The 144,179-nt window shown below is 43.0% G+C and overlaps 2 protein-coding genes across 2 annotated transcripts; one reads left to right on the plus strand and one right to left on the minus strand.

The window, feature by feature from the left end:
- The first annotated feature begins 55,958 nt into the window (after window positions 1-55,958).
- On the plus strand, window positions 55,959-57,444 carry SAYSD1 (SAYSVFN motif domain containing 1). The gene is made up of 2 exons (XM_054022835.1): window positions 55,959-56,164; window positions 56,430-57,444. Exons 1-2 carry the CDS (start codon window positions 56,042-56,044, stop codon window positions 56,763-56,765), a joined length of 459 nt encoding a protein of 152 aa, XP_053878810.1. The 5' UTR covers window positions 55,959-56,041; the 3' UTR covers window positions 56,766-57,444.
- A 7,968-nt stretch (window positions 57,445-65,412) lies between these two features.
- GLP1R (glucagon like peptide 1 receptor) lies at window positions 65,413-120,015 on the minus strand. The gene is made up of 13 exons (XM_054022854.1): window positions 119,953-120,015; window positions 119,074-119,227; window positions 117,491-117,601; window positions 99,115-99,224; window positions 92,483-92,589; window positions 88,912-89,065; window positions 87,121-87,280; window positions 77,787-77,847; window positions 72,766-72,835; window positions 71,901-71,989; window positions 68,563-68,701; window positions 67,630-67,671; window positions 65,413-65,580 (listed from the first exon to the last, which is right to left on the minus strand). The coding sequence occupies exons 1-13, from the start codon at window positions 120,013-120,015 to the stop codon at window positions 65,413-65,415; spliced, it is 1,428 nt and encodes a 475-aa protein (XP_053878829.1).
- Between the last annotated feature and the right edge of the window lie 24,164 nt (window positions 120,016-144,179).

The raw sequence follows: 144,179 nt of genomic DNA on the forward strand, positions 1-144,179 counted from the left end.
TTTGTACTGCTGCAGCATCTGGAGCATGCCCAGTCCAGCCTAGGGGGCAGGACTTCTGCTGTCCATAATGTGGGTTTAACCCTGTCGTGGCTAGTACAAGGTATGCACACCACATCACAGGGCCTTTTCCCCATCTCTTGTTTGTTTGTGCACACATCAGGGCAGTTCCTCTGTGCTGCATCCACTTTCTCATAGTAGTGAGTGTTATCTGAGGTTCTCTGCTCAGTGCTCCCTTCTGGTTCCCTCATTTTGGTCCTGTGACCTGCACTTGTCCCTGCTGTTCTCTTTTGTCCCCCATACTCTGTTAATGTCTGGGTTCTGTGGTCCTTCCCTCACCAATCTCAGTCATGAAATACACTGACACCATTCACCAGCACTTCACAGACATGCGCAAAGAAAAGCATCTGTACTCTGAAAACTGTAAAGAACATATTCAATGCAGTAATAATATAGCTCTGCCTTTGATCCCAGCATTAGAGCTGGATGGAAGTTGGCTACAGTCTCTGATGCTGATCTTTCATAAAGAAATGCCATTAGTATGGTTGCTTTCACTGCTAGCAAACATGCCAGTTTTGATTTCTAGAAATTCCATCTTGATATCAAATTCTATTCAGAATTTATCCATGGAAAGATGGGCTTTCTTATCAGAGAAACCTTGAGCCAACTACCGTGGGCAGTTTCCTTTCAGTGCAAACTTCTTTAGCAATGCAGAGCTTTTGAACTGACAACTCAAATATATTTTGTTTATGATTGTTTCAAGATTTATCAGCTGTGACATCATGACCCGTTGTTTTATAGCAGTGATGTCACTTCATTGGATAAAAACAACTCTCACATCTTCCCACAAAAATATAGTTGTTTTAATTTTATTACATACTTTTTTATATACATCATTAATAAAATGCTAGAATTCTGGGACCATGGCTCTGAACTCAGAGCCAGCCCAAACCTTCCTGATGTCATGTAAATTACTATTTGGTTCAGGTTTTGTGCACCTCTCATCAGACTCTGCACAGTCTGTCTCACACCTCTGTCAGCAGTCACAATGTTAGAACTGCAGCGTGTTGCCATTCATAAGTGTCCTTACGCTTCCGAGTGGGCTGGCAGAATCTCCAAGGCAGAGGGCTGGGGGAGGAGATGGGAGCCTCTGGTTAAGGAATGAGGGAGTGCCACACCGGACTGACTCCAGATCAGAGTCCTGTTCCCAGGGAACAATTCCTTAAGTGAGGAGAGAGCCCCATTCTCAGTTCATGAGCAGCTGTCGCAATTAAATAAGGGGGTGGGGAGGAGTACTTAATTGATCTGGGAGTATTAATAAGCCTTATATATTGCTGTGCAGGCATGTGTCTACATTGCAGGCACCAGGCTTTTGGTTTGGGCTCCGTTTCTTTCTTAAAAATAAATAAATACTTTTAGTGCTCATGCAAGTGAGACTGAGAGCTAGGAAATATGCTGAACACTTCCATGCCACTGTGACAAAATATCCAATCCTTACCTACACACTTGTGTTCCCTTGCCCTCCACACACACCCTAGTCAATTATGGGCCTATACACAGCTTTGCTGATGCACCTCAATCATGGTGTGCAGGAAGCCATACTGTTCCAGGCCTGGGCTGCCAGGCCAGCAGTGAAATGATATTTCTGACCTGGGCAGAATACCTGGTGTTTTGCCAAGGGCTTGGTGGAAAGGCTACGGGAAGGCAGGATTCCCTGCCATCCTTTTCCAGATAAGGAAAGAAAAGAAGCAGCTATCTTAGAAGTTTGTTTCCTTAATAGCCCTCCATGGAATTCAATGTTTGTTAAAAGTAGATAGAAACCCAAATCCTTCCAACGTGGATTCTTAGTGTCTCAAACTTCTGAATATTTATCTGGGTTTGAAGTACCATTTTGAGTGGAAAGGAAGGAAAACATCATTGTCAATTTGTTCCTTTGCCTTAGAACAAAGAAAAAGTGAAGTTCTGCTTTGTTACACTGGTACAAATCTGGACTAACTCCATTGAAGTTGAAAGGAGCTACCCAAGATTTCCATTGTACTGTCCCTGTGGTGTGAATCTGTTTTCACCAGCACGTGCTGCTTTTAGGTTGGATCTTACAAACAGAAGAGAGACGCGTGATAGACAAGCCCCTGAACTGTGAGTTTTCTCTGGCAGTGGGTATGCCTGAAGTTGATGCTACAGAAAGACTAGAAGCTGTAGTTTAACCTTTCCTCGCAGTGTTGGGTAACGGGTTAAATGAAAGAATGGTCCCCGCCAGGAAAAAGGGTCTAGTGGCAAAACAAGTCAATGAAGCTAAAGCACAGGGAGAGGAAATTTATATCTCTGTCAACCAAGATGTTAACAGTGAATTGCAAAGGAAATATACAAATGAAGTTAAACTAGATTTCTGTCCAGAATGTCCCCTCTAACCTGACTGCAAGGGGCATTCACAATGAAAATACCTTAAAGGTTAGTTTGGGGGGCAGGGGGGAACCCTCTATCTCTTGAAGTTTTCTGGTTCTGTCGGTCTTCTCCTAATGGCATGCATTAGATAAAGTCCATAAAATACATCATTCCATGACATTAAATCCTGGGATTTCATGAGTGAACCAGGAAATACCAAGAGAAGCCCTTACTTTTTTCTGCACCCAATTAATCATTTTCCTGCACCTTGTGCAGTCAGTTATATCTGTGCAAAGCAAACCATTCTGATTTGGTAGCCTCTTATACCCACTTTCCTCTGCACCTGTATAGTCATTTACACTAGTACAGAGTGCATACAATAATGAACTAGGCCCTCTATGTGCAACTGAGAGCCATGCTACCAGAATCTTGTGCTGGCTGAGTCCACACTCTGTGCAAGTGAAGAGGAGGAAAAATCCAAGGGAGACCCTTGGTAGGGGTGAGTAGCGAAGCAGGGTAATCATATTGGCTGAGACAGGAAGTTAGAGATGGAAGGAACGAAGTGAAGGAGTTGCGGGTTGGGGAAGGGTGAAAAGATTTGAGATACGGGACATTTTTTAAGTAATCAGGGTTTTTAGAGGCTGCTAGTTAAAGTTATTTTCTTTGCCCTTTTCCTGTATGGAGAGAATTACCTCAAATTCACCAAGATGCTCATAACATTCCTCTCCCAACTGCATCTGGGAACTTGCAGCCCCCAAAACCACATATTATTTAAAAATTGTCCCTAAAAATATTTTCTTAATGGGGACCCCTGTGTGTAATCAAAATCAGGGCAGCCATTCTCTTATGACTTCACATGAACATGGCAGCATTTTTGATAGCTACAGGAGAGGGTGAACATTAATCTCTGTAAGAGGCTGTGGGGGTTGTGGGCGGGGGCAGCTAATTTAAAGGACTTCTTTTCCTTGGACAGGTTGAACAAATGTGCATCCAGGATCTCATCCTGAGAGATGCTGAATACCTGCAGCTCCCACACAAGTCAACCAGGGTTAGGTACTGGGTACTACACAGAATGAGATCCTCCATTTGGAAAGTCTTGAATTGTATATTTTGAAGAAAAATGCAGCTTCTGAGCTATTGTAAAGACAGTGGAAAACTACCAGCTTACACCAGAACAATACTGCAGCTCCAAGCAGGTGCCGGGTTGGGTGGGGGTGAGGGAAATGAAAGTTTAACCTTGAATGAAATTATATCTAAGGATGTTGTTGATACTCTGCAGCAAAACTGATGTCTTTTATGCAGTTAAAAACAGATGGTCAGGAAGCTTTCTCCTTTGGACAAGTTTTTTGCCTGGAGCTATTATTTTCTTTTGCATACAAGGGGAATAACCTTTTATTTCCCAAAGATGAGAAAGTCACAAGAAATATTTTGAGACATTTTATAGTGGGCTTAATTTTCAGAGCTGCAGCCATGGGGTCACACGCTCCAGTGCTGTTACAATTAACCTCTTCTCTACTGCCAGAATACACATGAATCTTGACAGCAAGATTTTACAATAATGGCCACAACTGGGTTGCATGCGCCCCTTTATGCTGCTCCAGTGACCGGATACCTGCCAGATCATCACAACAGGGAATATCTCCAGTGTAAGGGGGTTCCCTTGCCCTTTGTAGGGCTAGTAGAATAGTTGTACGCCACCTTGGTTGTGCCAAGACAAGCCCAGAGGAGGGAAGGGGGACATTGAAGGAGGGAGGTATAATAGTTAATGCTAACAAACATTGTGAAAGGGACATTAAACCTCATACTTCAGGACTTAAGCCAATCTCTATTAGAGATCAGAATGAGACTTAATGTGAAGGAGCAGATTAACCCATAGCTGCCTATTGCAGATTTCTTACACCTTCCTCTGACCATCTAGCATTGGCCACTGTAGAGACAGGATACTAGACTAGATGGACCTTAGATCTGATCCAATATGGCAATTCAGTATAGCAGTTCCTGTGCTCTACTAAGTGGAGTATGACTGCATCATAAGAGACAAACTGGGCAAGGAAGGAGCGCAGAAGAGAAATTACTGTATTACAAATTCGTCGTTACTTGTTTATGTGCTCAATCAGACACAATACACTGCTAAATGCCAAAGACTATTTAAAAAAAAAAAAAGGCATAAAGTCTCTTCCTTGAAGTCAGAGGGCCAAACTCTGCTTTGGCTGATGCCAGTTTACTCCAAATTCAGACCGGTCTTAATGAGAGCAGAACTTGGCCCATAAACTGCTGAATTTGCTTAGTTGATTTTTCAGTGGGATATACACCTCTACCCCGATATAGCACGAATTCGGATATAATGCAGTAAAGCAGTGTTCCAGGGGGCAGGGATGTGCACTCTGGTGGATCAAAGCAAGTTTGATATAACACGGTTTCACCTATAACGCGGTAAGATTTTTTTGGCTCCCAAGGATGGCGTTATATCGAGGTAGAGGTGTATCTTGTGGCAATGTGTGAGTATGTATACATGTCTTGCAGCAAATGCACCTTTTTCACATTCAAACTCTTATCAAAATGATGTCTTTTTTTTGATAACAGGACAACATTGAAATAACAGCCCACTGGCATTGTGAAAGGGACAATTGAACTAAGTAAGAATTACGCCAACTTCTGTTCATTGATCATCCACTGATTCAATACACTCAGCAGTCTTGCTAAGTGAAGAAACATTTCTGTGAAGAGGCTAATTTATTTAGAGAGTTTGTGACCTGATTTTTGCTTACTTAATTTAAATCTTTATCAATCCAGCTCAAAGGAGACACACTAATGGAGACAAAACATTAAAATTCTGAATTCATAATGGAAGTTATCCCATCAAAACATTTGTTAGGAACATGAATCTGAAATCCCTTTCACTGATGGACCAAGATCAGAGAAGACATTCAGGACTCCAATTTCACTTCAAACTAGGAACTATGTTTTCTGAAATTAAAAACAAAAATACTTGTTTTTCTTTGAAATGAAATTAGGTCAAACACTAGAAACATTCTGAAAAGTGGAAAGTTGTTGTTTTTTTTTACCCATTTTTAATTTAGTTGCCATTTCACACTGCATGCAAACAGAAGACTTCTTCATACCCCCAAATCCTGCTGTGCCCAAGCAACCATCAGCAACTAGTGTTTTGATGATGATGCCAGAAGAACAATCCAGCTTGCTCTCCCACATCACTTTGAAAAGCCAGGACAGTAAACCAAGTAAATCTGCTGCTCTGGAGTTGTGCAGGCATACTCAGTTAGGCAAATGGAATTTGTGATTATATTAATGCCTCCTTGCGTGAAGGTCAAGTTGACTGTTCAGTTCATTGTTTGTTAATCAAGTTTGCAATTTGGTGATCTGGTTAGACCAACAGGTGCTTTTAGATAAGAACATAAGAATGGTCATACTGGGTCAGATCAATGGCCCACCTAGCCCAGTATCCTGTCTTCCGACAGTGGGTAGTGTCTGATGATTCAAAGAGAATGTACAGAACAGAGCAACTAACAAGTGGTCCATCCCTTGTCGTCCAGTCCCATCATTTGGCTATCAGAGGCTTAGGGACACTCAGATCATGAGTTGCATCCCTGACCATCTTGGCTAATAGCCACTGATGGATCTTTCCTGCATGAACTTATCTAATTCTTTTTTGACCCCATCCCCTGGTAACGAGTTCCACAGGTTGACCCTGCATTGTGCGAAGAAGTACTTCCTTACGTTTGTTTTAAACCTTCATTTGGTGACCCTGGTCCTTTTGTTATGTGAATGGGTAAATAATGGGTTATTTTTTTTCAACACTATTCATGATTTTATAGACCTCTATCATATTTCATCCCCCTCCCAAGTCATCTCTCTTCCAAGCTGAACGGTCCCAATTTTTTAAAATCTCTCTTCAAATAGAAGCTATTCCATACCCTTAACCATTTCTGTTTCCTATCTCTGTACCTTTTCCATTTATAACCTATCTTTTTGCCAGAAGCATCTGTGGTCACTCTTTCTCTCCCCCCGCCCCCATCTCTGTGTGGCCAGCCGAATATGACCTTTTCCCTCAGATAGGTTAGACTATTGCAATGCACCCTACGTAGGGTTACTCCTTACATTGATTTGGAAGCTCAGATGGGGCAAAATGCAATTGGCCCTTTAACTAGGGTATCCCACTCTGATCTGCCTATCTATTGGTTTCCAGATGGAGCTTGAGATGTTGGTTTTGGCACCGGCATACCTCAGAGACTGTCTCTTTCCAATGCCTTTCTGCCACAGATGCAATCAGTGAAGGTACTTGAGCTGGAGTTGGAGCCTCCTGAGTTTAAAAGAGTAGGCACTTTCTGCAGAGCACTCTGCATGAGGACCCTTGACTCTCGAGTTCACTTCCCACCTTGGTCTGAAATAACCATAATCTGCTGCCCTGGCATGTAGAGCTGGTGAGGGTAGGGAGAGAATAGATTGTGCTGTATGATAGGGGACTTCTATGGTTTGTTGCTTTGATTGGATTGATTATTTTTGTATGGAATATCTCTTTAATGCTTTTAAAAAATATTTTAATTGGCAGTAGGGCCTGTAGGGCAGTGGGGAGAGGCACTTTGTTTTGATTTCTAAATATAAATAACAACTTTTTAACTGCCAGAGTTTGACTGTAACGCTGTATGTCTATCAGTAACTCCGTCCACAAAGAGAAATGCCTTTTTCTTCCAACCCAAGAAATCCTAGGGGAGTGAGTCTCCTGTGGAATACATGTCCAGCACTTGGATCACAACAGACCACAGAGTATTGCAATGTAAAACATTAAGCTTGTGACTGAGTTAAATGTTACATTGACTGATTAATAAAATAATTTTTCCCAAGAATTATTTTTCCTTTGGTAATTACTGTTGGCTGGTAAGAAAGAAAAAAAAAAATCAGAGTATGGATACAAAAGACCAATTCTCAGAGGACTTAATGTAATTGTCGCATTACAGATGGCTGTGTGTTCTTTTATAGTTAACTCCTTGCTTGGCTGCTTTCTTCAAAGCTGCGTACACTTAAGATGTATTCTTTGATATTTGAATGTAAGGAAATGGAAAATTAAAAATAAAAATGTAGGAAATTCCCATTAGAGAACTCTGGTAAGTGCTTGGAGCACCTTTAATTGTTTTATTTCATGTTACTATCTTAAAATATTGTGTCTACAGTTGGCTCCAAATGGTAAGATTGGAGTTGGTATTTTATTTAGTTATTTATTTTTAATTTGGGACCATCTTTACTTCCATCCATGTTAATGTTTTGGGCCTGAAGGTGGTTGACCTCTGTGAAAGTGCACAGTGGAAGGAGGGGAAGCAAGAAGCCTGCCCTGCACATGCATCTCACCACAATGGCCACTCATGGTTCCTGCTCCCTCCTGAGCACAGGGACTGCTCCTTGCTGGTGCTCCTGGGGCACAAGCCATCCTGAAGGAGGGACATAGCCCTAACCCACTCTCCACTGGCCACACTGGATGGCTCTCCTGTTAAAGTTGTTCCAGTTTGTGTATATATAATTAAATAGCTGTTGGATCAGGGTCTTGAATGTGGGTTTCCCACAATGACTGTTTAATGATTTACAGATGGAACAGCTTCAACAGGAGAGATGGAGAGAGCTCCCCCCTCGAATACTCTCTAACCCAGTGGTGAGGCCACTGTCCTGAAATATGGGAAACCCAAGTTCAAATGCCTTCTCCGCATCAGACAGAGAGGGGAAACTGAAGTGAGGTCTCTCACATTCCAGGTAAGTGCTCTAACCATTGAGCTAAAAGTAATAAAGGGAGGTCACTGCCATCCAGAAGAATCCATTCAGGGTCAATTCATTTGACTCAATATGGATTTATTTCAATTTGCTAGATTATTATCTTTTTGTAACTTTTAGATTTGATTTGGGTCAAACTGAGCTTTTTAAAACTTTTTTTTTTTTTTTTTGTCAGAACGGCCGGCGAATCGAAAAATCAGTTATTTCTCCAGTTCTGGGTAATAACTACCCTTCATTCAGAATAAATGTAAAAAGGCAATTATGTTCCTTTATAGAATGGATCGCTGAAACATTAGGAGCCACCACACAAAACACAGGCCACATTCAAGGCTATTGAGGAATCTTGGCTATGTGGGTGCAGGTTTTGTCTGGGGGCTGAATACAAATGCTGGGGGTGGGAAATTGTTGTTTTATAGGGATGTGTGAGTGAGGCAGCACCACAGAAGGAAGCTCAGGGACAGCCAGAGAAGCACTTGTAGCATGATGCTGAGAAACCATTGACAAAGAGAGCTTTTGAGTGGAGTGCTGGCTGGAAAGAGGCTTGCAACTGTGAGCAAAAAAACCTGTCTCCTGCTGTATGAATCCTACTGTGTTCTGAGAAACAGGACTTTGTGTATATTATTTATAAATAAACAAGATTGCATCAAAGAAATGCCTGACTCCAACAACAATTTCTCTTCCTACTGGAAACAACTTGCAAAACCTTGATTATTGGCTAACCACTTGGGTTGAAAAGGATAACAGGTGCAACACAGGCACACTTCACTTGTGAACCAGTTTGTTCTAAGAGGCATTATGCTTCCCAGGGCTCCCTTTCAGGTGGATTGTTCTGCATCATCCCCAAAATAAGGCTGTGGTGGAAAAGCCACAACAGAGCTTGTGAGACTGTTGGATCACTACCTGTCTGTAGGTCGTGGACAGTTAGGTATCTGCATTCATTTAAAAGCAATCCTTTGCATCCCATGACACATCACTTTTATTTTGCACTGTCAGTTCCAGAAACGGGGAGTGTCTGAAGTTTGAGTGACACACAGCAAACAATTTATTTCCAGTCCTTCTCTGCATTTAGTTCAATTTCTCTGGTAAGTCCCTGATAGATTGTTTAATCTTTTTGCGGGATGGAAAAGCTACATGTTTCTCTGGAGAACCTTGTGAGTTGCAGCATATGTTTGAAGTTAAGTGGAGTTGTTTTACAGGAAATTTGCTTCCTGCATTCTATATATTTGCATACTTACCAAACAACGACAAAAAAATGAACAGTCCATGTTAGTCATGTTGTTCATTCCTTACTGGGATACAATACTACGAGTGTGTGTGTATGAGCTTGGCGACTGGCAGTCTTTAGTCTGCAAATTGATATCCTATAAAATGAGCTCTCTCAATCTTTGATCTTGTTGTGTTGGGGGCATTCAAACAATGTCACTGGGTTTTACCTCTTGTGCTTTCAGGAATTCCTATGACCTTAATGTTTTTCTTCATCCTCAGCTGTTCAGATCTTCTTGTTTGTCACACATTTGTTTCATCTGTGACTTTACATCCCTGGGTATGCCTACCCTGAAGAGAAGGGGGGAAAAAAAAAAACCCCAACCTTATGGGGCTTACAAAAGCAGTGTAGACATTGCCACTCAGGTGGAAGCCCGGGCTGTGACACCAGGTGAGTTGGGTAGGTCTCAGAGTTTAGCCTCCAGACCAAGTGAGAACATCTACACTGCTATTTTTAGCCCTATAGCCCAAGCCACACAAGCCCAAGTCAGTTGACCTAGGCTCTGAGTCTAGCTGCCCTGTTTTTTTTGTAGTGTAGACGTAGTAGTCTGTCTCATTCAAGTGTAGGATCTTTCAGGCAGATGCTCTCCATTCCACATCTCTCAAAACTGTTAACAATTGAGTGTATGTAGTTTTGCCTTGATTTTTTCCCCCTCAAGACTTTCTAATCTTGGTCCAGATCCTGAACTGATATAAATTGGTGCATCTCTGGGATCTGACTCACTGACTTAAATGAAGTTGTGCCAATTTATACACGCTCAGAATCTGGCCTCTTGTGTTTTAATCCTGTACTGAGGTTCATGGCAATGTTCAAGAGCCCCACAGAGATGGTAGCTAGCTTCTTTGGAGTCTCTTGCTTTCCTTTGATACACTTTGAACAATACTTTTTCTCTTACCCACTGAATCATCCCCACCTGTCCACCAAAGGTCAGGAAGAGAGACAGCAGCTATCAATCACTGAGCCACAATGTCAATGCAAAAAGTTTTTGGTTTAATTTTGGAGCCAGGGTATGTATGAGCCCTTCTCTGCCATACCCTCCCAGTGGCTTTCCCTATCCTGTGCTAACAGATGCATGTTCATTTCCACAAGCTGCTTTGGTGGTCTTGCAAACTAGGGGTGGTCTGATTTACGTAACTCTTTAGTGCAGTCAAGACAGCAGCATTCCTATGTGTTTTGTCATCGACCCTCTTAAGTGTATTGTAGTTAGATGGAATGAGCTGGGTTGTGAACTGACCCAGAAAGTCAGCTGTCCCTCTTAATATTTTCCCTAACTGGGGAAAGGGAATCTAATACAAATCCTACTGGTGACACAAATCTCAAGAGTTCTGCACTTTTCTCTCATTCTGTATCATTGCTGTGCCTGCTGATTGCTGCAATAATTGGAATTGTCCCAACAGTGCTTTTATCTAGGGGATAAAAAAAGGTATATTTCCCTCTTCTGTAGCTGGACTAGCCACTTGTTTGTTTGCAAAAATGATTACCTTTTGGCAGTTTTAACTTGTTTGCTTTTTTCCCCTCCTAACTTACATGCAACCACAAGAATCTCTCCTATTATGAACCACTAAATGTTAATGACCCATTACAGAGCGAGTCATGCACTTTTGTAATCCTTAAATCTTGTGAAATAATTTTAATCAGGATGTGTGCTAATCACACATTCAGTGTTGACTTTACAAAGTGGCACAGAATACCACATACATCTCTTAACGGCAGGCCCACAATGGAGCAGAAAAAGCACAACAGGTTCTCAGAAGCGCTATCCAATCCCAGATTAGCTGCATATGGGGTGGTTTAGTAGGTTTCTGCTGGTTCTTGGATTCAGTGTCTAGCACTCTTCTCTTTGGACCAAACTCTCCTCTGACTTTTATGTTTGTGCAACTCCATCAAAGTCAGTACGGTAGCATTCGTATAACTGAGTCTATGTCTACACTACAAGTGCTACAGTGGCACAGCTGTAGTATAGACACTTGATAAAGCAATAGAAGGAATTTTTCCTTTGCTGTAGTAAATCCAGCCCCTCAAGAGGTGGTAGCTAGGTCGACAGAAGAATTCTTCTGCCAGCCTCCCACTATCTATACCAGGGCTAAGATTGGCTTAATTATGTCTCTCTCAGGATGTGAATTGTTCACATCCATGAACAGTGTAGCTGGGTTAATATATATTTTAGGTGTAGACCAGGCCTGAGAGAATTTGGCCCCGTTGTCTGATAGCTTCATGAGTGCAGCACGGTTTTCCTCCTAGTTTTTGTAAAATGTTACCACTCCAAAGCAAAATAAAATAATATTTTATTTCTAGACACCACCCTCACCCTGTAAGTGCCCAGGGCACTGAACAATATTACAGTAAAGGCATTAAAAGGATAAAACATCCCCAAATGCAAGACTCCCAAAGTGGAAAGTCTCTCTTTGGGAAGGCTGCAGCAGCACAAAATGACCATAACCTCTCTTCCACTGGGAAAGTCAGTGCATCTGTGTCTTTCTTTATAAGAAAAATTATGCCCAGGTTTTTCTGTAGTCTCTGTTTAGTGGGAGAAGTCCATTTGCCCATGGTGAGGAAAAGAAGGTGTGAGAGGATGGTCAGAGAGGGAAAAGCCCAATATATTGGGAGCTACATTTCCAAAGCTGGCCTGGTGTCTCTGGCTCTTGTTGATTGATTTTTATTCCTTCCTTGCCATATTTGTAGATTTAGAATGTTCCACAAACCCATTTCTCCCTATGCAGAGATGGGAGTCATGACAGCCATTCACCATCCTCTACAATGCACTTCCTAGGTTATGTTTGTATTTGGATCTTTGGAACAGCACAAGAAGCTGAGATCTTGATCATTGCTTTTCCTTTTCTTCTGAAAATGGTTGGTAATTCAATAGCATTTCCCATTCCCTGTTTACACAGATGATTTACTTCTTAAAAGACTATTTATTTTATTGTTTGGAACATTTCACGAGACACATAATTGTTTATTAAGTAAAGGTCTGGGGCACAATTTACCAATTTACATGCTGTACTAAATACAAACAGCTTATTTTTGTTCAGTTATTCCTCTCTCCAACTTTCTGAAAGTCTCATCAAATGATACCATAGGAGAAGAACATTCTCTGGATTCCTTAAATATTCATTGTATCCTAGCATTACACAACCATAATGGCAGAAATTCTTTGAGTAACTGTAATACAACTGTGATTGACCATCCTTCATAGAAAATAGAAGGAAGGGGCAGAAATAGTTAGTCTACACTCTTCCTCTCTAGGTGCTTTTTTTTTTTTTTTTTTTTTTTAATATTCAGCTTTTCATTTTTACCCAGTGAAACTCAATGATATTTCATAGAGCTGCAATCAGCCCTTATCTACCAATTTATATAATCTCAGTAATCCATGACCAGTTCCTTTTTCCTATAGAGACAACTGGTTAAAGTGCTTGCTTTGGCCTGCTCGTGTGTGTGCTTGAGGCTCAGGTAGGAAAATTCATTGCTAACTACCGGGACCTTTACTTTATTTTTCTCACTTTTGAGCCTATATATTTTGAACTGTTGTTATGATGGCATCCTTGCAAAATTCTATGCACCCATTTAATCCAAACAAAAGTTTGGTTGGTTGGTTTTTCTTGACAGGCGAGTAAAATAGTCCCTGTCTCAAAGACCTGACACAGGTAATATCTTTTCATTTTGTATTTGTATTGTGCCTAGCACAATGGGGCCTTGATCCAAAGCTGGGGCTCCTCAGTGCTACCACAATACAAATAATAAATTATTTTGTTAACTATCCTTATCCACCTTAATGTGGTCGTGTCAATGTGTGAGTGAATAGATTTGATGCCAGAAAAAATTGGGAACCATTGGAATAGAACAAAACCAAGAGCGCTCTTGCAATATAGTAGCTATCTAAATTTCAGATCCATGCACATAACGTTAACTCTGGAGCTGAGTTGCATTTCTCTGTCATCTGTGAATTTTGCAGACAGGGAGACTAACTTGTTTATGGGAAGATTTTGTTTTTCATACACTTCATCTCAGGTGACAGAATAACCAAGTTCCCCAGTACTTGGTTGCAGACACTGATGCTACTAATTTGGTTTCCCACGTGAGCTTTAACTACATGGTTCGCATGAAACTAAGCTTTGAAACCAATCATCCAAAGGGTTGCAAAACCTTACTGTAGGAGCCAAATATTTCCAGCTGTTGTTGTCTTCTATTTATTTCCCACAGCATCTTGGCTTGGGTCTGCTAGTGATCTTTCTTCCTCAATGGCATGAGATATTAGCAGAGTCATTGTTTATGCTGCACAGAAGGATATTCCTCAAGCCTTACTTCATTAACAATTTTAAAAGCTTGTTAATCTGATTTAGCTTTAAAGATTGGAAACTTTTTTCATGTGAAATAAGGGACAGGCTTTCTGTAGATTGTGATAATGAGGTCAATTGAATACCAGGAGGCAATTTCTGTTATAAACTTGGAGATGTCATCCAGTCTTCAGTTGCTTTACAGTGTTAAGAGACGAGAGAGATTATTCAATATATTGCATATGTTTTAAAGTAACTTTACATCTGTTTCCTCTAGGGTGACCAGATGTCCCGATTTTATAGGGACAGTCCCGGTTTTGGGGTCTTTTTCTTATATAGGCTCCTATTACCCCCCACCCCCGTCCTGATTTTTTCACACTTGCTGTCTAGTCACCCTAGTTTCCTCCAGTGCATAGAGTTGTTTAATGTTCAGAGTCTTCAAAAGAAAACAACCACAAAGAGATCTGATGATAGTGGATGATCAGAGTGGCCACTAAACTACTGAGAATAAGCTTTCATGGACTAAAGCCCACTTCTTCGGATGCATATTAAGTGGGCTGTAGTCCACGAAAGCTTATGCTCTAATAAATTTGTTAGTCTCTAAGGTGCCACAAGTACTCCTGTTCTTTTTGCGGATACAGACTAACACGGCTGCTACTCTGAAACCTAAACTACTGAGAGCATTTTGATCTAATCTCTACCCAATCAGTGGTGTGAATAGTTTAAAACAACCCTGGATGTCTTGGGATCAGCTATTTGCTATCACGAATCTTTGAAACTGGTGCCGATGAAGTACATATGAAAAGCAATCATATAAAGTTTAATTGTATGAGGTTCTTGTAGATCAACCTAAAGTATTTTCTTAAACAGATGCTATCAGGTTAAAAAAGTAGCTCTCCAGGGTAATGTACATGATCAACTTCTGAGTGTGAAAACAAAATACTGCTGCTATTTAAGCTCGCTGGCCTAGAGAGATCTCCCAGGGCCTGGATTCCCAGCCTGGTCTTGACCTCTTCAGTGCCATTGACTATACTACTCCTGAGAAATTACGCCTGGGACTGTTTCCCTCTCTCCTTCAACAAACACCATTTGGCCTACCTGCTAGAGTTGATTAGCTGACTGAAACAGGTAAGTAGGGGAAGAGGATGATTTTTCCAGTTGTGCGCGCGCGCGCGCACACACACACCCGTCAACCTAGATGTAGCTGAATGAAATCTAAGCCTCAAAAGTTTTTGAGGAGGTAGTTTGTTTGTTTGTTTGTTTAATTTATTTATATTATTCTGCTATCTTCATTTAAAAGCTATGTATTTTTGTGAAGTAACAGTGCCAACTAGTGGTCAGATAATATATTCACCTTGTGAAAAACCTGAGTATTTTTGAGGGGAAAGCCAAGCCTTGTTGTTAATAAAAACTTGGGTTAAACATAATGTAAGTCCCATGATAGCACAGTCAGCTTGATTTTATTTAATTAATTTGTTTATTGATAGGTAAAAGACTTTATTGAAATTTCTGGGCATTTACAATAAAATATTTGTTATATTGTTGTGACGTATAATGGGCCAGTTATTAAAAATTAACAATATTCTATATTGCCCATATATTGTGTTATAATTTTCCTTTCCCCGCTATTCAAATTATTTAAACAACCATAATTTGATTATATGTATATTTAAACATTGACAATAAATTTTAAAAATCTTTATTGTGAAGGTTATCATTTTCAGGGGAAGATAAGAAGTATGAAAACTTAAAGGAAGGAGGAGGCTGTAATTCGGTTATGTCCTCTCTGTATGCCCTTCTCGATTACTATGTCCATATCAAAGCATTTCAATGACTTCAGTATTTCTATTGTGGTGTTTTTCTGTGCAAGGTACACTATTACTTTTATCCTTTTTGGGGTGTGAGAGAGGGTAGGGGGAAGTTTTTTCCTCACAACATTTGTTAAGTCTTTCATTACTGAAGAGTTCGCTAACAGTTTTTTCCAGGAGCCAGAGTAAAAACTGTTGCCTGGGTCCACGGATTTAGGATTGTGCTCATTTTCCCTCTGTCCCCTTCCCACCCCCTAAAGAGCAAGAATAAAAGTAGCTTCCTTATTCTCAGCTCAAATCTTTTTTAATAGACCAACTCCCAATACCCATGTTTTTAAGTCTTGTTCAGATTCTATCCCTAGTGCTTTTTATTTCTTTTAGGAGGGATTTCCAAAATGTTTTTACCATCCAGCATTCCCGTGTCATGTGTATAAAAGAGGATCTGGCTGTGCTGCATTTTATACAAATATCTGGGCGATGTGTATTTTGATTATACAGAAATGGAGAAACATACATTCTGTGAACCAGACAGTACAGCTCAACAATCTTTTGTTCAGTATCAGCAGGATAGCTGTGTTAGTCTGTATCCACAAAAACAACAAGGCATCTTAAAGACTAACAGATTTTTTGGGGCATAAGCTTTTGTGGGTAAAAACCCACTTCTTCAGATGCATGGAGTGAAGTGCATCTGAAGAAGTGGGTTTTTACTCACAAAAGCTTATGCCCAAAAAAATCTTAGTCTTTAAGGTGCCACCAAACTAACCTTTTGTTGTTTTTCATATTTGCAGTCTTACCCTATAACTTAGTTTTATGCAGTTTGTCTTTTAAAAAGATAGTAATGAAATTATACATTCTAGACACAATCTTGATTGCTGAAACTTCAAACCCTTGTATAATGTTTTCTAATGCAGGTAGTTTTGTTTCTTTTCTGGAAGCTTAAGTAAAATAAGCAATCTGTGCAACATAAGTTTATATTTTTCTTTGAATATATTGCTTACATCTGCTTTGTTTTAAGATTTTCCAACCTTTCTTCAACTTATTATAGTGGTATTTGCCCTTACATTTTAATAAGTCCTTATTTAGCCCAGGTATGAAAGCACTATTTTTTTGATATTATTGAGATCTGCTTTTTGTTGTTGTTGGTTGGTTGAGTGCCTTGCATATGTCTAATTAATAATTGCACTTGTAAGTAATGTGATGTTTCACAGGGTCCAGAATTTTGGAATGTGAGTCTAACATACATTTAATTGCATAATTACATAATTGGGTTTGCCAGTTTCTATTCTCTCTGTATGCACAATGGCTTTTCTCTACTGGGGTCAATTCCAGTACTGGTCTGATTTGTGCCATGCTATAGTATCTCTTGAAATCTGTCTCCCATCTCAACTAGATGTTACAGCCACTCTGTTTTGATTCTTCCAATTTGACCATAGGAATCTTTGAATAATTTTTAAAAATTTCTTGAAAGTTGGTGCCAAGGGAATCATAAGGAAAGGACAGAGGACCTGGGCAGGACATTCATTAAGTACTACTAATTCATGTCAATGGTAATAATCTATTCGGCGTTATTGTTGCTGTCAGTCCCAATACAAGATCAAACAGATATGCTAAATTATTTAGCTGAGACAGTCTGAGTACCTTCCCCAGATCTAAAGAAGAGCTCGGGTATAGCCTGAAAGTTTGTCTCTCTCGCTAACAGAAGTTGGACCAATAAAAGATATTACCTCACTCAAGTCTCTCTAATGGCAATAATGTCCTCCTGTCTTGGTCATTGTAAATAGCTTTCATTAATGGCTCAATATTTAATTTAAACTGCTCCCCCACCAGAGGTGATACGTTAATGCCGAAGTATCTAATTTTATGATGTTACGTTCAGTAGGCATTTATCATCTTTTAAGTATCTTTTGGAGCTGAGCTGTAGTATCTGATTTCAGAGTAGTTTGGTCAGGAATCAATGTACAGACTAAACACTTCAATTATTTCTTGTAATAATGGCTATATCTGATGTAGATCTTGTATAAAAAGCATATATTGTCAACATAAAATGAAACTTTGTTTCTATTTCCAATACAAATATTACCTGAATTTTTTTCAGTGTCCCTGATCTTTTGTGATAATGGTTCAATAATTCAAAACAAATAACAAAGGTGATAAGGGACATGCTTGTCTTGTTGCTCTGCAAAATGGTATCAGCTCAGTTTTTTGTAATGCTTCCCCAGATACATGCAGTAGGATTTTTATAGATTACTTTGATCCACTTCTGAATGTGTTCTCAACATTCTGAATAGAAATGGGTGTTCTTCTGAGTTGAGAGCCATTTCTGCATCCATGGTTAGAATATAGGTCTTGTTATTAGTGCTCCTGGAGTGCTTACCACATTGTAGAAGTTTTCTTGTACTACTTAAGGGGCATCTTCCTTTTATAAAGCCAGTTTGATTTTGGTTCATCAATTTAGGCATATTGTCACTAATCTGGATGCCAGTATTTTAGTCAGAACCTTACTATCTATATTTATTAAAGAGAGAGGCCTATAAGATGTTGGATCTGATAAATCCTTATTTGGTTTAGCTGGCAAACCTACAGCTGCCTGATAAGCTTTCCCATAAGTACTCTGTTGCCTCAAACTGAAGTGCACTCACTAATGAGGGAGTTACCTATGTTTTAAATACTTCACAGAATTCAGAGATCTATCCATCCTGTCCAGGACTGCTCCCCAATTTCAATAATGAAATCGCTATTCTATTCCTTCTTGTAATGATGGGCCACCTAGTAGCTCTTTCATTACGAGTGAGTCTGGACAGTTCAAGATCCTGCAGTACAGTGTTCTGTGTTGATATATCAGCTAATTGTATATCTCCTGAAAATAATTAGTTAGTATCTTGTAAATTCTTTTGTTTGTTGTTTTGTTTTATGTGGTGGTTTTTTTTGTTTTGTTTTTTGTTTTTTTGTTTTTTTTTTGTGGTGGTGGTGGTGTTTTTTTGAGTAGACCATGGCTGTTCTGGGTCTTCTATTAGAAATCAGTCTGGTTAGTAACCTGCCTGACTTGTGCCCCCATTTGATTCATAGATTCCAAGGCCAGAAGGGACCATTATGATCATCTAGTCTGACCTCTCGTCTAACACAGGCCATAGAACTTCCCCAAAATAATTCCTAGAGCAGATCTTTTAGAAGAACATTTAATCTTGATTTAAAAATTAATGGACAATCCATCACAACCCTTGGTACAACCTTTCTTTGGCAAATAACAGAAAAGCCCAGCCAGCTCTCCTATCAGTGGCTCTAATGCTATTTTCACATTCTTAATCTCTTGGAGCAAGTCTGCATTATTAGTCATGTTGTATTGCTTCTGCAAACCATAAGTTAGTTCCTCTAAGGCTGCCTGTTTTTTGCCTTTGGTCCCTCCCTGACCCACCCAAATAACCATTGTATGAGATAATCCTTTGCTACTGTTTTAAAGGTCTCTCACCTAGTTCTCTGGGATATATCCTATAAGGGATTGTTCTTAATATAATCATCAATATGGTTTTCCATTTTATTCACAAAATATTTGTCTTCGAGCAATATATTACCAAATCGCCAGCTCTTCTCTCTTCATCCTGAATTGGATTTATAGTTTCATGAATATAAGTGCACAGTCAGAGATATGTATTATTTAAATTCCTTACATTAAGGATTTTGTGTAGAAGACTCTTGATTTTAAAATCTATTTTTGTTGTATTACTGTAGCAACTATTCTACTATGTGTTTTGGCAGATTGGGTTAAAAAGTGAAGTCCCTCCCAATAGAGTGTAGCAAACCTCCAAATAGCCATCATGTCCCGTTCTGTATTTGCCGATTCCAGTATTTTAAGCTTTTTTTTTTTTTTTTTTTTTTTTTTTTTTTTAAAACCTAGAGCTTCTTGCCTCTCTGGTAGCCCATCCTACAGCAGACTGCCACTGTTACCCATGAGTTCTGGGCCTCTGCAATCATTCAAAAAATAATATTGAAGAAAAAGGTATTCTTCTCTTTTGGGGCATATGTCATATAGTATAACAGACTGGCACATCCCTGCAACAAACCACGCAGCCCTCTAAATCTCTTTTGATCCTTCTACATTGCCCTGTTACTTGTTTACTTATTAGTATACACACACGCCTCTTATGGGAACTGAAAGACGTTCCGTACACATGGGATGCCCATTCCCTTTTAAGTTGGATTTTTGTTTTGTTTTAGGTTTCCCGAAGCATTGTCATTGATATCTTCTCCTTTCTTTAATAAAAAAAAAAAGAAAAAAAAAAAAAAGAAAATCAGTTAGCATCTTCTATGTTTTATTGGGTGGTTTAGTGCCCTAAGGTGTGTCTACACTGCTTTCTGGAGTGAACCTCCCAGACTCGTGCTAGTGCTCTAAAAACAGCTATATAGACAGTCCTTTGTGGTTCTGGCTTGGGCTGGAGCTTTGACTCTGAAGCCTATGGAGGAGGTTGGACTTCAGAGCCCGAGCTCCAGCCTGAGTCACAACTTCAAACCATTGTCTATACAGCTGTTTTGAGAGCGCTAGTGTGCCCGGCTAGCCCACGTCTGTCGACCCAGGCTAGGAGACTCGCTCCAAAGTGCTGTGTCGACACAACCCAAATGTTCCAGGAGCACTAGATTGTTCCTGGTTCTCTCTCTCTCTTTTTTTTTTTTTTTTTTTTTACCCATTTCTTAAATATTTATATTGTCTTTACCATGTGATATGTTCCACATCTTCCCCCATCCACAGCCCCCAGATATTTGAATCTATAAAGTATTTATCAGCTTCCCTACAGTTATATTCAATATCATCTCTAATTATAACCGTAAACCATTGTAAACATTCTGATTTTCACTTTCTCCTTATACTTTGTACTATATTTTCTGATATCCTTTATTAATAGACTTTAATGTTAACTTATGTACCATGATTTGTTGAAAACTATTTTGCTTAGAAATATCTTCATAGACTTAACAAAAAATGATTGTTTAAACTTCTGCTGAGGCAGCATTTGTCTTACAACACATAATCATTCTATTTTCATTCCCCTTCCCTGATACTTAGTTAGCTCTCAGCTGAGGTACACTTAACGTGAGTCTCATCAATCTACTTTTTGGTCTACTTAGTTTTGGTTCAAGCACTGAAGTCAGATACGTCTGGGTTTCCCCCAGCATGTAGAAAGTGTGGCTTGACTTGTCTGATTTTTTTTTTTTTTTTTTTTTTAAGCAGTACTGGGAATATCTGTGCAAATCAAAGTTTCTTTTTCCTGTGGAGCTGCTTGTGAACTTCTGCAGTTCAGCCCTTCTCTTCTGTACACCTATAAAGTAATCTTGACATGAGAATACTTTGGTTGTTCTCCACTCTTATTTCTTTCAACTTTCTGGCTGTGTCAAAAGCATAGTCAATCTCCTTCTGCCACATTGACAGTGCATTCAGGGAGGGAGAGTGGGAAGGAAGCATGTGTGTAAAACCACTGCCTTTCACTATATCAGTGTTAGCAGCTCTGCTGATCTCTTTGTGAGCCACAAGATTTCAGGTGGGGTTGTAGTGAAGCTCACAATGATGCAAGCGTCTGTTACCGGGGTTTTTTTAACCCAAAGCTCTTGGTAACTTTTACTCTATGCGAGGTGGTGTTAGGAAATAAATTCAGGGAGACACGGCTGTCCGACTGATAGATGGCTGGCACAAACAGGACAACACAAGAGTGCTTTCACTTAAAGCTCAACTTTACTTAGTCTCAAGCACTTACACACGTCCGCAACAGGTTAGTAAAACACCCCCAACCCTTGATAATTACCAAAGCTGAGTGTGGCCCTTGAGCGACACAGCAGCAGGCTTCTGGTGCCCAAATTTTCCATCTGCCGGTGGGGACCACAAGATGTATCCAGAGGGAGAGTCCAAACAAGTCCCAAAAGAGTCCAACTACCTCAAACTTTTCCCCTTCTTTATACATTAGAAATAGAATGACATGTCCCTTAAAGAAAACTTGTTAAGTAAGCAGTTTCAGTGGTCAAGCAAGAGGTTCCTTCTGATTATTGATTAACTAGGTGTGGGTTTTTCCAGAGTTTGCAGCCTTGAGGTCCCAACAGACATTTCTGGGGCACATCCTGCTTTCCTAAAATGTATGTATTAGCAACTTCAACACAATTTTTATTAGGAAGGAGGCAGGGTCAAGCTACCCTTTCTGTGGCATTCAAAACCCCCTCCCTTCCTGCCTTGGTCAAGCTGAAACTGCTGACTAGGTGCTTTTAGCAATAATCCATAGTGGTTTTAGGCACTTTACTGGTTTGCCAAAATCTCCCCATACAGCTCCAGTCTAATGGCAAATTTCAGACCTGCCTGGGAGAAAGCCCCCTCTGATTGGCTGCTTTCCCTATTGTCTGGCCTCCTGGGGAAGAGCAGCCAACCAGAGTTACTGCAGTAAATCAGTCAGCGCTCTATCCCTCCCCTCAGGAGCTGACACTATTGTCACAGGAGGGGATGGGGAAGAGGGAGCAGAAAAAGCCTCGTGAGGGATAGCTCAGTGGTTTGAGCATTGGCCTGCTAAACCCAGGGTTATGAGTTCAGTCCTTGAGGGGGCCACTTAGGGATCTGGGGCAAAATCAGTACTTGGTCCTGCTAGTGAAGGCAGGGGGCTGGACTTGATGACCTTGCAAGGTCCCTTCCAGTTCTAGGAGATAGGATATCTCCATTCATTTTTTTTTTTTTTTTTTTCTTCTCAGCACAGCTGCACTTTTTCTCCCAAGACCAACAGCTATGGCTGTTCTGCTCCTCCTCCCCCGTCCCTGCAACCAGTGTTCCCAGTCTTTGGTGATTTTTGCCGGTTAGGCTGCTTTTTGAAGGCTTCAGCAAGAAAATATCTGGAATTGGCAACAGGTGACTTTTGGGGCTGAAAATTGGTGCCTCTGCCAAAATTAGGGCAATTTTTAAGGCTTGTCTGCAGCATGGCGACAAAGTGGCTGTGTGTTAGAGTGCTCTGTGTGCCCCTCCCTAATGTGCTGCTGCTCTGTAGCTGCCCTGTTTAGACCCTGCTGGTGTACCATAAGGGTACCAAGTTCACATTAACATAACAGGTCCCTTTACAGCACACCAGCAGGGTCTATAGGGGACCGTTACAGTGCAGCACCACCTTAGAGTGCAGCCTGGCCTGCACCATGTCTGACAGAGTGGAGCAGAGAGCAGAAGTGAGTAGTGCATTGTCTCTGTGGTGATGGCGAGAGGTGGGGCGGCAAAGCCAGAAACTGCAAATGAGCTCCTGGAGCACATGGTGGGTATCGCACTCCCCCCCCCTGCCCCCCACCGTGGGATCCTGGACTGACTCATTAAGAGGTTTCTGTGACAGTGTACCCCATAAGGCTTTATGGGGAGGGGGTGCTTATAAATGTATGTATGACATAACTGGAATATGTTTTGTGCTGCCTGTGCCATGTAACATATCTCCGTAAGGGTTATGGTCTACTATATCTATTCATCCTATTTGTACACATATATCATTTTCTACTCGAGGTTAAGAATATGGGCTGTATGCTTGCCTGATTTCTAAGTAAGCTTTGTGAGGCATTTGGTCAGCTTCTTTAGGAAGGAATTTGCAGGTTAAGTACCTGATCAGGAGACACTTAGGGAACAATGCATCTTGGAATGCTCCAATCCACATGAGAAGTCTTCCTGGAGACATGCAAGATGCCATGTGGACAATGGCGTCGGCCTGCAAAGACTGAGTCATGCAGGGGCATGTGACTTGCCCAGGTGACTCCAAAACTCCATCTTGGAGCTGGGCTTTGCATAGGAGGGAGGAGGGGGGTCTCCACCCACAAGAGAGAGTCTACTTAAGCCTGTGGGAGACCCCTCCAGGTTGTCTTCAGCTGGCTAAAGAAGGAGCCTCTCCACCCCCCCCAGGATACTTGAAGGAGACTGAAACAAAAGACAGTAACTACAGGGGGTGTGAGTGATTGCTGGACCCAGGCTAAAAGGAGCTTAGCCTGTAAAAGGGAGCACTCTGGAACTGGTGAGGAAATTATCTGTGTTCAGTTTGATTAGGCATAGATCTGCGCATTTTATTTTATTTTGCTTGGTGACTTACTTTGTTCTGTCTGTTACTACTTTGAACCACTTAAATCCTACTGTCTGTATTTAATAAAATCACTTTCTATTTAGTAATTCACTCAGAGTATGTATTAATACCTGGGGGAGCAAACAACTGTGCATATCTCTCTATCAGTGTTATAGAGGGCGAACAATTTATGAGTTTGCCCTGCATAAGCTTTATACAGGGTAAAACGGATTTATCTGGGTTTAGACCCCATTGGGAGTTGGGCATCTGAGTGCTAAAGACAAGCACGCTACTGCGAGCTGTTTTCAGGTAAACTTGCAGCTTTGGGACAGGAGATTCAGACCCTGGATCTGTGTCTGGAGCCAGACGGGAGTGTCTGGCTCAGCAAGACAGGGTGCTGGAGTCCTGAGCTGGCAGGGAAAGCAGAAGCAGGGGTAGTCTTTGCACATCGGGTGGCAGCTCCCAAGGGGGTTTCTGTGATCCAACCCGTCACAGTTTCATCATGTGATCTAGGGATAACCCCTTCCTATGAGCCACATCCTGCTGATATGAGGGGGCTCAGACACCATATGCCACTTGGTGCCTGGCAAAAGATAGTGGGGTGACAGTTGGGGCACCCTGTTGAGAGTTGGCTTTGGGGAGCGCCCAGAGCTGCCTGTTGGGAGAGAATGTGGGAGCTGCTGAAGTACAGGTGGGGACCACTGCCTGGGGATTGGTGTGGGGCAGGGTGGCCCTGCTGAGGAAGAGGGGGACAAGGGTGAGTACTGGGGGTTGAGAAACATTTGTGGGGGGGCTGCTGGGGAGTGATTTTGGGAAGGACAAGGAACTCCCCTCACCCAGTGCCAGGCATTGAACAGAAGCACAGATCCGTTGGCCCCTTTCCCTTCCTCCCACTGCAGCCCCCAGCCTGGGGCCTTCGCCTTGACAAGGAAGACCATGAGCTGTAAGTAGTTGTGATTTAAATGGCTGCTCTGTCAGGTTACATTTGCCTCCAAACTTACATTTCATAAAAGAAAGATGTTTATAAAACCTGAGGTGGATAGAAATATTCCTGTTTTTATTTTTACATTTCCAATATCGGTATTTTACTTTACATCACTGGTTCTGAAACTTGTTCCGCCGCTTGTGCAGGGAAAGCCCCTGGCGGGCCGGGCCGGTTTGTTTACCTGCCGCGTCCGCAGATTGCGCTGATCGTGGCTCCCAGTGGCCGCGGTTTGCCGCTCCAGGCCAATGGGAGCTGCTGGAAGCAGCGCAGGCCGAAGGACGTACTGGCCGCCTCTTCCAGCAGCTCCCATTGGCCTGGAGCAGCGAACCGCGGCCACTGGGAGCTGCAATCGGCCGAACCTGCGGACGCAGCAGGTAAACAAACCGGCCAGGCCCGCCAGGGGCTTTCCCCGCACAAGCGGCGGAACAAGTTTGGGAACCACTGATTTACACAAATGAACACCCTCCTGCTGGATAGTGTCTGGAACGCAAAGATTGTGAAATGGTGAAAATGTGGGCTTTTTGAACCAATCGGTCATTTGGCTACTTTGGTGGCTATTTTTCATATGCAATCAGCCAAACTCCAGCCTTCAGGTTGGCAACGCTGCCTACAATCCCATCCCTGCAAGCTTTGGAAAGAGAGGTGAAGAGCCCCTGGAGCTGCAGGAGCAGAGGTGAGGCTGTGGGAGCAGAACTATAGTGGCAAGCGGGAGGATAGGCAGATATGAGGGTGAGATCTGCAGTGGGGGCCAAAATCACCTTAACACATTTGGGAGCATTGGCAACGCAAATGGCCACATGCATACACTGGGATGAACAGGGGGAATTCAAACATCAAAAGATAAGATTATTTTGTGATTTGGTTCCTTTTTTTTTTCCTTTCATGAGTTTTCAGCCTTTGGCAATACTACTATGTATACACCAGTGTTAAGGCAGATGGGCCTCTCACCCAGCCTGCTTTTGACCCTGTACCCAGAGTGGGTGGGAGGCGCTCATCAGCTTCTCTGCTCCTGCCCCCCTGCCTTATTCTTACCAGCTCTCTGCTCTTCAGGGATAGGGCAGTAGGGGGAATAGGGCCTAGTTGGGGGCTTCATTGTAAATCTTGCAGGTAATGAGGGAAGGGGAGAGTGGGAGGTTACCAAATCCACTTCCTCACTCTGCCATGACAGTCACGTTGCCAGTCAGTTTGATATATTAGTAAATGCATGAATATGCATGGGCAGGCAGCATCGTCTAGTGGATAAGGCACTGGGCTGGAACTCTGAAAATAGGGGTTCTATTCCCAGCTGTACCACCGATGTGCTATGTGGCCTTAGACAAGTCTCTGCCCCTTCGTGCCTCAGTTTCCATTCCCAACTATTGTCTATTTAGACTGTAAATTCTCTTACTGTGTGTTTATGTACAGCACCTAGCACAATGGGGGACTGATTTCATTTGGGAACTCTACATGCTACTGTAACCTATTGTGGTTTTATCAACATATTAAAGTTTGATCCATCCTGGGCAGATACTTCTGCACAGATGGTTCAATAGCTGTTGGATTGCTCAGTCGCCAAGAATTCAAAATATCTCTGGCGTTTTAAAAGTATGTTCAGAGATTACATTAGTGATGAGTCCCCGAGGCTGGAAGTTCCAACTATTGCCCAAGAAAAGCACTTGGATGCACAATGGGCTACTATGCAGTGGAAGCAACCCTGGGGGTAAGGGCAGATTGAAGTAGGGTCCTTGGGATCCAGGCCTCAAGGTTAGAGGGGCCCTGGAGTGAGCACTGAGTCAGAGACTGATTATCAGACAGCAGAGATTGCAGCAGGCTGTTTGGCTGCTGGGGTAGAATGAGTGGGCTGATTCACATGGAAGGAAGATTGAGGATTTGGTAAAGGGGGGGGGGAATAATTAAGTACAAAATATGGTTGGTTCAAGAGCAAAAGATTCAAAAACTGTCCTAAGCCACCAGATACCACAATCCAAATAAGACCTTCCCTCCCAGAGGCTGTTTGGAAGTTTGGCTTACCGGCAAGGCAGAAATCAAACACTTCCGCTGACCTTATCAGGGGTAGTATTTTCATCAGGATAAACTGTTCTTGAACAATTTCTCCAGTGTATAACCACAAACAGGCCTCTCTTGAACATCAGGCATTCCAGGCTTTCTTCACTTATTCACTTTTTGAACAAACCCATTTTATCTGGCCAACGCAAGAAAAATCCCTGGTTCTTTATGCCCCTTCTGCAAACAGGTACATTTTGCTGCATGTGCCTTTCCCCAGATAAATAATGTAAAGAAGACAGTCTCAAACACCAATCTCTGTAGCAGTCCCACTTCCCTGCTATAGGATCTGTAGTCATTCATCACTGCTCCCTCTCACTTTGGTTATTAACCCAGCTCTTTCTCCATTTTAAGATTTCACCATCAAAAGCATGATGTAATTAACCTCTAATACATTTATATAGTGCTATGTCAAAAGGCTTCCTGGTGTCTAATAAAAGTGAGTCTTCTTTGGTCACCTCTGCAAAACTAGTGTCATTTGTTATATACAAGTTCTCCTTGGGAAGACAGGTAATAGGATACAGAGCTTTTAACCTCTAACATGCTGGTTTGAATCTAGCCTTCTTCAGTTGCTACAATCTGATGGCTGTTTGATAACCTAGCCACCAGTCCAACAGGAACTAGCATGTCCCTTTGTTAGCAATCTCAACACAGAGACCAAGGAATGAATAGGTAACTGGAGACTGAAGATAGATGAATTCAGACTAGAAATAAGGTGCACAATTTTTAACAGCAAGCGTAACCTTTGGAACATCTTACCTATGGATGCAGTGGATCCTCTCTCACCTGAAGTCTTTAAATCAAAATTTGATGTCTTTCTAAAAGACGTACCCTAACTTAACAGATGGAGAGGTTACTTACCTTACAGTAACTTGAGTTCTTCAATATGTTTTGTTCCTGAGGGTGCTCTACTGTAGGATGTGCATGGTCCCATGTGCTCTTGACTAGAGATTGCTAAGTAGTATTCGCGGGCCTGCACAGAACAGCGCCTCATGTTCTGAACAAGGGTATATAGGAAGGTGCAAGTCCGCCGCCCCTCAGTTCCCTCTCAGCCATGAAGCTTAACTGCACAGCAAAGTAGTAAGTAACATCTCCTTCTTCTTTGAGTATACATCTCAATGGGTGCTCCACTGTAGGAGACCCCTAAGCAGTAACTCAATGAAGAGGTGGGTGCTGAGGAGATAAGACCTTCTTACAGTTCAAAGGACTACATTACCAAAGGCAATATAATCTCTGGAAGCAGGTAAGATAGCATAGCATTTGGCAAAGGTAGGGATAGAAAACAAAGTAGCAAACCTACAGATCTCTGCTATGGGAACATCTTTTAGCAGAGCTATAGATGTGGACTGAGCACTAGTAGAATGTGCTGTCACTTATTGAAGGGGGTGTATCCTGCATTCTTATAACTAGTCCTGATACAACCCAAAACCCACCTGACACAGCCTTTGTGTGGAAATCAGTTGGCCCTTCATACTATCTGTGATTGATACAAATAGTCTAGAAGAGGCATGGAATGGTTTAGTCCGGTCCAGGTAGAAGGCAAGGGCCCTCCTGACATCCAAAGAATGAAGGCTTGATTCTTCTCTGGAGGCATGGATGTTCTGGATAAAAAACTGGTAAGTGAATTTTGTGGTTAATGTTATGTTCCAAGGAGACCTTTGAGGAAAAAATGAGGATAGGTACATATTATAGCCTTGTCTTTGTAGAAAGTGGTGTAAGGTGTGGGTCCACCATAAGTGCTCCCAGCTCCTCCATTTGCCTTGCGGAGGTGATGGCAATTAGAAAAGAAATTTTGAGGGAGAGGTGGAAGAGGGAGGTGGTCACCATTGGTTTGAAGGGGGGGTTCCTTTGGATGTTCTAAACCAGGTTACAGTCTTATGGGGGGATTGATGGGGGGTGGGGGTGGCATTGCCGAATAGAAGGAAACAGGTTGTATTGTCTGGAAGATGTTGCAGAAGATGGAGTCCTTGAGCTCCCATTCATGAACCAAAAGATATAATCTGTGATAGTGCCAGGGAAAAAGAGAACCCATTATTGGGTTAAAAGCATGTCACCCCTTTGGTCTCATCAAGAGGGTGCACTCTTTGAAGGGGCAGAGGACTAAAACAATTGAGGAAGCTTTTGAGGACATCTTCCGGGGGATAGAGAAGCTCTTGTCAGAGTACAGAATACAGCTGAAAAGCCCAACTGTCCCCTGATCCATGCCCCTAGGAAAATTCCCCTTCTGTTAAGGCAATGGCTAAAAGAGGTGCTGGATAGGCTCGTTGGTATGGGAATAAAAGCAAGTGGAAGAACCAACAGAGTACACTCATTGGACATTGTATTTAGGGGTGTGGGGGAAAGCTTCCTTTATGTATAGGCCCAAAAGAAATTAATATGTAAAAAGAGAACATTTTCCACTACCTAGAAATGGAGACATTTTTGGGAAGATGGTTGATGCAAAATATAGTTGCTCAGCAGGGCCAAAATAGTTAAGGTTGCAACATGACTTCTGTTTAAAGGTTGACCTTTCTAAGTCCTCTAAAATTGACATGCTTAGTTGGATTCCTTTGAAATTCAATGTGCCTCAGAAGGGTGCAGGGTAGGGCTAGTGACCCAGTTTGGGATGACGTGATGGAGAAGTTGGAAAGATATAAGCCCAGAAAAAACAGATTTTTTTCAAAGAGTTTCTAGATTTTTTTATTTTATTTTAGCGAAGAACTATTGATGTGATGTGGATCAAAATGGTCTAAATCTGTCAAGTTTTACCCAAGACAGTCCATGGTACCCAATAAATCTTTGGGGACCCACACTGAGAATGGTATTTGTAGAAAATGTACATTTTACAGTGTTTATGCGCCAATACAGAAAAATGTCCAGAAAGTTTCCATTCTCACCATTTTATATGGTTTAAAGCTTGACTATTGTAAATGCTCTAAAATCCAAATGGTTAATTGGATTACTTTGAAATGTAGCATGCCTTGTGTAGATGTGGGATAGTGTTAGTGATCTACATTTTGGGTGATTTGACCAAGGGGTTCCTGAGTTACAGGCCTCCACCCCAAACTATTAACCTGAGAGGTACCAAAGACTGGATGAATCAGACTGATGGTTGTGAACTCACTCCTCTTCTAGTAACATAACTAAGGATAAGTTAATCACAAACTCCATCTAAAACAAAAGGAGTTTTGGCCATAATTGTTGGAAGTTGTTAAAATTTGTGAGTCATGGATAGCAATTTTATTTGGGGGAGGGGGAAATGTAATCAAAGTTTTTGGGGAGAGTGGCCACCTCAGGTGCCAGACTGTAGGGGGGGAGGGTGCCACTAGGACCCAGAGTGTAGAAAATTGTGTCTGTTGCTGGTGCATATATATTCTCTCTGCTCTAGATGCACAGAGATGGTGGAGTGCTGTGCTGGAGGAAGGAGGGCACAAGAGACATAACAGGCAGGCAGGAGAAAAGGTGAGAGGAAATAACAGAAAGCAGCAGGAGCTGCAGGGAGAGAGAGGAGGAGCCTCTTATGTACCTCTATAGCACCCCAAGGAGCCTGGATTGATTAACACCAGCTTCTCGGGGAGCTTACTGTTTCCTGCTGCTTCCCTGAACTCACTTGAGGAGAACAGGCAGTCAACTGAAGTAGTAGGAGCCAGTTAGGCCCTTAAGACGCTGATCTCTTCCCTCACTCAGGTCCTGCTCCCAACCTGCTTATTTGTCCCCTTCAATTGAGTGTTGAGAGCTACTATAGCTGGCACAGAACAGCAGTCATGAGTGAAAGAAGAAAACGCCCCTCTGGGGCAGCATTCAGAAAAAGAAAGAAAGCAAAGGAAGCTTTTCTAACTAAGCAGGAAGGAGCTCTCCTGAGATACATAGACACAAATGTTCATGGTGAGCCTTCCGGCCCCAGTGAGGATGTGAGTGATGAGGAGGTGCCTGATCTTCCAGATAGTCAGAGTGCAGGTGACCTGGCAGCTACTGCAGCATCCATATCTCCATCTCAAATGGATGTTACCATGCACATTCCTGAAGAAAAGTGTAGATCAGAGAAGAGTGTGGGGGAGGCACAAGAAACAGCTGCTGCTGAATTTAGTTCCTTAAGTCTAGATGATCCAGGACTGTGGACCCACTTGAGCATTAGCCTGAGGGACTTCCTTGTGCTGCATGGGCCACAGCAAGTGAAAAACTTATGTTCCCCAAAGACAATAAATTAGAAGTTTCCATCCAACACATTACTGGAGTGAAATCCCCAATCGTGACAAAGTGGAGAGGCCTTCGCTTATGTACTCAAAAACCCAGAATGCTGTATACTGTTTTTGTTGCAAACTCTTCCAGTCTAATGTTCCAGCCACATTGGGTTCTACTGGAAAAATTTGGCTAGAAATCTGGCATACCATGAGAAGGCAGCAAATCACCAGAGAGCATTCCATAGGTGGAAAGAGCTTGAGATGAGACTAAGGTTAAAGGCCACCATAGATGATCAGCATCAAGAGAAGATTGTATCAGAGTCTCTTTACTGACAAAATGTTCTGAAAAGGCTCATTGCCATTGTGAGAATGCTTGCTACCCAAAACGTAGCACTTCGTGGCACTTCAGATTAGCTGTATGTGCCAAACAATAGAAACTTCCTTAAAATTGTGGCGCTGATGGTTGAGTTTGATGCTGTACTCAAGTAGCATCTAAGAAGAGTCACCATTCAAGAAATGTACACACACCACTACCTTGGAAAAACAATTCAAAATGAGATCATACAGTTACTGGCAACAAAAGTCAAACAGAAAATTGTGGCAGATCTGAAGTCAGTAAGATATTACTCTGTTATTCTGGACTGCACACCTGACATCAGCCATACAGAACAAATGACTTTAATGGTTCGTTTTGTAACAACAACAGAACCTAGTGAAAATGTCCCTGCAATGGTGACTGTCAGAGAGCATTTTCTAGAATTTATTGACATTGATGATACTACAGGAGCTGGTATGACAAATGTGCTTCTTAAAAAGCTGGAAGATACGGGAATTGTGATAGCTGACACGAGAGGTCAGGGCTACGATAATGGTGCCAACATGAGAGAAAAGAACAAAGGAGTGCAGACACGGATCTGAGAGTTAAACCCTCGAGCTTTTTTGTCCCATGCAGTTCTCATTCATTGAACATGGTGGTCAGTGATGCAGCATCAGCTTCTAATGAGTCTGCTGAATTTTTTTAATGTAATTCAAAGCATCTATGTATTTTTCTCTGCATCAACGGCAAATTTTGAAGCAACATCTGGGAACATCCTCTCTGACACTGAAACCACTGAGTACCACACAATGGGAAAGTCAAGTGGAGGCGATAAAGCCTATCAAACACAGAATTGGGAAGATAGATGATGCCATAGTTGCCATTACGGAGGATAATGCTATGACAGGAACTGTTCATGGGAGAACAGTGGCAGAGGTAAACGGAATCACCAGAAACATACATAACTTCAAATTTCTGTTTGGCTTAGTGTTGTGGCAGGGCATACTGTTTGAAATAAATGTTGTAAGCAAGAGACTCCAAGATGTTGACCTTGATATATCTGGAGCAATGGAACAACTGGACAAAGCAAAGTCATACCTACAGTCTTACCGGTCAGATGAGGGATTTCAAAATGTTCTGAAGAGTGCACAGAAGTTGGCAGAGGAACTTCACACTGAAGCTATTTTCCCACCCATTCAAGTATACAAGAGTTACCGAAGAAGATATTTTGATTACGAGGCATGGGATAATCTCATAAGAGACTCCGAACAACAATTCAAAGTTGAATTCTTTAACCAGGTGCCAGATTGTGCAATACAGTCAGTTGAAGAACATTTCATGCAGCTCAAGGAACACAGCAGTATATTTGGGATGTATATTTGGGTTGTATGATATTCCAAAACTCCTCACTATACCCGAAGAAGATCTACACCAGAAATGCAGGGCACTAGATCAGTGTTGACACATGATGACATGCGCAATATTGATGCGAGTGATTTAGGTGATGAACTGAAAGCCCTTTCAAGATACTTTTCAGCAGGATCAACTCCAAAGGCTGTTCTGGAATATATGCGCACAAATAAAATGACCACCCTCTTTCCAAATGCTTTTGTTGCTCTGCACATACTTCTAACACTTCCTGTAACAGTTGTCAGTGGAGAACGCAGTTTCTCCAAGCTGAAGTTAATAAAAACACACCTACACTCCACAATGACACAGGAGAGGCTTGTCGGCCTTGCAACCATCTCAAAAGAGCATGAGCTGGCCCAGACTGTGGACCTTCAGGAAGCAGTTCAAATCTTTGCAACCAAGAAGGCACAGAAAGCACCACTTTGATTATTCAAACAGATAAAGATGCCAGTGTTTATTATGCAGACAAGAAAAGTTTACATTTGCTGTTCAGGCGTTTGAAAGTTAAGTGTTACTTAAAATTTTTGGACAAGGCATTTAAAGTTGTTAGTTCTCCTTTCTTGAGATAGGTAGCAGAGGAGTAGAACAGGAAGAAGGCAGAATTGAGACCTTTCAAAGTTTTGGCCCAAGCGAGGGAGTATGGGGGCATCATTTGAGCTCCCCGCCTCAGGTGCCAAAATCTTGGGGGCTGGCCCTGGCTATAGTTGCTGAAATGCACAAGCTCTCCACTTCCTTTTACATCCCATTTGCTTTTGCCCATAGGATTCCATCTAACATTATTAAAGGAGAAAAAAGGAAAAAAAGGTTGCTCATGCTACCTTCCCTCTGCCCTCTTCAAGCATTGCCTCAGTGTGCACATAATCACAGTGGCCCTTGGCACTATAAGATTCAGGAGGTTCCAGATCCTGACGTACACTCCCTCACCCACTTAGCCACCTCCCGAGAAATAATACCACATGTGTACCATTTAAGAACCACTTAGCCTTTTACAACCCCTTGCACTTATTTAAATGATTCCATCTCAGCCTACGTTTTCACTTAACCATCATTAGAGCATTAGAATCTTCTCATAGTCCACCTCACTGCTGACAACAACCTTTCTAATAAAAGCTCTATGCCCTGCTACCAACATAGCCTACACAATTCTGCATTTAGAAATGATGCGTGCTGCATCCTGAAAGTACACATGCATCTCTCCGTTTCTGTCACACATGTGAGGTGCAAAACATAGATCTCCTCAGATCACACAGTCACAGCTCTGTCCTTAAAGTAATCCACAGATCTTGCGAACACACCTCCACCAAGTAGAGCTAACCACTGCCTCCACTACTCAGTACTGGACACAGAACACACTCACTTTACCTGGAGCGCATGGAGACAATAAATGCTTCGACTGCTTTCATATGGGACCTTGCTACTGACAACATCCTTTGTAATAAATCCCCTATGCCCTGCCGATTGTACAACATATACAATTCTGCATTAAAATGATTCATACTAGATCCTGAAGGTTCACATACAGCTTTTCCCTTTGCTCACACACATCAGAGGGTGTAAACCACAGATCTCCTCAGATCATAATCACAACTCTGTCACAAAGCTCAAAGAAATCCGCACATGTCCCCATCTAGGGCCCTATTAAATTTGGGGCCATGAAAAACCTGTCACTGACTGTAAAATCTGGTCTCGCACATGAAATCTGGTCTCCCCTGTGTAATCTGGTCTTTTGTGTACTTTTACCATATAGCAGCGTTCCTCAAACTGGGGGTCTTGACCCAAAAGGAGGTCAGTAGGCTATTTTAGGGTGGTTGTGGTATTGCCACCCTTACTTCTGTACTGCCTTCAGAGCTGGGTGGCCAGAGAGCGGCGGCTGCTGGCTAGTTGCCCAGCTCTGAAGACAGTGCTGCCGCCAGCAATAGTGCAGAAGCAAGAGTAGCAATACCATACCATGCCACCCTTACTTCTACACTACTGCTGGCGGTGGCACTCTCCACAGAGCTGGGGAGCCGGCTAGCAGCCGCCGCTCTGAGGCCATCCAGCTCTGAAGGCAGAGCCATCACCACCAGCAGCACGGAAATAAGGGTGGCATCGTACAGGACAGGGGGGTGTTCGTCATTTTGAAGGGGGTCGTCATGGGCTTTACATGTTTATATTTTACCATTTTAAAATACATATTCATGCTTTGTTACAACACCATGAAATGTAAGATTTAAATATCTGAAACCATGAAATTCAACATTTTAAAAATGCTAGGATTCTGAAATTTATGAAAATGGACTGTGATTTTGGTACACTCCTATCACAAAGACACCTTTACCAAGCAATCCCAACTACTGCCTCCTCCATTTGGTGTAGGTACACCTAACACACTGACTGTACCATTCTGTCCTTGAATAATATTGGATGGAATCCTGTGGGTGAGAGTTAATGGGCTGTAAAAGAACATGAAGGGCTTGTATATTTCAGTACCTGTGGGCTTGGCAGAGTAAAGGTATGTGTGTGTATTAATGGGATGTATTGGGGCATTGCTGAAAGAGTGCATCCTTAACTGTGCATTTCCTGGTTTTCAGAAGTTTGAGTTTTTCCTCAGCTCAGACAACATACCACCAAATAACCTCAACTGTGCGATACTATATTTTTTTGCCATTGCATTTTCTATGCTTGATGCACCATCAGGTTTCTGGCAGGTGCCAGGCTCAAAAGAAAACAACAACCCCCAAGCACACATTTATACACGTTCAACATGCCCTTTTGGAGACTGCCATTTAGCTTGTTTGCCACCTAAGGTTTGACTGGAAAAATACAATAGACTTTGGATGGTATAGAGGATACTAAAGTTTACATTGATGACTTTTTGATCTGGGGGAAAATAGTAGGAGACTAATACCAGAGGTTCTGGGTTTAGTAGTTGGGCATAAGGTGACCAGACAGCAAGTGTGAAAAATCGGGACGGGGGTGGGGGGTAATAGGAACCTATATAAGAAAAAGACCCCAAAATCGGGACTGTCCCTATAAAATCGGGACATCAGGTCACCCTAGTTGGGCAGTTTTGGAATGCTTAAACAAAAATGAAAATTCTGTGCAATGCAAATACCATACCTGGGAGACAAGTTAACACTGCAAGTTGTACAGGACGATCACAGTAAGGTTAATGTCATCACCAGGATGTCTGCCCCAACAGACTAGCAAAGAATACAAAGATTCCTTGGAATGGTGACCCATGTAGGGGAAATCTGTGCCTAATCTAGCTGTCCAAACAAGCAACCCAAGTGCACTACTGTGCAAAGATGGCCAATGGACAGGGGATACTAAAAAGTTAGAGAAACTGAAGGAGTTAGAGACCTCAGTCCAGAGGTACTATGGGAGAGATTTGGGGATTTCAGATACACTCTAGAGCATTCAAGGAGTCCAGAGCTACATTTTGTACATATTAATCTAAGGAAAAACCAGTCCAGTCTCAGATGAAATGTAGACTGTGATTGCCAGAGCTGCTGCTCAGTACGAGTCCCCATAGACAGTAATGAAGGCTTTTAGCATAGGGTGGCCGAGACAAGATATTCCCAGCTCCTATTATCAATTAAGGGGGATGTTAAAAAAAAGATACTTGAAGGTCATTAGGAATTCAAAAATCTAAGAGAAGGGCCAAAATGTTTTATACCGGTCTCAAATGAACAGTGACATTGAGGAAGCAACATTGTTGTTTTATATGCCAAAAATAAGTCAAACGCAAGAGCCCATGTTGGTGGCACAGGAAAAATTGGCCCCCAGAAGCCAAGTAGCCATAGATTTGTTTATACTGGCTGGAACAAACTATGTGCCTGTCCTAGACTATTATTCTCACTTTCCTGAGATAGCCCTACTAGAAGGTACTACAGCTAAGCAGGTAATTGTGCATATCAACTCTATTTTTGCTAGATATGGGATACCTGACATAGTGATGTCTGACAATGGGCCACAGTTTAGTGGGCATGCGTTTAAGCAGTTTGCAGTGAAGAACAGGTTTAGACATGTAACCACAAGTCTCCATTATCCCCAATCCAATAGGGTTGGTAGAAAACTGTCAAAATAATAAAGCACCTACTGCAAAAGGCTGCAAGTAAGAGCCTGCTCCATATTTAGCACTGTTAAATTACAGAACAGCACCAATGAAACATGGGTTGTCACCCGCTGACAGTTTGTTCAACAGAAAACTGAAAACACACGATTGCCTGGACGATTAGAAACTGATGTTGGAGTCATTGGGGACTCTCAGGTGTATAAAGGGATAGATAAAGCAAAATAAAAAAATACAACAGAATTTGGGGTCCCAAGAACTGCCACCGCTTCATGAAAATGATTGTGTACCTCTCTGATGGTAAAAAATGGTTACTAACAGCAATGGTGTCACAAGAGGTTGCCCTGTGGCCGTATGAGGCTCTCATCCCGGACAGAGACATACTGTGGAGGAATAGGTGACACCTTCTCCAAATCCCAGAAGGGAGGGAGATAAGGGGCACTGAGTCTGCTGTTTTGCCTGAGAGGGTCTCAGACAAGCAACCACCACAGCAGGTTGCGGTAACGGAGGGACGTGGAACCACAAAAACAAGTGGACTTGCTGCGTCCCGACAGCAGTAGCGCTGAGGTTCCAGTGCAGCCCTCCAGGTCCACGCAATAGCTCAGGGCACCTCAAAGGCTAATAGAGTGTGGTTAGTGTAGTTAGTTATTGGGCTGGTTATAAAAGTGTTTGTAATTATGTGCAATATTAATATGGAGTTGTAAATGTTCTTGTTATTAACATTTGGCTTGGAAGGGAAGATGTGGTATTGGGGACTGTGCCTTTAAAGGCTGAGCTTCCCAGACAGAGAGTCTGGGCAGGGCACTGTGAAGCTCTTGTTATGCACAGCCAGCTGGAACAGGACACAGGAAAAACCAGATCTCTTGCATGCTCCTTGCGTACTTAGTGATCATATGACAGGATTGGCTGCCACAGCAGGATGCCCCAGGAGGCCCCTGCCAGTCTTATTTTCTGTTTCTAAAGGTGCTCTCTCCAAATCAGGGCTGAGGCATATAGGGATGAGTTATAGATCTCTTCTCTTGGTTTCTTCATTTCCCATCTTTTTTAGGCATGTGGGATGCAGGCCATTTTCTATGGGAATTCTCTCTCGCTAGTTGTTCTGATGTATTTTTCACCTGCTGTGAGTAAGACCCTTAGTTTTAGTAATTCTTCATTTTCTGTCCTAGTAAAATGCCTTTTTGATTCTGGCAAGTTTCCCCTACTCTTCCTAGTGAACACTGAGGCAAAGAAATTTTTCAGTTTCCCAGCATTATCTGCTTCTTCCATGACCAACTTCCTCTCTTTCCCCTTTTCCCCTTGGCTCTAGCAGTCTCCTAAAGACCTTTTGTTCCAATAGAATTGTAAAATCCTGTTTGTCTTCACATGTTTTGCTGCCTTTCCATCATTTTTGCTCGTGGCTTTATTGATCATTCTCTGCTCCCTCCCATCTCACCGCCTTTTTTTTTTTTTTTTACTTCTCTAACTTTGTGCTGTTGCATTGATCCTGTTCCTGTTGTTCATATGTTTTACTATGTCTTTGCTCTAACTCCCCCCTCAACCCTCCCACCCACCCCCCACAAGGTAATTTGGTCATTTTTTGCTTGCCCAACATTTGCCCATCTTGATAGTAAACCTCTTGAGCTCCATGTAATTTACCCTTTCAATGTTTTCCATTCATTTCAGTTGCACAATGTGTATTTGAAGGCAGAATTTGGCAGTGATACATTCATTTTCCATAGTACTTTGTGAAAGCATAAGCTCTTTGTATTTCTATGTTGAGGACCTTGCCTGAACTTAATTTTTAAACTATAATTAGATTAAGGACACTTATTATTTTAGTGACATGGGATTTTATTTTTATTCAGATGATTGAAAATTCCAAAATACTTATTTTCTTGTGAAATCAAATCCTGCTTGCATTGAAGTCCATGAGAATTTTACTAGGAAGATTTAGGGGGTGGTGGTTTGAGAATTCTGCATGCTGCTATCTTGAATATCTGATCTTGTCTCCCCTAGCAACATTCTGATCTTTAGTGCAACACTAGATATTCAGATATATACTGAGACATTCAATATCTTTTACCTTGGAGCATATAATTGAAATCTTACCTGCATTTTTACATGAATGACATCATTTTGTTTTAAAAAGGCAAATTGTCTAGTGACAGGGACTGGAATTGGGTTCTGGATCCCGATTCTGGCAACACCTAAATGTGTGACACTGGGAACACTTTAGAAATGTGAAAGATTACTTAGTTTATAAAGTGCTTTGAGATCCTCAGATGGAAGGTCTGATGCAGAGACAGGCTATGTGAAGAACATGGGGAAAATTTGTATTATTTTTATGAAAAATAGACATGACTCAATTTCACCCACTCACTTTTGTATTCTTACCTACTGGGATTGAAGACAGGCGTGCTGGAACTGGGGGGGCTGGAGGGGTATGGCCCCATCACTTTTTACTGGCCGTAAGAGCAAGCGATGGGGCGGGGGAAGGCAGAGAGGTGTGTGTGTGTGTGTGTGTGGAGGGAGGTGGTGTGAGGGTGGGGCCTCAGGGAGAAGGGGCGGCACGGCATGGGGGAACAGGCCCTGGTTCGGGCACCCATGGTTACCCACTTTCAGAGAGCATCCATTGCCCCTGATTGAAGGAGTTAATGTATTTCCAGGGACAGGGAAATAAGAGGGGTTTTGTCAGATAGGCATGTATGGGTTGGTATGAACTATCAAGAACATGTACATGGCGGTACCTTGGAGAGACAATGAAAGACTAAGGACTGGTCACTAACAACTGCCAGCTGAGAGAGACAGAATGTGTGAAACCAGAGCGACTGCTACTTGAAACAAAGAGCTGAAGTGTGAGCAGACTTTTAAATCCTAGACATTTTGGGGCAAAAGAGGCAAGTTGTGCTGCCAGCATGTAGACACATGTAAGATTTTCTTTTCCATTCTAAGCAGAGAAACCTACATACTGTATTCCAGTTGACTAAAATAAATGCTGTCATCTTTACAAAGACTGTTCTCTATCACGGCAAACATCTGCTGATTGCATTGCTTCTAAAGGGGTAAAGTCTCCAACAGGGAGTCAGAAAGGCTGTGAGAGGCAAGCCTGTGTACCTGTGACAAGCTCCCATTTTCTTTTCAGTTTAGGCTAGACTCTCAGGAGAGACATATACTGTGCTCTCTCCTCAAGCTTTACTTTTTCGTTTTCTTGTTTTGCTATTCTCTGGTTGGTTTTGTTTCTGTTCAGACTTTACTCAGTTTCACTTGCCAGTTCTCACGTATAGAAGGGTGGACTCATCACTGGCATGCTACCTCATAGCTGGGTGTGGCCTAGCAGCCCCTCTCTCTAGCACCCTCTGTGGATGATCAGTCCAATCCCATGGTGGTATGACTCAACCCTTGAGCCCTTCCAGGGTAACAAAGTCAAACAAATAATTTGACATCCATACAAAAGATCTTTCACCCAGATTGTGGACCTCATGGACTTCATGCCACCTTACCAGTGGGTGTTGGGGGAACCCAGGACCACCCTCTGCATTGAGTTCCAGACTAGGGACTGCAGGATGAGCAGTCAAGGTTCATTCCACCAGACTCCTTGCTGCTACCTTCCTGTCCTCCTTTCTACCAACCCTTTGAAGGGGCCTTTCCAACAGTCTCTAAGTTCCTCCTTCTCTCAGGGCTAGGACTCATGGGGCTCACCCTAGGAATCCCCTAATAAATCCCAAATCAAAAGTGTAACTGTAAACTAATTTCTGCCCCCCTCAGGTTTGCCATTTCATCCCTTTCTATTCCTCAGGTGACTGCCTCCCAGAGCTCTCTCTACAGCTCCTCCGTGACTCTCCTGGCTTCTTGCTAGACTTTGCTATGGAGGAGAGGATTCCAGGGCCAACTTTCCCCAGGCTTCTTCTTTGACACAAGTCTCTCCACATACTAGTCCCAGAGCATGACTGTAAAATTCTTCCCTCTCCTCCTATAGCCCACTTCTGACCCAGCCTCCCTGCTTTTATAGTAACCACACAGCTCTTCTCCCAGCTGGGACTCATCTTTAGTTGGGGCTGATCCATATTCCAGGTTTAGCCAGAAGGGTTAATTGGCCTCTCAGCCCACATTAACTCCTTTTAGAGCTGGGATGGGACTATATACCCCATCATATAACCCAATGTTGCCATGCTTGTGTCAAGGCTGCTTCCCCACTTTGAACTTTAGGGTACAAATGTGGGGGCCTGCATGAAAACTTCTAAGCTTAACTACCAGCTTAGATCTGGTCCACTGCCACCACTCCCAAAATGCTAATTCCCTTCCCTGGGTAGCCTTGAGAGACTCTTCACCAATTCCCTGGTGAATACAGATCCAAACCCCTTGGATCTTAAAACAAGGAGAAATTAACCATCCACCTCCTTTCTCCCACCAACTCCTGGTGGATCAAGATCCAACCCCCTTGGATCTAAAAACAAGGAAAAATCAATCAGGTTCTTAAAAAGAAGGCTTTTAATTAAAGAAAAGGGTAAAAATCATCTCTGTAAAATCAGGATGGAAACTAACTTTACAGGGTAATCAAACTAAAAGAGTCCAGAGGAATCCCCTCTAGCCTTAGGTTCAAAGTTACAGCAAACAGAGATAAACACTCTAGCAAAAAGGTACATTTACAAGTTGAGAAAACAAAGATAAAAATTAACACACCTTGCCTGGCTGTTTACTTACAAGTTTGAAATATGAGAGAGTTGTTCAGAAAGATTTGGAGAGCCTGGATTGATGTCTGGTCCCTCTCAGTCCCAAGAGCGAACAACCCCCAAAAACAAAGAGCACAAACAAAAGCCTTCCCCCCCACCAAGATTTGAAAGTATCTTGTCCCCTTATTGGTCCTTTGGGTCAGATGTCAGCCAGGTCACCTGAGCTTCTTAACCCTTTACAGGTAAAAGGATTTTGGAGTCTCTGGCCAGGAGGGATTTTATAGTACTGTACACAGGAGGGCTGTTACCCTTCCCTTTATAGTTATGACAGCTTGGGTTCCAAATACTGCAGGGGGTATTGATTTATTTAAAAAAAAAAAAAAAAAAAAAGGTTGTTGGAATGAAAAAAAACATTCCTATTAGTTTTAGGTTTTGTACATTACAAAACTGAAATGTTGCTACCCAGTGTGACCTGACAGTCACATAACCAAGTATCTGTGACTGCTTTGGTTTCTTGTAGAGCTCAGTAGTTATTGTATTTCTATTGTATTCTTTTCTGGGACTCCTTGAAATACATGCTAGGTCAAGTTACTAAGAGACACCTCAACAAAATACAACAACTTTATTTTTAGGTGAAGTATTATTTGCCCCACCAGTAAAGACAAATAACATTGGAATGTACACAAACCTGGAGTGAAATGTTCTTATCTACCCAGTACTGCGACCAGAATTTATATTTAGAAACAAGAAATCATGACTGAGATTACAGAAAGTGCTTCAGAATTATGACAACATCCCAGAGAACATGTACAAAGTCTTAGTCCTACTTGAAAGAAATGTGCTAATGATCGGGGTCAAATTCTCCCTTACACAGGAAAAACCTGAATAGGGGACAGGAAACTCCATGAGCTTCAATTCACAGGCTTCCGCCGTATCTTTTTATTGGAGAGGGTGATGATGCTTTTTTGCCCTCTATAGAGCTTGGGACACTGGGTCTGTATCTCATCATTGCTTCAGGAGCCATGCTCTCAGGTGGTCCCTAACAATCACTGCCCCCAATTTCCTCCTCAGGTGGATTTATTTAGAATAGGACACAATACAAGAAGATAATGTCTGGGTCAACATGATCTTATGTAAATTACCCCCACAGAACCAAGGCCAGGGTGAAGGTGGGGAATAATGGCTCAGAGAGCCGCCATTCCCACGCCCTTAGAATTTGAAATCTGCAATGCATTCTGAGAGGGGTTTCCAGAGGATCACAGAGTAAGTATTCCTCTCTTCCACACAGCTCAGATGTGCCAGGTTTGGGTTCTGTCCACTCACAGAAACAAAGGAAACACTCAGGCCCCAGCTTTTTATAAAACAGGACACAGAAAAGCTACTAAAAGCGTGAACTCTAATTGTAAGGAGGTTTCTGTTTGAGATTTCATAGCGCTTGCAAACAGCTGATGCATCGTTTTGAGGAAAACCGTACTTTCAACAGCACAACCCTATTTGTAGGATAGTACGATAGTGATGGGAAATCATTCCATGCCTAGCATCCTAAAACAGTATAATACAGTGGTTTTCAACCTGTAGTCCGTGGACCCCCCGGGGTACATAGACTATATCTAATGAGTCCATGAAAGTTTGGTGTTACCATAGAACAGTGGTTTTCAACCTGCAGTCTGCAGACCTATATTAAGATTTCCAAAGGGGTCCATGCCTCCATGAGAAATTTGTTAAGGGTCAACAACTGTAAAAGGGTTGAAAACGACTAGTATAATGCAATATTTAATGTATTCTGGGATACCTTTTCATCACTGAGATCCAGTGAGATATTAGCTAATTGTCCTAAGCATATTAGTCAGTGCTGAGGAACGATTCAGTCAGCCACATTTTTACAGATTGCTCTGTTAATTATCATGAAGGCAGCAAGAGGTATTTGAATGACAGGATCCCATTTCTGAATCTTTTTGAATGAACAAAACTACTTTGTAGATGAACATTTTTCCTCCAAAGACTCCAGATGTTTTCCAGGATTGTTTACCCATTCCCATAAAGGTCTAGTTTGTGTTGACAAAGAGTCTTGCTTGTTTTCTCCCAAATTGCCACTTCTTCAATTCACACGCAGCAGTAATATTACACAGGGCTTGCCTACACAGGGGATTTTTGCACCAGTGTACTACAATACTGTGGCTACACTAGTGCGACCCCGGAGTGTAAATGCACTGCAGCAGTGTAATAGGTCACTTGCACTGGTATGACTTACCCATACAAGTCACTTTTTACACAGGGGCAGGGCATCTATGCTAGGGGGTTGCGCTGATGCAGCTATGTTAGTGTAGTACACTGGTGGAAAAATCCCCAGTGTGGACAAGCCCTTGGAGCAGGTTGGGCTCATACATTGTTTGGAAGGTTGATGAAGTTTGAGGAGCTAGTTCTGGATTTACATGACGCTGGGCTTCAAAAAGCTTATTCTTTCCTCTCTAATTCCCCACCTCCCAAGCCTCTCCTGAATCTCTCTGCTGAGTTCCAGCTTGCCTGTAACGATCTCTGTCTGAAGAGGCAGAAATTAACTTAACCCAGAACTATGGACCTAAAATCCCCAGACCTTTGGTGAATTTTGGACCCAGATCCAAATCTGAACAATGCAAGCTCTGGCCCATCTTTACTGAAAAAAAGTTAGCAAAAAAACGTGGCACCAGAGATCATTTAATAAAGATCAGCACTGCAACCCAGCTTTGTAAAATGTAACCATTTTCCCATAGTGTATGCAACACAAACACTACCACATGATTCTAGGCCTGAAGCACCAGAAAGCGGAACTGACTAGTTATACTGCCCATCTGAGTGGAAGGCAGAATGTCAACAAACAGCACAAAATAGTGAAAATGAAATGCAATTTCTAAACATCAATAATCTAAGATAGGAATAGCACATTGCTACTAGGCCTTGACAACTGACCCTCTGTGCCTACCATGTCCACTTGTAACTTCAGGGTGAATAGAATTCAGATCCTCCTGTTCAAAACAAATCAACCGTATACACCAAAACCCAATTTATACCACTTGAGCAAAAAGAGACTCTCCATTAGCTATTTGCAGTATAGAGGCTGACATTTATGTAGTTCTGAATCTAACCCAAAGAGGGCAGCCACTCACTACCAGTTCATTACAGTATAAATATGATTTATAAGCTCTGCTGCTAGCATAAATGAGATACTGATTTAAATGTAATTTTAAAACCTTGTTTCCTTGATATGCCACAGAAAATAGGCTTCTAAACATACATTGTCCCAAATAAAGACATAAACCAAAGAGAATCTTGTCATCCCCAGGGAGGAACTCAGGAGATTAGACTAATTGAGTGAGGTGTCATTTTTCACTTAGCCTTTCACTGGGGACAGCTGTTTTCCTCACTACAACCTTAGTTACCCTCTGTGCTCATCGTTTACTTCTGAAGCTGTTAGGAAAAATAGACATAAGCACCAGTCAAATTGCTCCCACTGGCAGGAGACTGAGCATCTCCCCATGACAAACATGAAGTCCCACAGGCTGAACTAAGCAAGAGGACAGATTAAGGCTAAACATGGCGGTGTGGATCTACCATAATTTCAGACCCTGCCTCAAAATTTCCCCCTGGAGAGATTTTTCCTCCTTGTAACCCCACACCTATGGGGACCCTTGTTATGGGCACCCTCTGATAAACTATTAGGGCCAAATTCAGAGATGGGTTATCTGGGGTGTAAATTGCAAATTGGTAAAATGATCTAAAAAAGTCCAACTTGGTGGACTAAGGGGCTGAAGCATGGGTGTGAATTACACCAACCTATTTGTAACCTAGCAGGTTGGCACACTACCGCTTCTATTGAGCTTTAAAAGTAGCTGGGAATTTCCTATGCCCCTGTGTGCTATTAGAGGTGGAGGGGAGGGTTAGGTATGTGGATCAGGTTTGTGGATCAACCAGCCACTCCTTGGCATTGCCCTTACCATGCCACCACACCAGACATGCCAAACCTGCAAATGAAATGCAGAAATTGGGCAAGTTTTTGGCTTAATTGGCTTGTGAGTTGCTTGTTGGCTAGTTTTTGGCTTGTTGCTTGTTGTAGTTTGTTGCTGCTCCTTTTATTTTTTTTTTTTTAATCAGCTCGGGGCAAGCAGGGGCAAAGGGAGGAGAGAGTCACGGGTGCACAGCGGGGCGGGCCCACCACGGTCCCAGACTGCACGCCAAAGGGATCTAGTCACATAGAGTGTTGGGATTCTTAGGGTTTGGACTTGTTTTGAAATGGGATTAGCTTGATTTTTGTCTTATTGTAAAAGTCGGGGTGCTTATTTACCGCGTGAAAGTTGGCAACTGTGCACTAAACTCCTCTAAATCCCCCTGCACTGCCTGCCCATGCTGCACAGTTGAATCATAGCCATTTTGCTGAGCCAAGAGCTCTTTAGAGCTTTTGTTCCTGTCTGCAGATTCAGTCTAGTCACTAGTCCAATTCAGAGCAAGATCTTCACAGCCGTAGGGACTAGACACTAACCATTTTAAAACGAAATCTTAAATTCTGCAGAAACCATGGGCCTCCAGAGCAACATGAATTGGCTCAGTCCTGCTCTTTTCATTAATCTTTTCCAGAATGCCTCATTGGGCTGATCTTACCCTTTGTGAGGCTGGAGGCCCCCCAAAACACTATGAAAGGGTCTCCTTGTGGAGTTTAAGATGTCTCTAGTTACAAAAGCCTATTCACTGCCCCTGCCATGGCCCATGAACTACTTTCCCAAGGAAGGAGAGTCCCCTTCTTGGCAGAAATTCAGAGGTTCTTAAGATGCAAAACTTCTACTGAAACTTCCCCTTGTGTAAACTTTTCCCAGCAAAAGGAGCATTTGACCCTGGTAGACCTAAACAATCACTTTTACATTCCAAAAACTCTTCATCATTCCGTCCTTTGAAAATTTGTAAAAGGACTTTGGCCTGGATGCTTCGGTTCTTCTTCAAGTGCTTGCTCGTATAGATTCCAATTAGGTGTGTGCATGCTGTGTGCACAGTCACTGGAAGCTTTTTCCCCTAGCAGCACCTGTCAGGTTGGCTGTGGAGTCCTCTGGAGTCAGACCTTTATGGCGCCAGATATAGGGCCCTGCCGACCCGCTGCCTCTCCAGTTCTTTCTTACCGCCAGTGACGGTTGTTGGAGTGTTTCGTCTCTCATCTTCACAAGTGATCCTCTTGTATACTATCTCTGTAAATAGTTAAAAGACAATTTAAAAAGTACTTTGTAGTTAGTTAGGTATCTGAACTCAGGATACTGGGAAGTGTTTCCTCCACCCCCTGTTTCCCCGTCCTTCTCCGGGCCCAGGGCGTGCCTCGGACCCAGGGGTTTAAACCATGTGGGGTTTGCCAAAAGCCTATGCCCAAGGGCAACCCACACGTGGCTTGTCTACAGTGTCAGGGGATGTCCCATCAAATGGACAGGTGTAAGATCTGTAGGAGTTTTCGCCCCTGCACGAAGAAAGAGAGGGACCACAGCTTAAAGCTGCTGCTAATGGAAAAAGCCCTGCGCCCTCAGTCCAAGTCGAGCCCCTTGGACATGGCACCAGGCTCCTCAGCATCAGTGCACAGCGCACCAGCTTCGATCCAGGAGGTGCCCAGGGAGGACTCTGGGGTCAGAGACCACCGGCACTTTCTGGTACCAAAGACCACAGCGCGGGAGCAATCAAGGCACCAATCAGTCTCCTGTGCCAAGAAAGAAGCACAGGAAGATGGACAGGGGGCACTCCCGCTCCTGAGCAGCAGAATGGGAGCCGTACAAGGGAGGGGAACCTGTGCAGGATCAGACCTCTCTTGCTCAACAGCCAGCACTGTTGACTCCGGGCACGCAGGAGGGGCCATTGAGTCCGGTGCCACTGGAGGAGACCCAGGTGGAGTATTTAGACCTTCCTTTGCACCTGAGACTTACGAGCTGGCCCAGGACCTGATAACTCTGACAGGTTTGCATACTCCTGATCATGGTGAGAGTGCAGCAGCCCTGAGGCTCCAGGCAAGACAGAGGCCACCTGTGCAGTCCAGGGGAAAGCTGGCTATGACTCAGCGCCGATCTCCATTCCTTGGCGCCGATCCCCGACACCGACTGGCACGGTGCCACCATGGTCTCCACGCGCAGACTCTTAGGAGTCTGAATCAGAGACAGACTCCTATGTGTCCCAGAGAAGAAGGCAATGTAGCCGCCGACGCTCGCAGACCTTCCCCCCGGTGCCGTGGCCGGCACAATGGCAGGTACCAGCCCAGATGCCAGCACAGAGGAACTTCTGGACCCCGTGGGCTTACCGTCAGTCCCAGGGGTCCGTCCAAGAGAAGGACTGTGTCCAGGGCCAGGGATCTCTCAAGCACCGACCACTGCTACCGCTGCTAGTGTCCCCATCGGTACCACACCCGGCACCAACAGCAGGACCGGCACGGCGTCTGGCACAGGTGCTATGATCAGTCCCACCTTGAACTCCTGAGGCGGGTCGCTCAGAACCTCGGGATACAGATGGAAGAGGTCATCGAGGTGTCGGACCCAATGGTGGATATTTTATCCTTGGCAGGACCCACCAGGGTGGCTCTTCCCATGATTAAAACTATTCAGGAGAACACAAAGACCCTCTGGCAAATGCCAGCCTCTCTGGCCCCTACAGCTAAAGGGGTCGAGAGGAAGTACTTTATGCCCTACAAGGGCTATGAATATTTGTTCACCCATCCCCCACCAGACTCGTTAGTGGGTGCAGCTGTCAATGAGAGGGAGAGGCAAGAGCCTACCCTTCAAGCTAAGGACGTGAAGAAGCTGGACCTCTTCGGGAGGAAGATGTACTCCATCAGAGGGTTCCAGCTTCAGATTGCAAACCAGCAGGCGATCCTATGCATCCCATGATTTAAAGTTATAATTGGCTATGTTCACATTTTCAGACCTTGTCCTACCAGACTCCAAGCCAGAATTCTCAGCTCTTGTGGATGAGGGCAAGACGGTTGCCAGGACATCACTGCAAGTGGTGTTAGACTCGGCAGACTCTGCAATGCGAGTGATGTCCTCAGGCATCACAATGCGCTGTTGCTCCTGGCTGCAGGCCTCGGGCCTCCCCGGGGAGGTCCAACCGACAATCCAGGATCTCTCCTGCCACCCAGAGTAGACAATTTACGCCTCAGCCCACGTCGCAACCATACCAGGGGCAGTCTGGACAGGACTAGAACCTCAGGGGACCCAGAAATCAAAACCGCCACCACTAACCCCAACCCCCGAACAATCAGGGATCTGGATCGTCCAGGCAACCACCGGGCCGTGGGTAGACTTTTTGAGGATGTGCCCGAGGGCATTCTACCAACCTACCAATCAGATCCTTCTTTCCCCTTTTTGGCATGTCTGTCCCATTTCTACTGGGCATGGTCCCAAATCACCTCATACCATTGGGTCCTCCACATGGTAGAAATGGGATAGTCTCTCCAATTCTCTTTGCGCCCCTCTCCTCCCATCCCCCTTCCTCGTCCCTCTTCAGGGACCCTTCTCACGAGCAACTTCTCATCCAGGAGGTACAAACCCTCCTATTGGCAGGGGCTGTGGAGGAGGTTCCGCTGGAGCTCAGGGGAAAGGGGTTTTACTCCCGGTATTTCCTAATACTGAAAGCAAATGGGGGACCTCAGACCCATCTTGGACCTGTGCAATCTCAACAGTTTCATGAAGAAACTAAAGTTTCGTATGGTCTCTTTGGCCACTATTATCTCTTTCCTGGATCCAGGAGATTGGTATGCCACCCTCGACTTGAAGGACACATATTTCCACATTTCCATAATCCTGCCTCACAAGGACTTCCTGAGGTTTGTAGTTGGGGGCACCCACTACCAATTCGCAGTGCTGTCGTTCAGCCTATCATCGGCACCTTGGGCGTTCACCAAATGTAAGTTGGTCATGGCTGCCTTTCTGCGGAAAAGGCAGGTTCAGGTATTCCCATACCTAGATGACTGGCTAGTCAAGGGCCATTTCAGGACACAAGTGGATCAACATGTCGCCCTCATAAGACCCACCTTAGATGCATTGGGCCTCCTCCTAAACACTCAAAAGTCAACACTCACCCCTACTCTCAGAGAATAGAGTTCACAGGGGTGGTGCTAGACTCAAGATAGGCCTACCTCAGTCCCGCTTCTAGGCCATTCACGACGTCCTATAGGACCTCAGACTGTTCCCTATAACCACGGTACGGAGTTGCTTGAAACTCCTAGGACACATGGCATCTTGCATGTATGTAGTGCAATATGCAAGGCTCAGACTCAGATCTCTCCAGGCTTGGTTAGCCTCTGTGTATCGACCGAGCAGGCACAGCCTAGACAAGGTAGTTACCCTTCCACCGGAGGTTCTTGAGTCTCTTCATTGGTGGCTTGCCCCGCACTGGGTGTGTGCAGGAATTGCATTTTTCAAACCCAGCCCCTCGCTATGTCTGACCATCGAAGCCTCAGCCATAGGTGGAGGGCGCAGTTTGGAGAGCACAGAAGTCTGGGCCTCTGGTCTCCAGAGGAACTGATGCTTCACATCAACGTCAGGGAGCTCAGGGCGGTCCGGCTGGCATGTCAGACTTTTCGGCCTCTCCAGGAGGGCAAATGCATAAGTCCTGACAGACAATACAATAGCAATGTTTTATATTAACACATGAGGGGAGCACGCTCCTCTCCCTTATGTCAGGAAGCTTTCAAGTTCTGGGAATTCTGCATGGCACACTAGATACTCTTGGAAGCGTCCTATCTCCCGGGTCTCAGAACGAGCTAGCAGACCATTTCAGCAAGTCTTTTCACAATCATGAGTGGTCTATTCACCCGGACGTACTAAGCGATATCTTCCAACTGTGGGGAGTTCCCCAGAGCAATCTGTTTGCCACAAGGGGCAACAGGAAGTGCCTGCAATTCTGCTCCTTCCTGGACCACAGCCAGGGCTCACTGGCAAACGCGTTTCTTCTTCATTGGAAGGACTACCTCTTCTATGCCTTCCCTCCTATTCCGCTAGTTCATAAGGTCCTCCTCAAGATCCAGAGCAATGGAACCTCAGTGATCCTGGTCACGCCAGCCTGGCCACATCAGCATTGGTATACCATGCTACTAGAGATGTCAGTGGATACTCCAGTCACTCTACCATTTAGTTCCAGACCTCATCACTCAAAATCACGGCCATCTTCAACATCCCAATCTTGAATCTCTCCATCTCATGGCTTGAAATCTGCATGGTTAAACCCACTAGAGCTCTCATGCTCAGACCCCGTTAGGGAAGTTCTTTTGGGTAGCAGAAAACCATCAACCAGAGCTACTTACCTGGCCAAGTGGAAAAGATTCACGATTTGGTGCTCGCAGAGCCATATCCCTCCAACACAATCATCAGTTCCCTTTATCTTGGACTACCTCCTAAAGTTGGAACAGCAGGGCTTGTTTCACTCCTCGATAAAGGTTCACCTGGCTGCCATCTCAGCTTTTCACCCAGGAGAACATGGCTGCTCCATCTTCACTAACCAAATGGTGTGGCATGTCTGCAAGGGGTTGGACAGACTGTATCCTCCGATCCAGCAGCCCACCCCGGCTTGGGACCTTAACCTGGTACTCTCGAGGCTAATGGGGGGGGGGGGGGCGTTTGAGCCCTCAGTGACATGCTCACTACTCTCTCTCTCTCTCCTATAAGGTGGCTTTCTTGGTCGCAATAACGTCAGCCAGGAGGGAGTCCGAGCTCAAGGCCCTCACATCAGACCCTCCATATACCACTTTTTACAGGGACAAGGTGCAACTGCAACCTCACCTGGCATTCCTCCTGAAGGTGGTCTAAAATTTCCATGCCAAGCAAGACCTATTCCTTCCAGTCTCTTTCCCGAAGCCTCATGCCAATAGCCGCGAGCCAAGACTCCACTCCCTGGCCATGCTTGTACTGGCTTTTTATATTGAACGAACTAAGCTATTCCGCAAGTCGAACCAGCTGTTTGTTGTGGTGGCAGACAGGACGAAGGGCCTCCCAGTGTTCATGCAGAGGATATCATGGTGGATCACATCCTGTATCCGGGCACGTTACAACCTGGCAAAGGTCTCTGCCCCCGCTCTGACCACACACTCCACCAGAGCTCAGGTGTCCTCGGCAGCCTTCCTGGCCCAGGAGATATGTAGAGTTGCAATGTGGTCCTTGGTTCACACCTTCACTTCCCATTACGCTATCACCCAGTACGCCAGGGATGATGTGAACTCTGACCCTGCTTCCTAGGTAAGGCTTGGGAGTCACCTAATTGGAATCGATATGAGCAAGCACTCGAAGAAGAAAAAAGTTACCTACCTTCTCGTAACTGTTGTTCTGAGAGATGTGTTGCTCATGTCCATTCCAAACCCACCTTCCCCTCTGTCGGAGTATCCCGCAAGAAGAACTGGAGAGGCGGCGGGTCGACAGGGCCTTATATGCAGCGCCATGAAGGCGTGACTCCAGGGTGCTCCATAGCCGACCCGACGGGTGCTTGGAGGGGAAAAACTTTCCGGTTACTGTGCATGCAGCACACACACACCTAATTGGAATGGATATGAGCAACACCTCTCAAAGAACAACAGTTACAAGAAGGTAGATAACCGTTTTTTCCTCAGTCTGGTGAAGTGGCTCTGAAATTCTGTGAGATACTCTTAACTAGACTTTCCTTGCCAATACTATATCACCACTGCCACCTTGTGGACATACATATTGTAGCAGCTGTGAGATCTAAAGTTATTTTGTTGCACATAGGTAGATATTAGAACTAGATGGCAGGAAAACAATCTACAGAGGTTTACTTTCAAAGAGTTTATTTTCTGTATAAGACTTTATACAACTGCTGCTGACTTGGTTATGAGGAGGCTCAGCTGGGCCCTGATCTTGTTGTTTTTACTATTGCCGTACTTCTGCTCTGATTTTTCCAGACCTTTTCCTACACATAAGCTCAGAAGGAAGAACTGCATACATAGTGCTCACTCTTTAATGTTCCACTGGCCAAAACATGGGGAGCAATTGCAAGCTTTCATAACAAGGTAGTATTTTACATTAATTTAGTTTGGTACCTCTGGAGAGGACCATGGGACAGTTCTTCTGAATTTATATCATCGAGGTAATGACCTACAGTAAACCATGGCTGTGTTAGACATTCAGTAAAAGCTGTTCATTTTCTTCAATCTGCAAGTTTCCTTCAGAGTCATGAATCAACTGCAGGTTTAATTCAGTGTCTTGTTTTGGCTTTAAACCTAAATTCTGAATCAGAACATGTCAGGGCCAGATTCTCAGCGGGTGTAAATTGGCTCCTCTAATGTCCGTGGAGTTGCACCAATTCATACCGGCTGAGAATCTTGCCCTCGCTGTTTGTTTTAATTTGCATTTTGCTTTCTTTTTATATCACTGTATATTAACAAAACAAACTGGAAACACGATAAAAAGAAATTTTAACATGAAGTGGAAATAATACTGGGACAACTCTGTTTAGTTTTTCTTTAATATAAAATAGAATTTTATTTGTTTTAATATTTAATATCAATATTTGCTTTTAACAATTATAATTCACACTTATTCAAATACATGACATAAATATTAGGGCTGTCAAGTGATTAAAAAAATTAATCACGATTAATCGCACCATTAAACAATAATAGAATATCATTTATTTAAATATTTTTGGATGTTTTCTACATTTTCAAATATATTGATTTCAATTTTGACACAGAATACAAAGTGTACAGTGCTCGCTTCATATTTATTTGAATTACAGGTATTTGCACTGTAAAAAAACAAAAGAAATAATATTTTTCAGTTCACCTAATACAAGTACTATAGTGCAATCTCTTTATCATGAAACTTGAAGTTACAAATGTAGAATTATGTACAAAAGAAACTGCATTCAAAGATAAAACAATGTAAAATTTTAGAGCCTGTAAGTCCACTCAGTCCTACTTCTTGTTTTTAGCGCCTGTAAGTCCACTCAGTCCTACTTCTTGTTCAGCCAATTGCACAGACAAACAAGTTTGTTTACATTTGCAGGAGATAATGCTGCCCACTTCTTGTTTACAGTGTCACCTGAATGTGAGAACAGGCATTTGCCTGGCACTGTTGTAGCTGGTGTTGCAAAATATTTACCTGCCAGATTAATTTAACTGTGATTAATTGTTTCAATCATGATTAATTTTTTGAGTTAATCGCATGAGTTAACTGCAATTAGATTTCACCAACCCAAGTAGAGCTGTCAACTAATTATAAAGCATACAATCCATTTGGGGTTTGTGCCCTGTTTCTTGACAGTCTGACCTGAGGTTGGCTCTCACCGTTGTGAGCCACTCTAGACAGCCTGACAATGACATCAAACCAGATCTCAATGATGCAAGCAACATAAGGAGTTTCTTCCAAAGTCAGATCATGAATGGTTCTGGTTTTGTTCACTGCTAATGTTACATTCATCAGCAGGAGCTTGAGGCTATATCTTCAGCTTTTCTGCTTGTCTGTGATTATGTTGAGTGTGATATGATGACAGAACAATATTCTTGGATGATGTCTTGCCATATCGGAGACAGATCCCTTTCGGAAGTTCCACTCCTCCAAAGACCAAGAGCCTGTCTTTTTACCAAGAAGGTTTGCATAGTGGTCCTTGTATGCGTGGAGCTGGTTGTAGGAGAATGCTAGAGTGGCAGATCAGTGTATATTTGTGCAATTGAATCAACCGGAAAAATAGACAAATTGTAAAAATTGACTGTCAACCCACAAAAATTGGCAGGAGGACTAAGGGGGCAGATATAGTACATTAAATGCTCATTTAAAAAAAACTAGATTTAAGTTGGTGTCCTTTTAACAAAAGACTTCTGAAAATTATGTTGTTTTTTATAAAACCCACATTCCTGCTCAGCCCTTTGTTTTCAACCTACAGTGTTTTTTCATGTGAATACTTTGCACATATATAACATTTACTGTCTCCAGAGTCAGCAAGGATCATAGAAGAGACATGATCTAATGGTCTAAACATGGGGCTTGGAACCAAAATTTCCTGAATTTTAATGCTTCTTCTGATGCTCGCTCCCTTTGTGGTTTTGGAAGTCACCTGTCCTCTCTACCACCTTTATTTTCCCCATCTGTAAGGATCAGGGATGCTTTGAGGCAGCAATTTGAAGCTGAAAGCCAGTAATATTTGTTGCTATGCTCATGATTGCAGTGCTTGTAATGGTAGGAGGTGATTGGTACACATGATGCAAGAAGGGGCTTTAACATAACAACCAGAGGAGAGAGTCAAATGAAAAAATTCATCAGCAGGGAGGGAGATGGGGGAATGGAAAGTCTCAAGAAGAGGAGGGGTCCCAGGACGGCTTCAGATTTGTGTATGTCCAGGGATCATACCCAACCTTTTCTTTTGGAGTACGATGCAGCGGGTGCTGTACTTCAGCAGGGCCAAACTGCAGATGGATGGGTGTTAAGTGCAGCAGGTATTGGGAGTCCACACTGCTGGACTGTGACGAGGGAAGAGTGGAATGCTACGGGTAGAGTGTGAAGCCAGGAGGTTGATAACAGTGTGCTGTGTGTGTGGGGGGGGGGGGGGGGGGGGGAGGCGCATGGGAAAGTTTTGCAACAGCGGCTGCAGGGGAGGGGCGGGTGCGGAGCTGCTTGGTTTGGAGAGCTAGTATTGCCTGGAGCTTGGCACTCCATAACTGTTAAGAGCCGCTCCGTGGCTTCTTTCGGGTGTGCCACATTCTCCTTTCATTCCCTCTTCTCGCTGTCCCACCACTCCTTAAAATCCTTTTTCTTGGCGGCGGAGTGCATCATAACCTCACGCATAAAGTCCTTAGTTCCTCTTGGACACTTTCTAATTCTTCACAACCGTTCTGCCGCCGCTAACAAAGAGGGAGGCTGGGCTCCCAAGGTCATCTCTGTGAAGTTTAAATGCAACATTTTACAGAAGCAGTATTGTCTGCAACACAGACAACACTGTTTCAATGCTTTAAAACACAGCCAGTCCCCACACACCTGTCACTAACTGGCTGACCCCAGGTAAGTACACACAAGCCACAAGACCCCCAGAATGGTGACTAGCTGCAGGGGCAGAGTAAATCACTCTTCCGGGACCCTGCTGTACACTGGGCACGTGGCTCTTGGGCACGTGGCTCTTGGGCACTTGGGGAGAGCCAGCACTGTAGCAGGGGCCTGATAATCATTCCTGTCCCCACACTTTCCACAGGAGGTGATCGTTAATCACTGGCGTATCCAGGTTCTAAGTGCAGGGGGAGCAAACATAAAAAAGCACCCCCCCTTGGCTCCTCCTCTGGCCACGCCTCCCTTGTGTCCGCCCTGGCCGCTCCACACACACACCCCCACTTGGCTCCTCTGACCACGCTGTGGCAATGCTGCGCCCCCCCCCCGGAGGGGTTTGGTCCGGGAGGGGCTGGGCGCAGGAAAGGGGTGGCGGGCAGGTGCTGCTCACTTCTCCCGGGGGCTGCGGGGAGCAAAGCAGTGGGGCGGGCAGCAGCTGGCGAGATCCCCTCTCCCTGGCAGCTTCCTGCTTCCCTCGGCCTGGGCAGCCAGCATTTTTTTCAAAAGCGGTGCCGGCCCACCTCTGGTCACATCCATCCGCCTCCCCTAGAGAGGGTCCTTCATCTGTGCCACACCCCTGTGCATTGGGGCACTTGTGGCCGGGCCTTAAATTGCCCTCGACTGAGCCAACAGCTTTGGCTCTGGTCCCCAGTGACTGGGTCCTGGTTCGCCATCAGCTGCTGGGTTCCGCCCCCTAGCGTGAAGGGGCAGAGAAAAGGAATCCACTCCCCGCCCATAGCGGGGGGCGGGGCGCGGGTGGCTCCTCCCCCCGAGCGCTCAGTGACGTAGGGGGCCTGTGTGCGAAGAGGCGGGGGGTGTCGGGACGAGCAGCCACGGCCGGCGCGGGTCTCCATGGAGCGGAGGCTGGCGCAGTTCCGAGCCGCGCGCAGCGCCCCCCAGCCCGCGGCGGCTCCGCCTAGCGAGCAGAAAGCCGGGCCGGAGGCAGGCCTCGGCCCGCGGGACCGCCCCGCCCAGGTGAGGGGGGACCAGGGCCTAGACTCACTCCGCCCCGCCACTCGCGGGGTGGCGCCGGGACCGCAGCGCCGCTGCCGGTACCACGTGCCGTGGCTCGGTCTCCCGGGGCTCTGCAGCCGGGGGAGCGCTGCCCTCTGGCCCGGCGCTGGGGGAGGGCGGGCGGCGTATGGGAGGCCATTGGGGGAAGGGGTGCGGAGGAGCGGGGCAGCCCCGCAGGGCGCAGTGATCTCCCCCCACACACACCCCGCTTGCTCTTGCCCCTCAGGAAGAGGCGCGCAGGCCGGGACCCCCGCAGGACGTGGCTGCCGGTGCCGCCGCCCCGTGGGGCGCCCGGGCTCTCCTGCCCCACGTGGCCTTGCTGAAGTTCCTGCTCTGGCTGGTGCTGCTGGGGCTCGCGGCGGAGCTGCAGTTCGGGCTGCCCTGCTTCGTCCTGTCGCTGTTCTACTGGCTCTACGCCGGCATGCGCGGCCCCGGCCAGAGGCGGCCGGGGGAGAGAAGCGCCTACTCCGTCTTCAACCCGGGCTGCCAGGCCATCCAGGGCACGCTCACCGCGGAGCAGCTGGAGCGAGAGTTACTCTACGGCCCCGCCGCCGGGAGGTAGCGGCTGGCGCCAGGGGACTGTGGGCGCAGCCTGACGAGCAGCAGCTGTGTGCGCGCCTCCCCCTCGGCAGCTGGTGCCACCCTTTGTCTGCGCTTCCCCTGCTCGCTGCCGTGCCTTAGGCGCCCCCCTCGGGCCTGTGTGAAATCCATCCTCGTAGCACCGCAAAACTAACTGTTCTTCGCCGCCTGAGCCTCTCGCTCGCTAAGGGAGTGAATTCGAGGTGGCTCCAAATAAGAAAGTAGCGAGCGCTGTTCCGGGTGAAATGCCTCAATTGACGCCTGCTGGCTTGAAGTTATGGCCACAAAGTGGTGCCAATTCTAATGTACTGATATGGCCTTATACACAACTTCTGGACACTAAGGCTTCTGGTACCTCAGAAGGCAGGGCAGTCTGAACCTCCTTGCCTTTATTTTCTTATGCTGCTGGCCCTCTAGTGAAAGCAATTAACCTGTGAAGACTGTCATCTTAATATTAAGCAGCGTAATGAAGAATCCATGCCTAGCCTGGCTTTCAGAGTCAGGACCCCATCTGCTCTGAGACCAAATTTCACAGCAGTGTTAACTTAATTCTACTGCCCCTGAAATACCCTTCATTCTTGTTTCTTACCCTCTCCCCCCCATACAGATAAATGTGTCATAGCTGAAAATATTCAGGGATTTAAAATGTGTTGTATTTACTATTTCCAACAGTTTTTTTTAAGAAAGTTTTTTTTTTTTTATTATGCTCTGCAGTGGGAGAGGATGGGATTAAGGGGGCCTGAGCCCACTCTCCTGGCCTCAACTCTTCTTCCACCTAAAGGAAAGTGGGAGCTGCCTGACCCGTTGCCTTCCTCTATGGGACAGTGCAGGGAACATGGACTATAATCCAGTTACTTCTCTGTTGTGAGGAAAGCTGAAGATCAAGAGGCAGCTGCAGGCATGTCCTATGGGCACCTGGCTGCAACAGCATAGCAAATTCCACAGCAAAAATGCTTAGTGGTATATAGTGGGGAAAATTCCAAATGACAGGACGGCAGAGCCCCCAGGGCCCTGATTGTAATGAATAGGGTAGTTTACACCTCTGAGCTACTGTCAGACTTTCTATACCCCTACATTCAATTCATGTTTTCAAGGTTCTTTCTGCCAGAAACCAAATCTGTTTTTTAAATGAAAGTTGAAATTTGGGAACACAGTTTTGCAGCAAGCGGTAAATTTAGCTGCTGGGGAATCTCAAACAGTGTCAATTATTAACAGACATTTATTTAGCTCTAGCTAGGCTTTTAATAGTATGATTAATAACTCTTTCTTCTTCCCTTATTACTGTAATTGCACTTCGGCAGGCTGCTATTGCTGCCATTTATTAAGGAATGATGATAAATGAGGCACAGAACTCAGGATGGTGAGGGAAAGTCAGCTGACTTAGTACCCATAATTTGCTATAATATTCTTAATTATGCAGATTAAGGAATAAACTCTTCAACAGAGGAGGTATTGAGCCCAGCACCCCACACATCGTGTGATTGCCCATGCAAATGCAAAGGCACCTAGCCTCCTTTGTAATGCTGCATGGAGGATGGGTTCTAGTCTGCACTCAGCCAAGTTTACAGCCTGTAGCATAGGATTTTTTTTTTCCATTTTATTTAATCTTATGGGAACATGATTTATTATAAAATTAGCCTGCTTTAGAATCCAGTCCAAGTTACTTCTGGTTTCAAAGTAAAATTTAGGCTTCAGGAGATGAAAAATAACCATTAGAGCTTCAAGCTCTGCCAAGACTGCCTATTTAATGAGCAGTGATATCTGTATAGTTATTGAGCTGTTCACAACTGTAGGTGGGTGAGATCTAATACAGGAAAAAATACAATGCTGTTTTGTCCTGGTTATTAAATATGCATAATCTCACATTCCAATAAATCATTTTGGTTTCTGGCTGGACAGAGACAATTTTTATCATCATTGGGCATTCAACTTGAATTGTTGGAGGTCCTTGCCTCTGGCAGATGCTGTACTTTACTATCCCTTAAATTGGGAGAGGTTTCTCTAGTACAAATCTCCATGGAAGAGTTTACTCCGATAATCTGTGCCATGGCTTTGCAATACTGACTAATGCTACTATGTTTGCCTCGAATGTATTGTATCACAATGGGACCATACCCATAAAAAAGGATTCTTGTTTGTGGAAGATAGTGAGATGCTCTCACTTGAGTTAATCAAAGTGGAAGGACAATAAGAATAAGGATACCAATCGTGCTTGATCTGCTAAGGCTCTTCACGCAGCTCTCTAGCTAGTGATTAGGTTTCTAGTTTTGGATTGTTTACTTTGATAATTAGAAGACTGATTCGATTAGAAATTTTAGTAATTCTTTCTAAGAGACTGAGGTATCAACACATATACCAAGTAAAATCTTTTCTGATTTGCACAGTCTTCTGTTCAAAACACTAACTTAGATGCCCAATCTGATTCCAGTGGGGGTCCTACTGTTCACCATGTATTCTAACAGAGTAGCTGTTGCTACGAGAGAGATCAGGAAAATTACTAACACTACAGAAGTAGATGTTTTTTTAGGCAAACCGCTTGAGGACATACACTCTCAATAAATGACTTAATATCCACTATATAAAGGCTTTTCTGTTTCTTTGAGTGAATCATAACTTGTCACTTAATTCCCCTTGAAAATATTCCACCAAGAACTGTGTAAAAAGTAGCCAAAAGAAAGAAAACAAACACACACCAGTAACAACAGATTTATGTGACAAGGGAATTACATTCCAAGGAAAAATAAGGAAACTACACATCCATTTAATGTGCACAGGGAGCTTATATGGTCTACATGTACATCTTCTATAGCTGCCTGTCTGTTTTTTACATGCGAAGAAATCACATTCAAATACAAATTAACATTTAAACATTAATGAAAGAGTACACATTCTTTGTAGCAGCAAGAATAGACAAAGTTTTCACTCACTAAAAACCTTTAGTTACATAATCGCTATATGTGCATTTGAAGTCTGCCTCCAAACACTTTGAAATAAATTATAATCACAGTCAGTGAGCATGTTGTTACAAGGCACAAAAATACACATTCATGTGGTTCATAAATGCAGGTTAAAAAGGTACTGCAAATTCTGAAGCATAGGCAGCAGTCATATAACAGAAGATAGCAAAAGGATTTATTGAAGATGCTGGTCAAATGTGTGAAAACCATCTTCTAGGCCCTGTCTGAAAAATGTTTATTTTTTCCAAAGGCAGGATGTAATAAATTAGCCTAAATATTTTGACATGTTGAGTCACTAAGAACCAGGCTGGCGTGAGGATTTTTTTTTTCCATTGTAACTTCATGTATCTGACAGCAATGACTTTTTTATTTTTCCCCTCTGAAAGATGATCTGCACAAGAGCTGAAGGATTGAGAGCTTGTATTTTCTTTTTTTCTTTATGGCAAATAAGAGGATGCCTGAAAGTTTCCTCCAAAATTAATTTTTCTTGTTTATGTTTTACCATAGAAGTATTAGGCATGCTTTTGGGTATTCCTGGGGTTTTGGGAGTGCTCCCTTTAATGGCAACAGGAAGAGAAGTGACTGTGAAACTTTCAACCCTTAATTGCTGGAGCAAGTTCTCAGTCACTGACAAAAGAACATTTCTTGTCACTCTTTTGTGCTAAACTCAAAAATCTCTGCATGCCTGTAATCACTTTCATCACCCATCTCTGGACCCTTTCCAGTTTTGCTATGTATCTTTTGAGACAGCTGACCAGAAGTAAACATGCTATTCCAGGCAAGGTACACTATTGAATTAGATCATGGCATTACAACATTTTTTTAACTACAATTTTTCTATCCTACTCTGTAAATGTCCCAACTTTTTTTTTTCTAATCGCTTCTGTACAATATACTCAAGGCTTCATTGAGCTGTCCACAATAATAGCCAAGTTTTGTCATGAGATGTAACAGTTAAATTAGAACCCAGCCATGGATGAGAGTAGTTTAAATTATTCCTTTGGCAGTGCAGTATCTTGCACTTGTCAGTCATGAATTTTACCTGTTGTGATGCTGCCCATTCACTGGGATCCTACAGCTTTGGCCTTCATGTCAATCAGTGCATGCTTAAGTGCGTTGATAAACAGGAACTTTGCTAAATTAGAGCCATCATTAGGTCTCTAAAGTTCCACACAGGACTTTTAGAGGGGGTGATGAAAATAAGGCATGGTGGGCCTTCCATTTGAGGAGAGACTGAAAAGATGGGGGATTGTTTAGTTTTCAGAGAATTAAAATAGGGACCTGACAGAGGTATACAGCAGATAGAGTGGGTGTAACACCATCAATGAAATGGAAAGGCAACAAATTTAAAACTGATACAGGTTAATTATGCACTGACACTGATGCTCACAAGATACTATTGAGCTTTTGTAGGAATAACCAGTTACATTGGATAAGATTTTAAAAAAATGGTGTAAGCTAATGCCTATGTGAAGGGAATTAGGAAGGGCTAGATTCACAAAGGTATAGTAAGGTGCCTAAGGCCCAATTTTGGCTCCAGTGCAAGCTGCCAAATTCCTGCCATACCTTCATTTGGTGCGTATATGTTAAGTTCCTTAGGCACCTATGGTTCAGCCTCAGGGTGGGCATACTGCTGCTTCCTTCTAGGTGTCCAGATGCCTAGCTCCCCACCTAAGCACCAGAACAATTCACAAACCAAGGCAGGCAGCTATCTGGCCAAATCTGTCACATGCAGGGCTTGATGTGCTCAGAGGCTGCCTACCAATCAGGTCCCATTCAGAATCTGAACAGGAGGAGCAGCCAAACTTACAACTTTTTCCCCAGTGGTTGGTGCACTAACCTGGTATGTGGGAGACTCAATTCACTTCCCCATATGCTTGAAATGAAGAAAGTATTTAAATAGGGGGTCTCCTACACCTCTCAGGAGAGTGTCCTAGTCAACTGAGCTAGGATATATTTCAATATAGTGGGGTGGGGAAAAAGGTGATACAGATCCCTTGGGTTTCTTTGGTGGAAGCTGTTTCACTATGGATAAAGAGTGTCATTGGAGTGGAGGGACTAGACTTTGGGTCTTCTACTGCCTTCGGTGGATGTCCTAATCGCCAGGATACAGTCATTCTTCCAAGCTTGCTCATCAATGACACTCATTTATCCACAGTAGAACAGCTTTAACCAGTGACACCCTCCCCCTCTCTCCCCCCCTCCACCTGCCTGTCTCACAGCTGGTAATCGGCTCATTCTCACAGGAAGCACCTTAAGCACATCTAAACTGCCTGGTCTCTAAGGTGCCACAAGTACCCCTGTTCTTTTTGCTGACTCCAGGAGAGGGATTCCTGGCTGTGGAGCGCTAGCAGAGATAAGTGCCTCCCTGCAGCCTGGACTTAGGCACCTAACAGTAAGAGGAGCAAGGGTTAGGCCACACCCTTGTCATCAACATCGCCTATTAGATAGCAAGTAGGGAGCAGCCTCATCTATTTGTGAATCGCAATCTGAAGTGCCTGTCTCACCCCATTCATTGTATAGCAAGCCTAAGCACCTAGCTGGCAGTGTCGTTCATACACTTTTGTAGGTATCTAAAAGTAAGCTTTGTGAAGCTAATCTGAAGAAACTTCCCCTTTGGGGAAGTTATCATTTAGTTGTTCGATATGAGGTTTCTTGCACTTTTCTCTGGAGCATCTGGTATTGGCTTGTACTGAACCAATGGTCTGATCTGATAATAATGCCTTTATCTTGACTAACCCAAACAATTGCATTACTGCAACGTATTGTTACCACGTAGAAACATGTGGCATGCCAGTGTTAACCTTTTGTCCTGGCGAAAATAGGGTCCAGTCTCTTCTTTCTGGGTGAAAATTCCCCATATGCATATAAACAAATGTATATTAATAAAGTACATACAAATTTACATTATGTTAAAAGGTTTCAAAAATCTGTTATTCACAAGAAGTAAGAGTCACTGTGTAAAGGGAAACAGTTGCAGCTTAATCTAAAACTTTTCTTGGAAATTTGCTATATTTTATTTTTTCACTGCATGGTTGTAGTCTGAATTATTGGGACATATAAAGTGTGCTTATCAGCTGTGGGTCTGAAACTAAATCATAATTTGATTCATGTTCATTTATGAACTGCATGACATGACTTGGTAAAGCATCTGGTTCAGCCTCAGGGTGGGCATACTGCTGCTTCCTTCTCCTGCTGAAGCTGTTCCACTTTGTATTATTAAATATTATTGGAACATGGTCTTGAAGCTGACTCACCTATATGCCAGGGACATGGCTTAACCAACCACCAGCCTATTTATTCTCTCATTCTCTCACTTTTTCTTTCTCTCTGGCTCAATGAATATTTAAGTATTTATACACAGTGGAACCGCTTCAACAGCAGAGACAGCTCGCTTCCATTGGCCTAAGAGGGGCAGTGTGGGGAACTGAGAGTGCGGTCTGTCAGCTCCCCTGGCAGCTCCTTGCCGGGAGCCCAGCTACCTACCCCACATGCTCCCAGGCTACCGATGGGCGACTTAGATTTGATTTCTTCTCCCGCCTGATGTGGAGCAGAGATTTGAATTCGAGTCTCCCACCCGAGTACTAAATAAATAGTCATTGAACCAGAGAGAGAATGACTCTATAGCCCAGTGGCTAAGGCACGCTCCTGGGAAGTAGGAATCTCAGCTTCACAATTAAGCAGAGTGGGCTTGAACCTGGATCTCCAGCATCCTAGGAGCTCTAACCACTGCAATAAAGATTAGGGGGGGCTGGTTCTACTACTATTACTACTTTTCCCCTTTGTGACTCTAGCTCAAAGATTGAGAAGGCCCTGCCACCTGCAGGACATTTACACAAGATACATATTAGGTTGGGTACCTTGGCTGAACGCCACTGGGAGTAAACAACATGAGAATAGAGGCAGGCAGGAGTCAAAGTTTTGGTCTTAACCAATACAACCAAAGCTTATTTACAGCCAAAGAGAGAAATACCAGTCAGAGTTGTATGTAGGGAGAGGAGGAGGATTTTGCCAGAAATACAGCATGAAATAAGTCATTAGACTATTTGAAGCCTATAAAAGTGGGCCTGATCCTTTGGTCCTTACACATACAAAGTTCTCAGACTTCATTGGGCAGTTTACTTGAATAAGAACCACAGGAGTAAGTCCTTTCACACTAAGGGCAGGTCTACACCACAGACTTTCATTGGTGCAGCTGCATCAGCACTTCTGGTGAAGATGCTCTAAGCGGATGGGAGAGAGCTCTCCTGTCAGCTTAATTACTCCACCTCTGCGAGAGGCAGTAGCTATGTCAGCAGGAAAAGCTTGGCCGCTGACATAGTGCTGCCTACATGGGGGTGTGGGGGGTGAAGGTTGTTAGAATTACATTGCTCAGAGGTGTGATACGCCTGAGCAAGGTAGTTATACTGAAGTAAGTGTGTAGTGTAGATCTGGCCCAAGCAACTGGAGCGAGGGTTATATAGCTTCTGTTACTGTTCTTCTCATGTATGCTCTGCCCTTCACAACACTGAGCACACTCAGCTCCTGTAGACTTCAGCGGGAATTGAGGGCAATTAGCACCTTGATTGGTCCTCTGGGCTGGATTCATTCATTTTTAGAAAAAGCTTTGAGTCTACATAAATATTTCCTTTCGTCTTGCAACGTTGTAAGTGGTGACATTCTAAAGGCTCATTAACAGCATAAATTTAAATAGCTCCAGCACAGAAGAGAAAGTACAGCAGGGAGCTGTCCTCAGTGCTGAAAGTGTAGTTACTAAATAAACTCAATTAACAATATTTTAGTTCCTGGCATCATGAGAAAAGAGCCTTGAAGATACATCATGCCAAAAGAAAATAAACAAGGCAAGAGACAAGGAAACTAAGAGAGTACACCAGAGAACTCTAAGAATTCTATTATTTCAAAGTGAAGAAAATTTTGCAAGATGTGTAATGGCCACAATATAAAACTTTTGCATATTTGTACACCCAAGAAACAGCATTAACAGGAGGATAGGCCCCTAATATACACAGAACATACTTCTCCAAATTAAGCTTAAAAAAAATCAGGAGTGTGCACATTACTGTTTCTATTTATAGGCTTTATGGATGCCCCATATTTGCCCTTTCGCATCAAGCAGTTAAGCACACCTCCAACCTTGATTTTGGGATGCTCTTGCCATTTAACTGTTGTGGCCTAGTGACTATGCCACGAAGAAATATGTTCAAACTCCACTAATGTCTCTTTCTAAAAATAGTGAATATCAGCCTCACCTTTCCCAGTAAGAGTACAAACATGGTTTATTGTCAATAGTCATGTTCTGTATTCTTGTAATTTAATCAGTGGATCTCAGCTCGCCCACCTACAGTAATAAGCCATTGACCCTGTGGTTTGTGACTGGATCAATGCATTGCTTAAGTTTTGGAGACCTGGAGGCCTCCTGTATTAACAGGAACAAACTCTTTAAATTTACTTAAGACATGCTCAATTTATCCTCTGATGTGTTGATTATATTAGCAGACTGCTTTCCTTAGAAAACCTTGTCCAACTGCCTGCAGCAATGAGCAACAGAAGGTTAAGTCTCTGGGTCCAGCAGACATTTTTAAGCTGCTTGCTTGGGTATTTGAGGGTCTTCGGGTGCCTCCTACAGTTCAGTTTGGGTAATCTGGCTCATCTCTATTTTCATCTGTAGAAATCCTAGCTGAATGTGGCTTGGCAAGTGGCAGCATAGACACTGCTGCCCACTGTGCCTCCACTGCTTAGGCTGTTGGCTGGACATTTCAGTGGTTTCATACTGCTGTCTCTCTGGACATAAAAATGTTCCAGTCTCCAGCGTTCCCAGCTTTTCCGAAACTCTGTCTGAACCTTACACGAGCAAAGAAGGAAACAAAGGCATTTAATACAGAAATAATCAAGTCTTGAAATAATCCCATTTTGGGACAGGAAAAATATAATGTATCACATTATTGAAGGACACTCGCAAGGTTTTAAGGCTCCCTTATTATTGCTTCAAATAGTCTCCCTAATTACCTTATTGGTCCATCACACCATTATTTCATAAGTAAAATAATGACAGCACTTACTCTTATCTCTATAAATAAACCTGTTTATGCCACACAGTGGGCACCAGCAAGCCTAGGCTATATTACCTTGCTCCAAGCAGTGCTCAGCTGCAGTTCTGAAACTGTTCTAAATATGGTCTGGCCCTGTCTGCACTTGCAGTTAGTTTTTAGCACCAATTCAGCAGCAACTGTTGCACATACCCATTGTCAGCAATGACTTACATTTTCCTAACGCAAAGACAGCCAAAAAGTGTCCAAGGTCTTGTCTACCCTTACAGCGCCGCTGTAGCGCTTAGTGAAGACTCTACCTTGGCATAGGTACTCCACCTACCCGAGAGGCAGTAGCTATGTCGACGGGAGAAGCCCATTGACACAGCACTGTCTACACAGGGAGTTTGGTCGGTATAAGGGGTGTGGATTTTCCTGAGCAATGTAAGTTCGTTTTGTAGACCAGGAGCTAACTTTCCTTCCATGTTTTATAACTGAAAACACTTAAAGATCTGAGGCTACATTCATCCCTGTGTAATTCCATTGATTTAAGTGGTATTACATCTTGGATGAATTTGTCCCTTTGGATTTTCAACATGTTCATTCCACAAGGCAAAGAAAGAGCAACTATTTACTTCAGCAAACAGCAGGCTCAAGAATTGCATCAGTAAAGGATAAATCCAATAGAAACCCTAATCTAAGTTTTGAGCTTCCAATAGGTTCTTGACAATAATAGTGAGTTAAAGAAAAATGCCAGTGATGAAAGATAGCTTGACAGTGTCCTTCCAAACAGCATTACACCAGATATTGAAGGATGTTATACAGTACCTTTGATTATGCAGTGCAGTTAAGCATAAAAATCTATGTGCACAAAATAAACCATTGTGCCTAGTACCTTCATACATCAGTTAATTATCATATCTTAAATTGAAGCATGAGACCAGAATATGCCACATCCAGTGACTGAAAAAGATTTGGGGGTCATGGTGGATAATCAGCTGACCATGAGCTCCCCAGTGTGACACTGTGGTCAAACGGGCTAATGTGATCCTTGAATGCATAAACAGGAATCTCAAGTAGGTGTAGACAGGTTATTTTACCTCTATATTTGGCACTGGTGCAATCACTGCTGGAATACTGTGTCCAGTTCTGGTGTCCACAATTTCAAGAAAGATATTGATGAATTCCGAGAAGAGCCACAAGAATGATTAAAATATTAGAAAACGTGCTCCATAGTTATAGATTCAAGGAGCTCAATCTATGTAGCTTAACAAAGAGAAGGTTTAGGGATGATTTGATTACAGTCTTTAAGTAACTACACGGGAAACAAATATTTAACAATGGGCTCTTCAATCGAGCAGAGAAAGGTACAACACAATCCAATGGCTGGCAGTTGAAGCTAGACAAATTCAGATTGGAAATAAGGCATACATCTTTAACGGTGACAGAAATTAACCACTGGAACAATTTACCAATGGTCACGGTGGATTCACCATCACTGACAATTTTTAAATCAAGACTGGATGTTTTTCTAAAAGATCTGCTCTGGGAATTGTTTTAGGGGACGTTCTATGGCCTGTGTTATACAGGAGTTCAGACAAGATGAATCTATGAAAAAGTTGCAGCAAAGGAACTCGCAGGACTCTGCCCACAACTATCCCTGAATTATGCACCTGAATCCTTTCCCACAGTCTGTGTGATGAGAAATCACCCTCTAATTTCCTCCAGTGGGTCATTACTGTATGCAGGAACCCTAGAACAAACCTGAACTGATACAATTAATAGTTCAAGACCATTTTCGATTTCTTTTTTCTGCAGTGGATGCGGATATGGCAAGCTGGAGCTGCTCTGGTGTCTCTCTTACCTCATTGTTGATGAAGCAGTAGAGAATCGCCACCATGAGTCCCTAAAATCCAACAAGACAACAGAACAGCAATCAGAAAAACAGCCCACAGAAATGCTCCAAGTTTTGCTAGTCAAACCTGCAGGGGGAGGAGAATCTCATTCCAACGTGGAATGCTCCATAGTTAGAGGAAGAAACAGAAAAGTGGATGAGAGTTTATTCCTCTCTGCTGAGAAAAATCTTGATGACATAACCCCAAACAGCTCTCACAGGACAAGCACGTTTTAGGTTCCTCCAATCCTTGCTCCTTAAAACTCTCCCCCTTTCCCTGACCGTGGCCTATAATACTCCATACATCAGCAATTCATGGGGACATTGAAATGCAGGCTGTAGGTGGCTGTGGGAAGTTTAGAAGAATAATGGTCATCCACCACAAATGGGGAGATTCCTATAAAGTGGTCACATGTGAGACAACAGCTGAAAAAGAATCATAGAATCCCCCACATCCTTTCTATGCATACTCCTTAACTACCTCTCCACATGCACAGTTATAGTCCTACAGATGTGCCTTTCAAGGGTCAGATTTCCAAAAAGGCATTGTAGCAGCCATATAATTTGCCCTGGGTGACACCATTACAGTTTCCCAGGAGACCATGGACAATTTTTGTTTTTGGGTTTAGTATATAAAACAGAAATTAACACGCAGATGCAAGGGTCAGATCACTGCTGGGGATCTAGGAAGCACTAAAAAGGAGTGTGTGTGGAATGCCAGGACTGGACTTTGGCCACCTGATTTTAGCACTCTGGCTACCCTACTTCTCCTAGGTTCATAATCGTCTAACATCCAGAGCTGAATTAGGAGAGAAATGTAGGGTACCTGCCATGAAAGACAAACTGGTCTCCAGCAGCATTTAACATACAAACTAGGTTGAATGTGTGTTTCCTGGGTGTTACCTGGAAGGAGTTGAAGGAGAGTTCACAAAAGAGCTTCACAAAGCGTAGCATTCCTCTGGCGTGCTCATCAGTAACAAAGGCAAAGATGACCTCATGGGTCCCCAGCAGCGGGATCAGAGTCAATGTAGACTTGGCCAATCTAAAGTAATAAAGAAAGGGAAGTCATAGCAGACAGTATAGCAGCTACTGATTTAGCACAGAAATCAGGAAGTTAGGACTCCTTAGTTCGGTTTCTGACTCATGGAGTCATCAGGTGACCTCAGGCAAGTTATTTTACCACAGTGTGCCTGAGTTTTCCCATGTGCAGCGGGGATAATGTTTCCACATGACAATATGGGGTTGAGAGGATTAATTCAATAATGTTTGTAAAGCACATTCAGATTGTTGGCTCAAAGGCACTATAGGCATGCAGAATACTATACATTACTGTATAGAGAGGAGTGCTGACTGTACAGTGCTTTGAGCTCACTGGACTGAAAGTGCCAGCAAATGCCAAAGGATTATCGAGTATTCCTTAGCACTTACATAGCACATTACATCTTCAAAGCACTATAGCTAACATTAACTGTAAGTCACTGAGCTCTGTAAAATGAGAGACGTGAACTTAAAGTAAAGGGAACGATTGCTGATGCTTACAAGGCAAGCTCCAAAGACCAGGGACCTGGGTAGTGAGGGAGAAACCTAAGTAAAACATCTCCCAGTGCAAGAGCAATGAGCAGAGATATGAATACACAGGAGGAGAAGAATGCTTCCAAAAACAATGGTTCTTAACATCAATGAGAGGAGTAAGGCACTGAGCAACACAACCTGGTAATGAAAGATGCCAGATCCCTAAGATGGGAATTCCTAGGCTGCCTGGGGCCAGAGAACCTGCTAACATGTTATCAGCATCTCATGAGTTGTCATTTGCAGACAAGATGCAAGTTGTACCTCCAGCAAATGGGAAGCAGAGGCTCCAATGGAGTCTCAGGGCTTTCAAAGTCTACTGAACGCAGGCTCTTGATTAGTTTGGCACCCTGGATGCTGTTCTTTCAAAGTGATATGTAAGCAGAGAGATGGAGAACCAAAACAGCTATTTACATCAGTGTGCACTTACAGGCAAGTGGGAGATGTAGGAGCACCAATAGACCTAGGCAAGGGATTCCATGGAGTGGCTGAGAGGGTGGTTTAAAAAGGAAATCTCCTAGCAGCCACACTTGCCTTGCAATTAGGGCTCTGCACTGCCACCTGAGGAAGCCAGGATCAACCTCTTGCCTCCTCGTATGGCAGAGACTCAACTTGCTCTGGGACACCCCTGGGGGAAAGGGAGAGGCGCCTCGTGTGGCTGTGCAGCAGCCCCTCTGGTTGGCATATCAACAGTGCTAATGGGTTCAGAAGGGAGTCCCAACGTGGCTCTACTCAGCTAGGAAGTCTTGCAAAAGTGGGAGAAACACCCTTGCAGGGAATAAAGGGCCAGTCTCCCAAGATTCCCAAATTCTCTGGGGGTAGGCAAGAAGCTTCCCAACAACCTCAGCCCCTCCACACTGGAAAAGGGATTTGCTGCCATCAAGATCTCCATGGCCAAGAGGGGTGGCAGGAAGGAGAAAAGAGAAAGTACTGAGAGAGACAAGGAGAACCTATCCTGCTTGACAACAGCACAGATAGGCCCAATTGCTTTCCAAATACTCTTGAATCTAATCCAATGCATTTCTAGGGCACCTAGCCTTGGTGTATTTAACTACCAAACAACAGCTATAAAGAACACAGCAAAAATGCAAGACCTTTCAGACTGCATCAATGCCTTTCACTCCCTCCCCACCTCCTGAGGAAACATCAGAAAGGAGAAGTTACCACTAACTTCTTGGAGAGGAGTGAAGAGGAATCCCTGGCCTCCAGTCTTGTTCTCATCATAGGAGCCAGCCTGATCTTTCTAGGCTCTTGGAGTGAAGATGGAACTTTTCAGGGCTCCCACCTAACAACTGTCAATGTCCCTTCAAGCTGCAGGGATAGGCTACAGGACTTCAGTATTCCTGGGTGAAGATGAGGGGATCTTTTGCCAGTCAAGTCTTCTCCTGTTAGAGTGAAACTCTGCTTATAGTGAAGCTTTTTGGGGTGTGTTGCCACAAAACCAAACATCACTCAGAGAGGGCTCCACTGTATCAAAGTTCAGGATCCATAAACCTCCCTATCATGAGGGTCACAGAGGTTGTGATAGTGAGAGATAATGTGGACCCACATATCCATCTTATCTCTCTTAATCCTCCAAAATAAGTCCCTTCTCCCATGCTGAGCACCAAATACCCATTAGACAGCCATGATTTCATGTGCAAAGACAGGCTGGCAGCACAGAAGGAGATTAGCGATTGCTATGGTGAACTGTTATAACAGAGAGAACAAAACGTGATTAGAAAGGGCAAGGTCTTTAATGTTCCCTTGGTGCTAGACTTAGCCCCCATCATATCAATGTTTAGAGAGTCCTCTCTAAGTGGAGGTGAGGGTCCTACTATTAAGGGGTCTGTGACATACCAGGGCAAATCCAGACTAGTGGGGGGCTGGGTCCTTGTTTTGGGCCCTTGAATAGAGCGTCATGATGCTGCATCAAGACATCATACTGTTCCACCAAAACATGACGACAGTGGGTCACAGGGTATTGTGATGACCCAAGCTGTCACGCACCAATGCAGTATCATGATATGCACATCATTAGGTGGGACAAGTTTGTGTGCTTCCCAAGATTAATCTGGGGGAAGAATCAAAGCCCCAAAGACTCAGAAACCAAGGGATGAAGAATAGGCCCATGAATGTTGGTCGTGTGAACAGCTGTCCAGGTGAGCCACAAACAGTCCACATTCAAAGAAGTCTGCAAGGTAAAAATTAAACTCATGCTGTAAGCTTCACATACTGTACCAGACGAAAAGTCACACAAATGCTCAGAAAATTGAGGACACATAGGTCATGATAAGAGGGCACAGTAACTAGTGGAGAGGAGAAGTAAGAGCAGTGATGGAAACAAGGACAACAGTATTTTTCTCTGTTTCTTAAAAATAATTGCCTAGTGGATTTTTTTCCCCCTCAGTGCTCATGGTAGATTCTGGATTGACAGCTGCAGAAGACCAAGTCCTCCGTTTAATCCATAGAGCAGGTACAACAAAGGCATTGATAGGGCAGGTTTACCATAAGCTCTGTACCCACCAGTGGGCTTCATCTGTGGTCAGTTGTTCTGGACTATCATAGTTATGTGCAATGCTTTCTACATACCACCCAGTGCCTGAAATCTTTAATCTCCTATGGCACTCCACTCCTGCTTGTGTCTCCCTTTTCAAAAAGAACAGCAAGTGCTAGCTCACCAAATAACTTACCTGCATTTTGTGTCAGTTTTGCACATCAGATTTGCTTGCAGCTTGGAAATGATGATGCATATAACTCTGATAAAGATCAGGAAATTCACCTGGAGAAAAGAAAGAAGCAGCTGACATTGTCATCAGGAAGTATATGTGCAAGACAAGACATGGATGAACATACATTGTGTCAAGGTGTCTATAGACAGGGCGCTGTGTATTCCACGATTCTGCAGCTGCAGAATTTGCTATGGAATTCAGCTCTTGCCACAGAACCATGCTCCAGAATCTGTTTCTAGCTTTTACAATTGGATAGTTCACCCTTAATATGTAAACTGAGCATAAATCAAAGAAGTGATGCCTGCCTGAGTCTGCAGACAGCTGGAATCAGGATTTCTAAGTGGTATAAACTCTCCTATTCATCCCAATACGTGCCCTGTGGTTTCCAGAATTCTGTGACCGAGGTATTTGGCATTTTTCTAAAATACCATGGAATTTGTCATTTTGCTGTAGCTAGGTGTCTGGCACTGTGTTTTCGGTCAGAAACAGAATTGGTTTCACATGATTGTGTTTCTGAACTGAAGTGAGGACCAAGAACTCCCCAGTTTTCCTATAGGACAGTGGCCAGTGGGCATCACCAGTACATCTTTCATATGAACTCTCACATTTTGTCTCTACCATTAACCCATCCAACCATAACAATCTCTCAGCTTTGGCTCCCAACGCCCCCCTTGTAGTTTCCTCCCCATTATTACATGTGAAGAGCAGAGCTGCTGTATAGTAGCTTTGTTAGCTAAAGTGTGTCCTCCAGCATTGAATGCTCTGGTCTCTCTATCTGTCTCATTACATGTATGCTGAATCCCTGTATCTGCTCCTGGTCACTCACCCCAATGGCGATTAGAATGGGCAGTCTGATGATCAGCCAGTAATTCATGTTTTGGTTTCTGGTCCAGCAACTGGAGAGGCAGCAGGGAGGTTAAACACAACACAAAAAGCTAAGTATATGCATGAAGTCTCTTCTCTCTCATCACGTCTCAGCAGTGCAGATGATGAGAACTAGATACCAGAAAGGCACATCATGCTGACATAGAAACAGATGCAACTACTTGTGGTTCTTAGAAACATCTGAATGCCTCACACTAAATTACAGCACCCAACGGGATGCTGTTAGCCTGTCTCTCTTGCACTCTGGTGACTAATCCTCCTACATAATTTTCTATCATTGTGAAGATTTACAGCATTCAATCCATGGTCCAAATATGTCATCTGGCTGAGCAGGAATTTGTTAAAAATCTAATATTTTGCTGCATGGTAGCTACCCTCATCTTTCCATTCAACACTTTTTTTTTTAATTAAATCTTAAAAGTGCCAAAGTCAAGTCTTCTTGTTACTTGGTTGTTTATGAATATCCTATACAACAGCGCATCTCAAAACGGGGGTCCGCGGCCCAACTGATCAACTCCTCTCCCTCCCTCAACTCCTTCTCCTCCTTCTTCCTCTATCTCCCGGAGGCTACTGAAACCAAACAGCAATTTTAGGAGCTAGAAGACCAATGGCGCAGTGAGGCTAAGGCAGGCTTCCTGCCTGCCCTGGCTCCGTGTGGCTCCCAGAAGCGGCTGGCATATCTCTGCATCCCCGGTGGGGAGGGTGTAGCGGGGGGGGGGGGGGGAGGCAGGGACTTTCTCCGCACTGCCTGCACCCTGAGCGCCAACTCCACAGCTCCCATTGGCCGGGAACTGCAGCCAATGGGAGCTGCAGGGGTGGTGCCTGCAGGCAGGGGCAGTGTGCAGACACTCCCTGACCCCCACCTAGGAGCCACTGTCAGATAGATGTGCCAGTCACTTTTAGGAGCTGCCCAAGGTAAGCGCCGCCCAGCTGGAGCCCACACCCCAATCCCCTGCCCTAGCCCAGAGCCTGCACCCAAACACCCTCCTAGAGCCTGCTCCCCAAACCCCCTCCTGCACCCAAATTCCCTCCCAGAGCCCGCACCCCCTCCTGCACCCCAAGTCCCTGCCCCAGCCTTGTGAAAGTGAGTGAGGGTGGGGGAGAGTAAGCGACGGAGGGAGGGGGGAATGGAGTGAGCGGGGGGCGTGAAGAGGTGGGGTGGGTGTGGGGCCTGGGGCTGAGCGGGAGGGGGGGCGCAAAAATTAAAAATTAAATAAAAAAAGTCGGCCATTGGGTTGCTAAAAAGTTTGAGAACCGCTGCTATAGAAGGGAACTGCGTTGCGTTTGTCAGATTTCCTGCCTCTCTCTCACTTCCCCCCCATCTCAGTGTTAAGATTAAGCATCTACATCTCTACCCCGATAGAACGCTGTCCTCAGGAGCCAAAAAAATCTTACTGCATTATAGGTGAAACCACGTTATATCGAACTTGCTTTGATCCACCGGAGCACGCAGCCCTGCCCCCCCGGAGAACTGCTTTACCACGGTATATCCGAATTTGTGTTCTATCGGGTCACATTATATCGGGTAGAGGTGTATATTTAAAAAGCGCCTATTCACTCCCTCCGACCTGGGCTATTTAATGGAGATCAGGACAAAGGGCACGTCCAGTTCTTTCAATATATGTTTCAGTCCCAAAGACATTTTAAAGAGAAAGTTATGAACAAGTAGCATGCAGGATTCCTAACATTTGCATAAACTGGAGTTAATAACTTTATTAATCTCCTATCGAACCATTCAACATTATTAAAAGGCACCAGTTCTTATCAAACCCAACAGATTAAAACACGGTGTTTCTACACCATATCTGTTTTTGAGCTATGACAAGCCATAGAGAGAGTAAAAAAATTTCCCAAAAGATTCATTACATTTGATTTCTTTTCAAGTCTCAGCTGCCAAAAACTACAGTAATCTGTTCACCCTGCATTAGCCACTTCACTTATCCCTGGCATAAGAACATGCCAATTACATCCTGGGTGGTATTAGTGGGGGTAAGAAAAGGAGACTTGTAATGGGAAAGCTAGCTTCAGCTTTAACCCTGGAGATCCTAACAAACCAGAAGAGATGCAGTTGCACCTAGACGTTACAGTGATGGAGACCTTAAAATACCACCTAGAAAAGTGAAGCAGCTAAGCTTGTAGCATCACAAATGTCCATATCTGGCAGGGGTAACAGGTCTCTGCTGTTTTTCAACTATATTTCATTTTGGTGCACACAACAAATATATTCTACCACCAGACCCTGTTCTACAGTACTTTAGCCACTGATGAATAGCAAGTGTATATTTTGTGAATAGTCAGTGCAGCTTAACTGGAACTAGGTGAATGGGAGAACCACTTCATTGGCATGCGTGAGTGGGAACCAACTTCATGTAGCCTTTATAATTAATTTTATGTGGATACTTCTGAGACATGCTAGATAACAGGCATGGCTGGAAGCAGAGTTTTAATTTCTGAGTAGCTGCAGTAGATAGAGACAATTTTTAAGGTTCCTAGTAATGACAAAGACTGAGATATGGTTCTTTACATTAACTCTGCTACATTTATACGTGCATTAAATTGGTTTCCACAGCACAGATCAGCTTTCACTATTTTTAAATTTATACAGATTCATGCAATAAAAACACCATTACAGTGCAATTAGTGTACCAGCACAATTAAAGTGTCCAGAAAATAAAACTGACATCTGTACGTGATTTCTTGTCTATTTGTACTTTCTGGAGTTGTTAGAGTAATAGAAACATTAACATCTATTGTGACTTGGATCTATTCACTGGCAACTGAGTATGCTCACCGCCTCTCAGACCACGTTTAGCAACTCACAGCATTTGGTCCCTAGTGGGGAAGTGATCCAATTAACCGAATATCGCTGTAAAAACTCTGCTTTTGCGTCCCAAGTTTATATTCCTAAAAAAAAAAAAATCTTCAATGCACTTTTGTCTTGGTTTGGTGCAACTGAACAGTCTGATTTTTAAAAAAGCTGCAACCCAGTCCCTGCATTTTGCATCCGCAATTAACTGATGGTGCAGATGTGGGTGTGTGGGATGAATGTAAGTACCAGATTTGTGGGTGCATTCCTATAATTAAGAAACATAACCTGTCTTCACTTCCACCCACATATAATTGGACCCACAAAAACGGAGATAGATTTTAAAAAACGGGAGTTGAAAATGTCTTCTTTTAATAGAGCAATTCTTTTTAATGAATGGCAGTTTTTAGAGGAACTTCACATTTGTAGCCACAATTGTGGCAATCCTGGTCAGGCGGGAAGGAGATAGTTTGCAAGTAGATCTCCTGTCCTTGCAGGCTACAATCCTTTATTCTGAGTGGTTACATTCTCAGGATTGCCTAGAACATTGAGCCATTGTAGCCCTGACCTTATTTATTTCGAGTTATGCCTCATAACTGGGGAGATAGTTGAGTCACAAATGAAATTTACAGCCTTCTGCACATCCACAGTGGCAGCACTATGGCAAATGGCATGAAAGATATCCCTAGATGCACTAACAAATGCCACGCTGAGGCCCGAGGCATAGAAATCTTGCCCTTCAGAGAGGAAGCTGCACAAGGTGATTTATTGCAGTATTTTACAAATATTTATACAAGATTTAGAAAACCTAATAAGATGCAAAAATTGTCCCTTTTAGGGTCTGCTGAAGGCAGCAAGCAACAGTTTTCTTTAATAGAAATCATAAGTCAGCTCTGAGCATTGCATAATGCAGAAGGCTGAGGGAGAGCACTTTGAATACATTTTCCACACCAACAGAAAGATAGGCCTGAGGAGCGCTGGCCGTTCAAGTTCTTTAAAGCTATACTGATCATCTGGACAAAACTTGCAACGGATCATTGGAGCCAAGGTCTTATTACAGAATATAGTTGACACAGACCTGGACAGAACAGTCAGAAAACCCTAGGATTATTTTAGCCTGGAAAGGAGAAGAGTTAGAGGTGACTTGAGCAAACCATTTTGTATTATGAAAGACAAATAAAAACTGATTCCTGATATCCCATCCCTTGAATACTCGGTCAAGGGGAGAGTTGATACAATGTTGGGCCCAACTACAGTGAATTTTCACACCATATTGGTACCTGTCTAGCAAAGGACTGTGTTTAAACAAAGTTTTCTAGGAAGGTGCAGCGGGGAGGGTACACTGAGTGGCAACAGGGCCCAAAGGGCAGTAAGCAGAATAAAAAATAAATAGCGTAGAACTGTTGATCAGCACAAAAGACGTTGGCCATGCATCACATTATTTCCATGCTCCCAGCCAGTCCCTATTAGAGGAAAGCTGCTACTAGCCTGTTGCTAGAAATAAACTTTGGTAAAATTAAATGATGCCACTGATTTTTCAAAATCAGCAGCTACAGTGAAAGTTAACAGAAAACAATTATTTCAAGTTCTACAGCATTTCCTTATGCAATGTAGTCAACCTGTGCAATTCTCTGCAATGCAAGGGCAGCCAGATAGACAACATGGCTGTATTTTATAAAGGACTGAATAATAGAAGCTAAGACAAGAATGGATAATCAGATCTCTGCTGCAATGCATAAGCTGATCACTACAGGGGTCAGGAAGGAATAACACAAGCAGAGAACATTGTGGGAGGTTTTTGCCTTCCTCTGAAGCATCCTGGAGAGGCTATTGCCAGAGGCAGACTATCAAAGATAGTCTGATCAGGTATGACGACCTCTACAATGGATATTGTAGCTGCTGAAAAACAGATACAAATGTACCTCTCTTTGACCTGCAGAGGAACAGATAAACAGACATATGGGGAATTCTGACCAGGAATGAGCTTGTGTGCCTTTCAGAAATGTTATGCAAGAGCTTCATACACAACACAAGCAACTACATGGGATTTCAGCACATCAGCCATTGCCAACGCAATCAAACCAAACCAAAAATGACCCCCCCAACACACATGCCCCACAAATGAAATATCAGCTAGATATTAGAACTGAACCAACCCCTCATCTTCATAGAGGTACTTGACAATTCCCCAGGGGATAACAAACAGCATTGGTACACCTGAGAAGAGAGGAGACAAGATAGATACTGACAATCAGAAACAAGGAAGAGCAGGAAGGACTAAAACCTCATATGACTTAAGAGCAACATAATTAGCCAGTGACAGGGTTGCAGCTCCCATCCAGTGTACCTACTCATCACTGTTCCAGGTCAGCAATGCTGCTAAGTTATCATCGTGCAGCTATTTAGTGGCTTATATAAAATGAGTTAGGGGGATCAGTCTAGTTCCGAGTGGACAGGTGTTCGTGTGACAAAAACCACCTCCAAAACTGGCACTAATTTGGACCTCTTGTTGGCAGCTTTCATTGAATGGGCCACGGAGACCGAATTTGGGAGCTCCCGCTAGGTCAGAGTAGGGTGACCAGATGTCCCGACTTTATAGGGACAGTCCTGATTTTGGGGTCTTGTTCTTATATAGGCTCCGATTACCCCTCACCCTCTGTCCCGATTTTTCACATTTGCTGTCTGGTCACCCTAGGCCAGAGTGAATACCGAGTGGGAGGTGTTTTCTTGGGGAAGCTTGCAGTGCTGTTATTAAGACTCAAGGGCCATCAATCCAACACCTTTCACTTGCATTATATTTACCCACATCTAAATATACACATAAAAAGTGCATCTGTCAACTGATAGTGCCGGAAATGTCCAGAAACAATGCAAAGGGGGGAATGTTTCATTAGGCAAAGAGGGATGAAACACAGTCCCAAGAATGAACAAGGTGTCACATTTCCATAATTTCTCTGTGAATCTGTCCCTCCCTGCACACCCTTTCAGGTTCTTTACCCACATTAGTGCCAAGTAAGGTGGTGTATAATCCATGGAGTGTATTTAAAGGTGTGTATGGGGGGAGAGTAATAAGTGTTATGATCCGCAGTGGTCTGGAAATCTCAAAACAGTATCTGCAATGTGAACTATGCTGTAATAACTTTCAGTTGTGTTGTACTGTATTCTTTCCCAGCCACCCAGGAGAGCAGGCTGTTACAAAGAGACAAACCTTCCCTTGATAGTAAGGACAGAATGAGAAGTAACAGGCAGCAGCAGTAGCAAGGAAACTTTCTGAAGCGTTTTATAACTAGAGTAATCATAAGGACAATGGAGTGAGCCGGCCAGGGGGAGGTTGCCAAATCACCATCACTGGAGGTATTCAATCCTGAGATTGTGTGGGCATCTATCAGGATGGGTTAGTGAGAACGGTCTATGTGGTCCCACAGTTTGGGCTATAGAGCACCTCCCAGACTGCAGGGGGGTGAATTACAGAGTGCACTAAAGTGCTGCCCTGTAACTTCCCCTTATGGACGCTGAGGGCACAAACTCAAGGTACCTGGTTTGCATTAATGTAAGTTAGGTACCTGTTAGTTTGCACCCACAGCATTCATATAGGGGAGTTGCGACGACGCACGCTAGGGTGCGATGCAATTAACACCCCCACTGTCTGAACTGCAGGGCCAGATAGACAAGCCCCCAGTTGTGCTATGATGCCTAGGAAGTGGCTTAGGCGACCCACTGCAGATCACTTTCAATCCCAAATGAGTCTTTGATTCATGGAAGCTATTAAATTAGACTTTGAATTTTTCCCTTCTTGACTTTGCAGGGAATTAAGGCTGGATTAAAAGTCACCCTAATATGAAATTTACAAGATGAAACAAACACTCAGAGAACAAGATATATTTCAGTAAAGGAACAGATGTTTAGAGTGATAAGTGCTATGATTTGTGGAGATCTTCATAGCTTGGATACATCAGAAATCTCTCCATATTTAATTGCATTACTTGATTTTGATTTTTTGATTCAGTGAGATTCAAATTATTAGTGATACATTTTAAAAGGGCCAAACTAGACAAAGCCTGTCATTACTGAACCACTTCAGAATTCTGATTAGAAAGTACTCAATTAATTAAAGGTAACATGGTGATTGGCATCTCCTCCTCCTCCTTCCAGTTGCTATCCAGTGCTGCTACATCAGTCATGTCCCATGTCACTGCACTTTAATCCAAGGCCCTGACACTTGACAGTATTGTGGAAATTTATGAGTTTTAATTGATATTGTCTGTACTGCTTGGATATACATGCAGCGCTGACCAAACTTCAAAAGTTCTGTTCCAGGAAGTGCTAAACTCAGTATATAATCTGGGACATACTCTCGGAGTAGCAGGGCTATGAGGGATAGAGTCTCTTATTGTTCCAACGTCCTGGTCAGGGATCTAGTCAGGGTATGTCCCCACGACATTACTTAATCCACATAAATCCAGTTTACAATGGACTGTATAATCTGAAGCAATGCCTCTCTTGTGATTTATAGCACAGAAAAACAGTATTGTCTTCAGCATCTCCTAAATGAATTCGTTTTCAAAGATCACAAAGGCTTTGTCTGGACAAGAGTTTGTGATCCTGGTCTTGATTGTTAATTAACTTGAGTTAATTTACATGATTGTGAATGTTAGTCTAGACACGCCCCAAGCATGTGTGGTTTGCTCGAAGACTCAGTCTAGGGTAACTTTTGTGTAATGTACCAAGAATGCATGTTCATAGGAGGGAAATCCTAACTTCACATGATTTAGAAACCTCTACCCAATGGAGAGGTTTTCCTTGTCAAACAAACCCATGATGTATTTTGGTATATGTATAGTGGTTTGGCTAGACTAAGAAAAGATGTCAAAGTGAGTTCAGGGCTTGGTAATATATTAGCAAAGGGAACACATCTTTTTCTCCCTCTCCTTTTCCCCAATATGTCCGTTGGGATCAGGGATCTAGAAGTTGCAGATCTTTAATTCTATCCACACATTTCTAAGATTACATTCATCACAGTACACCATGGAAGCAAATCAACATTTACCAACCATCTATTCTCAATTCAGAGGGAAAACTATGGTATCTCTAATGTTATGATTTTTTAAGTGGCAGCCACAGGATAAGATGACTGCAAATTATATTAAAAAGGAGATAACAAGATCAATGGTATCTTTTATTAGATTCATGGTTACACTTTACATCTGCATTGCTACAGACCCAAAAGTTTTTCTCCAAAAATAGACCTCATAATTTGAGCCACATTTGACAGTTAATTTTTCTTTCTGAACTGTTTCCATCAATTTGGTGCTCATGAAACTGAGGGGTTTATAACACTGGGTTGAGTATTATTGTTGTTTATTTATATTACAATATAGCCTAGGAACCCCAGTAACGAAGCAGGTACCATTATGCTAAGCGCTGTAAGCTAGGAAAGCTTCTTTCACACAGTTCCACCAATGCACTTTCAGCCCGACATTCCCACCCACCCCAGCTATTCTATTCCTGGGCTCCACACACAGTTCTGCCATAGCACCTCTTCCCTGGCCACAGCAGGCTTTTCAGTGTAGCCATGCCCTTAATCTAAAATAAAGGCCCTTCTGATATAAGTTTCCAATTACTCTGTGTAGAGAAAAAATAAACAGTGGCTGACAGTTTCAAAGTCAACCAGGGGATTTAGACACACAAAACTTCAGTGTGTCTAAATCCCCTAATCTGGTTGGAAAGCCTGAAGCAACAAGAGCAATGGTCCAAAATGCAGCAGCGGTATGTACTGCAGGGCTTGCGGCTGCTATTATAGAATGCTGCAGTATTTTTAATAAGGCTCTTGATATCCCCGGTTCTAACAAAGTCTTTTACTTGAAGAAGCAAGTTAAAAAGGAAATGCCTAATGGAACAAACACATCTAATTGCTACACTGAGTCTATATAAGACTTTGAAAGAAAGTGTTCTTCCTGGATCTCTTCCAAACTGATCTTCCGTGCAATCTGGCTTTAGACACTGATAGCTTCATTCCTGCAGCTCTTTCTTCCTTGGAGTAGGTTTGGGTTGTCAGCTTTTCTGAATGGCAGCTTCCCTGCTGTGAGCACAGCTGGGTGTAAAATTGCTGCAGGAGCTCAGAGAATCTGTTTGGCTTTTTATTAATATATTCCTGTTAGTCTTTAGTGCTGCTAATTGCCTCATTGTATCATTCTCCCTGCACATTGCAATTGTGGGATGTTGCTCAGGCATCATCATTTTCCTCCTCTTCTGAATGTAAAAAGTTCCCTGTTCCAGTAGCTGCTGGTGGGCGTATGGATGGGTTGAAGTGTAATCTGCTGTTCTCATAGACTATTTTATACGGTGCTGATGTAGTTGGTCGGGGTGAGTTGGGTTCAGTGTCTGCTCTCTCAGGCTTGGTCTACACTACCCCCCCCAATTCGAACTAAGGTACGCAACTTCAGCTACGTGAATAACGTAGCTGAAGTCGAAGTACCTTAGTTCGAACTTACCTTGGTCCACACGCGGCAGGCAGGCTCCCCCGTCGACTCCGCGGTACTCCTCTCGCCGAGCTGGAGTACCGCAGTCGACGGCGAGCACTTCCGGGTTCGACTTATCGCGTCCAGACTAGACGCGATAAGTCGAACCCAGAACTTCGATTTCCAGCCGTCGAACTACCTGGTAAGTGTAGCCAAGGCCTCAGACTCGGACTAAAACAACAATGTCTTGCTGCCTTGAATGCTGTAACTAGGAATAAACTATGTATTTTAAGAAACAAAAAACAAACAAAAAATACCAATGTGTCATCATCACCATGACCACTTTACATTTGGTGTTCCTTTCCCCCTGCATCCCATTGTCTCTGGTGGAGCAAGAGTGCTTTGGGGCTCTTACATCTGTGGAGCATTCAGCTCATTGTGGGCGGTATCAGAAATAAATAGCAACAACATTCTCTTTTCCGCTGCAAATGAGCCTGCTGCTTCTGAGTCAATATTTTGCTTAGCTATAGCTGTGCTGCCTTCTAGACTGAAGGGAGTAACTCATCTACCTGCCCCGCCATTTGCCCAATATGGCCCATCAGAGAGTTCTTTTGTTGTTGCTATTGCTTTTGTTCTGGATACAGTATAATTTTTCTAGCAGCTTTGCACATGGTAGCGACAAGGGGAAGATGTGGGCTTTGGTTTACATAGCATGCACAATACAGTACATGCGTGCATGTGTGAAATCACAAAACGTTTTGCATAACTCAGACCGTAAGCCCGTTGGGGTCAGGACTGTCTTTTTGGTCTGTAAAAAGAACAGGAGTACTTGTGGATGCTAAGAAGTGGGCTGTAGTCCACGAAAGCTTATGCTCTAATCAATTTGTTAGTCTCTAAGGTGCCACAAGTACTCCTGTTCTTTTTGCAGATACAGACTAACACGGCTGCTACTCTGAAACCTGTCTTTTTGTTCTGTGTTTGTACAACACCTAGCACAATGGGGTTCTGGTCCATGACTGGAGCTTCTTGGTGCTAAGGTAATACAATCAATAACAATTCATGGAAACAAGCAAAAATATAACACTGCCCTCTCCACATATTCCACTTTCCCCACTATTTTCTACAAGGACCTAGCCATAAAAAAAAATGGAGATTCCTGACAAAAAATCCAGGGCCTCTTGTGGAATCCTGTGAATATAAAAGTGATGTTCACATAAATGACTCCCAATTTGTGAAACGGGGTGAAAATTTGCCTTGCATTATTTTATTTACATCATTCAGGAAAGGTTTGACATTTTTTCCAGTTTTGCTATATGGGTATTTGTTTTATAAAAATAAACTGAACAGAATTTTTAAAAATCAATTACTTATTTCTACAGTCAAAGAAAAATAAACTCAAATCTGCATTGACGTGAATGGAGCATATCCTAATAAATAATAATAGTAAAAATAATAATCCAGCTACAGAATAGTCAATTATGAACCTTTAGCTAACATGTACTTGGAAAAAGTCTTTTAAAATATTTTGTAATTTAGCATTTTACTCCCTGTTATTTGTTAAACTTGCCAAGAGGCACAACAGAGAAACACCCCCTGAGATTGCTTTTTTCGCCCCATTTGGACAGCAGTTTCACCCCCCACATTTTGAACAGAAACTAAACAAACATGGTAGTTTGGATTTAACAACCACCTTTTTATTATCATCACCCAGAAATTGCATGGGTTTCAAATCATCATCACGGACTCATGTAAGTACATCTCCGGGAACAATGTGTGTTTGTCAGCTGCTGCTGCCCAGCTTATGACAAATTTTAACAAAGCTCAGCATTTAGGCCTAAAATCTGGGCCAGATCCACTACAACAATTTACAACTACAACAATTTACACTAGGATCAGCGCCTACAGTGCCAGTCAAATTTATCTAGGGTGTAAATTCCTTTATCTTCATATACATGAGGATGAATTTGGCCTAGCCTATTTAGCTCTTGTTTGTTCTGTGACTTCATGCACAGCACTTGCCAAGCACAAGAACTACAGCAGAGCAAATACGGCAAAAAAAAACAACAACGAGTATTTGCAAACATTCAGGGGAACAAAACCAGCGAGCTGGATTCAGTGATTGCTCATAAACACTCCAATGGTTCTGTTCATGTGGATGTCTGGGAGAAGCTCAAACCTATATACATGAGATCACACACAGAAAAAATAGTGTTATCCAACCAGGAAGCAGAAACAATACCGTGAGGCTTCTGTGACCAATCACATGGCTCAATTATAATTATTAACTACCTCTCTTTTTTTTTTAGTTATAAACAAATATTCACAACAAACCGAAATTTGAGGTAAAAACATTCATTTAACAATGGCGAGTGGTGAACAAATTAGTGGAGTAGCAAATCAATTATTTAACCAGCTCTGATAAAAACCAGCAGGTGCTTGTTTTTTGGTTCAGCTTTATCAGGTGCAATGTGTACTGTACTGCTAGATAATGGCAACCTTTGAGATCTTCGTCCTCAAGGCCTTTGCATGTCTATGACCCATGTCCATAACTTCCCATTGTTAGATGGATGACATGAGGCACTAGCAACTGAACACACGTCACTTCTATTTTTTTTTTAATCCACTAGTTCCTTTCTGTTGCTAAGGTGATTTTTTTAAACAACTGATAAACTATGTCAAGCTACAGGACTCTTTCACTTAGAACAGGAACATCTTGTCTCGTTGGAGCAAACATGAACATTACACTGAGAAAAATCAGTCTACTCAGAAGACCTTCTGAGCATTCATGGCATAAAGAGACCTGAACCAGGGTTACATATTCATGAAGAAAGAATAATGAGCAAGGCAGAGAGACAGGAAGAAAAGCTATTCTTGCTTCATTTTGCCAGTAGTTACATTCACAATCGTTAAGTCTGATGTAGGAACGAGTTATAAACACTTCTGAGGGCACTTCCCAGGATAGGAGTAGTAGAGGCGGCTATATTTGAGAATGAAGGTGCATTAGCAGTGTTTTGTGCAAGTACCCAGGGTTGGAATAGTAAGGTATTCTGCAGGTTAGGAGTCAACAATGCTGGCAGGAGGCGTGGATGATGCCTAGACATTGAATGCCAAACTTTGGCATTGCCAGTAATTTTCACAAACTCAAAAATTAAATAAATTGACAGTAGTTGAAAGATGAGGGAGAACAAACAGGACTGTGTCGTTTTTCTTCATCATTTTCATCTTTTGTTCTTGCCAGAGGCTGAACTGCAAGCAGACATTTTTCAGACAAAATACACCCCCCCACACACACACACACAACTATTTCTTATAGAGGATTTTTGGCATTTTTGCAGAATATAATTTTGTTTTTATTTCTGTTCTGTTTTGCTCCCTGATGAGTTGGATGCCTTATAAAAGTTTTATAAGGGGCAGGGCTGCTCATAGGATTTGAGCTATGTATGATTTTAATAATGATTACACAGCATGTAGGTGCTGTTGGTATGCACACTATATAAGATGTAAAGAAAAGGATTCAGCAGCACTTTTTTGGCTAGCACATTCCAGCAGACTTGTTATTCCTCATATTTATTTATTCCCATCAACACACCAGAACTCTTTCACCTTTCATATATCACTGTGTATTCAATACAGGTAAGTTAGTAATTTGCAATGGATCATTTATATTAATCTCACCAGTCACCACATTTGCTAGCATATTCACAGAAGGCAAATACAGAAAACGGGAAAGAACGCAGTCTTCCAACAGCAGTTGTGGGAGCAAACAACCTAATTAGTTTTAAGATGGAGCTTGATGAATTTATGAACAGGAGTACATGATTGGGCTGCTTGTGATAGCAAAGGACTGGACTACACTCAGGGACGCAGGAGATCCCTTCCGGTCCTTTGTTCCTATGTAACACAATTAAAACTGTTGATAAATTGGAGAGGGTTCATAGAAGAGCCACAAGAATGGTTAAAGAATTAGAAAACATGCCTTACCAGTGCCAGACACAAGGAGCTCAATCTATTTAATTTGACAAAGAGAAGCTTAGTTGGAGAGTGAAAGATTCAGAGCTTTAGCATTTCTACTACAGACAGCTCGGGCTCAAGGGACTGAAACTTATCCAACTCATCACAACCCCTAATCTCTCTCATGCACAATAGTCACTGAACATTCCATCACTCTCCAGAAGATAACCACTTGTTCTGCCCATACAGTAGAGCTGACCTATCATTACCCTCATTTAGCAGCCCCAATAATATTCCACATAGATGTCCTTCCTTAGAGGTTTCTAAGGTCAGGCTTGACAAAGTCCTGGCTGGGATGATTTAGTTGGGAATTGGTCCTGCTTTGAGCAGGGGGTTGGACTAGATGACTTCCTGAGGTCCCTTCCAACCCTGATATTCTATGATTCTATGATTGCATGAGCCATAACCTTACATTGTACGTACAAGGAAATCCACTCGCTTGCACCCAGGAGTGGCTAGCATTTCTTCCTGGAGGTGCTGCTGTCTTCAGATGACAAACAGCTGTTATGTAAAGTGAGATGCTTGACATGAGGGCTATTCTTGATTGCCCTGTTCCATCTTATTACAGTTATATAGCATAAAGGTCTTTCATGTCAAGCAACTAACATACAGTGGTAAAGCATTGTGCTCCCATCATCCAGTTTATAGCCGTTTGTAGGTGTTAGTAAATTTTGCAGGGTCTCGGTGAGTTCATGGAGTTATATAGATGTCCCATGGAGCCTAATGTATGAATTTGTGCATAGTCATTGTTTTCAGCTAAAGGCTCTCATATAAGAAACTAAAATAGTGTAATATCTATAAAGGATTTTAAAAGCATTAGGTCAGATATTAGGAACAGAAAAGGAATGGGAAGCAGGATTTGAATTCAACAGGTACAGAAGAGAATATGCGTAGACAGACAGCTTTTCCTATTTCACCTGTCCCAAAACGTGAGATAGGGTAGTCACCACAGTGACTGTGTAGGCAAATGCACTCAGCAACCAGTAGATAATATGAGAAAGAAAACAAGAGACTGACTTACCCCAGCCAATGCAGAGATAAAGCCGAAAAATTCTCTGTTCAGAAAAGACCGACAGGACCAGCAGTGTGTACAGGTACATGCCTTCCACCAACAGCCAGTAATAGTTTGCAGCCACACAATACTGCATCATCACAAAAACCAGGCGGCAGCTGAGTGATTCCTGAGAGAGCAGAAAATACAGGTCAGTGAATGTAGCAGAGGTGGTGAAAAAAAGGAGACAACCCCCCCCCCCAGAAGTTCTAGTAACATGAACAGAAGAACAGGATTAACTATACACCCCTCTTCCTAGTCAAAAAATATCTTGACTAAATGGATCACACCTAACCACTGGGATAACAAAGGGTCAGCTACTGTACTTCAGAAACACAGCAGGTGAATTCCAAAGCAGAGAACTGTATAAAAGAACATTTACCCTTGTTTCTTTACACATCTACTGCTCTGTATACTCCCCTGTGTATACCTTAAGTGATAGTTTGCCAGTACAGTATAGGAGAAGGGAAGAGAAGAGTAGCTACAAGATCATCTCCAGTTACTGAAATCAGTCACTGAAAAATTTCAGGTCCACAGATACTATATTCTACAGATAAGAATTCTACTATTCCAGAAAACACAGTTGACGGCACAATGCTACCAATTCTTCAAAGACAAGTGATGTGTGATACCAGAGCAGTATTGCCCTGATGGATCATATCTGACTGCAAAACCCTCTTGGCCATTTCTCTGAATTTTACAACCGATCAGGAATCTAAACAAATTCAGTTAACAAATTCATTTGCCCATCAAATCATGAAACAAATCTGAACTACGCAGCACTATTTACACACTATGCAGAAGTACTCAGTCCTCCCTGCTTGAAGGAAGGGACTGACTGACAATCCAGAAGGTCATTGCCAATCCTCACATTTATGATTTTATATCAGCTTGTTAGTACACCACGAAGTCTGCATGTTACAAATCACAAGAAACTGATTATCGTGTGGGATGCACCCATCTGGTCCCGACAGGTGATCCCCGTTCAGTGGAAGGTGCAAAATGCCTAAGGTTCCTATCACAGTGCTCAAAGAGAGATTAAAAACCTTCCTGATTTTTCCATTTTCCAGTGCCTTTAACCTCCTGCATATGACCTAGAATCACAGCAGATACGTATCTACTCCCATTTAATTTCCAAATCACTGTCTCCCACAACTTGGTTACATTTTACATACCAGCTCTCAACGGGGAGAGAAAGCAGTTCTCTGGTTTCAGCATCATCACAGAATATTTACATTCTTTCTATATTCAGACTAAAGATTAAGTGACATGTTACTTTAGCTCCTCCCAGATTTGGATCGCATTCAAATCAAATCACCCTAGTTAGCAGGACTATACAGTACCCCAAGAATGACCAGCTCACTGGGTCACCTGACTGGATGGACAATGTCACCTGTTGCAATGGAACATCTGTCAGAATATTCTGTTATCACTGGAAATGGTGAGTGTGGAGTGTGTGGGGGGGAAGGTATGGAGCATTTACCAATACAGGGGGGAGGGAGGGGGAAACCTGCTCTTGACGTTTTCTCTGCCCCATGGGGACAAACCTCCAATAGGACAAGAAACACAACAGGGTAGCAATTATTCATAGGTAACAAGACTGGGATTGCATGACTAGAACTGTATAAAATGTGCCAAGGGACTCAAAGGAAAACTCTGTGGAAGTGAAGAAAATATTTTGGACAAACCTCAGTAGAAAGCAAAAGTTTCATGCAGGTGATGGACCACTGACCTCAGAAGCAACATGACTCCTGCCCCTACCTGGTAGGATAGGAGTCCTTCCCACTGGTGCTCAGGCGTAGCTGTTTTGTACATCCACTTCACCACAGAATCCTTAATGAAGACAGATACAGCACGTAGGATAAAAGAAGTGAAGAGATTCAGGTGAATGTAATTCCTAGTGCAGTGCAAATGCCTGTAACAAGAAAGCAAAGCCTGAGTCAGTGACTGTGTGTAGGCTGCAATGATACCATGGGTATCAATGAGAGAGGAATTGATAGATTCTGTTCAAAAAATCAGTGGATACCCATGCAGATGAGTCACTGGAAACTCATTACTTGCGAATGGCTGCGGGGATCTGAAACTCTCTGTAAGAAATATTCACCTTTAGGCAGAAGCCTAACCTGGAAAATTTCCGCCCAAAAGGTTAATATTTCAGAACAATTGGAGTGTGTGAAAAATAGGGAGTTATAATGAAACACAATTTACAACCTTAATTACAGTGATCACAGCTGAGGGATCTAAAGGACTGGACTTTTTACATAATGCTGTGTCTAAAATATTTAAGTGATCCTTCAGCAAAGAAAACAAGAGTGCAACAGGAATACTTTGGAAGGGTTCATGTGCTGGTGTGCAGCAAAGCAGCAGACTATGTTAAAGTATCTGTCCCCGTGAAGGGAAATTATCATACATATTAATTATCACTTAGACAACAAGAGAAGACTACATTCATCAACAGCATCCTGAGAGGATCACTAACGCCTTCCGTGAGTTTAAAAGAAACACGATTTTCACCTTTGTGGTGATGATAAAAAACAATGACGGAAGATCATCTTCTTCGTGAATTTCAATAGCCAGCTGCACAGACAACAAAATTGCTACCTGTCAAAACGTGTTTTGGGCGGGCAAAGGAAACGGGAGTTGTGTGATTGAAACTCGGCAATGAGGTGCTGTCAATATTTTACCAAAGTTCTCCCACTAATATTTCCTCCCTCAGCCTTGTGACAAACTATGTAAGCAGAAACACACATGCTGTAGAGGGGAGAGATGGGGGAACTCTATTAATTTGTTTTTCCATTTAAACAAAGACATTCTCACAACTAGGATCAAGAAAGTAGGCAGTGCCACTTGGAAAATTCATATTAAACTACGCTCTGCTGGAAGTGATTATTTTTTATTTCTGAAAAATATACTGAGCACATTATAGAGGAACAGTTGTTACGCCTATATTTTAAAGTCCTAATTTTTCAGCTCTGCAACGTTGGCTTGGAAAATAGATTTGGCCTGAAATTTTCTAGATTTCGTCAGAAGGCAAAGAAGAATATTTCTGCAAAGTTTGAAGAAGATTCATGAAGCCACTTTTAAGTTACAGGTCATTTCACAATTTAACCATGTTTAACTTTGGTCACTCTCTAGCTCAAAACTAGCTTGTTGCTACCCCTTCAACTTTCCATATTCTTAAATCTGCTTGAAAATTCATACACCAACTATATATAGATAGATAGATAGATAGATATAGATATAGGTATATAGATAGATAGAGAGAGAGAGAGAGAGAGAGAGAGAGGTGTGAATGAAGAAAATAATTTGTAAGTAAATACAGTTACTGATTATCTGCATTGTGGGTAGTTTAGGTGTCCAATACTGCTCCCACTGATTTCAATGGGAGGTATGGGGACTATCCTGTTTCCATTGCTAAGCATAGAAGGTTTCTACCCTTGACGTCAGTGGGAGAGTGGGAGCAGGACTGGACACTACTTGTTTGTGAGCATGTTGCCCCCTGTTGGCTGGTTGCACCTTAGAATTAATATAAAGGATATTCTATAGCGAACAGAGATCTTCCTTTAGTTCAAGGTGGAAAATCTGTGGTTTGGAACCGGGTTTCTGCTCCCAGCTCTGTAAGCACGCAAGGTTGCTGTGGATAGTTAGAAGCTGAGGCTGCAGTCAGAGTCCAACAACATGTGGATGTTAATTCCAAGGAAAAAGAAAAATCATGCTTCCAAACGTTTAGGGTTAAGTCCTAAATAACTAGAATTTGTCCCGATAATTATGAATAAGTTGAACAAACATTTTTTGCAATTTAAAGACTTTAAAACGGCTCCTTTTTTTATGTTTTTGTGAAGCCTCTAACATTCAATTTTTCATTTTCTTATGTTACAGTGCTCAAGTTTTATAAATGATGCAAAAGGCAAGTACATTTGTCACTTAGCACATTAATTGAAGTTATTTGTTCTTGGATTGACAGCAGAACACAGTGCTCAGCTGGAGAGACTGGAACTGTGGTTGGGAGTTTTGAACATCCTCCTTCAGAAAGATTTTGAAAACACCTGCCATGTTGGCTCAATCTGCACCATTTCAACAGCAAAATAAATTGCTCCTCAGGAGTATTTTTATGAATTCTGGGGAGAAGTCATCTTTGGTGGGGGTGATTTAGTGGTAGCCAGAGAGCAGTGACTCTGAATCCCTAAACTGTACTAATGCCTAAACGTGTGAATCATCATAATCCTCCTATGGCATTGACGGAGGCAGAACTTGTCTTTCTGGGTTTCCCCACAAATTTCAACTAGCGGTAGTCATTTTAAGCTCTCTTTGGAACACAAAGAGCAGTCACTGGTCCCATGTTTCTCAGCTGAAAAAAGATAAAATACAATAGACCAGGATCAAATATCTGCATTTCCTGCATTTTCTAGAGGTCACTCTGAATACCCCCATATTTGCATCTGCTTGCTCAGTATCCCCAAAATTCAGACAAACCAGGCTAGAATCAATGAAATTGCAGCAGGCATGCATGGTGCATTTATGGAAAGATGTATGGTCTAGGTCAGGCTGCCAGCATTTTTTTGATCAAACCTAAGCAATCTAACATATGTTCCAGGGTCCTTTCAATGGCTTCTTAGTCACCAGACTCTGTTAATTTCTATGCTCTTCCACAGAATTTGATGGAGTCATACCTAGAAGAAACTAATACATAGAGCTGACAGGAGGATGGCAATTCTGTTTCATGGCACTGTTAGCAGTTGGCGGGGCTGGGGGGGAAATTGTTCCACAGTGGAACAAAAATCTTTCAAATATTTTGGTAAAAATTGAATTGCATTGAAGTGTCTGTTTTCTGATCAAAACCTTGAGGTGTTCATGTGGGGAGGCTGGTCTGGCAGGTTCGAGTCCCTGATTCTGATCTCATTTTGATCTGGGATGAAAAACTCTGCTCTGAATCAGGCACAGCAGGGACTTGAACATGGGTTTCCCCACCTCCGATGCCAATCCCCTCACCACCCTAGCGTATGATAGTCAGTCTGTCCTCTCATCCCTTCCAATGAAAATTTTGTCAAAACCAATACACCTCCGCAAAGCATTTCCGCTTCAGCAAAAGCGTATTTTGATACATTTTTATTTTTGACAAAAATATTTCAACCAGGACTCCTAGTAGTTTAGAAGCTAAATTGGTTTGGGAGAGCTAAGGTGCCAGAGGGGAGCAGGGAAGGGGGAGAGGATGAAAGGAGCAGAACGGGGAGACGGTAGAAGGGAGAAGCTGAATGTTTCGAAGTCTGATGCTGTTTAGACTGGGAGACCAGCCTGGTTGCTTCCACTCTGCTTTGAGCTGCATCAGGATTACCTGAATCCAAGAAGGATGGCAGTTGCTATTACCAGGGCAGAGAATGAAAGAGCATATCCAATGGTGTAGATGACGGACACGTATAGGAGTTGTTCCTCTGGTGCGTCCTGACAGCATAAAAAGGAAACAAAAGACAGCACTCATTGGACCTGTTTCTCTTCTCCCATCTCCCCATTACCTTCCCGCCAACCCTACTTTGATGACACCTACTATTTTTCCATCCCTTTATTAGGTACTCAGAGGCACACATTACAAATCAGAATCTTCCACCTTTCCCATTCCCCAAACAAACAAAAATCCCACCCCAACTTCCCATTCAAATACACAAGCTTTGCAGCAACCCAGAAAGTCAATAAAACGAGGCTATTACAGAACACGGCAGAAGGGAGTGGGGAAGGGAGTGAATTCCAAATCCAAAGGACACTGTCCTTCCTACCCATATTGCCATGCAGACAGACACATCAACACATCAATTCTGCAATAGCAGATATAAATTCTGAAGACAGCATTTTCAAGCGGGGATGCCTAAAGCCATGTTCCTTAATGCCATATTTAGTGGCTTCTTTCATACCCAAGTTTGAAAATTTTGGTCCATGTCTTGAGGAGAAAAGATTTTTGTAGCACATGCAATAGCTAGAGACAGGCCTGAATCATGATGTTTGGGTTGTGGGGCAGGATTTAGATCCTGTATTCTGATTCTGGATCATCTCTAATCACAAATCTATTTCCAAGACTTATCTATTTTATTTCTCCACTTTGGGTTGATGACACTACAATTACTGAGCATTGTGCACTGTGCTGTACAAAAGAAAACACTCTCCCTGCTTCAGAAATTGATAAAACCATTCAGAGACACACGGCACAGCATGTGAGGGTTCAGACTGAGTGCAGAGGCCATCACTGACAGATTTTGTGGAATAAGAGTGTTTTAAAAGGAAGGATTTGAAGACTGCTTAGTCCAGGAGGAGAGACTTTGTCAGGGTCACAGCCTGGCACAACTTCTGAGACTCAACAGTTTGAAACATCAACGCAGCCCAAACTGATGTTTAAAGTTTAAAGGACATGATGCCTCCTCTCTCATCTTGGAGGATGTTACATTAAAACAAACCTTAGGGTGATGGCAAAACACTATCAGTTTGTGATATTTGTGCAGAGCCTCCTTCCGACATTCCTAGTGGGTTTGTGTTTGGGGGATGCCCACAACATGACAGTGATTTTTACCCAAACTAAGCCCTCGGTGGTTGGATATATGTTGTGATAATTGGGCCTAAACATTTACCTTAATTGTGAGCTCAACTGTAAAAAGTACATAAAAGTTCATAAGATGTCACAATAACCTATAACAACACGTACTGATGGGAAAAGGTATGAAAGGGAGACAGAAAGACTGGATTAGTCCAAACAAAAAGTTATACCAATATAACTCAAGGATTGTGTTAAGATCATCCCTTGTAATCAAGAAAAGGGTGGAACCAAAAATCAGTGAACCAAAACTCATGTTTTGAAAACTAGGCCTAATTCGTGAACAAAATCATGAGGGGATAGGCTATTCCACCCACCATTCCCTTGGTGGGTCCTTAAGAGACTTTGGGGAGAAAAATGGGTTACTGGAGTGAGGTTTACCATCAGCACCCCCCTCTCCTCCTCACCTTGTGGGACCCCATGCCTTCATCATCCTGATCCTGAGAGATATCTTGACCAGACTGGGTTCAAGAGAAGGACTCAGATGACACTGCCACCCTTACCAACTCCAGCTGAGTCCCAAACACCATCTGATATGAAACAGGATCGATCGGACTTTAACATAGATCATAAGAAAGGCCATATTGGGTCAGACCAAAAGTCCATCTAGCCCAGTATTGACCAATGCCAGGTGCTTCAGAGGGAATGAACAGAACGGGCAATCATGAAGTTATCCATCCCTTGTCGCCCATTCCCAGCTTCTGGCAAAAGTGAGGCTGGGGACATCATCCCTGCCCATTCTGGCTAAAAGCCATAGATGGACCTATCCTCCATGAATTTATCTAGTTCTTTTTTGAACCCTATTATAGTCTTGTCCTTCACAACATTCTCTGGCAAGAAGTTCCAAGGGTTGTGCATTGTGTGAAGAAATACTTCCTTTTGTTTGTTTAAACCTGCTGCCTATTAATTTCATTTGGTGACCCCTAGTTCTTGTATTATGAGAAGGTGTAAATAATTCCTTATTTACTTTCTCCACACCAGTCATGATTTTCTAGCTCTCTATCATATCCCCCCCCTTAGTCATCTCCTTTCCAAGCTGAAAAGTCCCAGTCTTTTTAATCTGTCCTCATATGGAAGCTGTTCCATACCCCTAATCATTTTTGTTGCCCTTTTCTGAACCTTTTCCAGTTCCATTATATCTTTTTTTGAGATGGGGTGACCACATCTGCACGCAATATTCAAGATGTGGGCGTACCAGGGATTTATACAGAGGCACTATGATATTTTCTGTTTTATTATCTATCCCTTTCTTAATGATTCCCAACAGCAGCAGCAGCTCCAGCCCATCTCAGCTAACTTCTTCTCTTTTCCCCAGGACAGTTATTACCATCTCTGATACTCTCTAAGAGTCTTAGAAACAAGAGGGTTTTTCCTTCTAAACACTCTCCAGCTACAGAGAAAGGGAACAAGGGATGTTGTTAAAATAAAAGCCTTACTTAATACTTTACATTTCAAATGCCTTAATTGTTTTTCCTTCTTTTCTTTATCTTTAATAAGAGGTTAACATGATTTTTAATTATATGTTTGCCGGGGTAATAAGCAGACGGAGGTCTCTGTAAACCAAAACCAAACCTTCTTTAACACAGTTGAATGTTGGACAGTGACTGGGTTATATTAACACCTTTAGCCCATATATTCCATCTACTTTAATACAAATGCATAAACATATTTGAAAAGCAGGCAATTAGGAGTTCTGCATCTGCTAAAGTGAAAATAGAAATAAAAATCACAAGCTATTTACATATCAGGTGACGATACAATGTATTTAGGGTTTAACATAATTGCCCGCCCCCCCCCAAAGCACTGTATTTTATGGAAATGAGCTATGTACCAAATGGCCAAGTGCTGCCATAAGGTATTTGTCTATTTGGCAGCTCTCAATATATAGTTAAGGAAGAAGCTTTAAACTGCAAGTGGAATTAAAAATGATCAGGCATGCAGTCTGTCTTAGGCTAAAGCTGTCTCTCGATGCCACAGAGCTTTGAAGGAGTGGGAAAAGGGATGGGGCTGCAATTTAGGGGAATGCTTATATTTCCTAAACTTTCCTTCAGATGTGTTGAATTTCTTTTCTTCCCTTTCATAGCCCTTTCCAATTTACAATCTTCCTGCTCCCTATGAAGGGTTGTGGCATTGCAGAACAGGGAGTTCTGGGAGAATAGGAACCCATGATAGTTTTGGGGATCTCCTATGTCTGGACTGTTTGTCTGTATCTATACTAGAGCTTGAGCTCCTTGAGACAGGGACTGTGCACTCAATAAATAGGTCAGAGGCAAAGGGCTAGTCCTATAGCATGTTGAGAGCTCTTAACTTCTCCCAAGGTCTAACGCATTACAGCCAGGAAGTGTAATTGACCAGTCTAACTTTGCTGCCCAAGTTCAGTTAAAGTAGACAAAGAGCATAAATCAAAGAAATGTAGAACTGGAAGGGACCTCAATAGGTCATCTAGTCCAGTTCTCTGCATGGAGGCAGGAATAAGTATCATCAGACTATCCTTGACAGTTGTTTGTTTCATCTGTTCTTAAAAACCATGGAGATTCCACAACCTCCATAGGCAATTTGTTAATTAACTTTACAGAAGAAGTTTTTCCTAATGTCTATCCTAAATCTCAATTTAAGCCCATTACTTCTTGTCCTGTCTTCAGTGGCTAAGGAGAAAAATGTATCACCTTCCTCTCTATAAGAAGTTTTTACATGCTTGAAGACTGTTATGTCCCCCCCTCAGTCTTCTCTTCTCCAGACTAAACAAACCCAGTTTTTTCAATCTTTCCTTGTAGGTCATGTTTTCTAGATCTTTAATCATTTTTGTTGCTCTCTTCTGGACTTTCTCCAATTTGTCCACATCTATCCTGAAGTGTGGCATTCAGAACTGGACACAACACTCCACAGGAGGCCTTATCAGTGCTGAGTAGAGGTGGAAGAATTACCAGGACTTCTCGTGTCTTGCTTACAACACTCCTGCTAATACATCCCAGAATGATGTGGTTTTATTTTGAGACAGTATTACATTGTTGACTCATATTTAGTTTGTGATCCACTAGAATTCCCAACTCCTTTTGTGCAGTACACCTTTCTAGGCAGTCATTTCCTATTTTGTATTTGTAAAATTGATTATTCCTTCCTAAGTGTAATATTTTGCATTATTGTCCTTATTGAATTTCACCTTTTCTTCAGTTTGCCAAGATCATTTTGAATTCTAATCCTGTGCTCCAAAGTGCTTGCAACCCCTTCCAGCCTGGTACCATCTGCCAGTTTTATAAGTGTACTCTCTATCTATGCTGTTATCCAAATCATTTATGAAGATGTTGAATAGAAGGAGACCCAGGACAGATTCCTGCAGGACCCAACTCAATATATTCTTCTACTTCAATTGTGGCACATTCATAACTACTCTGAGTACAGTTTTCCAGCTAATTGTTCACCAACCTTACAGTGGTTCATCTAAGCTATGATTCTCTAGTTTGTTTACAAGAAGGTAATGTGAGACGGTATCAAAGCCTTACTAAAATTGAGATATATCACATCTACTGCTTCCCTCCTATCCACAAGGCTTGTTCCCCAGTCAGAGAAGGATATTAGGTTGATTTGACATGATCTGTTTTTGAGAAATCCAAGTTGAGTGCTATTTATTACTTTATTTTCGTCTAGGTGCTTACAGATTGATTATTTGCTCCATTACCATTCTGGGTACCAAAGTTAAACTGACCAGTTTATAATTCCCTGGGTTGTCCTTATTCCTTTTTCATAGATAAGTACTATATTTGCCCTTTTCTAGTCCTCTGGGATCTCTCTCATCCTTCAAAAGTTCTCAAAAATAATGGCTAATGGCTCAGAGATCTCTTCAGCCAGTTCCTTAAGTATTCTAGGATGTACTTCATCAGGCCCTGCCGGCTTGAAGACATGAACAAGTGAAGAATTACTTAGACAAGTTAATTTCCTATTTTAGCCTCAGCTCCTACCTCATTTACACTGATGTTGCTATATTTGTCATCTGATCATTGGTAACTTTTTTAGTGAAAACTGAAACAAAAAAGGCATTTAACACTTTGGGCATTGCTGTATTTTCTGTTATTGTCTTTCTTTCTTCATTAAACAATGGGCCTACCTTGTCCTTGGTCTTCCTCTTGCTTCTCATGGATTTGTAAAATGCTTTCTTCTTACTCTTTATATCCCTAGCTAGTTTAATCTCATTTTTTGCCGTCGCCTGTCTAATTTTTGTCCCTACATGCTTGTGTTGTTTTTTTATATTTATCCTTGGACCCAGTTTCCATTTTTTGTATGACTCTTTTTTTAAAGTTTCAAGTTACTGAAGGTCTCCTGGTTAAGCCAGGGTGGCCTCTTACCATACTTCTTAATTTTCCTAATCATTGGTATCATTTGCTTTTTGTGCCCTTAATAACATCTCTTTAAAAAACTACTAATTCTCCTGAACTCTTTTATTCCCCCCTCAGACTTGCTTCCCACTGGATCCTACCAACCAATTCTCTAAGTTTGCTAAAGTCTGCCTTCTTGAAGCCCATAGTCTTTATTCTCCTGTTTTCCCCTTAGAATCATAAACTCTGTCATTTCATGATCAGTTTTACCCACGCTGCCTTCCAACTTCAGATTTTCAACTCGTTCCTTCCCATTTGTCAAGGTAAACGGCGGAAAGGATTATTTTTTTAAAAATTCAGTTAATTTTAATCATGCAAGCTATTATTAGCAACACAGGGAAGGACATTATTTTTGCCCTGACAGAGTTCCCTTGTGGGAAGAAAATAAAAGAGATGAACATTAAATGTCTTCACCAGAGTGAGTTAACACTACTGTATTTCATCCCTGTGCAGAAAACTAAAGGCAACTCAGTTCTCTCCTAAGGCTTTGCAGCTTCTCGCCTGGTACCCAGGGCTGGCTCCAGGCACCAGCTTAACAAGCAGGTGCTTGGGGCGGCCAAGGGAGAGGGGCGGCACCTGCGACAATTCAGGGGCGGCAGGTCCCTCACTCCCTCTAGGAGGGAAGGACCTGCCGCTGAACTGCCGCCGCCGATCGCGGCTTTTTTTTTTTCTTCAATTGCTGCGGCCGATTGCGACATTTTTTTTTTTTTTTTTGCTTGGGGGCAGCAGAAATGCTGGAGCCGGCCCTCCTGATACTATTGTGTGGATCACAGTATTATGCTAGGCTGAACTGAGCATCTGTTTACTGGATCAGCACTGTGCTTGTCTGCATTACTTCTTCCAGTGCTCTTATCTACACCAAACACTAAGCGAGATTAAATGGAGAGCCTTAAAATTTCTTACTGTTAGACTCACTGGGGCCAGTTAGAGAGATCAGGTTGAAAAAGCTAATTTCAGTAGGAATAATACGTAAGTGTTGACTTATTACTATTTTTTATAGGCAAAACCTCTTCTCCTTACCCCATCTGATGCCTCACATTCAGAAATGTTCTTCCATGGCTGGGTGGAATTCTCCTTCAGCAGCCAAGTGCCCTCAGGAGTGCAGAAGCGGTAAACTTGTCCATGGAGCACTGCCAACAACAAGGAGGGAAAGAACACAGACTTACTGGCAAGAAGAATAGAACAACTGCAAAGCTTAGCCTACCTTCTCCCCCTCACCGGTCGCCTTATTACAGCTATTCTTCACCTTGTTCCTTTCCTGTAACAAACACTTCAATTCATTCATTCTCACAGCCAACTGTGTACAGCTTCCAAGAACAACATTACAAAGAGTACGCCAAAGAGCGCGCCAACTGTTCAGCAGCAATAACCCACAGAGTTTGTGGCTGAAAACAAATCTCTGTTTGGTGAGGAAACTGCATGTATTTTGTTAGGAGAAAAAATGGATCTAAACTGAATGCCCAGATTCAAACACCCCAGAACTTTAGGAAAGTTTGATCCTGAACTTTGTGACTTAAGCCCATCTGTAGTATGTATGCATATGTGCAGGTTCCTGCCAAAGTCTCCCTGCAAGCTGAGACATTACAAAGTTGTCTTACCAGGAATGTAAGCAAATACCCAGATTTGCTCAGGAGATAGAGGAACACAAAGACCACATATCCCCTCCTCTCTTTGCCTATACTAGTCCCAAAATTAGTAACAGTGGTAACAGGGAACACTCAAAGGGTATACTAAGATGCGCACACAAAAATGTGGATGCTTGGCCAAACCTCTGCTCTAAAAATTGAGCCATAAATCTCTCTAAGCTGCCCACAGATTTTTTTACTCACTCAAAGAGTAAAACCCACAACAAATCAAGAGCCCTTCAGAGGCTGTTAGAAGCCTCCTGCTATGAGATAAAATTAAAAGGCATACAATAAAATAGAACTATACTGAACCATCAAAATAAAAGTAGGAACAGGGGGGATCTTTCAGATACACTGTAGTAAAGGGAACTTTGTGCTGGTAAAAGTCTTATCCATGTATTTAGAACAGACTCTCTAATTATGCTATGAAAACATGCTGGAGACTCAACAACACTTATCCACAAAACAGGTACAGCAGCAGTGCAAACTGCTTCCCAAACACTGTAGCTTCTAACATGCCTCAGCCTCAATCTAGACCACCTCTTGGTTGAGAAGGTACCATAGTTTGATCACCAGGGCCAATTCAGCCCCTGCCCTTTGCTGAGACAGCAGTGCGACATGGACATGTACCCACTAGAAACTGACCAGAGAGCATTAATTCATTTTACATAAGTCATCAAGGAGCCTTTTGATTACAGCTTTGACTCACTATCAATCTGATCCAGATTGAGCCTATATCCTGTTGTCAATATACCAAGCCAACCAGTTTCCTGCTTACTACAAACTAGAGCTGATCGAAACTCCAAATTTCTGTTCTGTGGGAAATTCTGACATTTAAAAAAAGAAAGTTCCAAATTGGAAAATAAAGTCAACATTTTCTGTAAAACAAAATTAACAAAAACAAATCATTTGGGGTTAATCAAAACATTTTGATAAAACCAAAATGTTTCAATTTTCACTTTTTAAATTTGATTTTAAAATTAGGGTTTAAAATTATTTTAACTTATAATACAAAATAATATAATATAGTGATTTCACTGCAACTGGTAATTGTCTTGGTAATTGGTATTCTAACTGGTATTGAAATTGGTATTCTAACTGGTATTGAAATTGGTAACTGGTTTGCTTGTTAATTGGTGTTTGGTACTTTGTTATTAGTATTATAGCTATATTATAATATAAAATTATAAGCCAGTAGAGAATTTTCTTCAGTAAGTGTGTCTGTCTCTCTCTGGGTCTATGAAAGAAAGAAAGAGAGGCAGCCTGTGCATGTAATATATTTCATATTTATTAACCACTTTGTTTGAATGCTTCATCATCCACTCCCTTTATTTATAACCTGTGAAAACTGTAGGAGATGTTGCTGCATTGCCAGAGATTGCTTGTTAGGTGAACAGTAGTGAACAGAAAGGGTTAATTTTCCTCAAGATTTAGTGGATGACATTAGGCAGGTGAATTGCTGCAGAGGACATTAATGTTAGAGCCACTAACTCTACTCCAGAAGTCAGAATAATGGCTGAAATAAAGGAAAGCTTTGAATCTACACAGAAAGCGTTAGTAACCTTGGATTGAAATGAAAGGCCATTTTAGCAGTTCACCTTTAAGATGCTACAGGTTTATCTTTAAAATATTACAAAACAAAATGCAGTAATAAGCCAATCTGGACCATACGATCCTTCATACTTTAACCTCAGTGTTTCTACTTCATTAGCTTATTGCAAAACTCTCTACCCAAACCATTTACAAGATGAGGAGTTAAAATGTGGGATGACCAAGATGCATCCACAGGCCAAAGGAGGCTAAGGATTCCTACAAAGAGGCCCAAGCGCCTCGTTTTTAATATCACACTCTGTAGGATGCAGAGACTACAAGACCCAGCATGTAATGATCAGCCTTGACCCAAAGCTAAGTATACTAGCTTTTAAAAAAGTTAGATCTAAATGGCAGTACCTTATTGCTTCTTCAGGATCCGTTTTTTGTACTGTAATTATATAGAATTTAAGATCAACAAGGGTATGTCTACACTGCAGCTGGGAAAACACTAAAAACAGGAGTGGTGGCACTGGTGAAGACATGGGCTAGAAGACATCCAAGCTCACATAAACCCCTGGATCCAAACTCAGGAGGCTACCTTGATTGGCCACTCATGCCACAACGTACACACTGCTAATTTTAGCATACTAGTTCAAACAGAGCTCACGTGAGTCTGCCTACCCAGGCTGAGAATCACACTTCTGAACTGCAGTATAGACCTTTCATGTTTAAACTTCCACAAAGAATGTGACATTCTAGAATTTGCCAGTTTCATGAATTCCCAATGTTCTGGAAAAGATAACAGTTTTCTCTCGAAGGCAGCAGTGACTCTGTAGTGAATGAGTAACAACAGAATGATTTTCTGCCACAGATTGATGTGGTCCCTGATCAAGTGACTTGACCTTCAATGGGGAAGACAACACATTTTAATGGAGGAGTTTCTCCTCCTTTGAAGAACTCATCTCAGCTCATTCCTAGCTGAGTTTATCGTTCAATATGGCATGAGCGCACAGCTCACTGGATGTGTACATGCAGTCAGTTCTTTGCTGGGGAAGTTACTGTTTAAATGTCTCACTCCCATACTTGAGTTTCTTGGCAATAAACACGCACTAAGTCCAGGAATCCTGCATTTGGCTTTGAAGTCCAAACTGCAGCTGGCAGCATGAAACCCATGAGCAGTCTCAACTTGTTGGGGAAGAGGGGTTCCAGCTTTTACTGCAAACCTATTTACCCAGCTATATATTTACAGTGGGCTCATCACCATAGTATCCTAAATTATATTCTTAGCTCCTGCACCAGGGATATTTAAAACTGGGCTGAACAGATGCTGAGGAACAGTCTTCCACTGGTCAACACAGGTGCAACTGATCATATAACCGATCAGGAATTTCCCATCACGTATTTCTGGCTTTAAATATCCAGTAAGCATTTGTTTTCCCTTGAATCTTGTATTCTATTTATTCTGTCTGTGTATTGTAAAGTTCTGTTCTAAAGGGGTGGGTGATAGGCAGAAAGGAATTGTGCTGCATAATCAAGAGGCGGTTGCTATGGATAGGAAGGCCACAGTTTTGTGGCGCTCCATGCTGGAACATTCTCTGTTCTATGTAAGCTTCTAACTGTACTAACCCTGTTCCCCATAAATGGGGCATCAGACTCCCTTTATGTTGGGACACAGTTTTAGTTTCTCAGTGGATCTTGTATTTAATATGTGCAGACAATATTTATTATTATACTCAAAAACTACGTTAAAAGAACATTAAAGGTAGAAAGTCAAGCACTCCAAAGTTAGGAAATGCCAGAATTAAAGTCACCAATGCAATGTGACTTCTTGCATCTGAAGAAGTGAGGTTCTTACCCACAAAAGCTCCCAATACTTCTGTTAGTCTTAAAGGTGACATAGGACCCTCTGTTGCTTTTTACAGATTCAGACTAACACAGCTACCCCCCTGATACAATGCAATGTTTTAATTCAGCCCCCTTATCCGTATATATATCTTCATACGATTTTTAATTACATGATCATTACTATTTTTCCACAAGGCCCTCCCTGCCTCATTCAGTGCCCTGGATGAATAGTGCTCACAAAATGGGTAGCTATTCCCTATTTCTTGTATCCTTACAACTCAGTGTGTGGCTCTAGGCCTTATTTAACCACCCCAAACAACCTCTGCACTGAACACAGAATTAGTAATTTTCTCATGGACTTTTTTATGGTGCTCTCATTTAGTATCTTAGTTCTTTACAAAGATCAATGCATTAACCTTCACAATACCCCAGTGAAGTGAGGTTGCATTATCTTCATCCCCATTTGGGTACCCAGAAAATGAGTGGGCATCTGTGAACATTTTGGCTGAAGTGACTTGCCAGCATCACCTAGGAACTCTGTAGCAGAGGCAGGGATAGAATCCAGTTCTCCACTGCAGCTTTCAACCGCCTAAACCATGAGATTGTCCTCTCTCTTACAGCACTCCCCTGCCTCATTCATTAGTCACCTTCCAACTTCTGCAGTAAACAAGGTAGGGTCCTAAAGACAACAGTCTCCTTCACTGCACAACCATAAGAACATAAGAAAGGCCATACCGGGTCAGACCAAAGGTCCATCTAGCCCAGTATCTTGTCTGCCGACAGCGGCCAATGCCAGGTGCCCCAGAGGGAGTGAACCTAACAGGCAATGATCAAGTGATCTCTCTCCTGCCATCCATCTCCACCCTCTGACAGACAGAGGCTAGGGATACCATTCCTTACCCATCCTGGCTAATAGCCATTAATGGACTTAACCACCATGAATTTATCCAGTTCTCTTTTAAACTCTGCTATAGTCCTAGCCTTCACAACCTCCTCAGGTAAGGAGTTCCACAAATTGACTGTGCGCTGCGTGAAGAAAAACTTCCTTGTATTTGTTTTAAACCTGCTGCCTATTAATTTCATTTGATGACCCCTAGTTCTTGTATTATGGGAATAAGTAAATAACTTTCTTATCCACTTTCTCCACATCACTCATGATTTTGTATACCTCTATCATATCCCCCCTTAGTCTCCTCTTTTCCAAGCTGAAGAGTCCTAGCCTCTTTAATCTCTCCTCATATGGGACCCGTTCCAACCCCCTAATCATTTTAGTTGCCCTTTTCTGAACCTTTTCTAGTGCCAGTATATCTTTTTTGAGATGAGGAGACCACATCTGTATGCAGTATTCGAGATGAGGGCGTACCATCGATTTATATAAGGGCAATAATATATTCTCAGTCTTATTCTCTATCCCCTTTTTAATGATTCCTAACATCCTGTTTGCTTTTTTGACCGCCTCTGCACACTGCATGGACATTTTCAGAGTACTATCCACGATGACTCCAAGATCTTTTTCCTGACTTCTTGTAGCTAAATTATCCCCCATCATATTGTATGTATAGTTGGGGTTATTTTTTCCAATGTGCATGACTTTACATTGTTATCCACATTAAATTTCATTTGCCATTTTGTTGCCCAATCACTTAGTTTTGTGAGATCTTTTTGAAGTTCTTCACAGTCTGCTTTGGACTTAACTTATCTTTAGCAGTTTAGTATCATCTGCAAACTTTGCCACCTCACTGTTTACCCCTTTCTCCAGATCATTTATGAATAAGTTGAATAGGATCGGTCCGAGGACTGACCCTTGGGGAACACCACTAGTTACCCCTCTCCATTCTGAGAATTTACCATTAATTCCTACCCTTTGTTCCCGGTCTTTTAACCAGTTCTCAATCCATGAAAGGACCTTCCCTTTTATCCCATGGCAGCTTAATTTACATAGGAGCCTTTGGTGAGGGACCTTGTCAAAGTCTTTCTGGAAATCTAAGTACACTATGTCCACTGGATCTCCCTTGTCCACATGTTTGTTGACCCCTGATTTAATTCACAGAATACCATCCATCATGCATGCGGAAGAAGGCAGAGGTCTCATGGTCAGTCACAGGATCAGCAAAAAGCACATCTGACATCAGGACAAAATACCCCTTTCCAAATTTCAACTCCAGCCGCCAAAGCTAAAGCTTCTGACCAAAAAGCTTGTACAGATTTTCTTTTTAATAGTAGCAAAACACCATTTTCCTTAATCTCAGTCTGGGAAGAAGCTGAAGATTTTTGGCTAAAACTTCCAAAAATAATTCAGTTTTATGCAGACTCTCAGCACAGAAAATTTCAACTTGAACAGTTAAAGTTTGGCAAAGTTATAAACAATTGAATATAGGATCTTAGGAAGCATCAGGCAGCTTTAACTGTAGGTATTGCTACCTTCACTGACTACAGTTATGGATGGGTACTAACACATCTATTACAAACTTAATTTCCAACCCAACTTTACTAAACTCAAACCATCCCATATCCTTATCGTAAGGTTGGATTCTCCTACAAGATTCTATAGTCAGTGTATCCCACATTCTTTGCCTTTCCTCTCATGTGTTCTTCACTGTCTGTAGGTAAAACGTCTCTTTATGGCTTTGAGAGCCCCTCTTCTCCTGCTGAGGTTAAAATACACTCTTTAAACATCAAAAATCCACAGCTAGTTGACTGCTCATGTGTATAAACTTGGAAGGGCTTGTTGTCACTCATCCAAGTGAGGGTGAGGACAATCTCTCAGGAGTCTCTGCATTTGTATTCACTTGACAGAGATTGCTGCCCCACTTCACTAAGCTCTAGGGACAGTCATCAAGCAGGTTGTGTGTATGCAAGCCGGTTTTTGCTGAAAGACCAATTATGCCGATTGAGCACTTGCTCCTGTTCTTCCCTAACTCACCTCTTGTTATTCTGATTGTCAGAAAGCAGAATAAATTAGCGCTGGAAAGGGAAAATGAGGCTGGCAACAAGCCAGCACTACTGTCATTTTCTTCATGGAAGAAGCCATAAAACTGGGTTTTCTCATAAACATGCCACCCATAAGGACTTCCTTCTTTTTCAAACAAAATGTAAGGTGATGAATATAAATTCTAAAAGTCATCATTTGGAGTGTGTTTGAGGAGGAGTCTTTATTTGTCATAATTCCAGAATAAGTGACAGGATCTCTTGGGGGGTGAGGGGTGGTGGTGGTGGAGGATTTTGCCTATCACAGAAAACTCTCAGGGGGAAGTTCACAGCAAAATATTAGAGGGAAAGGGTAACAATGCAGATAAGAGAGTCTGTTTGCCAGATTAAAGGAAAACTGCAGCCATTTTGCACAGGCTCACAAACACAGTTTTAACTTTAAAAGTGCTAAACTGTTTTGAAATGAAAGGGGGATGGATTTTTAAATATATATATTTTATAAAATAAAACTATTACTAGGATATCCTAGACTGTCTGTACGTATACGTCTGTGTACATCTTTCTACGAAAAGTGAGATTTTGTCTCAGAAAATCTTTGTATTTTTCAATAAATATTATATACTAATATGTAAGGGATCCAAAAACTAAGAGGAATAGCAACAAATAAAAAAGGCAAAGAGTTCCAAACTCATTCAATCCTGGCAATCTATATTCATAGGGGCTCTGATTCTGTTCTTACATGTATAACTCTGCCTGATTTCAATGGAATTACTTCTGATTTACACCAAAGAGATCAGAATTCGAATGTGTGTGTGTGTGTGTGTGTGTGTGTGTCTCAGAGGAAGACAAACTCTTAGAATTCAATAGGGAAACACTGCTGATAAATACTAGGTTTACATAATTAAAAAAAAAAAAGAATCTAGTCTTTGGGGCTTGGAAAGTGAATCTTCCAACTAGCTGGTAACTTTCAGATAAGGAAAATGGACATTTAGATAATAGCCTTAGTCCCTTTTCAGCAAAGCACTTGCTATACAAGATTAATGCTTAATTCAGAACCTTAGTTACTAACTAATGACTGGATTAACATTCTCTTTCATCAATACCTAGCAAGAGCATACTTTGTTTCTATTAAAAGATGTAAAGTTGATTGTCCCCTTAATGAGATGCTATATATTTCTTCACCTGAGACTTCTAATGAAAAAAACATCTTGGTGGGGAGTTGTACTTCTATAATAACTATAATATATTTGTATTTATTTTAACTGGAAAGGCCACTCGGACAAAAAAAAAAAATCCCAGTTAACAACACAGTCCTACCAAGCATATAAGAAAGTATTGACATGTCAACACCTCCCCACCACACACATACAAGCAGCTGGTGCAGTTGCCCTGAGCTGTGACACATATATCCCTCCATTGTATCTCTCATAATGAAATTTCTGACTGTTTATTCCAACAGTCCATATTTCTGTCCTTGAAACAAGAGTGGCATATGTTTTAGAGTTTATCATCTTATAAACAGATGTAGGTTGATAAAGTCAGAGGTAAACTTCCTGTCAGTAAGTGAGTTTTCATATAATTTGCAAAGTGAATTTGTTGTTAGATTGAGACAACTTTTAGTCCAGGGAAGGAAACTTAAAATTTGAATTGCTTTACAGGGTCGGCAAATGCAAATTAACATCTCTTCTAGGGAGATAATCTGGTCCCTTTCGAGCTCAAGTTAACATATTTGAAAGCCTACTACAAACTTAATTTTGGTGTAAGAGGAAAAGGGTGTAGTGAACCCTCTACCCACCTTTACTTTATACCACATTTTAAATTAAACTCCTTTTAGAGGTTGTTTATATAATAAAGGAGATGTTACTGCTGTGGAGGCCTAAACCAAAGAAACTTCTCGGGGCAGGGCAGGGGCGTGGATAGATTCCATTACTGGTAAGGGGGGTGGGGTGACAGGAGAAGTTTGGGGACCACTGTCTTGACTGGTTACAAGCCCACTGCAGAGCCTGCTACTACTGGGCAGCCCACTGAATTAAGTGAAAGTTATCCAGGATCACAGTAGATTAGGAGGTCATCTGAATCGAACAGCACAGCTAGGGATGAATCCTGAAGCAAAACCCTGGATACAAACATCCACAAACTTCGGGGGAGTTTGGCTCCAGATCTGAATTTTGTGAGCTGGTGTCATCTCTATTTATAACTACTAAATGTGTGTATCAGTAGCAACTAAAGATCTTGGACATAGTGTTTCATTATAATCTACTTAATGCTTATGTTTCAAATAATGTAATTTAAATCAACAGACACACACCCACAGCCACTAACTTCTGAGCTACTCGAAACAATAAGAAGAGAGGGAACATATTAGTTGTCATATGGTACTGAGACATGGCTATGCTCCACCAGGCTGCAGCTAACCTTTATGTGCCCCAGTATACATAAAAAACAACTGATGTGGTTACTGTGCACATAAGTCGTGTTTGGAACCACTATCTCTGGAAGATTTTCTATTTAAGAGGATTTAGTGCTATTAAACAATAAAATATCAGAACCCCAAAGGACATAAATGTAAAATGAATTGTACTAGCTGCTCCAAACTTTCCAGGTCCATACAGCATTATTGGCAATTGGCCTTAAATTTTTAAAAATGTAACAATACTGAGATGCATAGCCAGTGACAGTAACTGGAAGTGGATGCTTTCTCTCAAAGGGGCACTGCTATTTTCCTTTAAATTTCCTAACCGATGGTACGTCGAGGTACATAGTTGCCCTCAATTGCACCCCCTCAAATGCATTGACTTCAGTGCATACAAAAGGTCACAGTATCTTCAGCCATGTTTTATGGTTACCAGATTTCCGCAGGGTTGCTTGTATGTAACGGAGTGCAAAATGTCACTCTGTAGGTTTACTAGTGATCAAATCTCAAAAGCTTTGGCTCAGGCAGAAGTTTCTCTGAAGCCTTTGTGTTCACAAAAGACCTGATCCAAAGCCTACTGGAGTCACTGAAAGCTTTTACCTTGGCTTCTCTGGACTTTAGAGTTGGTCTAAAAGTGGGCTGGAACCTTCATGGGAACAGGTCCTCTAGAACATTCTGTCAGGACTAAGGAAAACCACAAGAGAACTGTTTCACACTTGTTCAACATTTCCAACCCAGCCCTGTCTGAGGCCAAGAGATGCAGAGGCTACTATGGAAATAAACAGAAAAATTTACCCCAGCGTCCTCAGACTTTGAAGATTAAGTTTTGAGCATCAGTTCAGGTTAGGCTTTATTTTATCTGAAGTGGCTCGCTAAGCCCTGTGTTACTGGTCTCCTGAGAAGATGAACAGGTCGTGTCCACGAGCACTGAGAAGGAATCACAGGAAGGAGGAAGGATAGTCCAGCAGTTAGGGTGTTAAGCTGGGACTTGAGATACCTAGATTCAATTCCCTTCTCTGCTATAGACTTTGTGTGTGACCTTGGCTTCCCAGTGCCTCAGTTCCTCATGTGTAAGATGGGGATAATAGTATTTCCCTGGAGCACAGCGGTATTGTGAGGATAAATCCCTTAGAGATCATGAGATGCTCAGCTGCTATGGTGTTGGAGCAAATAGAAGTACCTAACGCAGATAGGAAATGGAGATGGTTCTGGGTTATCAAAGCAACTAAACAGTTAGGTAGAAGGACTCCAATATCGTGTCAGGTGACCCAATCTGAGCTTCATGCAGCAGGAATATAAAAGGCCTGCTTCAGGTAAATCAGATGAACATTTGCTACACAGTCTCAACAGGAAAAACATAATTTAACATCATCTTTAAAGTATTTTGACTGAAATGCTGCAATCAGCAAATTCTCCCCATAGCAGAATGCCCTGAGACTTGCCCACAAGAAGAAAAAAAAACAGGTAAGCATCCTCCAAAGTATGTCGTGCTGTCATTGCCAGACGCAGTCTTGGAAACATTATCTAGACAACTGCAGTACACACACAGTGCCAGGGGGCGCAGATGTTTGGTACTTCATATAATGAAGACGGGAATAAGGTAGTACTTTAGTGACTGATACGCTGGCCAGCTCATCCCTACTGTGATGCTGAGCCTCTCTGCTAGAATGTGGTGCACAGCAGCTGCTCACCTCCCACTCAACATGCAATAAAGCATGAACTGCTCTAAACCACAGTCTGTCTAGCTAAGGTACTTGTATGGCTTCCGTCACCACATCTGACCCCCTCACAATCTAATGCATTTTATCCTCACAAGTGTCCTGGGAGGTAGGGCAGCACTACTATCCCCATTTTACCAATGGGGAACTGAGCTACAGAAACACTACAGCCCAGATTCACAAAGGTACTTAGGCATCTAACTCCTAGTTTTAGGCTCCACTGTGATCCAGTATGCCCCCCACTCACCTGCCACCTAACCCTGTAGGTGCCTACACTCACTTGGAACCTAAATTCCTGCTGTAGAAATTCCCTAGGTGCTTAAGTTTCTGCCTCTGAGCATGCACATGTGCACTGCTGCTTCAGTCTAAGCATCCAGACACTTATCTCCCGCCTAAGCTCAAGAGCTCAAACTCTTGTTTAAGTTGTTCCACTGTGTATCAATAATTAAACAGTTCCTGGAGCAGAGGAACTGGGCCTCCCACCTCCTAGATGGGTACCCTAACAACCAAACTAGAGTCATTTGCACTCTGTCTGGCCCAGTAACTAATTATTTATCCAAAGTGGAGCAGCTTCAACAGGAGAGACTGAGGGAGCTCCACATAGAATCAGGACTGGAAGGCACCTTGAGAGGTCATCTGATCCAGTCCCCTGCACTCGTGGCAGGACTAATTATCTAGACCATTCATGACAAGTGTTTGTCTAACCTGCTCTTAAAAATCTCCAATGATGGAGATTCCACAACCTCCCTAGGCAATTCATTCCAGTGCTTAACCACCCTGACAGTTAGGAAATTTTTCTTAATGTCCAACTTAAACCTCCCACATCAGAATATCCCATAGTTCAGTGGTTGAAGTGCTCTGATTACAGGTGTGGGGGACCCCTGTTCAAACCCTTTCTCCCACTTCTGGCAGACAGTAGGGAACTGAACCTGGATTTACCACCATCCCAGGTGAGTGTGCTAACCCCTGGGCTAAAAGTCACAAGGCAGGCATCACCTCCCATTTTGTGTGGCACAATGCAGGTTTTTTTCTCCCAAAAAACTACTTAGACACCTAAGCCACCTGATTCCAGGAGAGAGGTTTCTGGTTGGGATTGAAAGCAAAGGTAGGCTTGGACTTAGGTGCCAAACCCTAAGAGGTCCAGGGCTTGGGACATACCCCTCTTGTTGGCATCTTCTATTGGCTAGCTTAGGTGACTTCCCGCCTAGCATGCTGGCTATGGTGGATTGCATTTTTAGTTGTCTATTTCTCCCCATTCATTGTATAGGAACCTCAGGCTTTGCAGATTGCAGTGCTGTACCAGTGGTCTTCTAGGCACTGCAACACTGGGTGTCACAACACTTAAGGCCCTTTGTGGATCCAGGCCTGCATGACTTGCTTAAAAGTTACACAGGAAGTCTGTGGTTGAACACAGACTAGGCCCCACGTCTCCCAAGTCCTTGACTAGCACTAAACCCTAGGGCCTCGTGCTTCCTCCGGTCTCAGGCTCATGAGTGACAAACCCCCACTATAGGTTACAGCAGATTCAGCCAGGACCTTAGCTGATCAACTCACATGTCAGCCCAGACAGCTTGGGACTGGAAACTGCTGGTCTAAGTCTGGCAGAGGGCAAAAAGCTGATATGAAGTATGGCTTAGCACTTCTCCGATTCAGGCCATTGTTACGTAATTCCCTGGAACTGGGATCCTAATTCTCTTCAGCTCCTTTGAATGTTCATGGCTCGATGTCTAAATATGGATTTAGGTGCCTAATTTTAGGAACATGGATTTGAAAATGCAGACCTTTGCCTCCCCTCAAAGATGGGAGAATTTTCTCTGACTCCCCCCAATTTACTCTAAAATAGAATGACCACTTGTTCGGACCCTCCCTGGTCAGGGCACTATAGTATAGGCTACCAGTTTGATGCAGGCAGTTTCAGAAGCTACCATGCTGTGGGACACAGTTACACCTTCCTGAGAAAAGTCGGTGGCTGCAGACAAAGAAGAGGAGACTGCTGATAGCATCAGGGATTGTGCTAATGGCTAAGTGGATGAAAAAACAATCTTCACATAATTTTCAACTTCCTGTCCTGCTAGTCACCCTGCAGAGCTACATGTATCAGCAAAGCCATGAGTCAGGCTGGTGCTAAGACTGATAGCCCACCAGAACAGAGTGACGGAGAATGGGACCTGTGAATGAGAAAGACTGAGTAGCTGCTCAAATACAAAGCTGGCCAAGTCTGCAGTATGAACAAGAAGAGTTCCTGCATTACAAAAATCTCTCACTGCAAGCACTCACAGTGTGGGGTCTTTTTCCAGCCCTCTACTCCAACTGGCACCAGTTCAGGCTTGTTAATGTAACTGGCTAAATGGAATCGGATTACCTTTTAACACAAAATGATACGTATATCCCTGAGCCCTAATGTGATAACTACCCAGGTCAAATAGTACTGCTAGTTTTTTTCCATTTACTTTGCTTTCTATGTTCTATCCCCAGCAGGAGCAGCATTCACACTCTCCATCGCATCTGCAATGGCTACAGCCTCACTTCACAAATTGGGAACATAGGAATTGCTATACCAGATCAGAAGCCAATAGCAGATGTTGAGAGGAAGATGCAAAAAATCCTGCAGTTGACTGAGCTGTTGACAAGAGAAGTTACTTCTTAAGGGGTGGTCGAAACTGAAAAGTTACATCGGCATTACTACATCTCACAGGGTGCGGGGGGAAAAATAATCACACCCTGAAAGACTTAGTTAAACTGACTTAACCCACCTCCCTGAGAGGTGGTAGCTAGGATGGAAGAATTCTTCCTTCGACCTACCACTGTCTACACTGGGGATTAACTACAGTGACAGGAGAACCCCTTCTGTCCTTTTAGTGAGTGTCTACACTGAAGCACCACAGCTGTGCTGCTGTAGCATTTTAAGTGTAGGCTTATCCTCAGGGCCGGCTTTAAGCCAATTCGGCCGATTCCCGGGAATGGGGCCCCACGCCTAAGAGGGTCCCGCAACGTCCGGAGCTGCCGGCAGAGCCGGGGGAAAAAAAAAAAAGCCACGTCCTGCTTCTCCCCCCTCCCTCCAGCGCTTGTGCCACCATACAGCTGATCAGCGCAAGCCTGGGAGGGAGGGGTGAGGAGGAGGAAAGCGGTGTGCTTGGGGAAGACGCATGGCCGGGGTGGGGATTTGGGGAGGGATCCAATGGGACAGTGAGTGGGTGGGGCTGGGGGCGGGGCCAGGGTGGGGCTTTGTGGAGGGATCCAGTGGAGCAGGGAGGGGGCGGAGTCAGGGCGGGGCCAGGGGTGCAAGACAATTCGCGTCCCGGCATGGGGCCCCGCACCTGCTAAAGCCGGCCCTGCTTATCCTAACCTCCATCAATTGGATGACCCCCAGGCATAAAGTCAAGCATATTGTTAAGGTCTGGTCGACACTAAAAAGTTAGTTCAACCCAGGGGTGTGAAAAATCCACACTCCTGAGCAATGTAGTTAAGCTGGACCTTACCTCCAGTGTAGACAGCACTGGGTTGATGGAAGAATTCTTCCGTCGACCTAGCTACCGTCTCTTGGGAAGGTGGATCAACTATAGCGACGGGTAAACCTCTCCCATCACTGTAGTGAGTGTCTACCCTGAAGCACTACAGGGGCACAGCTGCAGCGCTAGAGCTGTGCCACAGCAGCATTTCTAGGGAAGACATAGCTTAAGGTCACACGTCTCAAGCTATGTTTAACTGTTGCACTTCCCACTCCATAACATCAGACCTCACCAAAGAGCCTTTTGAGATACTTCCTGAACAAAGCCTCATTTGTAACTTTATTATCTCCCTTCTCAGCATGTGTAGAATAGAAAATTAGGGGTCCACACCCACAAGCGCTGGAGCCTATTTTGGATTTATGGGACTGCATTGCTATGTAAGGATAAAAAATGAGTGTGGTTCAGTGGTTATAGGAGGGAATTGAAGGCCCAATTCACTGTTGCACTGCATCTTTTGAAACATTTTTCTCCAGGGAAAAACAAGCATAAGCACACTACCCTTCTAGTCTGGCAGCATTTTACCCCCACTTAGCAGTGCTTAGGGTAGGGTGCAGTGATGAATCAGGCCATGGGAATTCAGACTCCTAGGTTACATTTCCAGCTCTCACAGTAACTTTTTGTGTTATTTCTTTGTTCCCCTTCCCTCCCCCAACTCCCTTATGTCAAATGGGGATGATATGGGGTATAACCAGCAATGAAGAGGGAAGGAGATTGGGAGGCTTAATTTGTGTCTAAGGGCTTTTGCCACCCTCCTGTGCAATACTCTATAGAAGTCCAAAGCATTGCTATTATTTTCACTCAAATACTCTTTCACAGTAATTCATTTTTTACTTATTTGCAAAAGTATATGAAAGATATTGCACATTCTGACAACTTATTCCCCACAGTATTGTGTTAAATTCTGACTCTCTCTCTTGCAGTGATGGTTTCAAGTGTCGTTAGCAATCAAATGACTGCACGTAGTGTCTTAAAGATTGAAAATAAATGGGTTTGCTGGAGGGAAGGAGTTTAATCCTGTAAGCAGGTTATTAGATATCCAAAAAGATTAGAGCTATTGGAAAGAGTTCTGGAGCATCTGAAGGGCTTTTAGGTCAGGTAATTGGAAGGTAAACATTGATTCTGTGCATTAGTAAAAGAAAATCTTTAAATAGCTTGAAAGGTTTAATATCTTTATTAATGATCTGGAGGGGATAAACGAACAGCATATTAATTCACAGATGATACTAAGTTGACAATTGCTACTAACAGCAGAGAAATAATACAAAAGTGCTGTAGGGAAATCAGAGATATAGACAGAGTAAGAATATGATATTCACCTTAGACAAATGCAAAATAAACATCTTGGAAAAAATTATCTCCAACATGGATATTTAGTGTGAGCGAGGTACTGGTAAAGGAGTACTGTGAAAAGTGTAAGGGTCATTGCAGACAGCAAGGGAAAAAGGAGTGAGCAGCTGTGACAGAATATCTCTCTCCTGTAATAATCTTGGTATAAGGTATGCCTTTTAAGGTATCATCTGAAAACTCAATTTGCTGATCAGTATTGTTCTGGTAAAATAGATGTGGCAACATTGTATATGAAGTTATAAGATTCCCCTTTCTGATGTTCCAAACCCCACTGCCCTGGCCAAACAGAAGCTGGCAAACAGCTCTATCCTAAACAAAGGAATGTATGCTCTGCTTAATTTGCATCTAAGCAGTAAACAGAGTCATCATCAAGCAGGAAGGGAACACAAAGGAAGTTCAAACGGGTGAAAAAATAAAATAAAAAAAAATTAAAAAAACCCACCACCAGCAGGGAATATCTTTCTACATAGACTCTGACTCCTGGTTCTGAGCTAGAAATGTTTTTCTATGAGGGGAACTGACCCTATAAAAAGGAAGGACAAACACCCCAAGGGAACCCCCTCTCTGCCTATCACATTCATTGCACCTGAAGAGACAAAGGAAGCAGGTGTTAGACTCTAGGGGAGGGGGTCCTGACAAAGAATATGGTCAGTAACACTGCTGAAAGCATGTGGTGAAAAAAACTTGGCTTTGTTTCTAATGTAATTTGTTAAAGAGAAAATGCTTACTGGTGCCTAATTTATTTTTCTTATAACCATTTCTGACATTTACACCTCATTACTTGTACTCATTTAAAATGTCTCTTCGGATAAAACAACAAAACAAATTTATTAACTACAATCGAGTATGTTCAAGTTGAAATATCTGGGTAACTCCCTTTGGGGTAACCGCATATTATACCCTTAAAGGAATAACGGATTTAACATATCCGTACTGCCCAGAAGAGGTCTGGGCAGTACAGGACATGTGTTTCTGGGGCTGGGGGGGGGCAGGAAATCTGACACTGGGACTGTGTTGGGGTCCACCCTGTGATAACTTTTATGACTGCTAAGAACCAAGGAGTGGCTGGCTGCAGCACTCACACGCACACGCGCACACACACGCGCACACACACACAGGAGTGACTTACATCATGCTGGAGGCTGTTTGTGAGGAGCAAGTATGCCACAGCAACCCATTACATGGCAACAAAAATAATTTGAGACTCTGGGCTGTTCAGGCGAATGGAATGGAATGGAATCTGGTCGTATCTCCCCAGCTGAGGATTTCCCCCAGAGCGTGAGGAAGTCCCCCAAGCTGGTGCATAGCAGTGCAGCCAGCTCCTATATCACCACCTTGCAGCCCCAGTGTAGGATACACTAGGGACAAGCAGGTGCGCAAGCCATGACCCTGCAACTCCCAGCTGGTAGATGGCCATGTCGGAATTTACCTATTCAGAGAGTTTAAGGCAGATCCCCCAATTACTCTAAATACCACTGGGGCTGGCTTAAAACTAGACAGAGAATCAGAGAGATGTAACAGTCTCCCTGCCATCTTTCCCCACAATCCACAGCATACAGAATCTAAATTAAATTAATGGAGATATCCTATCTCCTAGAACTGGAAGGGACCTTGAAAGGTCATCGAGTCCAGCCCCCTGCCTTCACTAGCAGGACCAAGTACTGATTTTGCCCCAGATCCCTAATTGGCCCCCTCAAGGATTGAACTCACAACCCTGGGTTTAGCAGGCCAATGCTCAAACCACTGAGCTATACCTACAGTACTTAATTCAACAGAAAGGATAATTAATTATTCGAACAGACTATCGAGGAAGGTGATAAATTTCCAACATTTGGGCTCTTTAAATCAGAATTAGAGGTCTTTCTAAAGAGATATGCTCTGCAACTCATTGGGGACAATACGAGAATCGCTGGGTAAAATTCCATGGTCTGAGTTATGCAGGAGATGAGACAACATAATCATAATGGTCCCATCATAGATTTTTAAGGCCAGAATTTTCCCAGTGACAACCTCTTCACAGACCACATTCTAATAAACCAGAGAGCAATGAATCCCAGAAATTAATGCAAAATGAAGGAAGGAACATTAAAACACTTTCTCTCCAGTTTCAATTTATCTACTGTACGTTGCTCTATCTTTCATCTTAACAGCTTTTATCTAGGTTTTTAGATTTGCATCTGAGAAGCATCACATTTGGTTCTGGTTAGCATAAGATATTACTTGATTCTTAGCTCCTTGCCATTCAGGTACCCACACACTGATTGGCACAGATGATCCAATCAGAGCATAATGCCACCCTCCTCTCCTACCGCAAAAGGAAAATGACAAAGTAATTAGCTAGGATGGACTAGGATCAGTATCCTTCTTTGGAAGCTTTTAAGTGTCTCAGCTGCAATGGCTGTGTAAGTTTAACAGGCTGCTGCGAGACAAACATCTCACATTTGGGGTTGGATTTGCCCAGAAAGGACAGGCCCTTACCTGTGCTGGCCCAAGGAAGATACCAAGGGCAGCTTACGTTCACATAGGTCCCAGGTAGCCCATCAGGCCAGCAGGCATAGTCATCCAATGTCCTTCTGCAGAACTTGCCTTCTGCAGAGAGATGGAGAATGGGATCAAGCATTGACCTTGAACCATGATCACTATGAAGAGCAATCATCAGAAAACAGGAGGAATGAAGGTGAAGCAGCTGCACCACATAACTGTAAAAGGTTTTGTTTTATTTTACCATTTATCCTAACCCCTTACAAGAATAAAGGGAAGGGACTGAACCTCCCAGGCTGCTCTTTCACTGACTGAACAAATGGGCAGGATGATTGCGGACGTGACATCGCAAAGATCTCATGCCATGGTGCCACAATACCTGCAGCCAGAGGCTTCCATCCTGCTCCGGTGCCAGGTATCCTTCTCATCTCTCTGCCTTTGTGTAGCCCAGTCTCTCACGTTGGTTCTCTCAGCAGCTTATATGCTTGTTATGGATGCTGTATATAATATTTCCCTGAGAACTGGTTGCTGTCATGATGTTGTGAATTCTAAACTAATACATTGCTGATATGCCCACACAAATTACCATAGATCAGCATTACAGTTTATTCAATGTGCTAATGCTACAGCTTCACATTTATTGAACCATCAGTCTTGGAGGTGATCACTCTGAGCATAATGGAACAAAGGGAGATGAATGTCTCCCTCCCACTACTGCCATCACTATACACTCCATTGTAGCAATACAACTAACAGAGGCAGCTATGGGGAAACGAATAACATTTTTAAAAACAGTGTTTTATAAATGTAATTTGAGACTCGTGTGGTCCTTTTCAGAGCTTTACTGTAGCACAGAGGCACTCTAGGAGCTCCCACGGCGTGTCCAATTGTGGGCTGCATTGTCAGCAAGTCCCAGCAATTTGCCAAGCATAACACTGAACAGATTGCAGCTGCCCTTATCTTCAACAGAACATTTCAGCCTATAGAGACCATGAACTGCATTCTCATTACACTAAGGCCCCTTTATACCACTCTGACAGATAAAGGGCCCTTAAAGTGGGTGTATATTAAGAGGACTGAGCGTAAATGGAATATGGCCTTGTATGTCCAATGCAAAACTCTCCTTGAAGATCCCTGTAGAACACTCCTTGCTAGGACCTATCGTCTCCCTCGGGCTGCTCCTCCATATGAAAGGCTGCAGGGCACATTGCAGAACTCCATGGGTGGCATTCATCCTGCAGGCAGCACTGACCATACCGCCTGCCTTGGAACCAAACATGAGCCATGGCACTGCAAGATACTTTGGGCCATAGAGATGAATGGTTTTATCGCACAAAAACAACAAGGAGTCCGGTGGCACCTTAAAAACTAAGGGATTTATTTGGGCATAAGCTTAATGGGTAAAAAACCCACTGCTTCAGATGCAACAATGCAAAAATGTGGGTTTTTAAGCAACACAATCAGTGGGCTGGAGAGAATGGAAATGCAAATGGAGTTATGGAGAGGGAGGACTTTGTGTTTCCTTGCCCCAGTTAGCAGATGTTTTATAAAGTAAACATCCCATTCCTGCCAAGCATTACCTGCCACAAGAGGAGGCGTCTCATAGAGATACTTCAGGCACTGGAGCTGATATTCTTTCCACTTCTGCATCACTTCAGAGAGGGACCCATATGCACTCTGTAAGAGAAAGGTCTCAGGTACTTTAAGAGCCAAACCACCTGCTTCACAGACAGCCTAGATAAATAAAAACGCAGCTGTAGCCCAGTTAGATCTACCCTGCAAGTACTAGAACAGCCCTGTCAAGACCCCTATATAAAGAGGAAGAAGGAAATACAGAGTTTCATGATCATAAAGAGCCTCTGTTGCATGTTTGTCTCAGGACAACCAAGGAGATGGCCAATGCGAAACACACAACCTGTCTGACATGGTATGGAGATTTTCATGAAAAGGTCATGGTCACGAGTGATGCTCATTTTCTGACTCATTACCTCCAAACAAACTTTTCCAATAAGCAGGGACATCAGTGAGCCTTCTTGGAAAAGGACTTCTAGCCAACAGCAGCTTCTGTGATCCCAAAATTGAGGCCAAGAGAACCCAGCGCATTCAGCTGACACGGTCCAAGCACTCCTCCAAAGCAGGGGCTGAACTTCCCCCTCTAACTGTCTCTTGTGGGTGGCAGCTGCTCCAACATCTAGCACATTTCTCTTGGGGAGAAAAAAAAGGCAGGGATATGCCTCTGCACATTGCACAGACACCTACTGCCAGCTACTCAGAGTTTCAGGAAGAGAAGTTTCTACATTTGGTCACTGATGATTAATGTGACAATAGTGAAGCCAAGTGAATTAAGTAGTAGGCATCCTAGGTGGCTCTGACAGGCTCATCTTGTTGCCTGCATTTTCCCTTGTGGTCTTTTAAAAACATCAAACTAGCAAAAGCTGAATTATGAACATAAGAATTACCATCCTGTAAGTGACCAATGGTCCATCTAGCCCAGCATCCTGTCTCAGAGAATGGCCCAGCATGGATGCTTCAGAAGGCATAAAACCAGCAGCATGAACCTAATTGTGCAATACTCTAACACGGGGTGGGGGAAACGTCATCTAACCCCAGCTGTTGATCAGTTTATGCTTTGACGCATGAAGATTAAATAACCCTTGTAATTTTATCCTGTCTGCTTTAACTGCCCTTTTTTATCCCTTCACATATCTAAATCTTTTTTGTGGGGGTGGGGAGAAGCCAAGGGTCTGCACAGTATCATTTTAAACTGGCCAAAAAAAAAGGAAGCCTTTTTAATTATACAACAGTTTAAAGAAAACTGGGCTGGATTCTTTCCATTACATCAATGTGACTCATCTGAAGCCCATTCAATTGCCTTGCATTTTACACTAGTGTAATCATGAACAGAATTAGACCCTACATTTTTAGAACATGGAGCTTTAAGGTTCCCCCTGCCAGCATTGTACTCCTTCCTATAATTCGAAACATTTAAAATGTTTGTGAAGAAAAATTTGCGCATCAAGCCTCTGCCTTGAGCAACTAACCCAGAATAGAGGTCACTAATGGGAGCACATCACAACCATGCTCAGATATACAAGCATGACAATATTGCTCTCATAAACATGAGCTATGTGAGGGCCTAGGGACCTTATTGGCCAATGCATGCTTCCAGGTGCTCCTCTGCTCTTGACTAACATATTAGTAACGTTCGTGAAGATCAGAGCTCAGGACAAAACCCAGCAAAACGCTGATCAGGGTGAGCTTCTGATGATGAGCAAATGAGTTACTCTCCTGTGACAAATGTCCCAGAAGCCCAAATGAGCAGCCAGTAACACTATCATCATTATGTTCATTCATAAAGATGCTCTCGGGCGGCATAATGAGGAGTGGAACTGACTTGCCTAAAGACAACGTGGACATTTATTAAGTGCCTGTATTTAAGTATAGATTTTAATAGCGGTTATAGTCTTTGTCTAGTTGATGCAGACCAGAGTGCTTTGCATCTTGCCAACGAGGGCTGCATTGCCAGTCAGATTTCACCCATAGTCCTCACAGAAGGCTGTAGGGAGCTTACATGCTCTGGATGTCTGGGGGAAGAAAACAAAACAAAAAGGCAAAACACACCACACCACTTATTTGGGTGCCTAAAGTTAGAAAAATCTGGCCTTCTCCTTTATTGGGTTAGAAAGTCATTCACAAGCCAGAGCTCATTTTCTTCAATTGGATTAATTGTTCCTGAATATTCACCAAATAACCTGCTGAATGAGTCATTTTCAGACTATGGGTTGTTCACGGGTTGTTCATTGTAACCAGGCACTATTCTTCTTGTATGCTTGGCCACCTAAGTCACACGGTATTGTTTCATCTCTTTCCAACTGCATGGGAAACGTTTTAGAAACAGTAAAAAAGAGCAGCACATCCAGGATAAGCTTTTGGACAATAATCCTTTGCCCTAAATTTATGGCGCTACTAGGATTCACAAAAATTTTCATGGAATATTTAGTTATCATCCCTACATATGACCCCCCAAATCACAGCAAACCAAATTCACCCCTTTATACTGTATTGAAAAAAGGTGTGTAAATCATTTTTAATTAAAAACTAGCTGTAGTTAATTATATAAACCCAAGATTATTCACATTAGGATCATTAGATTTTCCAGAATACACTAGTTTAAAAAAAATTTTGGCAAAGAAAAAAAGTGTCATTTTTTTCTGAACAGATTTAAATTGTCATATAGGAATAACCGCCTTTAACAATGACTGGGCAAACTGAAATCTCTGTCCATCTGTTTAATCAGAAGTAAATGTTCTATCTGCAATGATTTCTCATCCTGTGCTAAGGCAACTCTTATTAGCAAAATAGGAAAATAATCGGACATGTTCTCTTTAGTGAGGACGACTCATTTGGGGATTTTTTTTTAAACCACCAATATCCTGCTGCCAAAAAAAAAAAAAAAAAAAAATCAAATATAATCGATTGTACAGTATTTTTATTGCTCTATGCACTCAGCAGTTTATAATTTGATTAATCTGAATACCATTTCTTGTTGCTCAGGTGAATACCAAATTAGTCATTGGATGTAAATCGTATACATTCCATTTACCCTTTTACAAAGGGACTTAATACCAGGTGAACAATAATCAATAGGATTTATTTGGCACTATAGATATGCAATGTAATTAATTACTCAAACGAGAGAAACTAAATTAGTGAATAGATTACTATTATTTGTATAGTGTCAAGTGTGCTAGATACTTTATAGACAGGTAAACATGACAAGGCCTCTGCTCCAGAGGGCCTACACCTAAATGGACAATCCATAGGCAAGACGAGGAGTTATGGCAGGCAACAAGTAACTCAAACAAATAGTGTAGTTAAGCATGTTGTGTAAGTATCATGATTTTCATCACTAGTTTGTCGCCATCTTGCAATTATTATTTTCAGTTCTTTGCTGAGTACTGGGCAGTGAGAGGAGAAGCACTAAAAGGTAGATAGCCTCCCTGCAGGAGAGATGTGTACTAAGGAAAGACGGAGGAGAGGATGGAGGCATGGCAAATTAGGTCAAGGTGGTGGAGTTTCAAGGCATATGAGGGGCTGCGTGAGGCACAAGTGGGAGAAGCACAAAGGAGGCAAGCAGGGAGGCAGCTTGGGTGACATGAAATGGATTCAGGAAAATTAAAAGAGACAAGTGCAGTGAGCCATTCATTGTACTAATATAATTCAGTGCAATTAATCTCTGGTGATAAATTATCCCAGTCAGAAAAGTCTGAGGAAAGAATTCTTTAGAAATCAGTGACACCTTGATTTCCTTACCCTGATTACACTCTGTCTTAGTAGTTTTCACTGCAGAAAAAAGCACTTTTATCATTTTCCTATATCCTGGAGGTTACCCAGGTAATTTCATCTATTTGACCCCAACGCAATCCTTGCTACACAAGTGCAGTTCCATGACACAAGAGTCTGAAACTGCAAGGTGCTCAACAACTTCATTTCTCATTGAGGTCAATGGAAGCAGAGGCTGTTCAGAACTTCACAGAACTCACGCATCATCTTGCAGGATGGGGCAAGTTCTCTCCCAGTCTCTGATATAGCTTGGAAAAATGGGGCCTTTTCTCAGAACCCTATTGAGCTCCCTTCCCTTGTTGTCCATGTATTCCCTGCCCCAGCCTTGTGTGTGAAAAGAGAAGTTCTCCTTCTACATTGGCCTCAGCTTGCCCAACCCATTCAGTTGTGTCCCATTCCAGTATATGTAATGTCCCCAATTCATCACAAAGGACTCAATTGCTATAACATGATCCAATGGCTGGAAGCTGAAACTAGACAAATTTGGATTGGAAATAAGGTGTAAAATTTTAACAATGTAATTAACCATAGGAACAACTTACCAAGGATCACTGTGGATTCTCCATCACTGACAATTTTAAAATCAAGATTGGATGTTTTTCCAAAAGATCTGCTCTAGGAATTATTGTGGGTAGGTTCTATGGCCTGTGTTATATAGGACGTCAGACTAAATTATCACAATGGTCCCTTATGATCTGGAAATCTAATCAACTGTGATGACAAAGACTAGGAGCTAGGAACTGCCAAATTCTAATCCCAACTCCCAACGCGACTCCCCAGGTGACACTGGTAAGTAACTTCATTTTCTCTATCTGAGACACAGGTACAATACCATACTTACATCACTGTGGGGTTGTGTAGATCCATATAGGATTATGCTCCTACAGTTCTTTGTAGATGTGAAGTGCTAATAATAATCAGTAATAATAGGACTACCCTTACAGTAAAATGGTCAGAAAAACTGGTTCCCAGCAACGCCTAATTTCCAGGCTATTTTGCTCTGGATGAGAATCCCAGTCTTGGGGGGACTGAGGATCTTATCTGAAAGCCTTTTAGAGATTGGCCTATTACTATTTATGTTTTTAGAAGAGGCAAAGAATGACGGGCCCCAAATAGAGTCTAATGAAAGGGTCTCTAAACTAAGTGTCTGCATTAGAGAAGTTTCCACTTCCCAGGATGGGCAATTTGATTCTATTAATAACAGATATAGGCTTGAATTTACAACAGTGAGCTTTGTCCTCTGATCATAGCCCTAACGGAGCAGAGTACAGCACTGAAACCCCAGAAAGTCCTCTGTAAACAATTATCACCTTATATCCACAGGGGGTGAGAATCTCCTCTCTCTGGGAAGGGCAGTTTTCAAGTTTCATTTTAGTTCTCAAGTTTCAGTGAATTTGGTAGTGACAATCCCTCAAGCCACAGACCAGTCTCAGACACATCAGCATTAGCGCAAACTTCCCTCAAAGAGCAATATGCCTCAGCCCAGACCTGGACACTGCTTCTTCGAGCATGAAAGTAATTCATCCTCTGGTCCTTTTTGGTCTATGGCTTCTCAGATAACTGTCACAGTAAGTGTCCATTGTAACGGAGCAACGACTCACTGGCATGGCGCCCGCTGATGGTCATTATCTTTCCATCCCCCGGAGCGCCCTCTGTCAGCTGGTGTCTCGTCTTTCCCTAGCCCCCATGTCCCTCCCGGACCCCGGCACCCCTTTCTCTTGGGGGCTGCCCCCTGGTGGTACCCCCCCCCCCAGTTTCTGGGTCTCCCCACCCAGGGGAACCCCCACCCACTAGCCCCACCTCGCCTCAGTATAAGGCTACTGCCAGTCACCATCTAGCCCCCGTTCACTGGGGCACACTGTAGTGTACAAACCATTCATCACAGGCAAGGGGGGTTTGGACCGGCTGCCTCCTCCTACCCCTTGGGCTGCCCTCTGCAACCCCAGTACCTATTTGGCCTTTTACAAGGCCGGCATCCTGGGGAGTTGCCAGGCAGGAGCTCCCCAGCTCCTCTCGCCTTTCCCCAGCCCTGCTCCACCTCAGGTACCCTGGTACGCTCCCCAGCGGCCAGGTCCATCTCCTTCCACAGCTAGAGGTGACTCTTAGCTCCAGCCTAGCAGCCCCTTTATAGGTCCAGCTGTGGCCTGATTGGGGCATGGCCCAACTGTGGCTGCTTCCCCAATCAGCCCAGGCTTGCTGCTTTGCCCTGCCACAGTCCTCTCCCAGGGCTGTTTTAAGCCCTTCAGGGCAGGAGCGGGTGACCACCCCGCTACACCATCTTGTGGTGGAATTTTGTTATGTGTCTGTCTGCCCAGAAGGACATGGACTGACATCCCTCCTCATTCCCCCAACTCATTTCACACAGAGCACAAAACAACCTCCAGCCGGTAACAGCTTTTAGTCACTACTGGGATGGAATGGATTAAATTCAGGGGTTTGAAAGCAAGTGTCAGCATGCCATTATTAGTTCCCCGAGTCAGTCTCTGACCCAGTTCTCAGTTTCTCTCTAATGTGTTGTTGTCCCTTATAGACCTGAAGATAGTTTAAAAAATCTTGAGAGAAAAATAATTATTTATCTGAAAGAGAAATCAAGGTGTTGGGTTCTTTTGCAGACACTGTAGTGACAGCGTAGGTAAGGCTGAACTCCAATTTCAGTAATAAGGTAGATTTTGCCTCCACATCTTTACCTTTCATGAAAAGGTACCCAGAATCCATGAGAATTGGTTAGGGGGCTCCTCTGCCAGGGTATAATAGGTCTTGAAAGTCTGAGAAAAACCAAAAGAGGCAATGACATGGAAGAAAAAAATCTTCAGAGATAAAGTTTGCAGATACAAAAATTGGGGGCGTAGTAAATAATGAAGAGGACAGGTCACGGATTCAGAGAGATCTAGATCGCTTGGTAAACTGGGTCAAGCAAACAATATGCATTTTAATATAGCTTAAATGTAAATTATTCATCTAGGAACAATTTAACTTAACAAAGAGAAGGTTAAGGGGTGACTTGATTAGTGTCTATAAGTATCTACATGGGGAACAAATATTTAACAATGGGCTCTTCAATCTAGTAGAGAAAGGTACAACACAATCCAATAGCTGAAAGTTGAAGCTAGACAAATTCAGACTTGAAATCAGATGTAAATTGTTAGCAGCGACAGAAATTAACCATTGGACCAATTTACCAAGGGTCATGGTGGATTCTCCATCACTGATTTTTTTAAAATCAAGATTGGATGTTTTTCTAGGAATTATTTTGGGGACGTTCTATGGCCTGTGCCATACCAGAAGTCAGACCAGATGATCACAATGATCCCTTCTGGCCTTGGAATCTATGAATTTCTGGAAGTGGTATTGGGGAGGGCAATACTTTGACCACTTTGCTGTCATTCACAGGACTTGTTATATGCCAAATTTCACGTTCCTTTTGCAGACGGAAGGTGAATAGAGACAGATATAAATTCACTGTGGGACACTTGATAAAATGCAGTCCTGCAGCTCTTATTTTGTGTGTTGAAGAGCTGCTTTGTCTGAGGACTACGTTGTCTCTTCATTTTGGGTAATGATACAGGGCAGAGTTAAGGGCATTTGTGAGTCTGTGGTTTTCCATACTTTCTAAAACGAAAATATGCTTTAAAAGTATATGAAATGGTTTTCCACTGTTTATTTTTCCTCCTTCTTCCCTAAGTTACGACATTCCTTTAGGTTTCTTTCCACTTGGAGTTATGATGCCCAATTTCAATTTTCACTCCAATTTAATGTGGTCTTCTTGATTTAGGCAAGATGCAGTGCCTCTCTGAGATGAAGTAATTATTATTACCCTGCCTTGGCAACTGCTTCACTGATCAAATGAGCTCGCCTTAATTATGCCTCCCAACTCATATTTTACAAGTTACTTGGTTGGCAGCTGGGTCATTCTGGACAAACCCCTCGGAAATGGCAAGCGCTGAATCAGAGCAGCCCTTCATTCAGAGAAAAGTCTTTATTGCCAGCTTTCAAGAACGTTTTACACAACATTTCTGGTTCGTTAGTGACCAAGGAAAAATGACTCCAGGGGCTGGAAAGCTAATTTTTTTTCAGTGTTCTCCCTTTTTAAGTTTCCTCCCTTCTCTTGTTGGGAGCAGTAACTGATGAACACATGGAGGGAAAGCACTGCAGGAGTTACAGTGAGATTTCTGCAGCAGCTTCCTGCACATAGCTGCCGTTTGGCCTCTCTGTGAGCAGCAGCAGCTGCTCAACACTTCTCCAGCACTTAGTCTTTTATTCCCTCTCCTAGTACACTGGGCCTCCATGAGGTATCCTTTGCCATGGGATCTATCTCCTGGTCCCAGATTAGTTGGTGGATCGGGGACAACACATCTGGAATGCTAAGGCTCTCAACAACAACAAACCAACATTCAGTTTCAGTTTTCAGCATGGTTCTTATTTTACCTGAACTAGTTTGCTGGGCCCTAACTGGAATGGCACATCAGTAAGGCATTACCTTGCGAACTGCACTTTGTTTCAGCACAGTCTAGAATTAAGAGAGATCCTCTAGCAATCGATGCATGGAATGCTTCTCCTCTGGTAGGTCAGGTGGGGTAAGAATGCTCTCCTCTCCTACGTGGCTTTGTACTGGGGAAGTGCCATTTTCTATTACACCTGTCCTCAGTGATGGATACGGCTGGGATGGAGAAGAATTACCAGCAGTCTTTATTCCTGCTCCTTGAAATGTCCTCCAGCATTTAGGTCAAGATAGAGCTCTGCCCACTGGTCATTGTGGGAACCAATAGTCAATATGCTTACAGCTCAAGTTGACACAGATTTAGTTTGACAGCCATTGTTACCGTCAAATGTTCTTTCCATTACAACTTCTTTCATCTGTTCTGACAAATGTTCCTACCCAGGACTTATTGCCTCGGTCAGTTACAAAACCAACATGAGAAAACGGCTATGTTCCCAAGCAAAGGCACAAAGGAAAACCCCCTTCCTTGGGGGTCTCTGGTGACAAAGAGGCTCAGGAGAAAAAAAATGCAGCCACAACTATAAGAACTCAAAATCAGAAAGTAGCCCCATGATTCTAGCAGAGTGTGGGACAATTCTGTGGCACTCCTCTCAAAAGGGGGATGAGACCAAGATGATACAGACTCACTATAAAAAATAAGTTAGATTATACTGCCAAGTGCAGCTCAGTAATGCGATCACAGACAAAGTTTATGGAGTACTTTACCAGCACTGTAATTCTTATTTGAAATGAGTTGCATATTTTTTCTGGCCCAAGGCTATAGCGCTAGCAAAACTGTGGAAGGGCTGTCAGAAGTTAGGAGAGCTGTAATTTAAGTCTCTCTCACAAACAAACACCAGAGGGAGGTGAACCCAGCCCTCTATCAGAAGAAGGGGTGTTATAACATGGAATCTTTCAAGGGGTGGGGAAGGGAAGAGGGAGAAAGGGAAAAGATTGACAGCCATATGAGGTGCATCAGAGGCGCTGTGAAGTGCAGTGATCTGTGAAGTAGAGGTCAGCAGCTTCATGTGATACAGAGAGAGAAGGATTCACCTAATCAAGTAGGATTTTTGTTTCTTTTTGCTATGGTTTAAAAATGCAGTGAGTCAAACCCCTGATGACTTCTGTGGACATACGCCAGGGAAATATCTAACCCAATCCCTACTGAACCAGGTACATTTAAAGTACCTCACTCGTGGACACAGAAAAGCTCTATGCAGATTAGTTCATTTGTACAGTGATATGGGCAGGCAGGCCAGCAGGGACTAGGCAAAACAAGAACAGATAAGGAAAATATAATGATGTGCTGCAGGCCACCCCCTGTAGTTATGAAACTGGGACATCAGGTGTGTGTGGGGAGAGGGGGAGCTTCCTTGAAGAAATTTAAGATTCAAGAAGAAAAGAGCATTTCCTTTAGAAGACAATGTGCATCTCAGTTCCAAGAACTGAGAACTTGCTGCCACGCAGCAGATGCCTAAGGTGATTTAACAGAACAAGGGCCCTCAATTTATTAACTCTTTGCCCTTTGGTAACGCTTTGCATCCAAGAGTCTCAAACAGTCTAACAAACCATTAGTGAAGTCTCACAAATACCATTGTAAGGTAAGCAATATCCCCATTTAGACAGACGGAGGAAAGGGATGCACAGAGGTTAAGTGATTTGCCCAAGATTGTAGCAGCAGAACCAGGAACAGAAACCAGGTCTCAGTCTTTTACTGTTATCTCTGGACAGTTATAGCCCTAGTGATCCGGGGAGGGGGGAGGGAATCACACGTATCAAAATCTCAACACCTCTCTTCCAACCTAAATATACACCCCACATTTGTCTTAAAAACAGTGACTCTTCAGAGCTGAGTCACCACTTTTGATAGGAACACTTTATTCTACCTCTGTCGTTGCTGTTTGCTCAGATACGCTGCTATGAACTTAGTCTCCAATTTAAACAAGTGATTTGAGACAGAAAAATAATAATCACAAAGCTATTAAAGAAATCTCTGGTGCATAATTTCATGGCTCCGGCATCGCCTAATCACAGCTGATTTCAAGAGAAGAATGTGATTACCTCTCTATAGTTTTTAAGAGTTCCAGCTGAGAGAAGCTAGTTATTGCTGTTTTAATTAACAAGTAGTAGAGTAACTCGTCAGCAGCTCATTGGACAGTGGACCTTGAATATGGTGGCAGTTATCTGCTGTACTAATTTTTCCCTATTAACCATCCCTCTCCCAAGACGGCCTGTATGCAGTGGCTTTGTAAATGTTCAGCCAAGAACACAGCAATTACAAGACAGGCTTGAGAACTGAGCCTGCAGGACCAGAACTCTCCAAACTACACTCATCTCAAACTCTTGGTTCTATTAATGAGAAGTATCCCCTTGGACGTTTCCACTGTACTTCTCCCCAATGTAAAAACAGTGCAGGCCAGCCCTTACAGCATATAGTGACATGGGTTTACTGTACCTGCAAGCAAGGCAGAACAGCATCGCAGACTCTTGGCCAGGCTTTGCATATGCTGGAGCACGTTCACTAGATTTCACACGTTTGGATGCATGCAGTGTTTACAATGTACAAGCCAGCACATACATTGCACTATGCAGCATACAACCCACATGGCTACAGTTTCTACATCCCAAAGACTTGTTTTGTCAAAATTAGGACAGCGGCAAACTCAATCAGGTTTAAAAAACAAAGAATCCTCTATGCCAGTTTGCTTCATAGCTTCTACATGGTCCCTCCAGCCTGCAAAACCCTCTTAGAGCTCCTCTTGCTGCATAAAGTGGCTTAGAGGAAGGATAGATAAGTCAGAATGGACCCACAGGCTTTCCTCACTCTGGGACTTTACATGCAGCAGGTGTTGGGCAGCAGCATCATAACAGGGACCACCTGGGCTTTTAGGACTTGTGAGAATTCCTCTCTCAAGGCATTTTACAAACAGGGAAGCCTCACAATACCTTTGTCAGATAGGAATAATATTTATCTATTTCATAGAGGGCTAAATTAAGGCACAGAAACATTAAGGGAATTGCCAAAGATCACACAGTGACAGAAGTGGGAATGGAATTTGGGAATTCTGATTCCCAAACCCCTATTTTATGTGTGTTCCTTAAGAGATAAATGCAACATCAATTCCCTGAAGTCACTGTTAGAAGAAAAAGAATATTTAAATACTCTTTTAAATGATAAGCATTAAAATAAAACTTTTCTATCAAGATAGCTTCTCTTGGAATCTGTTTTCGATCTATCCTATTTTTGAACTAGGCTAAAGTAGATAAATTTGAGATTGTAATCTGTATTTTCTGGAAAATAAATTGTCAAACTTTTGCTTATCAGGAATGATCTGTTAAAGCCTATATATCATCATCATCATCTCCTCCTCCTCCTCCTCCTCCGCCGCCGTTTGGGGTGGACAGGAGAGGGAGGAAAGGGTTAGCCACCATTAAGAATTGTATTTTAAGAAGGAAGCTGGATAACTGTCTCGGAGATTGTGGTTTAGACATTAGATAATAGTTTGGTTTCGATATTCAGATATTTGCCTAAGTTATAGAGTTGATTGACTTTGGTTGTAAATCCCAACTAAAGAGTTTTACCAAACAGACAGCTTTTTAGAATCTGTCTAAGAATTTAAGGATGAATTATTTTTGTATTAGTTTGCCAATTTAATTAATTTGACTATTTAATTGGATAATTTAACTCCAAACTAACATTGGGACTCACCTGCTTGATTTGATCTTGATTAGATTCCCATTTGACAAGGCTTTATTTTTAGTTGAATATTAATAATTTAGCTTTGGTATTATGTTTTCTTGATTTGATTTTATGGTTTTTTTTTTTTTTTTTTAAGAAGAGTTTTAGTAAATTTTGTAGCTGTTCAGTGAAGTAATGTTTTTTTCCAATAAGCAATGTGGGTCTAGAGCAGTGGTTCCCAAACTTTAACAACGTGTGAACCCCTTTCACTAAAATGTCAAGTCTCGCGAACCCCCTCCTAAAAAAATGAATATTTCCAGGGATTTTCTCCTTTACCTGAGTATAAATTATAAAAGCAGTGATCTTGGAAATATTAAATTTGTTTTTATGACATGCTTATTACACACTATTTATTATTAATTATCATCATTACAGTATTTTTATTACATTATGAAAACAGCAACACTCTTCCAAGATCTCACTTTTGTAGCTTGTATCACTTTGAATAAGCCTGTTATAAGACAAGGCTCCTATGTTTCATCAAGTAGTATCAGCAGGTTTTTTTTGCCGCTTCAAGCTCAGAGCAAAAAAAAAAAAATTATTCCCGGAATTGTGCCGCCCCAAGCACGTGCTTGTTTTGCTGGTGTCTGAATATCAGATGTGAAACAGCATGAAGGTATTTAAGAAGCCAACTCAAAGAGTTCCTCCTACACAAGCATTCACGTCTTGAGCAGTCCAGGCAAACGACGCATGTTACAACAAAGCTTAAACTTGTTCTTCATAATAATTTAAAAAAAACAATACTAGCTGCCTATTTAATTTTAAAAATAGCAAAAAATATCCACCTCCCTTTCCATTACTTATAAGGAGTCTTGAAGTTTAAATCTCCTCAGTGTGATAGATATGCTTGCTTTGATCTGCTTAGCTCTTGGAAGTCCAGGCGCTCCAGGCTGCTGACCCCATGCTGCCCGGGGTTCCTAGGGACAACTCTGTCCACCATTAGGGAATTTTTTCCTGAAAACCCCCTGTAACATTTCATGAACCCCAGTTTGGGAACCACTGGTCTATAGCCTTTGAGGGCCTGGGGTGGAGGATACCATCTGCTCAACCTGAAAGCGTGACTAGCTGCCCCTACATTGGGTATGTCTACACAGCAATAAAAAACCCCACAGCACCAAGAAGTAGAGCCCAGGTCAACTGATTCGGGCTCACAGAGTTAACCATAGCAGTGTAGACATTCAGTCTCAGGCTGCAGCCTGGGCTCCATTACCCTTCCTCCTCACCAGACTCCAAAGCCTAGGCTCCACCCCAAGCCCAAATGTCTACAACACTATTTTTAATCCTACAGCCTGAGCCACATGAGCCCAAGTCAATTGACACTGCAGGTTTTTCTGTGCAGTGCAGTTGTACGCAATAAGTCTATAGTTCTCACATCATCCATCCTAGCTACAAATGCCTGAGTCAACATGTTCTGCAACAAGTGCCCCTCAAATCTTTCATTTTGAGGTGTAAATCCAGCAAAAAGACACACTCCAGTTGTCAATATACTGTATTAAAGTTAGCTGCCTACCCCGCAAACCCAACTCCCAAAAATCTCCTGTGTGATGTTACCTCAGTGACCAATCACCACAACTGCACCATATCCATGCATATACAATAGATAGACATTACTGCCTATTTCTGTCCTGTCAAGTAATCCTGGCAATCAATGCACAAGTTGCATTATCATCCAAAGATAATATCCACTGCGACACTGCAGATTGATTCCTGCAAAGTAGAGTCCCGAGCCCTTGCCATGCTCCTATGTCCTCCTGCCTCTCTCAGTAATCACACAACTGAGGAAACTGTGATACAAAGTCGGATCAAGGGGAAAGTGTCCCTTTATTAAGGAACAGTGCAAGGTTAAATCTGATTAGGCAGCTACAGTGTGAAGCATGTAGATATTGTGCAGGAATTGAGTGCAAGTTACCCAATTCTGACACTTGGCGGAAGTTTAATATCCTTCTAGTTACTGATGGAATAGAATCTTGTCACAGTAAGATATGAATACATCATCTGGCTTCTTTCCAAATACAGAACAGAAATATTTATTAAAATACTTGTTCCTTTTCTGTATCACGATTGACAATTTTGCCATCAATTGTCTGCATTTCTTAACTGCCAATTAGTACTCATTGCTATCAGCTTCCCCATCTTTCCACTGTTGTATCAGTGGTTCTCAACCAGTGGTATGCGTAGCCCTGAGGGTATGCAGAGGTGTTGAAGGGGGTACATCAACTCATATAGATATTTGCCTGGTTTTACAACAGCCCACATAAAAAAGCACTAGCTAAATCAGTACAAACTAAAATGTCATACAGACATTTTATACCTCTCTATATATTATACACTGAAATGTAAGTACAATATTTATATTCCAAATGATTTATTTTATAATTATATGGTAAAATGAGAAAGTAAGCAATTTTTCCACTAATAGTGTGCTGCGACACTTTCATAAATTTATGTCTGATTTTGTAAACAAGTAGTTTTTAAGTGAGGTGAAACTTTGGGGGTACGCAAGACAAATCAGACTCCTGAGAGCCAATGTGTTCTATATTGGGTTTGTAAAATTATTTTAGTTGCTACTATCACTTCCTTGCTTAACCTGGAAATCCTTTTTTAAAATTTTATATTTATTATATATATATAAAAATGAAAGACTGCATTTTTTGTTTTTAACCTAGACAGCCTTCTTATGAGATTGCAGAATTCTGGGGCATCTAATAAAGCATTCTTATAACAACGCACAATTATCATTGACATTTTAATATTGAAATTTTTCCTCCCATTCAATTTCACTAATTTTCTTCCTTCAGTTTTACATCATCAGATGATAGCTTGTGTTTCCTTCAGTATATCCAGTACTTTCAATGATGTGAATACATGAAATTCTATAAATGACAATGTTGTGATACTGGCCCTACATATGATCTCTGGGTCCGGGCCTCTATAAAAACTTTCATGGACTAGGAAATCTTCTCAGCAAGTTGAATGACAACTCCTCACAGTTAGGAGTGTCATGTTCAATGGTAGACTGTAGGCAATCTGGAATATAAAGCACTTTTCCACCTTTGGGCACATTTTGGCGGTCCCGATGGGGGTGGAGGGGAGTCTCAGCTTGTAACAGCTGCAATATAGACTTGGAGACATTCTTTGCACTTCCCTCTGCCTCAGCCCAGTTTTTTCCACCATTGATGTTCTAGTCCCTATCCTCCTCTTTTCACCTGGAGAATGCAAGTCATTCTTTAACCATGAAGACAATCAGCCCCTCTTGCCCAAAGAAAAATGGCAGATTCTGCTTCCTACTTTTAGATCTATTGCTGATTTAGTCAAAAGTTCCATTTGGTATTACTGCTAGCCAGCACAGCAAGGCACTTCCAGGACTTAAGTTGCCAAATTACCCAACATGTTTTATTCACCCTGACAACAGCAGAGGCCATTAGCTCTATTCACACAAAAGCATTAACACTGAGAAACTGGTTCCATCATCAGGCTGGAAGTCTGCCAGGACTTCTATCACCGATTCACTGTGTGACCCTGAGAAAGTTATATCTCTGTGACTCATTTCCTCCATACATATCTGTGATATTGGAAATAATATTTAGCATATGTTATGATGATTATTTCACTGGTTATTGCACAGCACTCAGAGATCCTTTATGAGTGCTATAAATATGCAATGTATATTATTTTGAGAGGGGGAAGGGAACTTTTCCATAAGTGTCATACACAGAAACACATGCCTCTTGCTCTAGTCCTAAATTGACACTCTCCAACTTTGGCCTCAAGACTGATTCCCACTGAGCTGTCTGGGAGATGTCCTCGCAATATGATTGAAAGCGCTTTTATTTTGTTTGCTTTATTTTAAGTTATTCACTTGTACAGCTTCTCTCTTCCTCCCATTACTCTGTGTCTCACTGAGCCCATACTTTTGCTTTCAGCCAGAGAGCTAGCCAGGAATATTCCCGGACCTATTTGTTATGCATAATCTCTTTAATACTTGAAAGAAAAATCCCAAACATTTCATCCTGGGAGGGCTTTGATAATAGTTTATATCTATTAACATTTAGAGATGAAACCATTTGGTTATCTGGACCAACCTACACCAACTTTGGGGCAATTCAGATACAGACGTCATGAAATGCAGGCAGTAACAGAGTGTGTTTGTGTGTGATGGGGGCAGTGGGGGAGAGGGAGAGAGAGGGGTATCTGACCCAAAACACACAACCTACTATTCACAAAGGAGCCAATATTTCCAAGGTAACACACAAAAGTCTCTGCATGGGAATCCTCCTTCACACCCTGAATGTTCTTCATAGCTTTAGATAACATTACAGGAGACCTTGAGCACAGGAGACAGAAAGATGTGGTCAAGAGCCTCAGAGTCTACAGCCCAGATCACAATGTACAATGGAAGCAACAGGTGGGAGAAAAAACAAGATGTGCTTTCAACCCCTGAACAGAAAAGCCCCTCTTCAGATCATCCTGGTAGAATATCAGCAGTAATGAAGCATAATGATGATCATATTATTAAACGGACAAAAACTAATGTCACTGCAACAATAAGGTCACATAGTTAAGGCCTGGAAGTGAAAAGATGCTGAGTTAACGCTGCTGTTGGAATCTTCCACATCACGGATATGGTTTATTATTAGTAACAAAGACTATTACAGTTGGGCCTAGAGGCCCTGAGATCAGGACTTCATTGTGCTAGTGTGATCCAGGCACCTCTTGGTGGCAACGGGCACCAAGGTACACAGGGATCCCTTGGGTGTGGTCTCTACATTGTGTTGTCCGTGGCTGGTGGAGTTGGGGAGCTGACTTGTGGCAGGCACAGACAAAATTTCCTTGCGTCAGGGCAGGTGGTAGTGAGATGTCTCAACCCTGGGTAAAATCACAGCGAGGCACTGTACAAACTCACAGTAAGCATCAGTACCTACCCTAAAAATCTTATATCTAAATTATGTGTGTGAGAGAACAGGAATTTCTTTTATGCATGAAGTGTGACATTTCTGAAGCGTTTTTCATTCCAAATAGCAACAAGAAGTCAGAAATATGAAGTTTCCCACAGAATTAGAGTCTTTCAAAACATTCCAGGCAGGGAGCAGGCCTGCTGATAGGGGAACTCAGGCAGCCTGCCTACTGGCTGGCTGAAAGTTTCAATTTTTAATGGAATAAAAGATTGTTTCTATTCTGGTAACTAAGCATTTTCCAACAGAGAACCAACTCCCCTTAAAAAGTGGGGGAAGGAGGAGCTGGGGATCTATAGACCAGTCAGCCTGACTTTGATACCTGGGAAGTTACTAGAGCAATATATAAAACATTCAATTTGCAAATACCTGGAGGATGAAGGGTGGTCACTCGTGGACAGCATGGGTTTACTAAGAACAAATCCTGCCAAACCAGCTTGATATTCTTTGACAAAGTAACTGCTTTGTGTCTAGGGGAAATGTGATGGACATAATATACCTGGACTTTAGCAAGGCTTTTGACACAGTCCCACATGACATTTTAATAAGTAAGCTGCAGAAATACAAGCTCAGTGGAACTACAATTAAGTGGATACATAATTGATTAAACAACCCCAAAGAAAGAGTAACTATTAATGGAATGTCGTCAGATTGGAAAGAGGCCTCAAGTGGGGTTTCACAGCCATCTGTTCTGGGTCGATGTTAAATAACATCTTTATTAATTACCTGGATGTGGGAGTAGAGAGCACACTGATCAAATTTGCAAATGACACAAAGCTGGCGGGGGGGTGGGGGGGAGGAATTTCAAATACTTTGAGGGATGGAACTAAAATTCAAAGGGATCTTGATAAATTGGAAAACTAGGCTATAGACAACAAAATGAAATTCAACAAAGACAAATTTAAGGTGCTACACATAGGGAAGAAAAACCAAATGCACAGATACAGAATGGGGGATAACTAGCTCGGCAGCAGCACTGCTGAGAAGTATTTGGGGACTGTGGTGGACCACAACCTCAACATAAGTTAACAAGATTCTGTTGCAAAAAGAGAAGCAAATGCAATTTTGGTTTCATACTCCTCGGGGAATTCTGTGTCTCTGCACACATGCAGAATTAATGTTCCCCACAGATTTATTTGCTTCCCCACAGAAAAATGACTTCTGACGGGGAAGCAAAGGGAAGCCCACAAGAGTGGTCATGTGCCCCTCCTCAGCAGCACAGGCAGATTGGTTCGGGCGCCCAGAGCAGCTGGTAGAGATGTAAATCACCACTAGGATGGGATGGGAGGGGCTGGGCAATCGTGTGCGCGAGAGGGAGACACACTGTCGCTATTGCAGCATGCTTGGCGTGGAGAGGCTGGGCTTTGGGGTGTTTCTGAGGAGGTAGGCATGTGGCAGAGAAGAATGTAGCAGCCTGCCTGCCTGTGTGAATTGTTCCCATTCTCTTTGTGAATTCTCCCAGGACTATAAGACAGGTGTAAAAGTTTTAAGGCTCCTTTATGTTGCCAGAGTGGCGTAAAGCAGTGGTTTTCTAATTTTTTTTTCTGGTGACCCAGTTGAAGAAAATTGTTGATGCCCGTGACCCAATGAAGCTGGGGATGAGGGGTTTGGGAGGGGCTCAGGGCTGGGGCAGAGGATTGGGGTGCAGGGGCAAGGAGTGGAGGGTGGGGCTGGGGATAAGGGGTTTGGTGTGCAGGAGGGGGGGCTCAGGGCTGGGGCAGAGGATTGGGGTGCAGGCTTATCTCAGGTGGCTCTTGGTCAGTGGCACAGCGGGGGTACTATGGCAGGCTTCCTGCCTGTCCTGGCACCACGGACCGCGCTGCACCCCAGAAGTGACCAGCAACAGGTAGGGCTCCTAGGCAGAGGCTCGCAAGCAGCTCTGTGTGGCTCTCGCCAGCAGGCACTGGCCCCCCAGCTCCCATTGGCCAGGAACCGGCCAATGGAAGTGCGGAGCCTATGCTTGGGGCGGGAGCAGCACGCAGAGCCGGACCTGCTGCTTCTGCGGTGCAGCACAGTGTCAGAAAAAGGTAGGGACTAGCATTCCTTAGCTGACCAGAGCCACCACATCCCAGTGTCTTACATTCCGCAACCCAGTATTGGGTCGCGACCCGCAGTTTGAAAATCACTGCTGTAAAGGACAGTATGGCCTTATAAATGCTTATGGTGCTTTAAAAAGCAACAGAGGGTCCTGTGGCACCTTTGAGACTAACAGAAGTACTGGGAGCATAAGCTTTCGTGGGTAAGAACCTCACTTCTTCAGATGAAAGTAATGGAAATCTCCAGAGGCAGGTATAAATCAGTGTGGAGATAACGAGGTTAGTTCAATCAGGGAGGGTGAGGTGCTCTGCTAGCAGTTGAGGTGTGAACACCAAGGTGTGAACCCATGCAACAAACCTCGATGCCAACTCTGCCCACATATCTACACCAGCAACACCATCACAGGACCTAACCAGATCAGCTACAACATCACCGGCTCATTCACCCGCACGTCCACCAATGTTATATATGCCATCATATGCCAGCAATGCCCCTCTGCTATGTACATTGGCCAAACTGGACAGTCACTACGCAAGAGGATAAATGGACACAAGTCAGATATCAGGAATGGCAATATACAAAAACCTGTAGGAGAACACTTCAACCTCCCTGGCCACACAATAGCAGATGTAAAGGTTGCCATCTTACAGCAAAAAAACTTCAGGACCAGACTCCAAAGAGAAACTGCTGAGCTCCAGTTCATTTGCAAATTTGACACCATCAGATCAGGATTAAACAAAGACTGTGAATGGCTATCCAACTACAGAAACAGTTTCTCCTCCCTTGGTGTTCACACCTCAACTGCTAGCAGAGCACCTCACCCTCCCTGATTGAACTAACCTTGTTATCTCCACACTGATTTATACCTGCCTCTGGAGATTTCCATTACTTGCATCTGAAGAAGTGAGGTTCTTACCCACGAAAGCTTATGCTCCCAGTACTTCTGTTAGTCTCAAAGGTGCCACAGGACCCTCTGTTGCTTTTTACAGATTCAGACTAACACAGCTACCCCTCTGATATGGTGCTTTAGTGATTAGAACTGGTTTAAATTTTTGGACTGAAAAAAATTCCTATCAAAATGTGCTCCATGAACTGTTTGGTATTTACCTTTCTGGAGATAGTCAGCCAATATAAATTGTGAGTTTTATTCCTCAGCCCTCACTTGCTCTTCAGTTGGTTGTAACACTGAGCATATGGCTACATATATTTGTTAACTAATAACTAGAAATAAAGGGTCAAACCTAGCTACATTACTACTAGGCCAAGGGGGTTTGGGGATTTCTTCCAATGCTCCCCAGTCCCATTCTCCATCCATTGTATTGTAGCTTAAATAAATTATCAAAATAATTGAAACTGGCATGATTGTATTATTTTGACAAATAAAATGTGCAGAATTTTAAAATATTGTGCGCATAATTTTTAATTTTTTTGGTGCAGAATTCCCCAGGAGTAGTTTCATTAACAAAGGCATAGCATGCAAGTCACAGAAAGCGAAGGAAGTGATAATACTGGTTAGGCCTCTGGCTTAGTCACTGCTGTATAGAAAGGACATAGAGAAACTGGAAAGGATCCAGAGGCAAGTGACACAGATGATCAAAGAGATGGACTGCAAGCCATATGAGCAAAGGCTGAAGAAACTAGGTTTGTTTAGTTTGGAAAAGGGGAGATTAAGGCCTTCAGATACTTGAAAGGCTGCCATTAAAAAAGATGGAGAAAAATTATTCTGTCTTGGTACAGAGGGCAAGACAAGAGGCAATAGGTTCAAACTACGATGCAACATAAAATGTTAGCATAGTATCTCAGGAGAAACTTCCTAACTGAAAGAACAAACTGCCTAGGGAAGTCCTGGAAGCGTTGTCACTGGAGGTTTTCAGAAGGAGGCTGGATAAAGCATTCAAGACAGATGGCTAACAACAAATCCTGCATCTTGGTGGGGGTTATACTAGATGACCCTTGAGGCCCCTTCTAACCTCATCCTTCTATGATTCTATAACTCTGTTCATAGATTCCAAGGCGAGAAGGAACTATTGTGATCCTCAAGTCTGACCTCCTATATAGCACAGGCCACAGAACTTACCTAAAGTAATTCCCAGAGCAGAGATTTTAGGCAAACATCCAATCTCGATTTTAAAATAGTCAGTGATGGAGACGCCATCACAACCCTTGGTAAATTTGCCAATGGTTAGTTACCCACAGTCAAAAATTTACACCTTATTTTCAGTCTGGAAGTTTTTTGAAAGTTTATGATCAGCTGTACCCTAAATAAATAAGGCAGAAAAGGGATGGGAGGAGAAAAAAAAAAGAATCAGAGAGGTAAAGGTGCTTGCTCAAGATCACACAGTAATGCTTTCCAATCATGATTGTACAGATTATTTCCAATGTGCACCATAAAACACACAGCATGCACCATACAGCTGATTTAATGCTATAGTTGGAACCCAAGCATTTCAGTTCCTACCAACACGTACTTGACAGTGTTCAGACACTGAACAAGGTTTGTAGCAGCAACCTTCAGATCTTCTCAGAACCCAGTACAGTAACTCCTCACTTAAAGTCATCCTGGTTAACATTGTTTCACTGTTACGTTGCTGATCAATTAGGGAACATGCTCGTTTAAAGTTGTGCAATGCTCTCTTCTAACGTTGTTTGGCAGCCGCCTGCTTTGTCCACTGCTTGCAGGAAGAGCAGCCCATTGCAGCTAGCTGGTGGGGGCTTGGAACCAGGGTGGACCGGCAGCCCCCCTATCAACTCCCTGCTCCCCTAAGTTCCCTGTGCTGCAGCCGCTCAGCAGGCTATCAATCGGCAGTTCAGCTGTCCCTCCCCCCACTGCCATGTGCTGCTCCTGCCCTCTGCCTTGGAGCTGCTCCCAGAGACTCCTGCTTGCTGTACAGGAGGAGAAGGGGGGGCTGTCAGGGTGTCCCCCTCCCCCCTGCTCCTGCACCCCGCTTACCACTTCTCCATATAGAGCAGGGAGGGGACATGGATGGAGAGAGACAGAGAGAGCTTGGGGCAGCAGCTGCTGTCTCAATTTCCTGATCCACTTATAAAAAAATGCACTTAAGAGTGTGTCAGCTTACGTAAAGGGACAATGTGCATCTCTCTCTTTCTCTCCCACACACAAGGTGCGTGTCTGTCTCTGTCTGCTATGCTGTCTCCCCACCCTCGTGTTCATGCTGCCTTGTGTGAGAGGCTACATTAAACAACAAAGTGTTAACCATTGAGGGCTCAGCCGAGTGCTAGTTCATCATTTAGCAGCAAGGCATTCCCTGGGAAATATCCCTCCCTCTTCCACCCTCTAACTTCACCATCTCAACCAAGCTTCACAATCATCATAGCTGTGAACAGTATTAGATTGTTCGTTTAAAATGTATACTGTGTGTATATCTATATAATATATAGTTTTTTGTCTGGTGAAAAAAATGTCCCTCCAACTTAACCCCACCCCCCCCATTTACATTAAATCTTATTGGGAAATTGGATTCGCTTAACATCGTTTCTCTTAAAGTTGCATTTTTCAGGAACATAACTACAACGTTAAGAGAGGAGTTACTGTATAGCAGGCAGCAGCTTCTCCAATCAGGACCAAAACTTTTCCTCTGTGGTGATCCCAGTTGTTCATTGAGCAGGCACACAATTTCAACAGTGTAACAAACAACTGTTGTGTTCACTTCCAACAGCTGCTTTTCCCCAAAAAATTGCAGTAGGGGCAGGGGGAAAGAAGAGGTAAGTCAGGATGTAGTTATAAAGCACACACTATTATTCCTCTCATTATTTGTATTACTGTAAAGCTCAGGATCTCTACTCCAGGACCAGAATCCCACTGTACTAGTCACCTAATAGCATCACCAAGGAAATGACCATCTTGCCTGGGTGCAGCTTGAGCAAGCACTAGATCACATTCTCTTGTAACGCAGGTCAGGATTCCCAAGTACTCTTTCCAGCTCTGCCAATGACTAGCAGAGATATCATTTAGTTCTCCATAAAGTTAGTACGATATCTATGTACCTGCCTCAGAGGGCTGGAGGCTCGTTGTCTGTGAAGTGCTTTTAGGTGCTCTGATTTTTCTTTTTTAAGCAAAGTATTACATAAAGCAATCCTGACCGAATGGGAGATCCTAGATGAAAGAGGACCAGAAGGAATGCTTCTGGGCTGGACCACAAGCTGTTGCATGCTTACACTGTTCCAGACAGACTGAAAAATGATAGCTAAAGGGGTTCTCACAACAAAATTTTTGATGGCCTCAGAGTGCGGCCATCAACTCTCACTGGTGGCCGCACTGACACTTTTTTCCTAAAATATTTAATTACCTATAGGAAAAAACAATTAAATATGCACAGATTCACATCCAAATCATTGTAATGTATATTTGTAGGGTTTTTTGGCAGACTCAATAACAAAAATAATGCTGCCTCCCCCTTTGACACCCCCATCCAGGGCTTAGTGGGTCCTGGGGCTTGCTGTGAAGAGTGTATTTGTATATTTGTAAATATCACAGCACTTAGAAGCTATGTGGGAGGCGATCAGAAGTGATATTAAACATACAAGTATCACTTTTCACAGATAGCTAGTAAATGTGCTGTGAAAAGTGATACTTGCATGTTTGTTAATATCATTTTTCTCAGCAAGATCCAGGACAGATTAAGCCCTGAATGGGAAGGCCGAAGCAGGAGGCAGCACGAGCCAGAGGCAATGGTGGGGAGGCAGCGGGGGCCTGGGCAATAGGGGGAATGGATGAAAGGGCAGGAAGGGGGCAGGATCCGGGAGGAGGGGGTATCTGCTGCCATGAGGCCAGGGCTGGGGCTCAGTGCCTGCAACCAGAGCTGGGGCCAGGAACGGCATGGCTGGAGCCAGGGATTGGAGCCCACTGCCATGCAGCTGGAGCTGTGGGTCAGCGCCCAGGGCTAGTGCCTACTCCCACATGGCCAGAGCCCGGAGCTGGGTGCCGGAGCCAGCTTCCACCACCGTGTGGCCGTGGCCAGGGCCAGTTCCCGCCACCACATGGCCAGGACCCAGGAACAGAGCTGTGGGTTGGCACCTGCTGCCATGCAGCTGGGACAGGGGATTAGTACCCGGGGCTAGGGCCACATGGTTGGAGCCCGGGGCCAGCTCCCGCCACTGCACAGCTGGAACTGGGGCTGACTGAAGCTCTGCAGCCAGAGCTGGGGGTCAGTACATGCTGCCCTGCGGTTGGAGCCCGTGGCCGCATGGCCAGGTTCCTGAAGTCCTGCCGCTGCAGCCTGCCGCTCAAACCCCCCTCCCTCCCAACGTGGGTCAAGAACTCACCTTGCTCCTGAAGTGCTCTGCCTCACCTCTCTCCAGAGGCAGTGCAGAGTGCCCCATCCAGGAGCAACAAGGAGGGAGGGAGAGGGGCCACTGCGCCCCCCCCCAATCACCACCCAGGAGGCTGTTGTGACCGCACAAAAAGGCCCCGACGGCCACGTTTGAGAAACATTGAGCTAGACACTGTAGTGCAAAGAGAGCCACCACATGAGAAGATGCTGAACTCTGCAACAAAATCCACTGCCAAGGGGCAAAACAGGAAAAGAGAGGTGAAGACAACAGTAGAGGATTTTCCTTCTGAACTACAAAGGGTTTTTCATATTTGTGAACTTGTATAACAGTAGTGGAGGGGAGAAGGGGGAACCGCATTTGGAGCAGTGCTTCGCAATTAGTTGTTTCTCTGTTTACGGGTTTGCACTAAAGAAGTGCCACTGAATGCTGTATGGGAAAGTGAAATATTCAGAACTGCTTCCCGAGGATGGATTTGGAGGTTTTTTGACTCGCTTTAATTGTTTGACTTCACAGTTGGGAGCAATGTGAGAAAACAAGCCAGGAGCTCTTTCTGCTCTGACTCAGCGAGAGGACGGCCCAGTGCTCTCTGCTTTCCTTGCTCTAGCAATCAGGTGTTTCTAAGGCACCTGTCACCTTGGTAGCTAAGCACTGAACAGTTATGTAATGTGCACAACACCACCATCCTAAAGGTGTTATCCTGTTTTCAGTGCACCAGGATTTCTACATTTTCATATGCACACACTCTCCCTCAGTCCTCTCTCCCTGCAATCCCTCCCCTTGTTTTTAATGCTGGATAGAAAAACAAAAACCCAATATACTCCCTCTCCCAACCAGGGAAGGAGCAGT

This window comes from Malaclemys terrapin, chromosome 3 (genome assembly GCF_027887155.1).
Source record: "Malaclemys terrapin pileata isolate rMalTer1 chromosome 3, rMalTer1.hap1, whole genome shotgun sequence".
Classification (NCBI taxonomy): Eukaryota; Metazoa; Chordata; order Testudines; family Emydidae; genus Malaclemys; species Malaclemys terrapin.

Bases quoted from the DNA above. Each gene is read 5' to 3' on its own strand.
- SAYSD1 (XM_054022835.1), top strand. From the start codon at position 56,042: ATGGAGCGGAGGCTGGCGCAGTTCCGAGCCGCGCGCAGCGCCCCCCAG. The intron at 56,165-56,429 runs GTGAGGGGGGAC...CTTGCCCCTCAG, and splicing joins CGCGGGACCGCCCCGCCCAG to GAAGAGGCGCGCAGGCCGGG.
- GLP1R (XM_054022854.1), bottom strand. From the start codon at position 120,015: ATGCTGGGCCATTCTCTGAGACAGGATGCTGGGCTAGATGGACCATTG. The intron at 92,590-99,114 runs GTAAGGAGAAGA...TTATGCTGTCAG, and splicing joins AATGTGAGGCATCAGATGGG to GACGCACCAGAGGAACAACT. The intron at 71,990-72,765 runs GTGAGTGACCAG...TCTTTTCTCCAG, and splicing joins CCATTCTAATCGCCATTGGG to GTGAATTTCCTGATCTTTAT.